A 143,340-nucleotide genomic window follows, 5' to 3' on the forward strand; every position below is an offset into this window, starting at 1 on the left:
CACCTGCAGTGAAATTTGGCAGAGAACAGGTGATTATCTGAGGGTGCCTCAGCAAGGCTGAAATCGGTCAAATTCATCGTTGCAAATGATGTGTCACTGAAGTCACATACAAAGTTATCTTGGGCCAAAACACGATTCCTTCTGTTCTGACAACGCCTCTGAATGCTGAGGACATGTTTGTTTTCTTTTTTTTTCAATTGTTTATTTATTGAATTTTCATTTTTCATACACAAACACAACAACACATATGAAGTATTACAAATATTGGTGCATGCTTAAGTTGGGAAAAACAAAAGTATAAACATAATAAAATAAATAATAATAATAATAATAAACATAAATACAGTAAAATAAAGTCAAGTGTATTATTGTTATAAATGACATAATTTAGAAAAAAGAAAATAGAGACAGGTAAACATAGATGTAGGTCATATAATGGATCAAAATGAGGCATCAGGCGATTATCAAAGGTCCCAGTGTTTGAGCAAAAAGATCCCCTTTACCTTTCAAGTGGTATGTGTGGTGTTCCAGTTGCATTGTATCATTCATTATTGTTCTAAACATATTAATTGTGGGTGCTGTAGCTTGTTTCCAGTTGAGCAGTATGCATTTTTTGGCTACGTATGCGATTATACCAATTCTTTTATTTGAGATGGGGTCTAATGTGTGATCTGGATCTGTACCAAAGAGATACAATAGAGGTGATAGTGTGAATTGGATTTGCAAAAGTTTGCTTGTCAGATTGTGTACTGCATTCCAAAAGTGTTTCAGTTCCTTGCAATTCCAAAATACATGGATAAGAGAACCAGTACATGTCTTACAGCGATGACATTTAGAGGACACATTGGGATACATCTTGCTAAGACGTACTGGTGTCAGGTACATTCTGTGCATAAATTTGTAATTTTGCTCTATGATTTTGTTACAAGATAAAGAAACAAAAACATTATTACACATGTTGTCCCAAAGCTCATCATCAAGGTCTTGTTCTAAGTCTTTCTGCCATACAGTTCTAAGTGAAATCAAGGAGGAGCTATTGTGGTCTAGCAAAGCTCCATATATCACTGAAATCTTCCCTTTCAGCTTTGTGGAGTTTACAATAATTTCCTCAATGGTTGATAAAGTAAAGGACATTTGCCCTGCCTTTTCCAATGTGGTTATATAATGACGAAGCTGTAGATATTTATAGAAGTCTTGGTTTGGGATGTCAAATTCTGATCTGAGGTCTGCAAAAGATTTTAAAGAGCCCTCCTCAAATAAGTTCTGGAACTGAAGTATGCCATATTCTTTCCACTTAGTAAGGGCTTCCCCTATCAGGGGTGGCAGGTCTGGGTTAAATGATAGAGGGGCCAGAGTAGAAATGGTGGTATGTGATCCACAAAATCTCTTTACATCTTGCGAAGCCTGAAGAGAGTTTGCTATAACATATGTTTTAGATATTGACTTTATGGTTTTTGTGTTATTGATGAATGGCAGAGTAGTGATTGAGCTGGGAAAACAGAGTTCAGCTTCAATATCTGTCCAATGAGCAGTTGTTCGGTTCTGTATCCAACTAATGGTGTCCTTAGTCTGTGCTGCCCAGTAGTACAGTTGAAAATCTGGAAGACCCAGACCACCTTTTTCTTTAGATTTTGTTAGGGTTTTCAGTGAGATCCTAGGTGTTGATTTTTTCCATATGAAAGAGTTTATCAATTTGTTAATTGACTGAAAGAATGTTTTGTTAAGATAACATGGTAAGGATTGGAAGAGATAATTAAATCGTGGTAGCACATTCATTTTAATTATGTTTATTCGTCCAATAAAAGAGATAGGAAGCAGAGTCCAAAACTCCAGTTCCTCTTTGATTTTGCTAAGTAGGGGGGTGTAGTTTATTTTAAATAATTCTTTTAGATTAGGAGAGACATTTATTCCCAGGTATTTAAAACCACCTTGTGCCCAAGTAAAGGGAGAAATTCTTTTTAGTTCAGCTGGAATATCTGAGTTAAGTAGACAGGCATTGGATTTTGTCAAGTTAATTTTGTAACCTGATATTCTTCCAAATTTACTAATTAGGTCCAGTACTACTGGAATTGATCTCTCTGGGGTAGACAAGTATAATATAACGTCATCTGCATAAAGAGAAATTCTATTCTCTTTACTACCAATGTCAATGCCATGCATATCTTTACTTGCTCTAATTGCCTCTGCAAGAGGCTCAATGGCCAAATTAAATAAAAGAGGAGACAAAGGGCAGCCTTGACGACAGCCTCTGAATAGGCTAAATCTTTCAGACAAAGACCCATTGACGCACACTTGTGCTTGGGGGTCCCTGTAAAGACTTATAATCCACCCAATAAATGTTTTGTCAAAATTAAATTTCTTCAAGACAGCAAATAAGTAGGACCACTCCACCCTGTCAAACGCCTTTTCAGCGTACAGTGAGATTAGCAGTCCCTGGCGTTCAGACAGGGAAGAGTAGTCAATGACGTCCAATAACCTCCTGATGTTATCTGAGGCATATCGTTCTTTAATGAAACCAGACTGGTCAGGGTTAACTAGCATGGGTAGTAGGTTCTCCAGTCTTCGCGTGATCAGTTTGGATAAGATTTTTAAGTCAACTGTAAGTAGGGAAATTGGACGGTATGAGGAGCATTCAGCACTATCTTTGTCTTTCTTGTGTATCAGTGATATCACAGCTGTTTTCATGGAGTCAGGGAGCAGTCCTTTCTTAAAAAAGTCCTGAACCATGGGCATAAAAAGGGGCTCAATTTCAGGCCAAAATGTTTTGTAAAATTCGGCAGGGTATCCATCTAATCCTGGGGATTTTCCTAGTGGTAATGATTTAATGGTCTCTAGCACCTCCTCTGAAGTAAAAGGGCGACCTAGATGTGCATTATCTTCGTCTGACAGTGTGGGTAGGGATAGTTGCTCTAGAAATGACTGAATGTCTGATTCTAAGGGGTTTTCTGAAGTGTATAATTTTTTGTAAAAGTCAAGGAAAGAGGACTGTATACTTTGCAAATCATACCGCAATTGGCCTGTTGCCTGACGTATGTGTTTTATGGTGCGATCAGTTCGTTCTTTTTTGAGCTGGTAAGCTAAAAGTCTGCTGGGCTTATTTCCATATTCATAATAACGCTGTCTTGTGAAAAATAGAGGTTTTTTTACTTGCTCTGTTTGAATGAGATTGAGATCAGTCTTGACAGCATTAAGTTTCCTCAGGTTGTCCTCTGTAGGCGCTTGTTTGTGGGACTGTTCAAGGGTAGTGAGTTCTTTTTGAAGCTGAGAAGCACGCTCATTGGCAGCCTTTTTCCTAGCACTTGTATATGAGATAAGATGTCCCCTGATTACTGCTTTGGCCGCATCCCACATTACGGCATTTGAAACTGGGGAGTCTGAATTTTCCTGCCTGTATTGACTTATCCATTGCCTAATTTTTAGACAGGCTTCTGTGTTTGAGAGAAGTGATGAATTAAATCTCCAGTATTTGGTTTGTTGTTTCTGATGCCCTATGGCAAGTGTGAGGTACACTGGAGAATGATCAGAAATAAGGATTGATCCGATAGTACAGGAGGTCACAAAGGAAAGTTGGTCTTGAGGTAAAAGAAAGTAATCTAATCTTGAATATGTTTTATGCCTAGTTGAGTAAAATGAGTAATCTTTAATGGTTGGGTTAAATTCTCTCCAGACATCAACCAGACCTGCATCGCTACAGGCCAACTGTAGCGCTTTAGATGCATTTGGATTGGATATTAAATGAGATGACTTATCTAAATTACCATCCCAGTTACAATTAAAGTCGCCGGCCACGACTCCCAGGTCTTTATGATGTTGAGTAAACAGAGTTATCATGTCTGACATGAATTTGGGGCAGTCTTCATTTGGTGCATAAATGTTATGCAAAAGAATTTCTTGACCATATAATAGCCCACAAATCAAGACATACCTGGCTTCCTGATCATAGTGCTCTTCTTTAATGATGAATGGCAAATTTTTATGGATAAGTATTGCTGTCCCCCTTTTATTGCTTGTATAACTTGAAAAATAAACCTGTCCTACCCAGTCTCTCTTCAGTTTTTTATGTTCCTCATTTGAAAGGTGAGTTTCTTGTAGAAACGCAATGTCTACTTTTTTGCTTTTTAAAAATGAAAGGACTCTCTTACGTTTAATTGGATGACCTAGACCTCTGACGTTAAATGTTACCACATTAAGTGAGTTTACCATATGTGAAATGAACACTATTGCACCATATAATACACTTGCAAAAAAAGACACAAAATATACAAAAAGTATAAACAATAAAATAAATGAAACAAGGGCAGACAAGACAAAAATCCCTCTCAACACTGACAAACCTTCCCCCCACCCCCCACCCAGAAGCCTAGTCCCCAATTGACAAGGCAGTCCCATTGCAAAAATAACCCTGATACTGTCTAACAGAATGTACAACAGATGCCCCTGAACAATGCACAGCAAAGAAATAAAAAATGTAAATTCCCCCTATTTTAAAACCAAAAAGGTCTCACGAGCCACATAAAACAAATTTCAGATCAGCTGAAAACTTAGTGTCATAAAAGAGTCATAGGTAGGGCAGAAATAAAAATATTTTGTCAAAAATGTTTTAAAATAATGTTAAGTTTGGTTTCAAATCAATGTCCATATCTGCAAAGTTCCATTAAGGTTTCAGTTCTTGTTTGGCTCAGTGAGATTGTATGTGAAAATAGGTCATAATGCCACTCACCCCTCAGTTGAAGTGGAGTTTTCCCCTACCTGGCAACCACCACCCTGGCAACCCCCACCAGCGATGCTGCGGTAGAAATCTTCAGCGTCTTCTGGTGAGGAAAAGTGGCGAATCTTTTCCTCATGGAGTACTCTGAGCCTGCAAGGATGTAACGGTTGCAAGCACTATTTTACAAGTGTTTTTCATGCAAAGGTTTTAATATGTCTATAATGATTTTTATTTCTTTGTTTGTGTAATACATACCTGTATTTTAAGAGCAAACTTTTATTTTGATAACCTCAATCTGCGTGCGTGTGACGTAAGACCCCTAACGTTGCCAGCTAAACGGCAGAAAAGACATTACCACTTCAAGAAGTAGCCACGAAGATCAGCGCTCTCGTTAAAGTTGTCAATAAGGACGTTTAACTCAACTTCACAACTGTCAAGGACAAGGACCTAAGTCACCAAGGACTTTACTTTCTCTCAGTTTAGGCACGCAGCCAACGAGGTTTGTTTGTTGTCATTTTGTTTATTCATTCTTTACAGTCTGGTTTGCGTAGCGTTTTAGCTGCCGCCATTCTAACACTGTGTATTGTGTATGTTTTTAGTTTTCACGGTTTTGGGAGGCCTTACAAGATTGCCTGCAAGAAATAAAACCCGTTAAAAGAAATCCTGCGTCTCGCCGTGCTTTGAGAGGAGTTACAGTGAAAACTCGGGACTGTTCATCGGCGTCGGAGGTGAAGCTTTCCCAAGACTGGCGCGAAGCAAGACCACGCAGCCTGCTCGTGTCCAGTCACCAGTGTTCATCGCAGCCGTTGTTCTCAAGCTCATCGATCACACGCCCAGCTCGTGGGCATGGAACACTGCAGCGTTCGGGGACACGCAGATAAGTGAAACGCACACACGAACTCTCGAATAGACTGTCGAAAGGAAAGCCACGAACTGAATCAGAGACTGTTTCAAGGCGAAGCCACCAAGAAGAACACTAACAAGAGTGGACTTAAAGGGCACATGCAAGAAACGTCTTTTCAAGGATTCTTTTCAAGGGTTTAAGCTAAGTGATGCTGATTTCATGGTGTGTTGTGTTGCAATGATGCTATTCCTGTCTTGTTTACATTTGAGTCTGCATTTAAGGTTAAGCTTACTGAAGCTCATGATTGAAGTTAAGGGTAAATATGTACATATTTCTGTTTATGCTTTTGTTTTAATTATTGAAGTATTTCATACGGAAGACCTCACCTGCCATTTTAAAGGGTATTTTTGGTAATTAACATTGACGCTTATTTGCCTTCTGATTTTTAATTTAATGCTATATTTGGGTTTATTTATGAATTTTGAGCCATTTTAGTGCATTAGTAGTCAGAAGAAGAGTGCAGAGCATTTTTAATTATTGAAGTATTTCAGCATACATATTTTATTTCAGCTTAACGACGCGCAAGACACATCAGAGTAGGTGTTTACATTTACATACACTTTATTTACATTAACATAGTACAGCATACAGTGCGTATACATTCTTTATTTACACTAAGTATTTAAGTTGACAATTCAGTTTACATTTACTACAGGCTAGCTATGGCAGAGTTTAGTGAGTTAACACTTCAGGTAGGGCAAGCTGGTGATGGAAGTGAAGTCCCTGAACGTCTTCCAGCAGAATCCCAGCCAGCAGAAGAAGAACAGCCGCAGAGACACAGCGAGCGTACCCGTACCCTGACAGAGAAGGGAAAAGCTATGCAAGAGGAGAAAATTAAAACACTCCAACAAAGATTCAATTACACTTACAACAAATGGCGAACAAATGTAAAACTCTCCAAGAAGGCACTATCAGAGACAACAGAAGCGTTTTCAGAGTGTCTACTGCAAGATATCCTTCATGATGTCAAGGGCCTTTCAGGAGATGTTCACCGTGTCTATGAAGACCTGCGCAGAGTCTCAACTCCAGACCAAGACACGCGTCGAAGAGTAGACATCTGCACACAAGTTTCAGATTTCATCGTTGCCAAGGTCACGGCTTACCTAGACGGGAAGCGCCCACATGAAGATGAGCCAGATTGGCCGGAAGCTGGCTCTCTTTGGAACTCCACTCTAAGTGAATTGGACTCTGTCACTTCCTTTCTGAAGGGTCCCTCAGAGCGCTCACATGCATCTTCCTTGAAGCACCAAGAAGCTGTCGCAGAGGCTGCCGCAAGCCAAGCCGTTCTGGAAGTGTTGGAAGAACAACAAAGAGAACAGTTGGAATTGCAGCATCTGGAGGCAGAAGCTAACAGGAAGATAGCAGCTCAAGAGATAGAAGACATGAAGCGACGCCAACAGAAGGAACAGGAAGAAATTCAGTGGAGGATCAAAAGAGAGGAAGAGGCAGCTGAAATCAAAGCCAAGCTGGAAGAAAAGCGACTAAAAATTCTAAATCTAGAAACAGTCAAAGAGTTCAATGCTGCGCGAGCAAAATGTGAAGTGTACAAACAAGGGCTAAATATCCATGAAGAGTCACAAGATGTCCTGGTAGCAGTTCGTCAGCCATCGCTTCCTGTGAGAGGTCCTCAGGCGTCTACACCTCAAGCTTCAGTTCGTCAGCCATCGCTTCCTGTGAGAGGTCCTCAGGCATCTGCACCTCAAGCCTCGCAACCAACAGCGACGTCAGCTAATCCAAGCACACTAGAGCTCATCAAAATGCTGTCTGATGCAATGAGTGCAACTCGTATACCTGTTCCAGAACCAGCAATATTCTCGGGCGATCCGTTAAGGTACAGCGACTGGAAGTTGTCATTTGAAACGTTGATCGACCAGAAAAACATCAGAGAAAGGGAGAAAATATACTACCTCCGCAGGTATGTGAGTGGACAAGCCAGGAATGCACTCGATGGCTACTTCCTTCTTGGAACCGAGTCAGCATATGCTGCTGCATGGGAGCTGTTGGAGGAGAGGTATGGAAGCCCATTCACCATCGCTAAAGCATACCGAGATAAGCTTCACGCATGGCCCAGGATTGGAGACAAAGACAACACTGAGCTCAGAGACTTTGCCGACTTTCTTCGCAGTTGTGAAGCTGCCATGCTACATGTCAAGGCACTAGAGATCCTGAACGACTGCAATGAAAACAGGAAGCTTCTCGCAAAGTTACCTGACTGGCTAACCGCTAGATGGAACCGGAAAGTCATGGACATGGAAGAAGAGAATGGCAACTTCCCAAGCTTCAGTCAGTTCGTCAAGTTCCTCTCAAGAGAAGCAAAGATCGCCTGCAACCCAGTCACATCCCTGCATTCGCTTAAGCAAGATGAAGCTGAAAGGGCAAAGCAACCAGCAAGCAACAAGCAGAAGCAGCTTAACGTTGAAGCAAAGACTCTAACCACAAGTTCCAATGAGCAGGCTGCCAAAACATGTCTGTTCTGCAAGAAAACCGGCCACACCTTACATGTATGCTGGAAGCTCTTGGAGGAAGAAGTCGCAGACAGAGTCAAGTTCATCCAAAGCGAGAAGCTGTGTTTCGGTTGTCTTGAAGTAGGCCATTACTCTAACACTTGCAGCAATAGGAGTGTCTGTAACACTTGCAAGAAGCGTCACCCTACATGCCTGCATGAAGAAAGAGACAGAGGAGAGCGAAAGACACAAGTCCAACAAAGTCAAGACAGTCAAGCTGAACAGGATGAAGAAACCATCACAGCCTCTACTTCACACAGAGTTATCCAACATGAACCTGGTGTGCAAACAGCTGCAATAGTTCCTGTCTGGCTCTCATCTGCGACTCATCCAACAGAAGAGGTGCTCGTTTACGCCCTGCTGGACTCACAGAGTGACACAACATTCGTACACAGTGAAGTTGCAGCTGCTCTAGACACAGAGAAAGACCAAGTCAAGTTAAAGCTCTCAACTCTGACTTCCACCACAGTAATGCAGTCTGAAAGAGTGAAGAACCTGCAGGTCCGAGGCTTTAGGTCGAACAAAAGCATAGCCTTACCGCCATCCTACACACGCAACTTCATTCCCGCCAACAGAGCCCACATCCCCACCAAACAAACTGCTGAGGCTTGGTCCCACCTAGAGCACCTGAGAGAACACATCGTACCTCTGCAGAGCTGTGAAGTCGGCCTTCTCATTGGCTACAACTGCTCACAAGCCTTACTCCCAAGAGAAGTCGTGACTGGTGAAGCCAACCAGCCCTTCGCGCAACGTACTGACCTGGGGTGGAGTATCGTAGGCCATGGCAAGACCTGTGTGCAATTTGAAGACCCCGTCAGCATCAGTCACCGCATAGTCACCATGCGAGTCTCACAAGACACCGATTCTCCTGTCGACCTGAAGGCTGAAGTTCATCACACGAACAGATGCAAGATCAAAGAAATCCCTCCGTCAGACACCATCAAGATCCATCAGTCAAACTTACCAGAAAGAGCCAGAGAAGATGATCCCATTTCTCAAGATGACCTCAAGCGCCTGTCCATGAAAGAAAACGGATCTCAAAGAGTGGCCGAGGACTCTCGAGGGATGACTGCAGAGCAGCTGAAGAGCAGCAAGCAATGCCAGCAAGAACTAGCGCACAGAGAAAGCATGGTGGGAGAAGAGAAAGATGATGATCCTGAACTTCGCAAGGCTAAAGTGTTGAATCCAAGGGCAAAGGAAGACAGGACATCGTTGAACCGCCAAGCAGTCGCCAGACTGAAGAGACCGATCCAAGTACACAAAGGCGTGAAAGAAAGAAAAGAAGCACAACTTACCATTGTCAAACCAGTTCAAGAAGAAGAATTCTCTGTTGAGATGAAGGACCTGAAAGAAAAAGGAAATACAGAAGATAGAAAGAAGAACAAAGAAATTAGTCACTTACCTTCAGATCGAATGGAAACAGCTCCTCCATTCACCTACACCGGCAAGTTTACAACAAAGAGAGAAAAGAAGAAATCTGATGGTGGACGACATCGTGCTCCTACAAGATGATGAAGCCCCCTGAAGTGAGTGGAAGCTAGCCAGAGTCTACGAAGTCTTCCCATCATCAGACGGCAGGGTGAGAAAGATCACTATTAGTTTGCAACACAACACATGACACTAAGGCCCATACACAAGGTAATCACACTACTTGAGGCAGAGTAGAATACGTACATTTTACAGTTCATGGTTCAAGGTTCACTTTTGACTTGCAACAGTTTTGTTGAGAAATTCAGAAATCCCACATTTAAGTATGGTGTGATTTGGTGGGAGTGTAACGGTTGCAAGCACTATTTTATAAGTGTTTTTCATGCAAAGGTTTTAATATGTCTATAATGATTTTTATTTCTTTGTTTGTGTAATACTTACCTGTATTTTAAGAGCAAACTTTTATTTTGATAACCTCAATCTGCGTGCGTGTGACGTAAGACCCCTAACGTTGCCAGCTAAGCGGCAGAAAAGACATTACGACTTCAAGAAGTAGCCACGAAGATCAGCGCTCTCGTTAAAGTTGTCAATAAGGACGTTTAACTCAACTTCACAACTGTCAAGGACAAGGACCTAAGTCACCAAGGACTTTACTTTCTCTCAGTTTAGGCACGCAGCCAACGAGGTTTGTCTTGTTGTCATTTTGTTTATTCATTCTTTACAGTCTGGTTTGCGTAGCGTTTTAGCTGCCGCCATTCTAACACTGTGTATTGTGTATGTTTTTAGTTTTCACGGTTTTGGGAGGCCTTACAAGATTGCCTGCAAGAAATAAAACCCGTTAAAAGAAATCCTGCGTCTCGCCGTGCTTTGAGAGGAGTTACAAAGGATGTGGATGAAAGCCTCGGAAAGTCCCCATGTCCAAGAACAGCTGTTTAACACTGTCGAACTTGCGTCTCCGTCTGATGGTCTCGGCCGACAGGTCCTGTGTGAGGTAGATCTTGCTTTCGTCGTGTGTGATATTGCGATTCTTTGCTAAACGGAGGACGAGCTCTTTCTCTCGGAAGTTAAGGAAGCGGATGAGGACGGCTCTGTGCTGATCTGGCTTTATATCACCCAGCGTGCGATGCACTCTCTCCAGTACAGGGGGTTGGCTAGGGTCCTGTCCAAGCCATACAGGCAACTTTTCACGCACAAAGTCAAAAAGTGAGCGCGAGCCCTCTGCGCCCTCCTTAAGACCAAATAGCCTGATGTTTTTACGCCTTCCACGGTTTTCCAAATCTTCCGTCTTTGATTCGAGTTGCGCAATCCTTTTCATGGCCGCAGCTAAAGATGCCTCCATGTGATGTAGCGTGTCATCTGTATCAGAGATGCGGGTCTCGGCCTCGTCTATGCGTTTTTCGTTGGAGGAGACGTCTCGTCTGATATCTGAAAATTTGTCCTCCAATGCTGAAATGGAGTTGGACATTGCATCCAGACGGCCGTCTATTACATCGAGTTTTGATCCAAATTCTGATCGGAGAGCCTTCAGCTCGCTTAGCACCTCTGCTATCGCCATTTTGTCCCCCTCGCTACCGGTTTCGTTCGACGCTGTCTTCGGGGTTTTCTTACCTCCTTTGTTTGCTTTTTTGAAAATGTCACACTCCTTTACAGGCTTGGGGTTTGGCATAGTCAATCCAAGGCAGGTTGTCGGCAAGTGGCAGGTTTAAAATAGGGTTTGAGGTAATTTTCTATGCAAAGTTCTGAGGAGCTACTCAATATGCTGCCATCCTCTACAGGGTCGAGAGCGCCCCGAGACCGATATGTTTGAGCGATATCTTAATCGCATAGAGCCGCCAGGACATGTTTTTTTAGAGAAGGATAATGCTCCAGCCACTCAGCTTGCCAATCAAGCTGTGGATGGAGGACAACCAGATCAGTACCCTGACGTGGTCAGCCCAAATTCCAGGCCCGAACCCCCTTGAAAACCTCTGGAATGTGATCAAGAGGAAGCTGGATGGTCACAAGCCATCAATCCAAGCTCAGCAACTTGAATTCTTGCACCAGGCCTGGAAAAAAAATCCAAGAACAATGTGAAGGAGTTACGGAACGCATACCAAAACGCATGAGAGCTGTGACTATAAATCTGGCTTATTCCACCAAATATTGATTTCTGAATTCTTCCTAAGTTAATACATTACTACGTATTATGTTGTTTTACCGTTAATAACATCTTGTTCTCTTTGCCTTATTTGGAATATGGAAACATTGCATCTTGTGTTATTTTGACCATATTGAGATTTTCTGCAAGTAAATGAGCTAAATGACAATATTTTCTTTCGAAAATTCGGAGGAAATGTTGTCAGTAGTTTATAGACTGAAATTACAAAGTTTGTTTTACTCAAACCCATACCTATCCATAACAAAATGAAAACAAACAAAAAAACCCGGAACATTTCGAAGTGGTCTCTCAAGTTTTGCCACGGCTACATGTATAGAGTATATTATGAAAGTGAATACACCCCTCACAGTTTTGCAGATTTTTGATTTTTCATAGGAAAGCATTACAGAAATGTAACTTTGACACAATGATTAGTGACCTTTTAACAACATATTTAACCGCTTAAATTTCTTGTTCACTCAGAAAAAAACAAAATACAGCCATTAATGTTTGAACATGTACTCACAAAAGTGAGTACACCCCAGATTAAAATCCGGTAGAGAAGGGGCTAGGTTGGCTCGAATCGTCTCGAAATGAAACGAAATGAAAAGGGATGACAAGGGAGGTCATCAGTGTGCGTTTCAACCTTTCTTTGCATTGAACTTTTACATTTTGAGTCTGCATCTGGCTTAAATAGATTGGTGTGAGATTTGGTTCCAGTGATCCATATCCTTGGTCTGTTCATCTCTCTTGAGACCAAGATAAACAAATTTGCTTTAGATGGTGTCAAGCATGTGTGGTGGTAAACAAGTGAGTTGTACAAAAAAGGTGTATCCTCTCATAAGCCAAGCATGGTAGTGGGACTGACATGGTTTGGGGATGCATGAATGCTGTCAACATTGGCAATCTGAAATACACCTAAAAGAAACATACATGTCAACATGCACTGTGACTACTGAAGCAGATCATGATATTCTCCATAGGATTGCATTCAAATCTCACACCAATCTATTTAAGCCAGATGCAGACTCAAAATGTAAAAGTTCAATGCAAAGAAAGGTTGAAACGCACACTGATGACCTCCCTTGTCATCCCTTTTCATTTCGTTTCATTTCGAGACGATTCGAGCCAACATAGCCCCTTCTCTACCGGATTTTAATCTGGGGTGTACTCACTTTTGTGAGTACATGTTCAAACATTAATGGCTGTATTTTGTTTTTTTTCTGAGTGAACAAGAAATTTAAGCGGTTAAATATGTTGTTAAAAGGTCACTAATCATTGTGTCAAAGTTACATTTCTGTAATGCTTTCCTATGAAAAGATATACTCAAACATCTGCAAAACTGTGAGGGGTGTATTCACTTTCGTGATATACTGTATATAATTTCCAATCCCCCCCACCCCACACACACACACGCACACTCTTTCTGTCTCTCGGCTGTCCAATGTGTCCACTCATACCCCCACCCCCCATATCCCTGGTGTCTAACACACACACACGCAAACACTCTTTCTGTCTCTCGGCTGTCCATTGTGTCCACTCATACCCCCACACCCCTACCCCCACCCCCCTTATCCCTGGTCTCAAACACACACACACACACACAAACACACTTTCTTTCTCTCTGCTGTCCATTGTGTCCACTCATGCCCCCACACCCCCATCCCCCTGGTCTCTGTCACTCACACACACACACACACACACACACACACACACACACACACACACACACACACACACACACACACACACTAGTTCTCTCTCAGCTGTCCAGTGTGTCCACTCATACCCCCCACTCTCCTTATCCCTGGTCACTAACACACACACACACACACACACACACACACACACACACACACACACACACACACATCTGTGTCCCTGATGACCCAGCCCCATGTCCATCACTGCCTCAGGATCCTCCTTGGGGCTACGCTGCCGTTGACGTGGCAGCTCTTTGCGGCCTGGGCGGCCGCTCTTAGGACGGGACTCAGGCTGTAGGGTCTCCTGCTGCCGCTGCCTCTGGGGTTGGCGATGCCATGGGCTCTGCAAGGCTCCTCCGGCCTGTAGGGCTGCTGCTGCTGCTGCTGGCATTGCGGCTGCTGCTGTAGTGGATGCTGCTGCTGCTGCTGCTCCGGCCTGGAGGGCTGCTGCTGCTGCTGGCATTGCGGCTGCTGCTGTAGTGGATGCTGCTGCTGTTGCTGCTGCTGCTGCTGCTCCGGCCTGGAGGGCTGCTGCTGCTGCTGGCATTGCGGCTGCTGCTGCTGTAGTGGCTGCTGTGGCTGCTGCTGCTGCCACTGGTACCACTGGTGCTGCCAATGCTGGTGCCACTGCTGCTGTTGCTGCTGCTGCTGCTGCCACTGTCGCTGCCACTCCTGCAGCCACTGCTGCTGCTGCTGCTGAGGCTGGTGCTGCTGCTGCTGCTGAGGCTGGTGCTGCCTCAGCTGGCGTGGCGGCTGGTTTGACTGCTGTTGCTTTGGCTGCTGCTGTGGCTGCTGCTGCTTCGGCTGCTGCGGTGCCTGCGATGCCTGCTGGCGTAGCGGCTGCTGCTGCTGCTTCGGTGCCTGCGGTGACTGCTGGCGTAGCGGCTGCTGCTGCTTTGGTGGCTGCGGTGCCTGCTGGCGTAGCGGCTGCTGCTGCTTCAGCTGCTGCTGCTTCGGTGCCTGCGGTGACTGCTGGCGTAGAGGCTGCTGGCGTAGCGGCTGCTGCTGCTGCTGCTGCTGCGGTGCCTGCTGGCGTAGAGGCTGCTGGCGTAGCGGCTGCTGCTGCTTCAGCTGCTGCTGCTTTGGTGGCTGCGGTTCCTGCTGGCGTAGCGGCTGCTGCTGCTGCTTCGGCTGCTGTGACTGTTGTGTCTGCTGCTGTTTTGGCTGCCACTGGTACCACTGGCGCTGCCAATGCTGGTGCCACTGCTGCTGCCACTGACGCTGCCACTCCTGCAGCCACTGCTGCTGCTGCTGAGGCTGGTGTAGTGGCTGCTGCTGAGGCTGGCATAGCGGCTGCTGTGGCTGTTCCTGCTTCAGCTGGTTTGGCTGCTGATGCTGCTTTGGCTGCTGTAGTGGCTGCTGCTGCTGCTGCTGCTTTGGCTGCTGCTGCTGCTGCTTCAGCTGGCTTAGCTTGGAGGACTGCTGCTGCCACTGGTACCACTGGTGCTGCCAATGCTGGTGCCACTGCTGCTGTTGCTGCTGCTGCTGCTGCCACTGACTCTGCCACTCCTGCAGCCACTGCTGCTGCTGAGGCTGTGGCTGCTGTGGCTGCTGTGGCTGCTGTGGCTGCTTCTGCTTCGGCTGGTGCTGCCTCAGCTGGCGTAGCGGCTGGTTTGACTGCGGTTGCTTCGGCTGCTGCTGTGGATGCTGCTGCTGCTTCGGCTGCTGCTGCTTTGGTGCCTGCGGTGCCTGCTGGCGTAGCGGCTGCTGCTGCTTCGGTGCCTGCGCTGCCTGCTGCTGCTGCTTCAGCTGCTGCTGCTTCAGCTGCTGCTGTGCCTCCTGGCGTAGCGGCTGCTGGCGTAGTGGCTGCTGCTTCGGTGTCTGCGCTGCCTGCTGCTGCTGCTTCAGCTGCTGCTGCTTCAGCTGCTGCTGCTGCGGTGCCTGCTGGCGTAGAGGCTGCTGGCGTAGCGGCTGCTGCTGCTTCGGCTGCTGCTGCTTCGGTGCCTGCGGTACCTGCTGGAGTAGCGGCTGCTGCTGCTGCTTCAGCTGCTGCTGCTTTGGTGTCTGCGCTGCCTGCTGCTGCTGCTTCAGCTGCTGCGCTGCCTGCTGGCGTAGTGGCTGCTGCTGCTTTGGTATCTGCGGTGCCTCATGGCGTAGCGGCTGCTGCTGCTTCGGTGTCTGCGCTGCCTGCTGCTGTGGCGGCTGCTGCTGCTGTGGCTGCTGCTGCTTCAGCTGCTGCGGTGCTTGCTGGCGTAGCGGCTGCTGGCGTAGAGGCTGCTGCTTTGGTGGCTGCGGTGCCTGCTGCTGCTGCTTCAGCTGCTGCGGTGCCTGCTGGCGTAGAGGCTGCTGGCGTAGAGGCTGCTGGCGTAGTGGCTGCGGCTGCTTCAGCTGCTGCTGCTTTGGTGCCTGCGGTACCTGCTGGCGTAGTGGCTGCTGGCGTAGTGGCTGCTGCTTCGGTGTCTGCGCTGCCTGCTGCTGTGGCGGCTGCTGCTGCTTCAGCTGCTGCTGTGCCTGCTGGCGTAGTGGCTGCTGCTTCGGTGTCTGCGCTGCCTGCTGCTGCTGCTTCAGCTGCTGCTGTGCCTGCTGGCGTAGCGGCTGCTGGCGTAGTGGCTGCGGCTGCTTCAGCTGCTGCTGCTTTGGTGCCTGCGGTGCCTGCTGGTGTAGCGGCTGCTGCTGCTTCGGTGCCTGCTGGCGTAGCGGCTGCTGCTGCTGCTGCGGTGCCTGCTGGCGTAGCGGCTGCTGCTGCTGCTGCTTCGGTGCCTGCGGTGCCTGCTGGTGTAGCGGCTGCTGCTGCTGCTTTGGTTGCTGTGGCTGTGGCTGCTCCCGCTGCTGGTGCTGGTCCTTCAGCTTGTTAGGCTCGTCATCGTCAGCTGTTAGGGAAAAAAAAGATCAAGAGTCAGGCAAAAGGAGGAGGAGGGCAACACATAGTAGTAGAGGTTTGCTGTCAACATGGGCTGCTTAGTTGAGATGAGCGACAAATGGACTGTTAACATGCCATCACAGAACAAAACTTAAAGGTGTACAGCAATATTTTTGGTATTTTATTTACAGAATCCATGCTGCTCATTCACACACGCTACTTTTTTTCCACAAATTTACCACCACCATCAAATTGAAAGTAAGGTCTATTCATAATGACAGGAAATTTGCACTTTTCATATGATAAAGAGGATCTTCTCCATTGCCTCCCATTTTGAATTTCCAGAAATACATTTTTAGCTGCGAAACTTAGCCTACTTTGGACATGCTAGTGAATTATTGGTTTATTACTTACTAAATATTCACGGGGGGGTCCCCAATAGTCTAAGCAGGTCAGGTTCAACATAGTTGCAATTAAGGATGCACCGATCTGATCCCGATACCTAAATCCAATCCATACCTAAATCCAATCCAAACCACATATGCATGCATGTCAACTTGAGGAAGACCCAAGTAGGCTAAATGATCAGAAAAGTAAGTCAGAAGAACAGGAAACCAAGTAAAAAGTTAAAAGTAAGAAGCTAAATTTACTCTGACCACCATTCTGCACAGTGCACCTTTAACCTCTCGGAGCTAGTGACAGTGTGTAATGTCGCCCTTCGTTTCGCTAAAAGCTGATCTGTGAGACAAACTACTAACTTAGTGTTGTTTCGCTGAAAGCCAGTCTGTAAGATTTGCTTTATTCAGGTAGCCGAGGCTACATGGCATTTTTCGTGGTTTATACAGCACATAATGTTATAAATGTGGGAAATACTCGTAATATTATATAATGTGTCTTAGCCTAAAGATTAGATTAACGAGACACTGGCGTGGCCGTATGTCAAAGATGGCCGCGGCCTATTGATCAGACAATAAGTGCGTTTTGTCAGCGTCTTGACAAATAGTGTAACTTACAATTCACAATAAAGATGGAATCAAACAGAGACATAGACTTTCAAGGTCCTTACAGGTAGCGAAACGAAGGACGACAATGCTACACCATGGTTACGTGGCGCTATTCCGACATGTCGCTATTCCGACATTGATGTCTATTGTCGGAATACCGGCGCGAGTTATGCAATTTCTTTGGTTTGTGCTACGTTGCTCAGCTTTTACCAGTTTAGGGAGAGTGCATACAGTTACCCTAACCCTAACACTAACCCTGACCCTAACCCTAACCCTAACCCTAACCCTACGGTATGACGGCTGTCGGAATAGCGGTATGTCGGAATAGCGGTATGTCGGAATAGCGATTGCCCCCCCTACACCATAGCCTGGATCGTGCAGCCTTGCATGGTGCGCATGTGCAGATAGGATAGTGCAGAAAAATAAAGGTGTACTTAGAGCATTGAGAGTAAATAGAATGTTTATCTATTTACTCTCAATGACTTAGAGTCCCCCCCTACCCCCCAATATTTCCGTTTGTATTCATATTTCTATGCTTTACATGTCCTCTTCTTCCCTGTCTCTTTATGCTGTGGAAAGTGGTATTTCGTATGCTTTTGTTCGTATCATTTTCCTAATCTTACATAAATCTTCTTTCTCTTATGTCATCCATCACTTTTATCACTGTAATCCTGAACACTATTCCATGTATTAGCCTACCCCTAATATGCCTGGTTTCATGTATTTTGATTCGTTAGCGCCACCCGGTGTAACATAAGGCGGTGGCATCGTGACCATCCTTTAGCTTAGCGTAGCTACCGCTAGTCGCGATTATGCAGAGGTGGAAAGAGTACAGAAAATGTGTACTCAAGTAAAAGTATCTTTACTTTGCCTAAATTCTACTCAAGTACAAGTAAAAGTACCTATCTAAAAATCCACTCAAGTAAAAGTAAAAAGTACTTCACTTAAAATGTAATTTGAGTAAAAGTACTTAGTTACTTTTAATTAGCTTTCCTCTTGAGAATGTCATGTTTTTTTTTATTGAATATCGTCCTCCATAACCTCTATCTCTTGCTTGGCACCAGCCATCATCCAATACATTGATACAAGATAGTAAAATAATGGAAATGCTGTGTGCCACCCTGCATAATCCTTCATTTACGGCATATTGTTGTATTATTTGGCATTTTGTCTCTCAGTCAATTTTTTTACTCAGTACTCAGGCCAGGTTCCAGTGTAATTGAGTAAAGTTCTTGGGTCAAAATATACTCAAGTACAAGTAAAAGTATTAATTTAAAAAATTACTTAAAAAGTACAAAGTATTCATAAAAGCTACTCAAGTACAATATTGAGTAAAAGTATTTAGTTACTTTTCCACCCCTGCCATTATGTAACACTTCTTATTCTTTTCAGGAGTGGGAAAGCAGCCCCAAGCCCCGTGGTGACAGTCTATGATGTGTTGAAATTACAGGTGTGTGTTAATTGTCGTTATTATATGGTTGTGACGTCATCTGTCGAATGCTCCATTCATTTCAACGGGGCTCCCCAACGTTCGGACGTCTGTTATTTTTCGATAACGGACGGGTTGGTCTATAACAGACCGCTGTCAATGGCAACAAGACTTTTCACTGCTAAAGCGACTTTTCAACAAGACTCTAATCAGCTGCTGTGATAGACAGCACCCGTTGTCCTAGCTACCGCTGTCAATGGCAACAAGACGTTCACTGCTAAAGCCACTGGCTTGTATACAAGTCAGTGGCTAAAGCGAATGTTTCATAGGCCTATCACTCCGCAGGGGGTCCGGTCTTTTGTCACTCTAATCAGCTGCTGTGATAGACAACACCTGTTGTCCTGGCTAGCTAGCTGTTGCCTAGCGGTGTTCCACACGGCACTGTTTTGTTTTGCGCAGCAACAATCTTAACATAGGTCTAAAGAAATGTCCCCGCATGTGTGAATCATTTAAGTATATCCATATAATAAGCGGGTTAACTTTCGGCGAGTCGGTCGCTTTGTGGAATAGCAGCACTTCAGAGAGAACAAGACCCCTCCGCTCCGCGTCGGGGTCTAAAGATTCTCTCTGTCGTGCTGCTATTCCACGGTAGCGACCTTCTCGCCGAACGTTAACCCTTACTTATTTGTGTATATTGTGTTTAAGAATAGAAATGTAACCCTGGCAACTTATATATAGCTAACTCACTCGTTATGCTAGCGAAGTTTTGCTAAGATAAGCTGCCATGTTTAATTATTAATGAGAAGCGCAGGCTATGTTTTTGGAAGCACTTGTCTCTTAATGTAGCGATTTTATTTGTTTCTCTTATGTCTTTTCACCATGTTTACTGTTACTGTTAAATGTGCTAATTGTAAAAAGTATTGACTTGGAATGGCCTGTCTCTGTGTCTTTAAATTACACAGTCAGTCATCATACATCTTTGCATGTATCTTCAATCGTGTCTGGAGTCATCTTTATAGCATCTCAACTACAACACATGAACGCAGAGTTAAAATCCAACCGGTTAGGCTACACTAGTATGGTAGGTAGGCCGACCTTATGGTGGGCTGATTGGGCGCTATCACCACGGCAAGTGAGTTAAGTGGCGATGGTTGACATTCTTGACAATGACTTACTTAGCTTGCTACTGCCTATCCACTCCTCCAGGACCTTCTTCCTCTGTTCCTCCACCTGGTCTCTCTCCCTCTCGCTCCACACAGGCAGCCCGATCCAGACAAGGGTGCAGACACGTACGCCGTCGCGCCGCTCATCCGCCAGCTGATGCTGCAACCTCTTCACGTCCTTCCGGAGTTTCTTGGCGCTTATTGAGGAGACCCGTCCTCGGAAATAGCGTCTGAAAATGTCGCGCAGCCTCATCATGGTTGGTTGCAAATGAAAGTGAGAAGATTTCACGGTGCATTCCAGTTTTAAGCCCAATGAACGTTCTACAGTTTTCGTCACAGTGGTTGTCTTGTGATTTAAATCAAAACTTTTAGAATGCGCACTTCCCGGTTGCAACTTGAACTAGGCCTAGATCTAGCCTAGGCATTGACAGTATTTACTCTCAATGAGCCTAGGCTACTGTTGAGAGAGATGCTCATCATCATCATCATCAACACGTTTATTAGGAGGACCATGAGCAATTAAAATAAACATAAATGTTTTCATTTCATGCATCACAACCAGATTTAGCCTTGGGCTAGTTTTCATCAGTAGGCCTAGTCCTTGAGATTAAAAATTAAATAGTAGGCCTATAGGCCTACAATAGAATAATAAAGTAAAGCAGCAGTCAAAAACAAAATGAAAATACAGATAAAAACAATAGAATAAACAAATCACTCATGTCCCCTGTACCCCCCACCCCCACCCACACAACCACCCGCACCCACCCAAACAAAATATACAATTGTTTTTAAAATAAAAACATCTCCCATTGAGCCATTGCTTTTTCCATCTTAGAAATGTCAACAAAGTGCGCGACTTGGCCCCCTGACAAGACGCTGAGAAACGTATTCATGCCTTTGTCACCAGTAGGCTAGACTACTGTAATGCTCTCTTCTCTGGTCTCCCCAAAAAATTAATTGACAAATTGCAACTCAAGATACAAGATACAAGATATTTTATTTGTCATGTGTATATATATGAAACATATATATACAATGAAAAGCTTCCCTGCTCTGGGAGTCCCAAAAAAAGGTTAAAAAGAATGTTAAAAAGGAAAAAGAGAAAAAAAAAAAGTAGGAAAAAATATTGTTAGCAGGAGCGCTACAATCACCAGGAGAAGTCCAATGTGCAGGTTTCAGAAAGAAGTCGTAGACGAATAACTCACGTCAGCCTCAAGGCATATTTATTTTAATTATGATTCAAACACACTGCTCAGGAGCGGTTGGACCATGACTCAAGAGCACTCAAGAGAATGATCAATCCCAGAACATTCATTTATATAGGGGGTGTGACGTCACCAATCATACACATCTCATAGAGCTCGAAAGTGACGTCACTTCCCCCGATTTCATGGGACCTCAACGGCGTTTTTAGCCGAAAATCGTAGCATGTAATCCAATGGCGGTATTAAAATGGCATTTCGATTCCCTTCGAGTTGTGCCACGAGCTCCATATATGTTGTTTCTGATATTTTTGCTTAATTTTTCGTACGAACCCCCACATTTTTTAGAAAGCTGTGTTTCTTCACATTTTTCATGCCGACGGCCTCGGAACAAAACATTGATACTTCTGCATGAATAATCTTTATCTATCATCTTAAACAGCATATTTGTAGCCCAGCGCATATCATGACCGAGATCAGAAGATATTTACTCTCTACCACGTTGTTAGATGGTCAGCTTAGGTCCCGTGAAACGCGGAACTAAGGGGCGGGACTTTCGAGCTCTATATCAAATCAGTAACACCCCTTGTGGCGTGGAACAAGTACAGTACAGAATACACACAGTCAATCATACACATATGTCAACACTCCCACTTATGAGTGACTCGTATCCTGTACAGCTTTTAACAATCAGAATATACACAGAATTAAATCAAAAACATTTCATATAGTACACACAGTACTTAACATATTTACAACTTGTCAGACACTATTACCAAACATGACTCCTGTAAATTTCTGTAGTTTAACCTTTGAGACAGGCTTGGTCATAGCATCTGCTACCATTTCATCTGTTGGACAGTACACAAGTGTCATCTTCTCATCTCTAATAGTAGACCTTATGAAGTGATACTTGATGTCGATGTGTTTGCACCTCTGTCTGCACACAGGATTCTTCACAAGTGCAATGGTGCCCTGGTTATCCTCATGAACAACAGTTTGAACATATTCATAGGAATCCATACCCTTCAGTAATTGCTCTAGATAAATACACTCCTGTATTGTGAGAGCTAAAGCCATGTACTCGGCTTCACATGTGGATAATGCTACTGTGGGCTGCTTCTTACTCTTCCACGATACCAGTGAGCTGTCTTTACTCATGCTCACACAGTAGCCAGACGTGCTCCGTCTGTCGCTGGTGTCTGCACCCCAGTCTGCATCACTGAATGCCCGAAGGCCTAAACCATCGCTGCTTTTCTTAAAAGTCAGCTTCTTGTCAGTTGTACCTTTAAGATAACGCAGTGCATGTTTAACTGTCACCCAGTTTTCCTCTGTGGGGTTTGCAAAGTGTTGTGAAAGCTTACCAACCACATAACTAAGATCAGGTCTCGTACAAGTAGCTAAGTAGATCAGACTACCTACAGCTTCCCTGTATTTAGTTACATCTGTCATCTTGGGTGCATCGTCAGTGTATTCAACCTTTTGTTCACATGGTGTTTCGCGTGTTCTGCAATCCTGCATATCAAAACGCTTGAGAATCCTCTCAGTATACCTCTGTTGTGACATGGTTACACACTCATCAGTTTGACTGAAATCTATGCCTAGAAAGTGTTTCAACTTGCCTAGGTCCTTCATTTTAAATCTGCTGGAGAGCATTGCTTTAACCTGCTCTAGGCTTCTCGTGTTGCTTGCTGCGATGATAAGATCCACCCAAATGACAATTATGACCTTCCCTGCCTGCTCTGACTCTTTTGTGTATACACAATGGTCTGCTGGATTCTGTGTAAAGTCATCATTAATCAAACATTTGTGCAGCATCTCATTCCAGTTGCGTCCCGACTGTTTTAAACCATAAATTGATTTCTGTAGTTTACACACTAGATTGTTTCCTACTTTTTCATAACCTTCAGGTTGCTCCATGTAAATGTCTCGGTCAATGGGTGCGTGTAAGTATGTTGTCTTTACGTCCATTTGGTGTAGCACCAAGTTTTCCTGGGCTGCCTTTTGCATGAGTACACGCACACTTGTCACGTTTGCAGTGGGGGAGAATGTCTCGCCATAGTCGATCCCCTCTCTCTGGCTATGCCCCTTCGCCACAAATCTGGCCTTGTACTGCTCACGTCCGTTACCACCCTCTTTAATAGAGTACACCCACCTACCTCCCACTGTCTTTCTACCCTCTGGCAATTTGGTCAGGGTAAAGGTCTGGTTCTCCTCTAGTGACTGTATCTCCTTGTCCATTGCCCTCTTCCATTTACCTGCTTGTGGTGATGCCATAGCGCCTGTTTAAAGGTCAGTGTCACACCACACACTGCTCGGTAACTATAGTCGACACTGGTGAGTGTACTATCATCATCACCATCACTGTCTTCCTGAGTAGAGTAAGCACTGAGGTAACTCGGGGGCTTACGCTCTCTAGTGGGTTACCTCCCACTGCTTGGGGCCTGTGGTGTCACCATGTGGTCCTCTCTGATCCTCTGGTGATTGTGGACTGTCAGTCTGGGTGTCTGTGGTATAAATAGGGTAAAATCCTGTGTCTGAGTCTCGCTGTCACATGTGGTCTTTGTGATAAACTTAACCAGTCTGTGCTTCTGCACTTTTCCCTTATTGGGGTAGTAAACTAGATAGGCTGGGCTGCCCTTGTCATGCCCTACAAAGAGCCCCTTCTCACACCTGGGATCTAGTTTACCCTTGTCTTGTTTGTACGTGTAACAGGGCGCACTGTCTGTCCAGTAAGGTGTGTCCCTCAGCAGTTCCCATACCCCAATGACGTCACGGGACTCAGGTAGCCGCTCAGTGGCTAATCCGTAATTGGTGGCTATGCCATTGTTTTTATAAAACCAGATGAATTAGACCGGCTCATTGGAGCCTTCCCGGTGTGCGGGTATTCGCTGATGATGCCCGGTGCCTTTGCTACGGGTGCAGCAAGGTATGTGTGATCACAGTTTTGTCTAGATGACTGCAACCAGCTAGAGCTGTGTATTTAAACATACTGTTCATTCTCAGGAGCCAGAGTTTCCGTGGCGTCTAACCCCAGTGGCTTCCCCTCCCTCTCAGTGTTGTCGAGGTGAGCTTGTAAAGATCCTTTGTCCTATGCATAGCTCATGTTAAACATTTGTCAACTATTTGTATGTAACATGTACTGATCTGTGTGTATGTTCACCTAATTCCAGACACCTCAGAGTACGTCGAGGGTCTGTCTCTGTGGGCAGACTGCTTGCGGCAGCTGCTCACCGCTGTTTTGCCCTTACGAAATTGTTTAGCCTTTCTGTTTTGTTTGTTTCATTTTCTTTTGCCTGTCCGCCGCTTTAGCTTGTCACTTGTCATTGTACGGGGTTTGGCTGTCACAGTTCTAGGCCCATGTACGCTGCTCTAGTCGGGCGGCCATACAGTAGACTAGTAGTTTTGAGTGTGATTATACGGATTTATTCTGTGTGTAGTGGATATCCACACTTATTGTCATTTAATCACTTACATAGCGTAGTGAGCCTATGCGCGTGTGTGTGACTGGCGTTTACCATGGGCCCTTGGTTTTGTGCACGAGTGGTGAACTAATTTATTCTCAACTAGTAAGCCTGCCCGGCTGGCCTAGCTCGGTGAACCCCTTTTATTGAGGCAGTCGGTTCGTATGCAAAATAGGGAGGCGGAGCACTCGGAGGGTCACAGGCAACCTCAAAATGAATGGCAGTGAATGAGAAGACAGCGTACTGAAGGATAAAACTCACTGTTTTGAAGTTGTAATCGTCCGGGGAAACTTCCTTCAAAGTTCACAGCCTGCCTCGTGAATTCAGGGACATGACAAAAAAGTGGGACAAACATACGTACATCCAGATGACCACGAGCACTTGTAGAATCCACAGTCCCCCCCCTATCAGCTCAGTGTGACAGCTGTCAAAACGCTCTGGGATAACCTCCATTACGAGAGGTTCCACTCGCCACTCTTCCGGGTGGTACTGCACTGTAGGGGCACCAACGGAGGACTACAGACTAATGGGCTGCGCGCTCGTCTCGACAGCGCCCCTAACTGCAGGCATGGGTCAAATAGCGAGAAGGCTGTGATGCGCCCATGTCGGTGTGAAGATATTATTTGATTATTGTCAATTTTAAATTACATTGTTGTAATGGCTATAGAATCTTGGCAATAAAGTTCCATAAAATAATGCAATGGTCTATAATAAGTGGTGTCATCATGATCTCAAAATGTTGCAGCCAAGTGAACGAAACACGCACCAATAACAACCTACCCCACACCATGAGCACACACCATGGTAGAATCAGAATGGGTAATTATCACCTCCTCCCCACATATTACGAACAGGTTTGTTCAATCAAGTAGGTCATTTAGTGTTTTGCGTACCCCGTGCAATATCAATCATGGCTTATGTTCACACATTATCGCCTGTTGACAGAGAACGCTATCAGCAGAAATTGTTAGGGATTGGCGCTACCTGTCCATATGAGATCACTCATTGGACCAACAACCCCACCGAGTGGCCTGAAATAACGTTTCCATACATATTCTGCTACTTGGTGGAATCCCCAGGTAAGACTAGAAGACATAACGGTTTGTGATCATTCCAGCCCTTAGAATAACGTCCATCTCTCTCTCTCTCTCTCTCTCTCTCTCTCTCTCTCTCTCTCTCTCTCTCTCTCTCTCTCTCTCTCTCTCTCTAATCTGCATTTGCCTATGTCACCAATTGTCACCAAACATCACTATGAATTATTCATTGATAAAAACAACAATAGCCTAAATAGCTTACTCTTTCTTGTTTTGCACTGATGGGTGTTCATAGGCTATAACCCTCACATCCTTTTTATGCAGGCGTATACACAGCCAGCAACCTTAGGAACTACAGGTCCCTTAAGGCCCATTACTTCCTGAGCAGTGGGTTTGTTGGTGCGGTGCTACCTCACCAACTGCAGTCAGGAGACCTACTATTCAGTGATGTGAGGCCATCCAGGCGCATCAACGACCATAGACTCTGGGTGGATGTGGAAAAACCTGGGAAGGTCATTGCAGCACATAGTGTGTGCATGGCAGGGAATGTAGTACATGATGGACTATGCAATCTGATTTTCCAATCACTCATTGTTTGTTTTTCACACATTACATACAAAATCTGCCTGAGCAGCAACATACATTGGAATATAGAACTTCTTTGCAATGACAATGGGGCCATCTCAATGACAGTACACCAGGAAATGTCTGAAATCAACCCTATCTGTGTATTCCCCTGTATATCACATAGGCCAACCAAAACCACAGACGTATGAAATCCTGCTCATGCTATAATTTCAAACATGTACATTGAAACATCTGTGACATGCTGATTAGAGCAATACTGAACTAATAACATAATGATTCCAAAATGCCCTCCCAATATAAGTGCGGGACACATGCATTGCCCTCTGCTAATGAAGTCAATCAGGAAATAGTGGTGAACACTGAGCACTGCACTACAAATCATCAATGAAACATAAACAGCAACACCAAGCACCAAAACCGAACGCCCATTTGCAAATCGCAAATACATTCCAGAACACATCACCACACATTAATATGCAATAGTCCAATGAGTTATTATGATGGATAATATATATATATATATATATATAATATAATGTTGTGATGTTGCCTACTACAGTGTAATCATTTCAATCCCTTCTGTTTCCAGTCTTGGGGAGTCGTGCTCACATGTCGCCGCCCTTTTGTTTAAGTTGGAGAATGGTGTGTGGATGGGTAAAAACAAGCTGCCCTGCACAAGCAAAGCTTGTGACTGGAACATGGTCAGTGTCAAGAAAGTAGAGCCTGCACTGATTGCCAACACCACCTTCTACTCCACATCCACATCCAGGCCCAGGAAGAGAAGAAGGCCTCCCATCCCAATAGCCTCAGCGAGCCAACAGCATCGGTTCCTCACCAGTTTAGCTGAAAGGTCCCCTGGTGCAGCAGTACTTGACTGCTTCAAAGATTTTGCTGTATCATCCAGAAAGCCATGGTGCTTCACACTGCATGCAGTGACTGAGGCAGAGGTGGTGGAGGTTGAAGAATCTACCGTTGAACAGGCATCATGCACACGCTGGCATGAGGAACGGGTGGGTCGCCTCACTGGATCCATAGCACATCGTGTGCTCAAATCTTCGGCACCAACTGAGGCATTGATAAACAGCATCTGCCAGTTGAGACACAGGCCCATTAAAAAGCCATGGATCCAGTGGGGGAGGCACCACGAGAGGGAGGCCATCGAGACATACAGATTCGGTGTTGGGGCAGGACAGACAAAAGGAAGACTATCAAGTACAATGTTTGTGTCATCAAACATTAGGCAGCCTCACCACAACATATTCATTAAGAGAGCACGCTTCAGGATTTGCCAGGCCATGCCATTCTTGGGTGTATCCTGTGATGGCTATGTGTCCTGTGAGTGTTGTGGAGAAGGGGTGGTGGAGGTGAAATGCCCTTACAACTGGGGGCAACAACCTGAACATAGCCCTCAGGACTGGCTCCAAGACAAACACGGGCATCTTGAAAGCATGATGGCTTTAAAGCATGACCATGCTTATTACACTCAGGCAAGTATTGTTCAAAATAGGTGCACATGTTCTGTATGCTTCATATGACTGTATCTGTATTCCTGTCCTGTGAATAGTGGCAAAATCAACTGATATTTTTGTGTTGTAATTGTGCTGATATCCAAGAACAACACCCTCTGAAATAAGACTTAAACATAGCTACCATCTCAGTCATGTTAATATGCATGTACTAACACTATTCATAACAACTCTATTGTGGTTCACAGGTTCAGATGCAATTGTTTGTGACCCAGCGGGCATATGCTGACTTTGTTACTTGAACTCCTCATACTTCCGTCATTTTTAGGGTAATGAGAGATGAGGACTTCATCAGCAACAGTGTCAATGTCTTGCAAACCTTCTGGACTAACCACATCTTACCCAGGCTTCAAGACAAGAAGGCTGAACTGGTACCAGTGACTAGTTTTATTGATCAACAATGTCTTTCACAAATAAATAACTGTTCATATTTCCTGGTTACTTTCACATTTGAGTGGAGGTAGAATACATACTACATACCATGTAGTAAAACTAAAAGCTTAAAGAGCATAAATTATGAGAACAAACATGGTATTATGACATTATATCATACAGTCTTAGTATGGTTCAGAATTTCAAGAAAGAAAGAACAAAACAACAAATACAATCTAAACATTACTTAAATCATACATGCCCATATTCCCCATGAAGGATGCTGATGACAGGACACATGGACACAGCAGTAGCGCATCAGGAGGCCGCAGCGACGTTGGCCAATCAGGCAGTGCAGGTGGTGGTGCTGTTCATGTTGGAGGTTGCAGTGCTGGATGTGGATGTGATGGTTGTGCCAAGGCTAGAAGTGGAACATCATTCAGTCAAGATGACTCTCTGGGTAGGAAAAGCAGACAGTGGTAGAAATACAACATTGAAATTTCATCCTTAGAGATACGTAATATTTACAACTTACATTTAACAACTTCCCTAGCAGGGACGGCCCTGATGGAGGAGGCAGCAGAAGTCGCAGAGGCAGCAGACATTGGATGGGTCGCAGAGGTCGGAGCGGTCACAGAGGCAGCAGACTTCGGATGGATGGCAGAGGCAGAGGAGGCAGCAGAGGTCGGATGGATGGCAGAGGCAGCAGAGGTCGCAGAGGTCGGAGAGGTCGCAGAGGCAGCAGACTTCGGATGGATGGCAGAGGCAGCAGACTTCGGATGGATGGCAGAGGCAGAAGAGGTCGCAGAGGTCGGATGGATGGCAGAGGCAGCAGAGGTCGGAGCGGTCGTCACAGAGGTCGCAGCATCTGAGGAGGGACATGGGACAGCTGTACCATTATGGAGTCTTGAGAACATAAAGGTAACAAAACCTGACATGTTTTCGTAAGACAGAAAGCATTTCCAATGCAGAAGTGAAATGGTGGTGGTACATGACATGCTTACAGATTTCTGGCATCTTACTCATCGTCCATGTACATAATACTCTGAGACAAGTTGAAAAGTCCAGCACAGACATGGACAAGCCTGTCAACTGCACTCTCCTCACTTCTGTCCTGTTCATCCCTCAGGCCCTTCACCAGCCGGACAGGGAGAGGGAACTTCAGGATGCGGAACCGGGTCTTTAAGGCACCAATCACTCGCTCTACAGGGTGAAGACAGCAGATTTTTGTGTTATACTTGTCTGTATGATTTCCTTTGTTAGGAAAAGGTGAAACGCTCACACCTTGTTTAATTTATTAAATGTTGACTGGGAGTTTTGTGTTGAAAATACTGATGTGCCATGACCTGATTTTTTTTTTTTTAAAGAAATATTTGAACATGTCCGAAAGGGAAAAAAAAGGCAAAATAAAATCCACAATCCATGGTTTGTCTTTGCATTTCTCTTCATTTGGGTCATTTAGGTAAGAAAACAATGTGCCAAGAAAAAAACGATCATCATACAGAAGGACCCCTGTGGTATATGACAAGTTTAGTACCGGTAATTGTGATTGAAATTTTTGATAACACATTTTGAAGCTATTGTCATGGTTTGTATGTGTTACACGTCACATGTTGCAACATGTGAAAAAACATATCACATTCCCAAAATCCGGTATTTGTTGATTTTGATTGTTGAATTTGTTGAAGATTTCGATCTTAATCTCACCCTACAGTCAACATCACTCACCAACTTGGATTCGGAGGTTTGATGCTTCACGGGAATAGCCCACTTCTTCTGCAGATAACTGCTTGCGTCCACGGGTAAAGGATGGTGTAATGAGTTCTACACCAAGCAGCGCAAACTCATCCTTTAGTGTGAATCCTCGATCTGCGTGTATCTGACATTCATGACAAAATATTACCTAACATAATCAAGGATGGGTATTTGAAGACACAACAGCATGGCCACAGTGCCACACTGACAGAGGTCGCTGGGGCAACACAAGAAAGGTTGTGCTCTAGAACAGTGTTTCCCAACCTTTTTTGTCTCACGTACCCCCTAAGCCTTTTCGTTGTGCCATGAGTCCCCAAGAATCATGTTCTATATTGCTTTCTCGATCCTAATGTGACTGTGTTACATTACATTATATTAGGCTATTGCTATGTTCCATGCATTTGTTAAAATTATTTTTTCCAAGTACCCCCTGAAGTGTGCTCGTGTACCCCTAGTGGTACACGTACCCCTGGTTGGGAAACACTGCTCTAGAACAGCTAGCAGGCCCGGTCCTGAGCAATATGAAGAAATAATTCCATGATCGGTATACTAGATGGGCAATGTATTAATGGTAGGCCTACACTAGACACACACACAACTTGACTCTTACTTGATCTCCAGGTCTGTGGTACATTGGAGATATGAAGTCACTTGACCTCACAATGTGCACATCTGAGGCTCTGCCACCCCAGCCTTTGGACAGGTACGTGATGGATGGATGGCACACAATGAAGTATTTTGCTGTTGTCCAGCTTTTATATTTCGAGTAAGTGATGGCTCTGTGGAGGAGAGACAAGTCTTGTTAAAGCTCCTATCTTTAGCTTATTCTGTGGTCCCTATACAGTAGGCTATATTCTGCAAGGAATGTGCACCATGCATCATACAACAGTGTGAAGGTTGCTCACCTGGATTTCAGCTGTTTTGAATGGTCAATCCTGATTTCAAAACAGTCCATGATGCCAGTGACCCGAGGGTACTGAAGCAGCACTTGTGTGCTTCTAATCACTTCTCTATCAGGCCACCGTATGAGAAAGTTAATATTGGCATGGAGTAATCTCAGCCACCTTGAGAAAATGTCCAGGAAAGTGCTGCGTGGTAGGTTGGTGATGGTGCAAAAAAGATCAGTTGAGGGATTCTGGCGCAGTTTCACCAAGCAAAGGAAGAGCTGATCCTCTGTGCACAACCTGAATTTTGGATTAGGTGTTACAAGCTCTGCCAGGAACTCATGTAAGTTTTCAAACACTGTCCAGGACACGCCTGTCATGAGTTTGCATTTCTCATCATTGTTCCTTACAGTGTTGGCAGAGAATGCAACACCGTTCAGGAGTGTAAGGGCTTCATCCCTTTGTTTGGCGACCCTGTCCAGCTGTGCCCTACCTTTCTCCAGCTCAAGGCGGAGCTGCTGTACTTCCCCATCTCCATCTACTGAGTTGCGGTCCTCTGGCATTGCCTCCTCGAAATGAAGTGATGTGTTGCTGTCCTTCGATGTTCCCTCTCCAGAATGATCTGCTGTGTTGCTGTCCTTCGATGTTCCCTCTCCAGAATGATCTGCTGTGTTGCTGTCCTTCGATGTGCCCTCTCCAGAATGATCTGCTGTGTTGCTGTCCTTCGATGTGCCCTCTCCAGAATGATCTGCTGTGCTGCTGTCCTTCGATGTTCCCTCTCCAGAATGATCTGCTGTGTTGCTGTCCTTCGATGTTCCCTCTCCAGAATGATCTGCTGTGTTGCTGTCCTCCATTATTCCCTCTGCAGGTCCAGAAGACATGGCCTGGCTAGCCCGAGCTATGGCCCGCTCAGCTCTGGCCACTCTCTGTTTGGCACTTGACTTTGTAGGCCTATTGGTAAAGATTGAGGGGGCAAAGTCTGGGTGCTCTGGATTGCGAAATTTCGGGCCTAAAGAACAAGAGAAAGATTAGGCTATTATGACAGGACATTTCTTAGGAGCGGTAAGCACCATAGACATTTAGCTTCACTGCCCTTCTCCAGATTGTTTACATTGTCTTTTCATATCTTCCATCAAACATGGTGCAAAGACTTCATTGTGTTATTTGACATACTGGTCATGTGCATTATGAAAAGTGTATGTCCATACATGACACAATTTCCTACAATGGTTGTCCTTTGCCATGTCAGACCAACTGTCACACCAAACTTTGAAGACTGCTGTCATTACGTTCACAGCTGTAATGTGATAGTTAGTTTAGAACATGGCCTTTAGATCAGAGGGTTGCAGGTTCAAATCCCATCCTTCTGCTCCCTACCTCACCTAATGAAGTGCCCTTGAGCAAGGCACCTCAAACCACATTGCACTAGGGACTGTAAACAATAGCCTCTCATGACTGGAAGTGGCTTTCGAAAAACAAAACATAGTGAAATATGAAAAAGGACCAATAATCTATGTGTAGCCTACTCTGCCCTACAAAGCAAAAAGGCAGTACCTGCACTGCTGTTTAAAAAGACTTAAATAAAACAATTGATCTTCCAAACAGGTGGAAATATGAAGTAACAAAAATGTCACATTTCAATAATCTCCCAAAAAACACTTATAATGGATTGCAGTATCATTTTAAAGTGAACTAACTCAGTTTTGAGCTCAGTACAGTTACTGCCTCTTTGCTTTGTAGGGCAGTACTGTGCAGTACATTAACAAGGTTCGGGGTCATTCTTCACAGTGCAGTGTAATGTCATGACACTGTGGACATACCAAGAGGCTTACAGTAGGTGACCGTAGAATGAGTGGATGGGCATAGGCTTCTCCTCCTGACATCCTTTTAGGTGTTATTTTGTATTTGATCAAATTACACTGCACTCACGATTCAAACGTGACAAACAAAATCAAACTAAAAAAAAAAAGAAAAAAAATGTCTGCACACTGTCATCCTTTTAATGGCCAGCAATTCAGTCTGTGACCTCAGCTGAGCCCTGGGGGAGGAACAGACCAAAGGCTTGGCCATTAAAAGGAAAAATGACTTAAGTGTGCAGTGTTTCATACACATAGGCCTACACAATAATGTTTCATGAACATTATTTTGAAAGGAGAACAGTAACCAAAATGAACATACAGGATAGGCTTGACCAGCACCGGGACAGGTGAATGATAGCCAAACATGATTTGAGATAAACATAAACCAGTGTAGCCTACACTGATGTATGAGCGTAGTGAGCTATTTTTTTTTTGCAGAATGTAACCTGTGATGAAATGCAGACTGCACACATAGTGGAAGGGGGATCGGGGATTCCACAGCTGACCACGTTCGTCCCTTCGCCCAATGGCCCGCAACCATTGAAGCCGTTGATCGTTGTTCTTCTGGGGAATGCGGTGGAATTTCAGATCTGGGTTCTTTTTACTGTTTGACGCACAAGACACCACGGCACAGCACTTCGGCATGATGGCTCTCATTCACCGCCATTGCCATGTGCTTACCGGTAAATAGTGTACGCTCCGAATGCTCCGCTCGCTGGATGCGTTCTGACAGCTGTCAAACTGAGCTGATGGGGGGGACTGTGTATTCTACAAGTGCTCCTGGTCATCTGGATGTACGTATGTTTGTCCCACTTTTTTGTCATTTCCCTGAATTCACGAGGCAGGCTGTGAACTTTGAAGGAAGTTTCCCCGGACGATTACAAGTTCAAAACAGCGAGTTTTATCCTTCAACACGCTGGCTTCTCATTCACTGCCATTCATTTTGAGGTTGCCTGTGACCCTCCGAGTGCTCCGCCTCCCTATTTTGCATACGAACCGACTGCCTCAATTCTGTGACAGCCAACCCCGTTCTTGAGCATTACTGTTTTTATCTCAGCGGCGCAGGGTTTTTAACTATTGATTTGAATTGTATTAATAAAGAAAAGATTGTTATTCCTTTAAACAAAGGTACGTCTCTTGTGCATTCTATCCGAACCTGTTGTGCCTTATTGGTTGAAATCAAAATATATTCTGGGGTGGCAGTCCCCCAGTGGCGTAGTCGTGCAATTACAAGTATCAGTCTGATGGTTATTATTTTAGGAAAACTAACATCTAAAGGTCCACCTTACTACATTTGGCCTATAGTCGGCAGAGATAGATGCATCAAAGAGACGTGTCCTTTTTTAGCTTTGAGTTTATTTTGATTTTTTTGAAAGGCTGGTTGTAATTAGGGGCAAAACAGCGGTGGGCACGGTGGGGGGCCCCAATCTCCACGACGACCCACCGTCGTGGGGTGCCTGTGCCTGTGAGTGGTGTCCGTCCCCGCTGAAGATGGAGGAAGACTGGGAGGGACTGTTGGAGCTGAAGGACATGGCAAGGCGGCAGGGGGAACAGATCCGTCTCCTGTCGCAGTGGGTGGAGCTGCTGCAGCGGCCTCAAGCAGGGTCGCCTGGGAGCCCCAAGGTGTGTTGGCGGTGCCGGCAGCCCGGCCACCTGGCCAGGAACTGTGATGGGCAACGAGTCCCTGCTTCGCCGCGGCCCTCGCCGGTAGCCCAATCGGGGCGCAATGGGAGGCCCTCCCCTCGTCGGCCAGCAGGAGATCTGCCGTCCCCTGGACTGAGTAGTGGCCGTGCCAGCGGAGCGCTGCCGAACTCAAGGGACATGTCCATGCCTCTCCAACCTCCAACCTGGGTCCTCTTACAATGTGTGTGTGTATGCTTGTGTGTGTGTATGATGCTGTTCAATTGTCTTGGTGCATTGTAGGGTGTGTGTGCGATGGGGTGACTATGTGCCTGTCTGCCTGTAGGTGCGCGACTACCCGTGCGCACGATTGTGGGGAAGCATGCCTGCCTGCCTGACTGTGAGGGTGCTAGTGTGTGAGTGTGCCTGCTTATTGTAGTATGTGCATGATTGTGTGGTTCAGGTCACAGTAGGCCTATGCCATGCCTGTACAAATGCCTGCTTGCTTGACTGCGTGTGCGTGCCTGATGGTGAGTTTGCCTGCGGGTACACCGGTGCTGGGATCGTGTATCGTCGGGACGACGATTCAAAAAGCCGGGGAAAAATGTAACAGGGCGCACTGTCTGTCCAGTAAGGTGTGTCCCTCAGCAGTTCCCATACCCCAATGACGTCACGGGACTCAGGTAGCCGCTCAGTGGCTAATCCGTAATTGGTGGCTATGCCATTGTTTTTATAAAACCAGATGAATTAGACCGGCTCATTGGAGCCTTCCCGGTGTGCGGGTATTCGCTGATGATGCCCGGTGCCTTTGCTACGGGTGCAGCAAGGTATGTGTGATCACAGTTTTGTCTAGATGACTGCAACCAGCTAGAGCTGTGTATTTAAACATACTGTTCATTCTCAGGAGCCAGAGTTTCCGTGGCGTCTAACCCCAGTGGCTTCCCCTCCCTCTCAGTGTTGTCGAGGTGAGCTTGTAAAGATCCTTTGTCCTATGCATAGCTCATGTTAAACATTTGTCAACTATTTGTATGTAACATGTACTGATCTGTGTGTATGTTCACCTAATTCCAGACACCTCAGAGTACGTCGAGGGTCTGTCTCTGTGGGCAGACTGCTTGCGGCAGCTGCTCACCGCTGTTTTGCCCTTACGAAATTGTTTAGCCTTTCTGTTTTGTTTGTTTCATTTTCTTTTGCCTGTCCGCCGCTTTAGCTTGTCACTTGTCATTGTACGGGGTTTGGCTGTCACAGTTCTAGGCCCATGTACGCTGCTCTAGTCGGGCGGCCATACAGTAGACTAGTAGTTTTGAGTGTGATTATACGGATTTATTCTGTGTGTAGTGGATATCCACACTTATTGTCATTTAATCACTTACATAGCGTAGTGAGCCTATGCGCGTGTGTGTGACTGGCGTTTACCATGGGCCCTTGGTTTTGTGCACGAGTGGTGAACTAATTTATTCTCAACTAGTAAGCCTGCCCGGCTGGCCTAGCTCGGTGAACCCCTTTTATCCTGTGGCAGCCAACCCCGTTCTTGAGCATTACTGTTTTTATCTCAGCGGCGCAGGGTTTTAACTATTGATTTGAATTGTATTAATAAAGAAAAGATTGTTATTCCTTTAAACAAAGGTACGTCTCTTGTGCATTCTATCCGAACCTGTTGTGCCTTATTGGTTGAAATCAAAATATATTCTGGGGTGGCAGTCCCCCAGTGGCGTAGTCGTGCAATTACAAGTATCAGTCTGATGGTTATTATTTTAGGAAAACTAACATCTAAAGGTCCACTTTGCTACATACGCATAACACTCGGACCCGAATTTGTGCATCTGGGCTAGATCACACTTCTTCCCTGTCAGTGCTGTGTACGGTGTTGTGCCAATGTGCTTGTTAAAGCATCTGTTTCTGGTGTATGCTGCTTCCTGAACGGCATAATGCCATAAACTCTTAGGTAAGTTGCTGTCAATCAGTTTACACCATGCCATTTCAAAGAGAGTACGCCCTTCCCTCTCAGCTATGCCGTTCTGGTGTGGGGAATAAGGACAGGACGTCGCGTGTCTGATTTTGTTCTTTCGCAGGAGTGTCTTAAACTCTCTGCTGGTATACTCGGTCCCGTTGTCTGACCGGATGCATTTCACATCGCCATAAGGTGCTACGTCGGCCAGAAACTTTTCAGTAGCCTGTACGGCATCACTTTTTGCTTTCAGAAAGTATGTGAATACTACTCCTGTGCACACATCTGTAAATTAGAGGTGCACCGAAATGAAAATTTGTGGCCGAAACCGAATAATAATTAACTTAATCACTTGGCCGAATACCGAAACCGAATATTACAATTCAGTCAAAAGTGATGAAAAGTTGGGTTTTTCACTATTTTTAAATATTGCTGAAATCTACGGTTTAAAATAAATGTTTTGGCATGTTTTTGAAAGAAAATGAATGTGTATTTGAAGTCTTCAAATGTTAGAGTAGAACTGAAATTAGTTTCATTAAAAACCGAAAGTGTCTTTTTTTGTGTTTTCGGACGAATGTTTTCTGCGGACGAATTTTCGGTGCACCTACTGTAAATGATTGGATGTATTTGTAGAAGGAGGAAACCAACGCACACCAGAGGTTTCGAGGTGCAGGTAGCGGGTGCAAGATCAATTTTGTAGAAGAAGATACCGCACACTCTTGTCCATCGTACTGCAATTTATTAACAAAACAATGTTTCGGCCCGTATGGCCTTTTTCAAGTTTTTACACAAGCAAAGTGAAGACACCCCTTATAAATTGTCCTCTAGTTTGTGATTGGCTAACAGCAGCCGGTTAAGCAGTTCCATGACACCTGCCAGAAAAGGTGGAGTCTCATCACATCTTGATTACATCATGTTTTCATTACAAATTAGCAGTAATGTCAAAAGGACAGGTAACAGACAATTTATAAAAATTAAAAGAAAAACAAAAACACATCAGCCCCTGTGAGTGCAAGAGATCCAAATACCAAGTAAACTATATACATAATCACGTGATGGGAAGGCAAAGTGAGAGCAACATAAAAAGTAGGCGCATACGACTTTGTTGCGAGCGTCGATAAGTACATTCGACATGACATCAACGCAGACATGCGCATGCAGACAGCAATGTATCCTGGATGAAAATGCTGCATGACGGTTAGATTTCCTGTCAAACTTCGAAATTTCGTCAACGTTGCGTTGACGAGGTGACATGTCACATGGTGTAAAACTATCGCGGGATGAATGCGGCTGCAGTCAGATCTTGCAACCTCTGCAGTTGCTTATCCCCTTCAACGCTCGTCGGCGGACTGCCTCCGAGGTCACGCGCCCATGAACTGGTTGGTCAACAACTCACTCACGTGTGTATATGGGTCTTGTCTCACACCTCTACACAAGTTTGCGCAGGTCCCCACTTCAGCTCCTCCTCACTGCCTGTCCCCCCACTCCTCACACGTGGTGTGTTAGTAGAGCAAACCGGTGCGAGCTCATCGTCTCGTTCATATTTGTGGCCGACTGCAAATGCGCTGTATTTAATAACACCCACATCGTGACAACAAGTTCTCGCTCACGTGCTTCCGTCAACGTTGGTCGAAAGCAACAAAGTCGTACGGGGCTGATGTTGCGAAAGGCACGTCAGCGAGAATTTGTTGTCACGATGTGGGTGTTATTAAATACAGGGCATCTAAAGTCGGCCACAAATATGAACGAGACGATGAGCTCGCACCAGTCTAAAACCGGGACACTTCGTGCATGACTGAAGGACAATATTTGGCGGGCGGGTCTGTGGGTCCTCCCCCAGAAAAAATTGTATTTTTTAGATGCAATTTCCTGCATTCTAAGCAATTTTAGAGGTCAGAATGACAAATTGCAACTAACTCCTTCGACTTTCTATACAAGCGCTGGCTGCCATTAATTGTGGCAGGTAAACTTTAGGTAATCAGGTAATCTTTACCCTGATAGACATGGCGTAATTTAGTGGGTGGCCAAAACCGGGACATATTTGTGTCCCGAGAGAGTTTGCTCGGGACATGGGACACACAACTCCAAACCGGGACTGTCCCGGTCAAACCGGGACGTCTGGTCACCCTACGCAATAGATCCGACCTGTGTCTTTTTATGATTTTGTGGTTTGCCAACGACAACTGAGCTAATGTTTTGTGTGACGACACACGCATCATCAACATGGCTCCCATGCATGGAACTAGCATGTAAACAGTATCATAAATGCTAAAATATCATCTTGTAATCACTATCAACATTACTAGTTGATGTCACTCAATTGCAGATGCACATATGTCAGTAATGCTGGTGTCTGATTGTTTAATTTTTGCCTGGCTCTTGCCCGACCTGTAGTTCCGCACAGCTTTGTGAGCTCCACTACTAGGTCTGGGAGCATGTAGCAGGATTCCATTTCTACAGTCAAAAAAATAATCTCAGCATTTATTGCTTCAATATCAACAAATTCTTTCAAAACCATTTTCTGTTGATCTCTAAAGCGTCAATATAGTCTATAATATGACCTGTGACTCCTCAATGTGAGCTGCCAGTGATAAATGCTCGGCATTATTTTTTGAGTCCAGAAATTGAATCCTGCCACATGCTCCCAGACCGATGTGTGTGTTTGGAGTGCCACCAGGGGGCTCCAGAGCGCACACACGGAGGTCTGGTAGGAACCAGGCTAGTTTGATTTATCTTACTTCAGCTAAAATGATGGGTGCATCCCAATATATGACCTTGCCTCCTCCACTTGCTTCCTCCACTTGCTTCTCGTCATGATGACATCACTGACAACAGCATTATATTTCAATATCTTGCAAAAGCTCAATTGTAAAGTCTTTTTCTCATTTGCAATTGGGATGGTGAATGAAAAACAGTCCCTCAAAAGTTGTTGTGGCGAGGCTGACAGCTGGGAAACTTTATCGTTTTCTCCACGGAGGAGGGGCCAGGAGGCGGGACGAGGAGACAAGTACAAGTGGAGGAGGCAAAGACACATATTGGGATGCACCCGATATGTCGTGGATGTGGAGGCTCCAGTGGCAGTGAAAAAAAGGAAAGAGGACCTAAACAAAACAGGCATGATTCCCGATTGTTCCGTGATCAGTGGCGTTCATGCGCCAAACTCCAGAAGTCGGTTGTCACGTGAGCTGTGTCGTCAGCTGTCTCGAGAGGTCCCGAGATCGTGAAGGCAACATACGTTTCGCCTAGTCAAAATACAATTGTAGATATCTATAACTATCATTTTGAATAGTGGAAATGACGTTTCAGATATCTCCAATGGCTATCACGACTAGCCAGAATGACATTGTTGATATCTACAATGACAATATGGATATTCGAGCCTAGCTAATAGATGTTAAAACCGCTTGCCATAGTGCAACAGTCTGTTATTTATCAGTGTAGCAATTTTAAGATGCCCAGTCTAGTGGCGCTTTTGCATGCATATAACCTGAATCACAATATGCAGAAACTCGCCAGAAAACGTTTGTCGAATTGGGAACTTTACAAACTCATTTGACATCATAAGAGATGACGACCCGTGTGTGGTCTATGCTTTGCAATGCATTTCAGCCTCGTCTTTCCTAGCAGACTTTTTGGGCAGACCGATAGACCTATAGACAAAAAAAACCCTGAAATAATAGCCTACAAATTCGGTTTTAGTGATCAACCGCTTATAGTGTTGAAATTGGCTCGGACAAATGTGATCACTATGAGCGGTACAGCAAAGTATAAGGAATAGTCACGTTTCAGACTGCCATAAATTATGAGACCCTGTGGATAGGACTTGCTGCAGATTGTGTAGATATCAAAATTAATTCGACCCTTTCCCCATATCCCGTTGGCAACATAAGACCTATACCCTGGGCCTGCATCCCAGTCAAGCTGTTGAGATTACTCTGCTTGGTGACAATTCTGTGGGGCTGAAGGCAACAAGGCGGCTGTCCGGAAACCAACAAGCCAGTTAACCCCAGCTCTCCCAAAAACCCTGCCTCAACACCACACTTCTCATCAACCACTCTATAGATAAATCAATAATCATAGGTCTAGATGGCACTGGGCTGCTGTCAGGGCATGACTTTAACTGTCTTAAAGGTAGCCTACAGTGTGTAGTTTTGGTTATTTTCAGAATGTAGACAAACACAAATGCCATGTTTTGCACAATTTTTTTTTACTACCACCATCAGGTTCATTGTGGCTTGGAAATTGACACTTCATACAATAAAAGAATAGGTGGATCCTCTCCATGCAAATCCTAAAATTACACACTGGACTAAAACAAACAAAATAATAAAATATATCAACATACTATTTTTGTTCTTCTCTGAGTTGAAGCTGTCATGTATATGTACAAATATTTACAACAGTTACAACTTGTGTTCATCGCTGAACTCTACTCATCCAAAGGAAATAGCGTCTTTTGATGTCCATTTCCTTGGGGTTTTTTCCCTTTGCTCTGTGTGTGTGTGTGTGTGTGTGTGCGTGTGCGTGTGCGTGTTCCATGTGGTGGACTATGCATGTACGGTCATTGCTCGCTGGGCACTCATGGTCACTGCTTGCTGGGCACTCCATCGGTGTAGTCCTCCAACAGTCCTCCAGCCAGATGGTGATTGTGGGTCTTGAACCGTTTGGCTTTCTGGCTGCCTGCCTTTTTCCTCTTCTGTACTGGAGCCTGCAGAAACCGGTGAAAGAGAATTAAATTAAGAACAACCAAATGAGTTGACCACTATATTCTACACCCCAAAATGAATAGTGTGGTGGAAATGGTACAGTTAGGGCCAGAAATATTTGGACAGCAACACAATTCTCATCCTTTTCCACCCTATACCCCACCACAATGAATTTGAAATAAAACAAACAAGATGTGCATTAACTGTAGACTCTTAGCGTTAATGTGAGGGTGTTAAAATCCAAATCGCATTAACAGGAAAGAAATAGCAACGTTTTTTGTGTGTGGTGCCCACTTTTCAAGGGATCAAAAGTAATTGGACAGTAGGCTGCTCAGCTATTCTCCAGTCAGATATGTGTTATTCCCTTATTACACCATCACCAAGATGTCAACAAAAGGTCCTAGAGTTCATTTAAAGTGTTTCATTTGCATTTCCATATATTTTTACGGAATCTCCACCTGTCACTATCAGTGATGCAAGCCATCATAAGGTTGAAAAAAATCAAAAGATACCCATTTGAGAGATGGGGAAACATTGAATGTGATCCATTCAAGAGTTCAGAATATTGAAAAAAAGAAATTTCAGAGCAACACCAAATTACCTCACAGACATGGAAAGCAAATGCTGTGAATGACAGACATTATTCTGTATGTGGTGAACAAAAACCCATCTCCCAGCAGTTGGCCAGATGTAGAACAGTGTCCAAGAGGACGGTGGATACATGTCCAAGGCAACAATCAAGAAAAAGATCAAGAACATTCAGGAACACTTCACCATAGGAAATACAGAGGGTTCACTAAAAGATGTAAATAATTGATTGGATCAGAAATAGCAATACCAGATTCGGCTTTGCCAAACAACGTCTAAAAAAGACTTGATAGGTTTTGAGCTACATCCTTTGGACAGAGGAGACAAAAATAATCATGTACAAGAGTAATGGGAAGAAAAGAGTATAGAGAAGGAAAGGAACTGCTTCCAGGCTATATTATCATGTCATATTAAAAATAATTGTTATGAACTCATTGGACAATGCTTCACAGTGCAGATGGACAATGACCCAAAGCTTCATGGGAAAGCCACTAAGCCATTTCTACCCCAAAAAGTGGAATATTATGCAATGGCCCAGTCAATCACCTCACCTGAGTACCATTGAGCAAGCATTTCACTTGCTGGAGGCAAAACTGAAGGGAAAATACCCTAAGAATAAGCAGGAACTGAAGACTGTTCCAATAGAGAGCTCACCATAGCATCACCAGGGATAAAACCCAGTGTCTATGATGTCTATGGATTGCAAATTACAGGCTGTAACTGACTGGAAAGTATTTGCAACCAAATAATTAAAAATTGAACGTTTGATGTATAAATACTAGACTGTCCAATTACTTTTGGTCCTTTAAAAATTGGGAGGCACTGATAGAAAATGTCATAATTCCCTCACAGTTCACCCGATTTGGACGCAAACACCCTCATATTAAAGCTGAAAGTCTGCTGTTAATGTACATCTCATTTGTTTCATCTCAAATCCATTGAGATGGTGTACAGCGCCAAAAAGATGAAAATTGTGCAGATGTCCAAATATTTATGGCCCTAACTGTATGTGTTTAATGTGGGGCTGGGGGGCTATTGTGTTTGTGAACCTACCATTTTCTTTGGTCCAGTCTCCTGCATAGATGTGATACCCTGTTTCTTCAGGTAGTCCTCAATTTTTTCTTCATCCATGGAATCCACTGGAATACTTCTCCATAACTTCTGGAACTCTGTGGAAGCAGGCAGACAAACAGCCGTGTCACTTTTCATAAATAATTCTAGGAATTAACGAGCCAATATTTCATAGTCTGGGTTAGCATCACAAGTAATTACTTGGCTTCAGTGCCCATTGTATCAGCATGTCAGCTGTACACACACGCACGCACACAGCAACACATCCGTGTGCTTGTACAGCAGCAGCTTGAGAAGACTCATACACACACATCACACACATCACACACGTTACACACACACACACACACACACACAACCCACCTTCATCTATGGTGAACTGGCAGTGCTTGTCATTGAAGAATAGAATTTTCTTCTTGTCTGGTCTTGTAACAAATATGATCTGATCTCCCAAAGCCTTCAGACAGAACAAATGAGCTTTCTTAATTAAGCATTGTTTGAAATGTACCCCTATACAGTTCAACTATAATGCCATTGCTAATTGTAGTTCATATACAGGAAATTATATTAGGCATTTGATGAAGGTTAAATTGCAATTTAAGAACCTTATAGGGCAGGGCGGTTCTGGAAAAAATGTGTATCACGGTTTTCATGAAGAAAATTAATATCACGGTTCTCGGCACGATGTTTTCTCATAAACAGCGATTTCCCGCACATCTCAATATTTGTGAGGAAAAGGCTGAAATTACATTTAAAAATGAGATAAAATCCAGAATTTTAATTAAAGGCCAACTTCCGATAAAACAGTTTTACTCACTCCTTTTGAAAATCGGACGGTCACCCCAAGTTAAACTCACATGCAAGGCTCTTATAGCGTTGCGTCACCTTGCCTGGCTGTATTTCCCGGTGTTTCCCAATTAACATAATCAATGCAGAGAAACGAGCGAATCACGAAAGCCTTTCTGTGTTGCGTCACATCGAAAGAAGGCGTTGCCCACAAAGGTTTATGTCGACCCATTTTTCTAAAAACATGTCGAGTAATTTTTTTGTGCTTGTTTTCAAAACCAGCAATGCCTGGTGGCCCGCAACCTGGCTTAGCTTAGCTATCAGCTGGTTGCTACTCTCAGATACACACAGAGCACAAAGCCTCATACATACAGCCGTCTCACTCTGCTCGGTCCATGCCTGCAGTTCGCCTAGGGGTCGCTGTCGAAAGAGCACAGCCCTGAATGGAGCCTGCACGCCTCCGTTGGCTCCTAATAGTGCAGTACCACCCGGGGAAGTGGCAACTCTAACTTTAGATGATCTCTCTGCAGAGCAGGAGGGAGGGAACCAATCAGAGACAGAAATACACGAGAAACCAGGAAGACCCTCTCTTTCTCCACAAGCCACCTTGCTAGCTTGCAAAAACGGCTTGAAACAAAGCAACCAGAACACATTAACATTAACAACACATTAACACATTCAATAACAATGGAGAACACAGCAATATTAATGAAATGACGTTGAGAGGACATCTTTAATCTTCATTTCTATTTTAATCACTTTTTGGATTAAAAACTTTTTTTTAAAAAAACTTCTCTCATCAAAAAGTGAACCTTGTGTAGGTGAAAACCGTTATCATGTTTTTTTTAGCGGCATACCGCCCAGCCCTAGAACCTTACTAAAAATAAACGCTTAGTATGGTGTTATACTAAAATGCATAACTTAAAAATGTATTCATGCTGTACAGAGTGTGAGTGAATAGGCGTATGTACTTTGAGGGCCTTGGCAGAGTTGGGCAGCCCCTCCTCTACGTCGTCTAGCATGATGCCGCCCAGGCCCAGCTGGTCATGCTTGTCCAGCAGCCGCAGCAGAGCCTTCTTATCCTTCAGATTGAACTTGGGCTTGAAGCCATACTTCCCATCAACCACATCTATCTTTGGGTTATTGACAAGAGCCTAGATTGACAGACAAGGAGAGAGTGAGGAGACAAGGAGTATGAGAGAGACAGTGGGTGATTACATTATAATGTACTATTCAAGTCATTTTTGTTACTGATGCACTGTCAGTGCACATTAAAATGGTGGAAAACAACCCCACAGATGGAACAATTTGAAAAGACCAGGTCCTAAGCATTCATTTGAGAACGGATTTGATCTGGCACTCAAGAATGACGAGAGCAGCATACTGGAAAGCAAAGGAAAATGAGAAAAACGGGATCTGCCACCCACTGCTGGTAAATCACCAGTCCTACACAGATGGTGTGAAAACCAAAAGAGAAACTATGACTGGCTGCAGGCTTGCAGCCGGGTCAGTGGTGACGCCACCACTGAACTGCTCCGGGTCCGGGACAGTGTCGACGTCACACGCGATGAAGTGGACGATGTGGCAGGTTCGCGTCCCCGAGGGGGAGTTGTGTTACTTTGGCAACTGAGATAGCAAGCTTGCACTGCACACAATGTGTTTTTATTATTATTATTATTATTATTATTATTATTATTATTATTATTATTCTTTCTTATGTAGGCCTATGCCTACATCGTCTTTCAGAAAAAGAAAAAAAAGGCCTCGGCTATCTTTGACAGACGGCCACGCCATGTGTCGTTAATCTTTAACTTTAATTAACCCAAGGAAATGGCTCTGGTCAAGATATTTTCCATACACCACCGGCAACATTATAATGTTAGGAATGTGGCAGAAGTATGATAACACAACTCGTCCCCCTCGGGTACGCGAACCTGCGACTATCGTCCACTTCATCGCTATCCCAAAGAAAAACAAGATGCGGGGTTAACTTGCTGAGCCACCATGCCACCTGCTGAATTTTGCCTTCCAAATTTCAAATTTCAACCACCAGCAAAGAGGTGTTGGCCTGTTTTAATGTTCCACGTGATACTCTGTTAGTTGGCCTTTCGTTTCTTTCCCGGCACACACTACAGTTATAACATTACGTGGTGTATCAATAAACCACGAAAAATGCCATATAACCTCGGCTACTCGAACACAAAAGAAATGTTACAGAGTACAGACAGCCTTTCAGCGAAACAAGCCTTTAGCAAACTGAAGGGCGACTACTCCACGAATCGTGTTGCACATGCGCAGAGCGTGGACACAGACCACAAAACATAACATTCGACATTAAGCAGCATTATAGGCCTACGTGTTGAAAACATGTCTTCTCAATTTAAAGTCTGAATTTCAAACGACGAGACCGAGGATCGGATTGTTTACATTTTAGCTTGATGTCGCGGTCTTGTAGGTTTTATAGTTCTATGTTGTAGGCCCACAGACTGTCGTGTGGCTCACGTGTGACGTCGACTCTGTCCCGCAGTTCAGTGGTGACGTCACCACTGACCCGGCTGCAAGCCTGCAGCCAGACCCCTCTCAAGAGAAAAGATACCAGAACGACAGACAGGGGGCGAGAAAGAGCAAGAGCAGAGAGAAACGGCAGGGTAGAGACAGCGAAAAAGAGAAAAAAAAAAACCTTCAAATTATTTTCAGACAGCTCCATAGCGCCCACTAGTGTCTCACTGTGAGAATGTCTTGCCAACCAGGGGGGCAGTAACAGTAGGGATCTGACAGCTGAAGGAAGCATACTGTGCACACCTCACTCATCAGCCACTGTTTTTGCTTCATGCCGATGTCAAGCAGTTTGGTCTCGTCCAGAATCTCATCCAGAGTCAGCAAGTGTGTGTCACCTCTCTGATGCCTGGTCTGTTTGAAGTTGGGAAGTACATACAGAAACAAACAAAGAATTACAAAATAAATTGATAGCCATGGTCTTACAGATGCCCTACCACTCTAATCTTTTCTTACAGTGCCCCTATAAAAAACAATTAAGATCATTTAAACATACTGTATTTTACATTTACATACTGTATTTTACATTTACATACTGTATTTTACATTTACATACTGTATTTTACATTTAAACATACTGTATTTTACATTTACATACTGTATTTTACATTTACATTTTTTACATTTAGCTGACACTTTTTTTTTAATCCAAAGCAATTTACAGTTATTCATTTTCAGGGTAATGGTTACAGTCCCTGGAGCAATGCTTGGGGTTAGGTGCCTTGCTCAAGTGGCTCATGGCTCACTTCAGCCATGGATGAAGGTGTAGGGAGAGGTTAGGATGTGATTCGAACCTACAACCCACAGATTGAAAGACCAACTCCCTAACCACTAGGCCACTGCAAGACTGTATTATTACATTACATTACATTACATTACATTGCATTTGGCAGACGCTTTATAACCAAAGCGACTTTCAAAAGAGGACATAATCAAGCCAAAATCACAAGCAAATACAAAGTGCACAGGAGATATACAGAACAAGTGCAGTTGCAAAGAGGGGTTAGTTTTTATTTTATTTTTTTATTTTTTTATAGAGAGTAAATAACGAGTACACACACACACACAAACACACACACACAAACTAAACTAAACTAAACATCATGTCAGGAGTCTGCCCTGGGGCAAGGCCAGCTCAAGCATTAGTCTAGTAGATACTCTTGAAAGAGGAAGGTCTTTAGTTGTTTCTTGAAGGCTGCAAGAGATGTGCTTAGTCTTGCTGCCTCTGGGAGACCGTTCCACCACTTGGGTACCGGGTTGGGGAAGTTACTTTTTAAATGTAATCCGGTAAAGTTACAAATTACTCTTTCAAAAATGTATTCAGTAATGTAATCCCATTACTTCAATATTTAAGTAATGTAACGGATTACTTTTGGATTACTTTTCCCCCAAAATACTTATAATGACTTAAGTGAATCATGCTTTTTCCCCCCAAACACTTACAATGACTTAAAATAAATTGAGGAAAGCTTACTTAGGCTTAGTTTGTCAATTAAAGTACACACAGCAAGTCCTGACCACACGCTGACAAGATATTGACTTTGGGTTGGCATAACCGGCACTGGACATCGATATTGGCGCCCTTGTCTTCCTTGAAAATGAAATGTTTATTGTATTTCCACCGGGTAAATGCATTTTTCTCCATTGCTCACGACTGCTCTGTACTTCTTTGACTGAGTGATTGATGCAACGACAACGAACTATTGAACACTCCCACCAGCAGGGAAGGGAAGCAAGGCTGAGAGAACGTAGGTCGGTCAGGAATGCTACTCAGAAATATGCTACTGTCACTGTCGTCATTACGTAACAGGTGATGATTCCGGCGAAAAACCAAAAATCACAACATACAAGCCGCGGCATAACAATAAATGAATAAATAAATCAGTTAATATAATAATTAAATAAATAAAAGGGACCAAAGACGCAATTTCGCAAGAATTGTAATCCTGTTAAGTAATCCCCATTCCCACTGAATGTAACTGTAATCTGAATACATATTTTTTTGCTTGTAATGTAACGGATTACAATTACATTGATTTTGTATTCTTTTACCGTAACGCCGTTACATGTAATCCGTTACTCCCCAACCCACAACGGAGAACAATCCTGACTGGGATTACCTAGAGTGACTGGATGGCAGAGCCAGACGGCTTGTGAGGGATGAGCGCAGTTCTCTTCCAGTAACATAAGGCGTTAGTAGGTCCTTCAGATAAGCTGGGGCCGTTCCTGTGATGGTTTTGTAGGCAAGGGTCAATGCCTTGTGCTTGATCTGTATTGATCTGTGATGTATTCTGAGAAGTAAATAGGCAACTTATTGAGTAGGCATCTGTATCATTTTAAACCATTAAGCAGTGGTCAGAGGACCACAAACTGCTGATTGTGTATCCACGCCTGGTCTTCCCCTAACAACTTAAGTCCTAGCACCAGCCCCTTCCTCTGAACACAGCCTCTCCCTTCAGCCTGAAACCTACAGCAACAGCAGACAGGGCTCCGTCCATGCATTACTGAGTCCCACTCTACTGCATGACCAAGCGCCTGCTTTTCTTGTGGCTTTCAGTAGTGGTGTGCATTGGCACTGCCCTTGTGATTCGATTGCGATTACGATTCGGCAGGTAATGATTCGATTCGATTTTTCATTAGTCATGACGCAATACAAGCAGTCAGATACTGAACAACATTTTAATGACTGTTGAGTGCATCAGTCCTGCAGTTGTCAATGCTTTGAACATGCTTTCATTGAATTTAAAGTTCATTTGTTCCGGAAATGCCCACAGACATAAATGACACTTGAAAAAATATGCTGCATCAATTGTGGCATTTGCCAAATCGATTCTTGAATTGTCCTGCCGTGCATTGCAATGCATTGCTGAATTGATTATAGTTGACACCACTTGCTTTCAGACGCGTGCTCCACTGCCACTCAGGAGACAGCAGCTGATACCAGTGCGTGTTGATGAAAGCCCAGAGACATGGAGGACATCATGCATATATAGATGAGTCACATGTATGGTGTGACACACTCACTCACAGCTAAGGCCAAGTTGGCACTGCCTGGTGAACAAGATGTTTACTTCAGAAAGACAAGCCACTAAAACCAAAACACAGAGACATGCTGTACCCTTACTGAGAATTATTAATGCATTTAAATGTATAACCCATGCATACAGTTGAGCACTAGTTTAATGGGATGGCGTGTGGATGGCTAGGATGGTGAGCTATAAAATGGTTACAAATCAGGCAAGCAAGCACACAACTGTTCATTTGTAATAATGAGATGAGAGAGACTTTATTAATCCCCACAGGTGAAATTGAATGTCACCTGGCCATCCACACAGCACATTCCAGACAAATAGACAAACATATAATAGATAGCTAACAATAAATAATCATTAAGAAACAATACACAATAGACAGTCCAACATAAAAACACACAAAGAGTCACCACAGCATATAAAAACACATAGGAGTAAAACCAATAAAACCAATAATACCTTGGATAATACCATGTACATTTTCCTGAATAGCAATGTCTAATCTGAAAGCATGTTGGACACAACACAGAAGTTGTTCACACTGGGGTGATGTTGATACCTTCATGTAGTTGACTATTTTGGCGAGACAACCAAACTTGTATCCCGAGCTGCCAGAGAGTGCCTTCAAGTTAATGGAATCTGTACCAAAGACATGGAAGACAGTGATTAACACAGTTATCTCTATTCTATCTTCATTTTACATTCTAACATTTTGATTCTTTGTATGATTATGTTAATGAATATTTGTTCAGCCACATATTTTGGGCACAATACTTTTTTTTAAAGCACTGAGGTTATGTATGATGAAATTGTCATGTCTTCCATCCGGTAAGTTAAACAAATCCTAAATTTCGGGTTTGTATTGGATGGGACTATTCCGACTCTCCATCTTGTCCCTACCTAACAGCCTATCGAATCATATGCTCTTGGCAACTACAGCTTTCACTTTGCACCCCTGTGGCTTGGGATGAGGTTGAAGGGGACACTGGAATGCAGCCAATCAGAAGACACCATTAGCTCTGACTAATGAATGATTCATGGCGTGGGCGGGACCTGCTGCCTAGCGCTACAGCATCTGAGGGAGGGGCTCTGGTCTTTGTGTTGCAAGCAACGCGAGCCAGTCCCAATGTAGTGCTGTCTCAAAACAGCTCCGAGCTGTGCTTGAATCGCATCAGGGAGAGGAGGGAGCAGTAGAGAGAGAGAGAGAGAGAGAGGAAAGACAGCATCTCTGACCTGTATCACTCCACTCCAAGCACACAGGTAAGGTATGCATGCTTTAGTCATTTGAATGCTTTTGCAATGCCAACAGCCTGAATAGCATCACAGACACCTGACACTGAGCTCAGCGGGAGCGGCAAGGCTGTGGAGAAGCATTAAGAAATGGTACCCTGAATCTCACATTTGCCAGTTCGTGTTTTTATCCTCCACTGTGCTCCTCTCTATAGATCAACTGAGACTGCATAATAGTGTGTCCAGACGGCGCCACTGTTAAGGGCTACTTGGCCAATGCTGACTTGGCATAGTGAGCAATGGCAGTGAGAGCACTGTGCACTGACGGAAGGATCGGCGGCAGCTTAGAGGAAATAAGGGCCGGGCAGACAGTGACAGTACACATTAATAAATACATGAGTGGGTTTCCTATGAAACATCCTATGTTGTCTGACACTCATCAGTCTAGATGGATAGACTGCAGGTATACAGAAGAGGTAGAGGAGGCAGTCAGAGCCTAGCCAGGCCCAGATGGGTCCATTTCTTGGGGGATGAGACCAGTCCAGAGAGGCCTCATGATGGAGCACTACAGTGTGAGCCGGGCAATGTGGGTGTCAATTACAAGGAGGGAAATCCACCTGCTCCTCCATTATAGAATTACTCAGTGAGTTAAACTAATGTTAATGTGCAGTGCCTGCACACGAGTGTGTATGTTGTGGCTTACGTTTTAAGAGAGCACTCAGAGCCGCCCAGAGTAGACACAAACTCATATACACAGAGGAATACACGCATCAGTGAACCAGGTTATGTTTTGAGTGCCCAGTTCACATATAGCCTGACCAAGAAGCGAAAAACATGCTTAGTGTCCATTCATGTCTCTTCCTTTGCAAGCACTAAACCTGATGGAAATAAGCTTTAACACTACAAAACACAACAATGTTAATATATATGTTGTCCTAGGGAATGGGTAAAATTGAATTGGTAGATGTTTGTTTATTATTCTTGTGCAGCACAGGGTGATTCAGGGTTACTGAGTCAGCAGAGAGAATCAGCCTAATATCCTAACACAATAATATTGTTCAACAAATGGGTAATTCCACGTGCTTCTGTTTTATTATCTGGTGCATTGACAGGAGAGATCATGCACAACATGATCACATCATGTTGTGCACTTGAATAAAGAAGAAAAAGAATATTCCGGTGTTGTCTCTCCAGTGACAATAGTGAAAATTGTTCTTAAATCATTGATTTTTACAGCCTAGGTTTTTAAGAGTCAGCAACCAAAATGTATATCGTTATAACAGATTATAATGGTTGTAGTACATGTGGAAAACATTCACTATAAATAGGCTATGTGATCAAGAGATGCTTCACAAGACTTTCAGCCAACACCTGTATAACAGTTAGGCCTAAGTGATTACATTTTAACCACTGCATCATACTGTATCTTCAGAATTGGTCATGTAAATAGCCGGCTATTTAGTGAGACTATGTGGTAGTCTGCCTAGTAATGAAGATCATGTTACACAGCTGACCTGGTTAAAGCCTGGTGTATCTTACTAGTAACCAGGACTCTAAATTAACACTAGCCAACCAGCCAAATTCTGGTAAAAATACAGTTTAGCTGGTAGAAAAGAAACTAGCCACTTGGACTGATAATAAATATATGTTTGGCTAGGACAATAACAAACCAAATTTACAAGTACAATCTCCTAACCAAATTTGGCTGGCGCTGAAAAAAGTTAATTTATAGTCCTGCTAATAACACAACACAACCTGTCCACTCTTCTATCACTATTGGGTTCCCAATCTGTGTAACCTGACTGCTGCTTGTGCTGTTTACACCCATGAGCTCATGGGAAAGGCAGGGAGTGATAGGTAGAGGGGTTTTCAGTTCAGTGTTGATGAGCTGACCAGTTAACTGTTCCTTCTATGGTGGCTGAATCAAGCCCCCTTCTCTTTCTTTGTCCGTGTAAAATGTCAAAGTGGGGGAAAATGCTATGCCATTGAAAACCCTTTGGCAAACCTGTGGATTTCACGGAATCAAAAATGATCTTGTTGTGTTTCGCAGATAACCATGTCCATGAACATCTCAGAGGGAGAGTTGCCATGGCGACCAGAGATGCCGCTGAAGAACGTGCAGTTACAGGTTCAGGAGTTATACCCATTCCACGATGGCTGGAACGTGGCCTGCTTCGTCATCCTGATGGTCTTCATCCTCACCGTCCTCTCCCTCGCTGCACTAGCATTCATGTATGAGCTGCTGGACTGCGGATGCTTTGCCAAGGGCAAGACAGTGCGGGAACTGCGCGAAGAGAGAGGCGCTCTTTGCAGGGACACCAGCCACACAGAGGTGGTGTAGTACAAGACAGTCCTTAATTAAGTGGCTCAACAAACAAAGTGTACTTTGCTGACCGCACACAGCTCAGCATCTCCACAATGGCACATAGGCATATATCTTTTGGTTGTCCCGCATCACAGACAACGGACAGACAACAGGCTGTAAAACCGCCTCAGATGTCAATTCACCAATTGAAGATTCTGTACCAAGTAGACATCCTTCCCTTGAAAACATGTGTCAGAATATTCAAATGTCTTTAGTCTGATGTTCCTCTGGCATATTGGGCCAACTAAACAGAGTGTGTTTAACGTTACACTGTTTACAGGGAATACACACTGCTCAGTTATCACAGCTGGATTACCAGTAGAAAGGATCTTTGAATGAGACAGGGAAATTGCACTGAAAATCATTAATTATGCAGGTGACATGCTATGTAACCTTGCCACTAGAATTGTACATATTTATGTCTTCAACCTGCTTTTCCGTATGGGAACGGGGAGGGCTTCATCACGATTGCTTAATATTGTAAATGCACTGTGTTATTAAGAATCTATGGAAACAGTGAAATGCACTTGAAGAGAAATGTACATTACCGAATGTGTTTGTATTTTGAAAAATGTGCCAATTCATTGTTATGCACAGTATATCAAAAAGTATGTGTGGCTTGTTATATGTAAAATCTCAACTCATGTACATGTTTCATATAAAATAAAATTCACACATGGCAACTTTTGTTATGCACTGCTGAACCAGAAAAAGAGAAGCCATCCATAAGGGTTATGTTGAATCTAGTAAAACAACACCCTGAGTTTGAGTGAATTATAAGATGCTCAGGTGAACTGTGCTGTTTTGTCCTCCTCATATCCTCACTGAGGCAATCCTTATCCAACTGTAGAATGAAAACAGCACCACCTGCCAACACCACTGCCGGGCAAATATTGGATCATGTAATAATCCGGGCTCAAATACAAATACCACATCATACTAACGACGGATGAAAATAAACTTTTATCCTCTTCTCCAAAAACACTGGATACATTTAGATATCTGTATCAGGAAATCAACCTGAACCCAGCACAGCTCTCTTCTGGCTCGACAAACAAACGTGTCATCAACACAAACAGCATGCTATCAGAGTATGAAAAGCTCTATCTTGGTTCTATCTCTAGCTCTATGCTTGGTTCTTGAGTCATTTCAGAGATAATGTGACTTAAGGGATGAAAGTAGTAATAGCGAAGTGTCAAAGGAGATTACCCCACCTGTCCTGTGTTATCCCACCTGACACTCTGCCCAAATTAGCATAAACATTAGCATTTTGGGTGGAGTGTCAGGTGGGGTACTTTTCCCTAAAACCTATACTCTATTGCTACTTTATTACAACTCATTTCTACTTTTAAGTCACATTATCTCTGAAATGACTCAAGAACCAAACACCATCATTTCAGGTGTTATTCGTGACATTGCAGGCTGGGTTTGGATATGCTATTGGCCATTTTAAAATATATATTTTTGATATGGAACTTTTAATATTTTAAAATGTCATAATTCAAACTCGGATAATGTGTGTTCCATATTGCTTGTGCAATTTGTAGAGCCAGAAAAGAGTTTTCAAACAACATCAAAATAATCTTCTTTTGACTTAAACTGACTGACATAATCAAGGATGAATAGTGTCATACTCTTTCAATCAAAACTTTCATTGTTCCTCCCTTAATATTTGTGCTAATTCATGCAAATGTCGTTCTAGGGTTCTTAATTGCACACTAAATTGTATTTAACTCCAGATCGGTCGGGCCATAAAGTGTCGCGTGAAATGACCCAAATGAAGTTCTTGGGGTTCTACCAGTAAAAGCAGCCTATAATCAATGGGTTCTACTTTTCCACTAAAAAGGCACACTACGTTTTCAATTAAATTCTATGTGTGTCTGATTTCTTGTGAAGTTACCCTAATTCCCTCTATTGTATCCCAAGACCTGGAGCCTTCGTCGCTTTGGAGAAGTTTCTAAGTATGTGAAATATAGTAATGATAATATATTGCTTGTGTGCTTGTGTTAATATATTGCTTGTGTGCCTTTCTCATGAATTTCTGACAGCGCTAGGCCTATTCAATAAGAACAAACACGTCTTCTTCACAATCACCTGGTACAGCATGGGTGGGGAACCTATGTCTCGAGGGCCATTTATCTCATCTGGCCCCCGATATAATTCTAATGTTCTGCAGTTTCACATGAAATATGACGTGTTTTGTAAAGCAATCTTAGTAATCATTACATATCCAATACAATATATTTTCAGGGGACCTAATGAAGGTGGGGTTCGTTGTGGGTTGGCTGCCTCCTTGTACATATTCACACTTACAGCTCTTGAAGGACTTTTGAAGTGGCCCCTTCATGAAAAAGGTCCCCCCCCCCACCGTGGTAGACCCACGGGTAGACCCGATCAACTCAAAGCAATCTCTGGTCCTTGCTGGCTCACATTGTGCTACAGCCTGCATCATCTCACCTGCGTTGTTTTTGGATCCTGATGATGCTTCCTTTTCTAGCTTGGCCTTCTTCTTTTTAGAAGAACTGGATTCGGAGTGGGCTGACCTCTTCTCAACGGCAGGAGTGCTAAGGGCCCTCTTCTTGAACAGTTCCCTCTCCCGAAGTAAGGCTGGATCCATCTTGTAGCACCCCTTTAGTTATGAAAACACATGGGAATAGCGTACAATAACCAGTGGTGGGCAAGTTACAGGGGTTGGACAAAATAACTGAGACAACTCTCATTTTAGTGTGGGAAGCTTCATGGCTCAAGTGGACCAGCCTGTTGGCCAATCTTCATTAATTGCATATTGGACCAGTAAAGTGAAGTGTGAAGGTCCAATTAGCAGGGTAAGAGCACAGTTTTGTTCAAAATTTTGCAATGCGCACAACATTATGGGTGACATATCAGAGTTCAAAAAGGGGAAATTCTCGGTGTGCGTAACTGTTGCCTCTTTGACCGAGACAGCAAGTCTTTGTGATGTATCAAGAGCCACTGTATCCAAGGTAATGTCTGCAAGAAGGATGAACCACATCCAACAGGATTAACTGTCGATGCAAGAGGAAACTTCCAATACTAAAATGGGTTGCAACCAACCTGTAAAATGGCAGGTCTCTCAAATTGTCCAACCCTTTTTACTGTCTTTTGAAAATAATAATTCTAAATATACACTCAATATAGCTAAATTTAAAATGTAAGGCATTTCACTTTTGCATTACTTTGGTTATACGTTTGCCAACTGTGGGCCTAAATTATGGATCTGGCTGCTATTTACAGTGTAAATCAAGCTCACGAGTCATGACTTTTTCACCTCCAGTCCAGGAGGTGTTTTTGCAGCATGCAGACTAAAAGCCTACCAGGTTCAGGAATAGCTTTTCCCTTACCCACCACAGTGCACACCATTAAAATGCAAGTCATGGCACGATGCTTTGTAACTTAAGTTAGTTAGTATTGTAACTAATATTACAGATTTTGTCGTGTAATGCCATACATTAGGCTTATTGCGTTACTGCAAAAAGTAATGCATTATTAGGCCTACAGTAATTATTTACTTTTTGTTATGCGTTACTCCCAACACTGACAATGTATCTCCGAAACACTACATAGGCTACTTTGTAACATTTCTGGAACTATGTCCTGCAACAAAACTAACTGCAAGACAGTGGCGACAAAGCCAACAACAAACAACTTGGAACTTTCGGAAACAAGCTTGGCCTATTTATATCGTAGCCTATCGAGCACAGGTATGGTGCAGTTGTTTCGTAATGTTTGATAAATATTCATTGTTAAACAAATTAATTTGCTACTATGAAACTCATGAAAGGGCTCACTGACAACAGGCGTACGACCTGAGAAGATTAAGCTATTTTAGGCCTACGTGAACCGAAAACCAACCTCCTAGCCGTTGCAATTCTCTCTTTGAAGTTATGTTTCCAATGTCAACCTCCCGTACATCGGGTATCTGAAACACTTCTGCATACAGCTTTCAGTGCACTGTTTGTCTGGTTATAGCATAGGCCTACTGAGGCTAGAACCACTTGTTGTGGTGCGTAACTCTGCATGCGTCTATCGACTATAGGCTCGTTCGTGACGACGCAATAAGATTTTTGCTAGGCAGTGGGCATGCGCACTTAGCCAGTTTGATGCATTGTGGTTGGAAAATTCTAACCAGAATCAGAGAATCTCTAAGCTAGGAGAAAGGTATCTACCATTGACTCCCACAGTGACTACCATTGACTCCCACAGTTCCCCGTTGGCGAACGCAGGCAAGTGAAAGATGAATGGGAGTCTATTGGGCTAAATGGCTCAGCAGGGATTTGTGACGGTTCCGTTCTCTGGTTTGTAAAGATGTGTGCACATTCTGTACCTTATCATGGAAGTTGTATTAGAAGTGAAGTTAAAGGTTCATGACATGACTTCGTTCTCCCAAAGACTTGTTAGTTTTGTCCTGCAACACGCTAGCATTCGGCTAATACATGCTGGCTGAGGAATCTCTGCGACTATTCACGACCAGAGCTGACAAGAGACGTACTCTGACTGATTCTCGCAGACATCTACGGTCACACACCTAACCCCCCCCCCACCGTCCAACATGTTAATTGAAGGTGCCCAAATGAGCGCTGTCATTTCCTTTACCCCATTAACACTTACCGCTTTTCCACCACCTTAAATGCAATAAATAGCAGATGTCCGCAACAATCATAACATAACTTTAAACACATCGACATCTGAAGTCAGACTTAAAGCTACAAAACAAATGGTGAAGTGCCGTAAAGTCGATTGTCACGTGTTATGTCATTGCTATAGTTTAAATAAGGGTTATTTTCATGAATCTAACACTTGACAAGATGCAAACGTGTCGGCAAATGCTTTCACTTACTCTTATCTATCGAAAGCGACTTCATTATTTCCAGGGAAAAAATTACATGGGCAGATACAATTATAAGAAGCATACAGCCCCATTGGGACCCATTCATTATTTACTTGGCTGCGAGAACATAGCTGCAGTGCCACTCCTGGCCACCAGCTAGTGACCGTTCTCGTACAATATTCAATTTTCTCTGCCAGAATGCATCAAACTGGCAAAGTGCGCATGCCCACTGCCTAGCAAAAATCTTACTGCGTCGTCACGACCGAGCCTAATGATGCTAAGTCACAATCCAAAATAATAATAATAATTCAAAATAAGAGCATTTGTAAGGGTACAACACCTCCAAATATGACGGCTACCAATGGAGGATATTGAGCAATATTTGGCTATTTGCTGTAGGCCTACTTTCGTGAAGCCACTGTGACCCCCACTGACCAGTCTGTGTACATGTCACAGGCTTCCAAAGAGAAGTGCCTGTTGGATATCCTATTGGCATTTATAGCCAAGGCCAGTTATTTTGTGTAGAGGGCGATAGGCCTATTTTACGAGTTTCGTAAACTAGACATGAGTCAAAACAGCATCCAACTTCCAGGATATAAACTCGACACACACACACACATACACACGCGCGCACTGCCCAAAATGATCAAACAAATAGATTTGCTGTAGAGCGAACCACATGGCTTTGTAGGGCTGGCTACACACCTATTTATTCATAGGCCTACGACTCCTGGACACTAGGCCTGTCTTTATTTTGTCATTCTTTGTTCTCTCAAACGTAACAAGTGAGTAGGTCTAGGCCTAACCTACTGTATGAAAGAAACAAATAATGTAGGTTCTAATTGGTGAGAAATGAAGGCTAGTATAGGCTGCAATTAGGCTAGTATGCTGCTGCTGCTCTAGACCTACATTTGTATTTTTTTACCACTAGGCCTAATGTCTATTACCTGATTCTTACCACCTGATATGCTTTATAATGTCTATAGTGGCGTATGATTATTTAGTGTTGCTGTGCGAAACATCCGTTGTGGCTGAGCTTTTACAGCGTCACTTGCTTACAATCAGAAACCATAACTGGATCTTAAATTTTGCACTTCATGTATCAGTGCGTATAGCGTATTAGGCCTAATTACGCACTGAAACATAGTGCTCGAAGTGTACAAGTGCACTATCTGAGACAGACCATAGCCTATCCACCGATGAGGCACCCGATTTGGTTTCCCGTGATTCCTTTCATAGTTCATAGCTTTGCAGTGAGAGAACCGACGTGCTGTCCGTCCTGTAGGGGGAGCCACTTCACATTGTTTTCATATGGAGGGAGTCAAGGGACACAGGGGAAACCAAATCGATTGACTCACCGGTGCCTATTGACATTTAGCCTATTTAGAGTCACTAGCCTATCCATATTCATATAGCCTAGAACTTCGTATGGCAAAAGTGGCAATACTGTCCAACGTTAGCATCATGCACAAAGGTGCGATGTTTTGTCTATCTGTGGAAAATGTAGTTGCATTTGGGCATCAAAATCTCTGGTTTTACGCGTCCTGAAACGCAAACTCATACGAATAATTAAAGCTGGGCGACAGGGCATATCCATTCTTTTCTCTAGCCTATTGCGTGTAATTATTACATTGTAGGTCTATCCTTTAACCCGCCAGGGATTTGTCATTTCCACAAGTGTTGGTTTGTTGGTTGTTTGGCTCAACACCAAAAGACACAGCGCACCACACATATCATGCTGTAGGCCTACAAATGCCCATGTGCTGTTGCAAAGTGCAATAATAAAAGTAGCTTAATGGGATAATAATAAAATCACGTGACTTGTGCGCCCTTGTACAAATTTATCAAAGCGTTTGCGAATAGCTTATGAAATCGTGTAGTTCGGGAATGCATCCGTCCTTTAATTGCTGTAGGAGTTCTCTTAAGCTAGATTTATGCTTCGCTCGCATAGAATCTGCGTCCGTCCGTTTTCTGTCTATGCGAGTCCACGCCCCCCTCTCAGAGGCTCTGCGCCCGTTGTCTAGCGCCTCGAAAAAATTCTAACTATCCGTCGGACGGACGCGGAGTACGCAGACAAAAAGGCACTATGATTGGTCGTCTCGCTACTTCCTTGTTCTGTTCTTGTGGCAGCGCAATGCCAGTAGTTTGCGAGAGCAGAGCTGTATTCTGTTAAAAACTTTATTAATGCCTTGTGTGTAAATGTGTGTAATACACGAAGCTAGCTAAGTAACAAACAATGCATCAGTTGAACACTCGTGGCACAATGCCTGCGGTTTTACTACCGTTCCTCCACCGAATGTAAACACACATCGGCAGAATCAACTGTCTTTACATGCTTGCATTTTCTGCTCGTGAAACAGACTGGGTATGTCAAATAATGATACCACTGCATTGCCTTTGCAATTTGTGTGAAAATACCTCGCTAACCGGGATAGAAAGCAACATTGCTTAATAATGACCGCAGTGCTTACAATGTAGTGAAAGTAGCCTAATCGCGCAATTTCAAATGTGGCTGGCAACGAGACCTCGGACCTCGCAGAGCTCGCAGATGCATGAATACAAAATTGGTTCGTGGCCACTCCCACGCGACTTTTCACGCTCGCAGTTGCTGAAGTCTAATCTGACCTTTAGACGGTAACCAAAAACTGTCAAAACATCCTTACCAATTTTGTTATTTAAAGCCTCAGATGGTGCCTACCAGGATTATGTAATAATTGACCATGTGACTCGACTGCAGTTACATGGCGTATTATTTATGGTTAGCTGAACAACCACGTTGAATTGTGTTACTGCCTGTACGCAACCGAGAGCGTAATTTCTTTTTGACACAGGGAAATCAGAGTGTATCCAGCGTAGCGTCTGTTCTGCGCCCATACTCTCTCTCTGCGCCCTCGGTCTTCAGTTGGAATGAGTTGACATGGGTGGAGCTAAACTGCTTCCAAACTCACCTTACCGTGGAACAACGCTCAGGTTAGACAACTGATAGTCTACCCAAGGTGGAGAAGACGGCTGCAGTCGGCATGTAATAGGTCTAATATTACGAATGTGGCGTCTCTGATAAGCCGACGAAAGTCCACTTGAGGAAAATGAGTGCGGGATCCGTTCATTACGTGAATGGTTTGGGAGTTTGAAGGTGGTCTACTGAAAATATAGCCAACACTGCACGGCTATTTAAATTTCAACTCGTCAGCAACGATCAGGTGGCCTATAGCCTACTACTGGAATAGAGTTGCGACGGGCAGTACGACGGTAAGTTTAACTAGGCTACTTCAAAATACTGTTCGCATAGCCAATAGGCTATTTCCATTACCAATCCATGCTTAGATCCCAGACGGGCACTGTTTCCTCAGCGCAAAGTTGAACTTTCATTTCATTGATGGGGCATATAAATTGTAGCCTACCTTATATGTTGTTCTCCAATTGGTTTTGGTTTACACAGAAAGCTTAGACCGTCTCCACCCATTTGTTAAATAGCAATTTTTCTGATGTGACATGGATGAACGCCTGAGATTGAAGACAGTGGCATCTGTAGGCTATAACAGTAACTCCAAATGTATTCCTTCAGGGTTACTTAAGTAAATTCAACTAAATTTAGTTGGTGTTCTGCTAAGTTTGAAAACGTGTGAACGTATTAGACCTACGTTTTGATCATCTATAGTTGATTCCCTATGTTGGCCTGACTTGTTTTGAGTTTCACCATAGTGACAGAGTGACAACTACCAACTACATACAACTACAACTACCTGTCTGTGTGTGTGTGTGTGTGTGTGTGTGTGTGTGTGTGTGTGTGTGTGTGTGTGTGTGTGTGTGTGTGTGTGTGTGTGTTTTAACTGAAAACTCAACTTTTTTTAGTAGTTTTTGTAGCTACAGGTGCACTCAATACTGGATGAGTGTCATACTTCATGCTGGCTTTGAAATAAGACATAATCTGCGCCTGGCATGGCACCTTGGGTTACATCGGATATATGGCACATTATGTTACTTATCGATGTGTTCATTTAATGGTGCTGACCTGGTCCTCTTCAGAAAAAGAAAATTGTGCTTGAGGACATAAATAGCCTATAGGCTATTTTATAAGCAAGAAGCCATACATGAGGATGATGTTGTTGTTGTTTGTGAAGTAGGCTACCTGTGTCAGATGACGGGTGATTTTCAGTGTTGTACTGAGTCGTAGCTAATAACAGTGGCATGTGAATCTCTATAGTGGCTCATGAGTCATGGTGCACTTACTGTGGTGATTGTTACATGGGTGGGAGACGTGACGCCTTGTTTTTTCGTAACATTGGTTAAAAACCTACAAAACTGTTATTTTCCTTTAAAAAACAAATGTCAATGAAAGAAGATGTGGTACATTATGTTTCATATTAGTCTTAGATGAGAAGAAACATTTTTGTTAAGATTTATGTAAAGGTTTATATGTCAAATTTCCTGCGGTGTGACTGTAACATTAATGAAACAATATATAATAATATATATATAAATTAACCAACAACATTTTGAATAATGTATGAAGCATTTGGCATGATTGCATAAATCTTGACTTTAGATTAAGATATGCGAATGTGGAAAAAACTCAAGACAGTAATATTAACTACAAGTTCAATTTCTTAACACTAATTGCATCCTGTGGGGTGACATGTATGTCAATGTTTGTGAATGGGCAGCTGCAAGGCCAACTACAAGGGTCTGAAAGACTGGCTCCTAACTAGAGGTGCTTAACTCGAATCTTTGAGGCGTCCGGATTGATTGGATCATTCCAAGGAGAGTATCCGGATTACACGGATCACTCGGATCACACGGATCACTTTATTTAAAATAGGCCTAAATAAAAATAAATAATAATAATGTATTTTTTAAAACGTTTCTGCCGTTAAATAGCTATGCCTTTGTTGTTCCATTTATCAATTCATGTTGATAAATCAAAGAGTAAACTCATGCTGCGATCCGACCCACCTCTCCTCACTAAACATGCAACCACAACTCGAACAGCCTTTGGCAGCAGTGAAACGGCATGTTCCTGATTTTGCAATAAATAATGTGTGTTGTTTGTATTTAAGAAGACTAAAAGTCAAATATTTGGGAGCAGAAGTCTAGTTGAGCAGGGATAGTCAGGAGGCGAGCAGCAGATGACCACTCGCTTCCGCTGCCGAGTTGCCTTGCGACTCGCACACTCGTGGCAAAAACGAAACTTAAGCGTTGATCCGAGGGGATTCGCTGCTACCAACAACTCAGTCAGGATTCGTCTCACCGAGTCGCAGAGGGCGCCGCTGCTGAGTGACTCGGACGAGGGGAGTGACAGCAGTGGCTTTAAAGACTGTAGCCTACGCTGTAACGCAGTGAGTGATAGAGTCACGTCTGTAGACTATAATTTCCCTAAGAGTAGCCTACAGAGTGAGATGTTAAAGCGTTGGCAGAGCACTGTTAACATTTAGAAATGTAGAGCTCAACAGAGTCAGAAGCACAAACATAGGGAGCGGGGATCCGCGACTCAATTGGCCACAACAGGCTGGACGGATCAAACAGGCTCGATGAATGACGAGGCGGGAGTTGGTTCAGTTTTACTCAGTGAATGTTCGTGACTGAACAGCATACTAGGGAGATTAGAGAATGGCTGTTGTAGTCAACTAAAGAGGATATATTCCGGTTTCACAATTTCTCGCGCTGTAACTGCCATTTTGTTGACATATTAATGAAATGCCGTCTGACCCGCCTTTGGCGGATCAATGCACGACAGCCATCCGGTCTGTTCGGATGAGGTCTTTACCCGGCTCTCCAACCGGATCCTCCCGGTTTTTTATCATCTCTACTCCTAACCAGTCAGTACCTCAGTTATTGGAGAGTGCTGTGGAAGTTTAAGGTGACTCTTAACCTCTTAATATGTCTTCATATTGCAATCTTTCTGTCACGCAATGCTTGGGTTCATTTTATGGTGTCCTGTGGTGTGACTGCTCTTATAGGAGGAAAAAAAAGTTTTTTTATTAATGAAAACACATATGAAGATTAAACACAATATCATTATCAAGTTAGCATGAGCTCAGATGTCAGTCATGTATACAAAAGGATTAAAATGGCCATAATGCAGTGAATTCCCTGTGGTGTGACTCCATTTTCCTGCGGTGTGACATGCCTATGCTATGTGTTGATGCAGGACACATTTTCCCAAAAATGGCAAAAATAAGGTGAAATTCCACAGACCACTAAGTGCTTTATTTTTTTCTATTTTTTTCCAATTTTTATCCATCATTTTTTTCAGGAATTTGAAAAACTTTTTTTTTTTTTTGCGTTACGCCCTTAAACGTCAACCACCCACATACACTCACCGGCCACTTCAATAGGAACACCTCTATAATGCTGAGTTTTTGCCTTCAGAGCTGCCTGAACTGCCAGCAACAATACTCGATTAGGCTGTGGCGTTGATGTAAGGCAGGGTTGACCCATGTTTTCATGCTGTTGACGCCAAATTCTGACCATTCCACCTGAGTGTTGCAGTAGATATGAAGACTCATCAGACCAGGCAACATTTTTCCAATCTTCTAGTCTCGTTTATGGTGAGCCTGTCCAAATTGTTGCCTCATTTCCCTGTTCTTAGCTGACAGGAGTGGCACCAAATGTGGTTTTCTGCTGCTATAGCCTATTTGCCTCAAGATTTGATGTGCTGTGTAATCAGGGATTCTCTTATGCATACCTCGGTTGTAATGGGTGGTCATTTTACTTAAATGTTGCCTTTGTATCAGCTCAAACCAGTCTGGCCATTTTCCTCTGACCCCTGCCATCAGCAAGGCATTTTTGCCCACAGAATCGCTTTTTACTGCATTTTTTTTTTCTCGTACCATTCTTCGTAAACCCGAGAGATGGTTGTGTGTGAAAATCCCAGTAGATCAGTATTTTCTGAAATACTCAAATCAAGCCCTTTCGGCTTGACAGTCATGCCATGTTCAAAGTCATTTAAATAACCTTTCTTCCCCATTATGATGCTCGGTTTGAACTGCATCAGATCATCTCGACCATGTCTACATGCACAAATGCATTGAGTTGCCACCATGTGATTGCCTGATCAGAAATTTGCCTCAATGTGCAGTTGTAATAGGTGTTCTTAATGTAGTGGCCGGTGAGTGCACATTCCTGCACATTTCTGTGGACCCACCAAAGTAATGACTATAATGTCAAGTAAGTTAACTTTGACCTTGCACACAAGAGTTGGCTGAATGGGCCGAGCACATGCAATTTTGTGAATGGAATTAGTTCAGAACAAATTCAAAGAATCTTTCTGCTACAACAATCCAGACTTAATTGTGGATGACACTGGTAGCATACAGTACAGTTGTTGATGTTTTTGTTGTTTTCACCATCCTCTAATACTGTGTTCAGACAAGATGCACCATATTAGTTACAGCTGTCGTAACACTTTATATTTTACTTTCCTCTTCCATACCCATAATACTTTTTACATGTAAAAAGACAGTTTGTGAGTTTTGGGAGGCAGGACATGTAGGATCTACATATATGTAGGCCTTCTTATTAATAGGAGACTATAGAGAGATACACCAGACCTTGCGGTTTTCTTCAGCATGTATAGCAACTAGGGCTGGGCAATATGACAAAAATGTGATATCACGATTTTTTTTAACATAAAATTTCGATTTCTATTTTTATTTTATCACGACCTTCCATCAGAAAAATAATAACAACAAAAAACAACTTTCATATGCAATGTGAAATTTGTATTTAATAAAATAACACACTGATGACACTCATAAAGTACACAATTGGAATACAATAATGTAAAGAATAAAAGTGAAGACAACAACACAAGTAAGTAAACATTACTCTGATACTGAATAAACATCCTCACTGCAAGACGATCTACACGATTTCTCCACTTTTGCAGATTCGTACTCTATATCATGATTCACGATTTAATATCATCATATAGCCCACTGTTAATACTCATATACTGTCTTATTTTGTATTGTTTAAACTTTAAGTGGAAATCTGAAGAAGCACATTCCAGAAATGTGGTCAACTTCAGCTTTAGTGACATTTCCGGTTTATCCTCTTCTGCCACACCTGCTACACCCTTTGCAATGGCAAGTGTATGCGGTAACCACTACCTTATGTTTGGTTTTGTCAAGAGAAATAGAAACCAGACGCAGAAAAGAGTTTCTACCCTGGTGATTGGAGTTCAGAGTGCCACATTTCTGCCTCTTAGTGTCAAGATAGAACACATGCAATTGAGTCATCATGCTCTGAAGAGTTTTATGAAACTCCTGGTGTCATAGGGATGACACTGCATAGTACTGTTATTTTTTTTGGACATTATGTGGCAATGTTGTGTGATTTATACAATACTTTGGTTCCCATAGTTTTTGGCACACCATGTAGCCTGATCACCTCAGCTCTGTCCCGTGTTTGGGATTAAATCTACCTTCAATGACTTCTAAGCATTCTTCATGGCAGCCGCAGTGAGCCCCCAGAGCCTGGGTGTATTATTGCCCCTTATAATATAATCCTAAAATGGTTATGAAGTCTAGCCGTGTAATAAAATTCGAACTCAAGAATGTCCCTCTACATATTTGTGTGTTGATGTTCATGCATGATTTAAAAATGTCTTTATCAAAGTACAAAGCAGCTTTTGATTCCACATGCCCAGATTACTATAAACTGATTGTAATTGTACTCAAAACCAAATGGAAACACACACCCTTCTCCAAGTGTCATTGTAGCATGCATCTTTTCTTCTTGCATGGCTACACACCACCTTTACCTCTCATCTTTGAGGTTCACAATAGTTTTTTTTTTCACTGCTCATGCATAGGTGATCAGTCTTTTTCATCTGTTTTTGTTGTGTTGAGGCGGCGTAACAGAGGAAGCAGTGATTACTCTCTCAGATCACTCCCACACAGACCCTCATGCCAGGGGACTCTATTGTGTGAGAGCCCTCTGCTCACTGCCGTCTCTGTGCGGAATCAAAAAAGAAGCTGCAAGCAATCTTTTTCATGTTTTGCACACCTGACCAAGTGACATCATCCTGTGAGGAATTGCTACGATGTAGATGGTGTAGATAAGAGGAAAGAAGGACAAATAACGTGGATCATATTTGCTGTGCTTCTGTGCTCTCATCTGTTGGGTGTTCTCCCATGTGGGGTCTGTGTGTCATCTCCATCTCATCTCCGCATTCCTGCCAACGTGAGGTATGGTGATAAGCCATAATGCCTCCTGCAGTGTGTAGGCTGCAAGCCAAGCGTTACAGTCCACATAGTCTGAAATCATGGCAGCCAAAAATAGTGGCGCTGGTTTATACCCATGCTTACCCGTCTGTTATGCCTTACTAGCAGCACTGCATTGCTCATAACAATAGTAGGAGGAAAGGTATTGCCCATGACCTAAATGTTATCGGTTTGTTTGATTGCACTGTGTTTCTTTCTGTGACTGAAAGAGTACCTCATTAAGAACCCTTATCAGCAAGGCTGTAAGGCAGGAGTATAAAACGGCATAGGCTAAACATTTTTTCTGCTCTCAAGAATTACAGAGATCCAGAGACCTTCACAGCCTCATCGCTAGCAACAGCCGTGCTTATCAGAGACTGGCAGGATGCCGTCATTGTTGTTGTTGCCATTGTTGAACAACCATAAAAGGGTGGTTGACGTTTAAGGGCGTAACGCAAAAAAAAAAAAAAGTTTTTCAAATTCCTTAAAAAAATGATGGATAAAAATTGGAAAAAAAATAGAAAAAAATAAAGCACTTAGTGGTCTGTGGAATTTCACCTTATTTTTGCCATTTTTGGGAAAATGTGTCCTGCATCAACACATAGCATAGGCATGTCACACCGCAGGAAAATGTAGTCACACCACAGGGAATTCACTGCATTATGGCCATTTAATCCTTTTGTATACATGACTGACATCTGAGCTCATGCTAACTTGATAATGATATTGTGTTTAATCTTAATATGCGTTTTCATTAATAAAAAACATTTTTTCCTCCTATAAGAGCAGTCACACCACAGGACACCATAAAATGAACCTAAGCATTGCGTGACAGAAAGATTGCAATATGAACACATATTAAGAGGTTAAGAGTCACCTTAAACTTCCACAGCACTCTCCAATAACTGAGGTACTGACTGGTTAGGAGCCAGTCTTTAAGACCCTTATAGTTGGCCTTGCAGCTGCCCATTCACAAACATTGACATACATGTCACCCCACAGGACGCAATTTGTGTTACGAAATTTAACTTGTAGTTAATATTACTGTCTTGAGTTTTTTCCACATTCACATATCTTAATCTAAAGTTAAGATTTATGCAATCATGCCAAATGATTCATACATTATTCAAAATATTGTTGGTTAATTTATATATATATTATATATAAAGGTTTCATTAATGTTACAGTCACACCGCAGGATATTTGACATATAAACCTTTACATAAATCTTAACAAAAATGTTTCTTCTCATCTAAGACTAATATGAAACATCTTCTTTCATTGACATTTGTTTTTTAAAGGAAAATAACAGTTTTGTAGGTTTTTAACCAATGTTACGAAAAAACAAGGCGTCACGTCTCCCACCCAAAACACAATCTTTGAACTGAGATCAGCACGAGCACAGGCCCCAATTCTGATGTACTGTGTCTGATGGCAGAGAATGCTATCTGTTTCTGTAGACTACATGGTTCACCTCAAACCAGTTGTCATATATTTCATCTTGCATGGTACTGTAATTATTATGATTTCCACCAAGGAGGTTACACTTTTGGTCCCGTTGGTTTGTTTCTTTGTCTGTCAGCAGCATAACTCAAGAAGTTACGAATGGATTTTGATGACATTTTGTGGCGTTGTTGGAAATGACAAAAGGAACAAGTGATTTAAATGTCATTGGTGATCCGGATCACAATCCGGATCCAGGATTTTTTAAAAAAGATTCTTCACGATGGCGGGATAGGCGAATTTTGACATTGCAGCTTCTAACTCCACAAAAAAAGGCAGAAAGACTTGAAAAACTTAGGGTGTAACAGTCAAAAGTTTGTAAGTGATATTATAGTATAGGCATAGGATTCCACAGCGTATAGATTATGAGTTATGGCGTCAGTGTGCCTGGCCTTGCCATGGCCTTGACGAAGGTTTGCCCTCTACGAGTGCTTCTAGTTATATTCTTGCCTGTCTGTGCGCTGGTACTTAGTGTTCTGGTGTAAAGTTTGGGAAGGATGTGATGTTGGCTTGTGTTTCCATGGTCTTCTGGGTGTTAGGTCTGCATGGTCTTAGCTGTTTACACTTCCTTGGTTACAAAATAACAGTCACCCCTCCCCATGGGCTCAGCACTGGTAGGCTACTTTAATCAGGCTTCTTGCCTCAGTACTCTGTTTGAACATGTAAATTAACCTTCGGCAGGGTGCACGCCTGCTGAATGCTGCACATGGCTCAGGGGAGAGTCACATGTTCAGCTCAGCCTTCACAAACAGGTGCTGGGCCCAGCAGTGTGTCAGCATGTCAACCAGACAAGTTTAATCTTGCTCTATTATACCAATTTCTGATAGCTGATAAGGTCAACAGAAACAACCTCTCTGTAGGGATGCAAATTATCGATTAATTCATTAATCATTAGTTGATAGCCTTATGGATCGACTTACGATTAATTGATAAGCGACGTTTTTCCATCGAAATCTTAAAAAAAACCTACTAAATCTAAAAATTTTAATTAAAAATTGAGATAAAATGCCACATTTAAATTAATTCTATTTCAATTCTTTAATCCAAAGGTGATTTAAATATTCCCACTATTCCCACCCCTCTTCACACACACTCTTCACATGCCCATTTCACCTGGGTCTCTTGTCAGTTGAATTGTCGATTAATTGTGATTAATGTTTTTTAATCGATTAATGCATTGATCGATTAAAGTCGATTAATTGATTAATCGTTTGCATCCCTACCTCTCAGTGATACCAGGCTGTTCGACATTTAAGTTAGAAGCATTTTCAGTAATGTATGAATTCACAGGAGTCCAGGTGTTGTTGAAGGTATACACGGTACATGATTTCTCCTTTGTAAACAATCCTTGGCTGCGTGAGCCTTGCTCTTCGGCTCTGGCTGCGCACTGTTCAGCCTTTGATTGTTGGTAACTGCTGTCACTCAAAAAATGCGCTTACATGATTGGCGGCTCAGCATCTTGCCCCTCCTCACATTGTGAATGTTTGTAAAGGGTCATTCCATGTCAATTCACACGCCTTCCCCACATGACCCTCTCCGATTTACCCGATATCTCACATACAGGTACCTTTTGATGTCAATTGAAAGAATACCAAGTATTAGCACCCTACGTCCAACAGTTGCGGAGATGAAGCCCTCCAAAGTTGGGGTGCCATGCCCACTTTTCAAGCCTGTGAATTGCATACAAAATTTACAAGCAGATTTTGACACCTCTGGTTTTAGTTTGAAGGAAGATACAGGCCTAAAAATCACCATGGCCCCTCAATATGACCCTGTCTACCAGATGAAGTACTTACAAATAGCATGCCTTGGTTATTTTTGGCTATATTAAGCCTTAAAAACTGAATTTGTGAAAAGCGTGATGAAGAGTCTTGCCATTTTGGGGTTCCAGATCTTGGAAACTATGTATGCTTTGGGAGTTATAATTGATTTTCCATCATATTTGGGAACTGTACAGTGTATTCCAAAAAAAGAAGAGCACTCCGACTTTTAATGATGGAATGGGAGGGACTCAAAAACAGCTTTTGGACAAAATGACCTTACGGTACCCTCTACTTCAGGCCTTAAATTAACCATGTGGGCACTTGATGACTGGAACGCCCTTTTAACCCCATGTACAGTAGCACTGTATCAAACATTCAAGCTTGGAAAAACTTTGTTTTTCAAAGTTCTTCATATTAATCTTGGCCTTGAAATTATATGTATTTGTCTATGTCTCATCACAGTGTCTGTTTTCTCTGCCGCCATCTGCTGGTCAAAAAACGCAACAACAGTGTAATGTAAGAAAACAAAAGGGGCTGGAAAATCTTGCCCATAAGTTACCAATAAAGTAGCCTAGAAGCCTAGACGCCCCGAGGGGTTAAGCTCGCTAGGCTACCAATAAATATGATTTTTAACGAGCAATAAATTCTCAATCATGATTACATTTCTACCAGGACACCCCCACCCCCATGTGTGGTAGAAATGTAGTGCAGGGTGAGGCCATCTTGGCACTGGCATCATGATTGAGCATTAAGCAGTCACACTTAAGAAGTTATTTAAACTATATTCATCATGCTTGTTAAAATCATAATTAGTATATAGCAATATACGGTATAATAATTACAGCGCTTTATTGCTAAATTATGGGCAAGATTTTCCAGCCCTTGTTGTTTTCTTACATTACGCTGTTGTTACTTTTTTAGACCAGCAGATGGCAGCAGACAAAATAGACACTGTGATGAGATATAGAGAAAAACATATACTTTGAAGGCCAAGATTAATATGAAGAACTTTGAAAAACAACGTTTTTCCAAGCTTGAATGTTTGATACAGTGCTACTGTACATGGGGTTAAAAGGGCGTTCCAGTTATCAAGTGCCCACATGGTTAATTTGAGGCCTGAAGTAGAGGGTACCGTAAGGTCATTTTGTCCCAAAGCTGTTTTCGAGTCCCTCCTATTTTATCTTTTAAAGTCTGAGCGCCCTACATTTTTTGGAATACACTGTACAGTTCCCAAAATATGGTGGAAAAATCAATTATAACTCCCAAAGCATACATAGTTTCCAAGATCTGGAACCCCAAAATGGCAAGAATCTTCATCACGCTTTTCACAAATTCAGTTTTTAAGGCTTAATATAGCCAAAAATAATAAAGGCATGCTATTTTTAAGTACATCATCTGGTAGACAGGGTCATATTGAGGGGCCATGGTGATTTTTAGGCCTGTATCTTCCTTCAAACTAAAACCAGAGGTGTCAAAATCTGCTTGTAAATTTTGTATGCAATTCACAGGCTTAAAAAGTGGGCATGGCACCCCAACTTTGGAGGGCTTCATCTCCGCAACCGTTGGACGTAGGGTGCTAATACTTGGTATTCTTTCAATTGACATCAAAAGGTACCTGTATGAGAGATATCGGGTAAATCGGAGAGAGTCACCTGGGGAGATTCTAGGGAATCATGTGAATTGACATGGAATGACCCTAAAGGGAAAACCCATCTATACATAAAACATCCCATTTTTAACAACCATACGCATGAACGGTCATCCAGTTACTTTGCTCGTGAATGTGCGTTAGGCCTACACCCCTTTTTGGGGGAAAACAAACCGAACGTCTCATTAACTTACATGCTACATCGGCTAGCCTAAATGAACACAGTCCATGCTCCAGCCACGGCTGTTTGGCTATATTATTTGAACAGCCGGCAACACAACACGTTTTCGGGATTTTGAACGTGAGCAATGCTAGTGTAGCCTACAGGTCCGTCTATTTTTTCCCAACCAATTAAGTTGCATTGGCTTTCCCCCAAATGTTCCCCCCCCCCAAAAAAAAGATGTAACACACATGGCACACATCATGCCGTTCATGCGTATACACCTGTAGCAGTGGTAGTGGTGGGATTGCATCCACAGGTGTCAGCTGTGGAGGAGTGGGTGGCTGTGACTGTGAGTCCTGCTGTCTGTGTCTTTGGTAAGGGCTCTGCGCTCCCCGAGGCTATAAATAGTGAGTGGTAATCTGGTCCTCTAGACTGACTCCCACCTGTAAATATTTCAGTAGTGGCTGACATGACAGTCATCCGCTTTCTTTTGATTCCAGGACTCTCAATCTTCCCACGCATTGCCATTATATCATTGTGTGCGTGCGTGCGTGCGTGTGTGTGTTTGTGTGTGTGTGTGTGTGTGTGTGTGTGTGTGTGTGTGTGTGTGTGTGTGTGTGTGTGTGTGTGTGTGTGTGCATAGCTGTCTACATGGAAGTAAAACAAACAAACAGAAACGAGTAACTGAGCTTTTTCTTGAACTTAAAGGGGTATGCCACTATTTTGGGGCTTAATACAGTTAAAATCGTTAGCCAGGGTTTATAAAGGTGGTAAAGTGTCTTATTTTTCATGTAAGCCGTTGTCTTGCTTTAAGACAAGTTAAAAGAGGGAGCATGTCGCTACGCTAGTGAAAGTCAATGGATCCGTGTCGCATGCTACAATACTACACGGATTAATTGACTTTCACTAGCTTAGCGACATATTCCCTCTTTTAACTTGTCTTAAAGCAAGACAACGCTTGCTTTAAGACAACATGAAAAATAAGACACTTTACCACCTTTATAAACCCCAGCCAACGATTTTAACTGTATCAAGCCCCAAAATAGTGGCATACCCCTTTAAATACAAATTATTGATACACAAGGGGCAAAGTGCAGAATATACACTATTCTGATATGTCATACCATAGAATAAGCTACTTGCCAAATTGGCTAGTGACACTGAAATTGTTACCAGCCACAGCCAAGTTTTACCAGCATTTGGCTGGTTGGCAGGTGCCAGTGTCAAGCCCTGGTGTGTGTGTGTGTGTGTGTGTGTGTGTGTGTGTGTGTGTGTGTGTGTGTGTGTGTGTGTGTGTGTGTGTGTGTGTGTGTGTGTGTGTGTGTGTGTGTTCACGCGCGTGCGTGCATGCTCTTTGCCAAATTTTCAGAATGTATTGCAATGTAATTGATTGAAACAAAGCAAACCATAAACCATTAGTGAAAGGAAGAATGTGTACCTGTTTCTTGCTGTGTAAAAATGTAAAGACCTGTGGCAAATGAACATGCCTTAGCTCTAAGGGAGTTGTAAGCGCAGAGTTTAAATACAAAATCATTGTGAATACTGATATCATTAGCAAGCACTTTCACTGGCAGCAGTTTGGGGAACAATGTGTTCAGGGCTTGTCTGGTTTTACCCAATACAAAATCATTCCTAACAATAACCTAAGAATGTGCTCCCAGGGAGAGACTAACTGTAGGTAAAAACCAATGGTCTGCTGAGTAGGCACAGTACAGACGCTGGGTATGTGGTTGTGTTTTCAGCTGGTGTAAAGCAAGCAGCACAAGTTTCAGCAGTCCTCCCAGGCAGGTGTGGTAGCCGTGTCAGCCAGGCCTCGCCCTGCCGTTTTAAATCTCCTGGGAGACGACAGCAGTCACCAGCACTAGGTGTGGAGCAGAAAATGGGTGTGGAATATCTCTCTCTCTCTCTCTCTCTCACTCACTCACTCACTCACGCTCTCACTCACTCACTCTCTCACTCACTCTTTCTCTCTCTCACTCACTCACTCACTCACTCACTCACGCTCTCTCTCTCTCTCTCTCTCTCTGTCTGTCTCTCTCTCTCTCTCTCTCTCTCATTTTCTCTCTCTCCTCTTGCTCTCTCTCTCTCTCTCTCTCTCTCTCTCTCTTTCTTGAACACACACACACATACACGCACGCACGCATGCACACGCACACACACACATGTATGCAGACACACATACATTCTGCCTTAATCTATAAGCTCTATGACAGTGGTACTCAAACTTTTTGTTTGAAGTACCACCTGGGAAAATATTGAGCTCTCCGAGTACCACCTTGACTATCAACATTAGAATATCGCGGGAAAGTCCTTCCATATTCACTTTTGCTAGTCAATACAGGAGAGGTTCATAATGGCTCATAACAGCTCCTGTCACATTCAGTGCGAGTTCGTTTTTAAATGTCTGGCTTGCCTAGTATTATTTCTGCATTATGTTTTCAGATTCTTACAATTCAACCAAAGACACATTTTCAACTGCAACAACTTGATCAGCTTTCAAATCAATGCACAAAAATAATTCTTCCAAGTACCACTAGAGATTTCTCAAGTACCACCAGTGGTATGCGTACCACAGTTTGAGCACCACTGCTCTATGACATTATGCTGGTTCCAAACCCCCTCTCAGCTATTGTTGCGGTTGCCCCTTTTGAAGTTGACTGTGAGCTTGTCTTTAGTGTGGGTCTTTTCTAGAGTATGTCACATGAGCTCCCTGCTGTAGGCTATGGGATTTGAACAGGTGCCTTTTTGAAGTGGGGAAGGTCCACAATGTTCTCTGGTGTGCCCTTAATATCAGGGCTCTTTTTTAAATAGCCAGGCCTGTGGCTGTTCTGTCATAAGCCAGGACCTAAATTACATGCAGAATTGAATTTCAGTGATATTGGATCGGATATTCATTGCCGGTGTGTTAGATGCCAGCAAAAGAATATCCATAGCTTTTATGAAAGCCACCCGGAGGAAAGAATCACTTGTGTTTTGTCCTGTTTGATAGAAAGTTGTCTCTTACATTGTTGTGTCTAATGATTTGACGCATGTAGTTTAATTCTACAATTATGCTTACTTGCCCTGAAGATCGGCATAAACAAACAGTGTGCCAATTTTAGTGTGGAAACACAATTTTAGAAATTGTACAATGCTTGAATATGTATTATGATGAGCCACTTCCTCACAAAGCAGGTGATCAAAGCAATAACAGAAAGGTGTATCGGAGGCCATTTTTCTGTGACAGATTTTCACTCACTGCTCTGGGTTTGTGTGCTTTTCATGTCTTGCCTGCTTTTACTGTTACCATAACGTATTTCACAGTAACTCTGTAGCAAAGACAGAAGCTGTTGTAAAATATTTAAGGGAACAGCACTACTAACATTATGCCTGCCTTAGGTTCAGCCTTCACTTAACATTTTATGTTCCTGTGAAATGATTTTTTTTCCAGCAGTCAGCTCTCTTGTTCTCTCTCTCTCTCTCTCTCTCTCTCTCTCTCTCTCTCTCTCTCTCTCTCTCTCTCTCTCTCTCTCTCTCTCTCTCTCTCTCTCAGCACGCTCTCATGCCATGTAGAGCACTCCACAGTACACTGCCACATGCCTGAATGAAATGAGTTTGTCCATTCAGTGAGGAATGTGCAACCCCCTCTGACCACCCCATCACAGTCACGTGTGCACACACACACACGCGCGTTCCACGTGAATCCACTGCACTATACACAGAATTTTGTAAGAGTCTTCCCTCTCAAACTGCTGCCGTGCTAGCGCATGGATGTGAATGTGTGTGTGTGGGTTGGTGCACCCACGCTGCTGCTACTGTGCAGGCACGTGTGTGTGCGTGTGCGTGTGCATGGGTGGGAGTGGGTGTGCATGCGTGTGCGTGTGTGTGTACGTGTGCATGTTTGTGTGTGCGTGTGCGTGCGCGTGTGCGTGCACGTGCACGTGCATGCGTGTCAGAGGAAGACACAGGAAGTTCTAATTAAGAGGCTGGCTCTGGGTGTTGCTGATGAGGTGCTTGTAGATGAGGCCGATATCTCCACGGGGGGTTCTTTTCACTCTCTGTTGGAACATGCGAAAGATTGATCTTTCCTTTTAGAAGGGCGAGCTGGCTCTTGATCAGTGGGGCCCTCAAAGCATTTCATCTCTCTCATGTTCCTGTTTACATCTCAACTCTCTATGCTGTACAGCAATCCAGTGCACTGCATTTGCATCTGCAGGTGGCTTTGAGTTCACTCACACCAGGGATCTCTTTCCCGTATTTTGTTTATGCAATGCTTGTTTGGCTTTCCCCCCCTCATCTCCATGTTTATCTGTTACTAGATCTTCAGTGCACTCTGCACATTATCATAATTAACATAATCACTTAATTTGATAATTACAGGTAAGTGGCATACAGGCTACTTGGGAGCCAAGTGTCTGATAAGGAGGCCCCTGCTGTGTTTCCTGGAAACATTCACACACAGAGAAGAACACACACACACACACACAGTCTGCACTGGCCGACTCGGAGATCCTGTGGAATCTAGTGGGCTTCGTCTTCATAGGCGGTCTGTGCTGAGTCGCTGTCCTAGTTCAGCTGTGTGACACACGCGGCCCTCGCTGGTTTATTTCGGGGATGTAGAGCATCATCTTCATGCTGCCTCTACTCCCCGCCCTCTCTCCCTGTGTGTGTGTGTGTGTGTGTGTGCGCGCGTGTGTGTGGGTGTGTCTGCGTGTGTGTGCGCGTGCGTGCGTGTGTGCGTGTGTGCGTGCGTGTGTGCGTGCGCGTGCATGTGTGTGTGCGTGTGTGTGTGTGTGTGTGTATGTCCTGAGGGGATCGAGCATGGCCTCCAATAACTGCTGCAGAATGAGCGGAGTGCACCTCTCATTTGGGTCAGCTTTCTCCAATACAGTGCAGCCAACCGAATCCATGCACCGTGGCTTTAACCCACACAGCGTGATACAGTGCAGTACTGTAGTAGTGCATTGGTGAAGAACTGAGGGTCTTTTACAGTCCTGGGGTGAATTTCTCAAAGCCAAAGTTGCTTACTATATTAGCTACTTTGTTGTTTTCAATGCATTTTCCCATTGGCAACTACCCAAGTTGTTAACAGGCTAACAGCTTCTCTTTTGAGAAACTCGCCCCTGGTATGTCACCTGTCATTATAGTTAGCCCTCGTTTATTATCAATGATTCTTTGTGGTAAAGAAAATGCATGTTGTGAAACTCACCCCCTCCCTCGTAGGAATGCATTGTTATTGCAGTGGAGTGTTTGATTCCAGGGGAGGAGGTGCAGTTCGATTTTATAACCTCCTGCTTTCAGGCGAGGCATACCACACAGGCAGAACTCTCTAATTGAGCTGAGCAGAAGATCCTATCCTGAGCCCGGCTGCATTTTACTAAAGCACAGATGGACACCCATCCGTTGTTGGTGTATTGTAGACGGGCTTGAGTTAATCAGAGCTGAAGAGTGGGTGTAATCCCCAGGCCCTTTGTGCGAGTGACCCCATAACCAACACACTCGGTGTGCTTTGGAAATCTCTCTGACTGCCCTTGAAAAGCCAGATTAGCCCCGAATTAAGAGTTTTTTTAGGGATCTGACAATCAAACTAAGACCATTTATACACAGATCTGGGTCATCTTAATGTACCTGTATGTAAAATGTTTGAAACGGTCGGCATTTCAGGGCAAGTATTACCGATGTGTTAATAATACAGCTGTAATGGTGCATTACAATATCTCTTTCATGAGGAACACACTATTATAGTGTATCGCAAAAAAAAACTGTGTGTTCGTGCGCGTTCCTGTGCGCGTTCCTGTGCGCGTGCGTGTGTGTGATGACTAAAGAGCCCATCATGATCATGAATGCTGTCGAAATCTCAGTCACAGGCCTCCTGTTTCCCCCAGTGCCTCTTCTGAGTGGCGTTAATGCAGCTGGACCCCCTGTGTGGGGGCAGATCTGGGGTGAGCGACGGCTGTTTTAGCCCCCGGGTGTGAGGGTGAGGGGCAGAGGGGTGTGTTTGTCCAACAGTTGCCCAGACGAGGCACTGCTGCTGCTGCTGCTGTTGACTGTGTTTCCTTAAGCCCATGTTTCATGGGGCGGTGTGGGCTGGGAGGAACAGATGACACAGTGGGAGATGATGGGATGGGTTGTGTCATGAATGAATGAAACTGTTGGTCTGGTTCATAATGGCTGTTTGTCCCACAGCATGGGGGCCCTGGCTTGCCACTTCTGTTCAGGGTCATTGTCTCATGCTGACTGGGATTGGCTGGCTGGCGTCTGCTGCTAGCTACTAGTAGGAAGAGATTTACTCTCCTATAATTCCACGAGCCACTCGATTACTTTTCCCTGTGTCATGCTTTCCCTTTTCCATCTGTGTCCTCCATGTCCTGCGCTCCACTTCTTCCTCTCCTCTATGTCTACATTCTTAAATGCTGGCTCACATTTACTGTCACTTCCTCTCGCCTTCGTCTTTCTTACACACACACACACACGCACGCGCACACACACACACACACACACACACACACACACACACACACACACACACACACACACACACACACACACACACACACACACACACGCACACACGCACATTCCTCCCCTCCCTCCTCCTCTTCCTCCCCCTCCACACTCTAACATCAACCACATCATGGTTAGAGCAGCTCAGCGCTACAGTGCTGTAGCTTACCGCAGCAGTCTTGGAGCCTTTCTGTTTTGCTGCTGCCATGTATAATTTCTGTCTGAACATTCAGAACTTGCTGCTCTTGCACTAGAAACTACTATATCACAAACAAGAGGCCACAATGGTCTGAGTGAGGTAGGTGGAATTCTGATTCTGTTTCTTGCGTGTGTGGAGCAGTGGCTCTACATTCTCAGTCCTCCTTCAGCTCTGGCATTCTGGGGTCTAAGTAGAAGCAGATGGGATTTACTCTGATATTCCAAGTATTTCTCTCGTGCCTTGTCAATGTCATGAGTGTTGTGGGGTAGGTGGCTAACTATAAACGGCGCTATCAAAGTGAGCTTTTCTTTTTTAAATATGTCACAGCTCTGATGCTCATTAGAGGCATCCAACTGGTCATTTGGAGTTGTCTGGACCTGAATAATTGTCAGTCGCCCGCTCTCTCGCACGGGTGACACAGAGGTCAAATATTTAAAGGCAAACACACACAGAAAGTAATAACTGAACTGTAAGTATACAACTACAACAGGTATTTTCCCTGGATATTTCAGTAAACAGAGAGCTGTTTAAATGCTGGTTTAGACTTTGTAAACAGTTCAGATGGTTGCCATGAGCCTGGGTTGCTAGTGGTGAGTTGTGTCTTCATGTGAGGGCTGCTGTAGAGCAAGGCGTTATTCTAGGAGCAACAGGACGCCACGGGGTGGGTGCCCTCAGAGGAAAGGCTGTCTGCCAGGGCTGACTATCTGCACTTCCCCAGTTATTTACACTCGGGCAGATATGAATTGAATCCGGCAGGATCATGGCTGCTCCCTCTCCGGTGTTTGTTTACTGTATACACTGTCTGTTGCTGACATACTGAACTGTCCAACAAGTCCCCCACCTCCAATTCTTGTTCTGTAACATTGTTTTTAAGGGTAGCCACATGTTTACATCATGTATATCTTGTGCTGACATGATACATGATTACTGACTCTCACTGGTCACTGAATGAAAGGCTAGTAAACATATAGTAAAAGGCTAGTAAACAACAGTAGCGCATCTGTGTAACTGGTCATGTTTACTTGCACCAAAGCATTGATTTACCGTCAAGCTCCCACTTTTAATCGCCAGCTGGCTTTGCATCAGGCCAAGACCTTTCTCTGTGTGCTCTGGAAGGTTCTGTGCTAGAGCTGGAGTGGCTGCAGCCTTGCTCAGGCATTCCTGCACCCAGTGAACTGGAACACTCCGTGCGCTGTCTTTGGCCAGAACTGCCACCGCCGGGGCTCACACAGCATTGTGGTCTTGCGGAGGACTAGCCCTTTCCTCTCTGGGGAGCGGGGCTGTCCACTCTGGCTCTGCTGTGCTGGCTCATTAGTTTAACGGCCAACATGTGAGGCCGTGAAGAGAGCCGAGTGCTTGGGCAGTTCGTCGGTGGGAGTCGGGTGTCAGAGGCTTGACACTCTTTGGGACTCTCGTGTTTGTGGTTGTGGTTCAGAAAGGCTTGCCTCTGAGATGTCAGAGAACCTGAGATTGTTTGGCTGAACATGGCTGCTATGGTACTGTCTGCTGGAAAAGGCATAGCAGGGCGAGACTAGGGGTCGACCGATACAGGTTTTTTTAATGGCCAATGCGATACCGATTTTTGTTCATCACCCTTGGCCGATACCCGATTTCCGATACCCGATATTTGGGGCCGAAATTACAACTATTCCAGGTCTCAAATTAAAAATAAACATTCCTTTAACATTATCAAATTGAGGTAGAACTTGTAACATTTAAACACCCACTCTAACAATCAAGTAATGTCTAACAATCAAGTAATTAAAAAATAAAGTGTCTTTTAAAAAAACCCGAATGACATAAAATATTGCGTATCGGCCAAAACCTCACGTGTTACCAATACATTTTAAAAATGCAAATATCGGACCGATACCGATTTATATATCGGTCTATCCTTAGGCGAGACCATCCTTAACTTCTAGTTTTTTCTGTGAGAGGTGCAAATTTATTTGAGGAGGTTGGTGAAAAAGCAATATTCTAATTCAAAACTGCGAAATATTTATGCTGGATGTATGTTGTAATATGTGCACATAACGCTGTAGCTTAGTGTTTATTTGTATTCGCCATCTGCAGAGTTGAACTGTGTCCATGATTCATCGTACAATGATGGTGTGTGTGTGTGCATCATTGCCTGGCGTTCCACAGGCCAAACAGTGCATCCATAGGAGATGTGAGTGTGTGGGTGTTTGGGTGTTATGTATGGCTTACTCTCTCTGTCATGCTCTTCCACAGGCCCTCGGGGCTCCACAGCTTCCGTGTGGTTGCCATGGCGTCCACTGCTCACTGAGGCCCTCCTACACTACACTATGGTCTAACTCCACACGGCACGAGCACCAGCGTCATGATGGCCTCCGTGGTCGCCAGGGGGAACCAAGCCAGCCAATCAACAGTCCTTCAGGGGGTGGACCCTGAGACATGCATGATTGTGTTCAAGAACCACTGGGCACAGGTGAGCGCATTATGAATGGCCTATACATGGATTCTAAATTTTGTTTATAACCTGACTGCGCGAAACTAGCTGCGCACAACTCAACCTCTGATTGTTGGAAACCGCTGTCGGTCAAAAAATTAGCTCACGTGGTTGACTGCCAGTGTCTTGCCCCTCCTCATAACATTGTGTTGATAAACACTCAGAACCCATGTATTCTGACTGCACCCAGCACACTGAGGGAGAGATACAATTTCACTCTAGTAAAAGTGTTGGGCAAATAATTGATTGGCAATTGATTATAACCACAACTTGAAACTGAAAATCACAAAGATCCGGTTATGACATGGCATATCCCAGAAAGCAATACCACTCTTTACCAAAAAGATTGAATGTGGTCAGTTCTGTGACCATTGTTAAGTTGTGGCCATGTGACATGTGTATGCAAGGACCTACTACTCTCAGGTTAATGTACATGCTCCTCAATTATCAGTATAAAAATGTGGTCCTGGTGAAATCTGAAATGCAGTGCCCATCCTCCTAGTCCTGCATGGATAGGTTAGCTTTAGTATGTGAATTAATCACTGAACTGCTGATTAATTCAAATGGGTTGTGTGTTGTGTGCAAGGCCAGAACAGGCTGTACTGATGAGGATCTTCGGCATTCTGCAGTGATGCCATAACATTCTGTGCTATCTGACAGTCATAGCATCGGCCTCAGTCCCAACTGTTGATAAACTAATGATCCCATTTGTCAGCTGAAGTAGATGTGTGTGTGTGTGTGTGTGGGTGGGGGTTGGGACGATGAACTGTAGCCCTCCCTGAATTTGTGCCACACATGCCCCACTCACTCCCCCTGTGGGTGTTGGCAGGGAGATCTGTCCCTCCACAGCAGCTGCCCTGAACGTCACTGGTCGGCCAGTGCCCTCGAACACAACAGGCTTTGTTGGTGAACAGGAGCGCGCCGGCCACCAAGCCTGAAATTAGACTCCTGGCTGACTGATGGAGGGCAGTGAACTGTATACATGGGTTCTAAATTTTTGTTTTCCACTGACTGCGTGAAACTAGCTACGCACAACTCAACCTCTGATTGTTGGAAACCGCTGTCGGTCAAAAAATTACCTCACGTGGTTGGCTGCCAGTGTCTTGCCCCTCCTCATAACATTGGCTTTACAAACACTGCAAACCCATGTATAGCGAATTGAAAACAAATAGTTTGTCAGAAGAAATATGTCTGACGCATGAAATATTTGGTTTAGTATGTGAAGAAATGTTTCATTTATTTAAAACGCAAGATATAGTATAAAGATACATTTAAATTTGGACTCCCTGCTACAGACAAATTCAGGGGAGATGCTTTGAGAGTTTAAGTGACCACGTGAGTGACATGTCATGTGAAACCATTATGTAACTCCTTCACTCAATCAGGTTGGGTCACATGGGTCTTCAGTACGGGGCCTCAAAACTCCCACCTATGAAGCCATACGATCACATAGAGTTGTGGAACAACACCACCACACTTTATTCAGATTGTACTTATTATGTCCGCCAAGGAGGTTATGTGTTGCGTTTTTCTGTCTGTTTGTCTGCTTGTCTGTCAGCAGGATGACTCAAAAAGTTATGAACGGATTTGGATGAAACTTTGTGAAGTTGTGGAAATGACAAAAGGAACAAGTGATTCCATTTTGATGGTGGTCTGCATTGTGTGCTGTGGTGCAGAGGAAGTAAACTTCAGCTCTGTGTTATCAGAGTGATGAAGCATCAGGCGTTATCAGCCCTGCCTCTCTGTCTCTTCCTGGTCTTAGTGTCCACTGCCTTACAGACGTCCTCTAATCTGTCACCTGAATGACTGTTGCGTAGACAACCATTACCATGGTAGCAGACTGCGAGACACTGGTCTTATTGTTTTTGGTTCCATGCTTCCATAGTGGCTTTATTGGTAGATCCAGGATCCTCTCTCATTTCAGTATGAAAGGTTGAAACGGTGTTAGAAGTGGGGAAATGACTTTGTACATATAATTTCCTTAAAGCCTGTTAATGAACAGAATTTTAAACAGACAGGTCAAGACCATCTTTGATGGTTTTCCCAGAACATTTGCATTTAAAACAAAACTGCGTGCGTGTGTGCGTGTGTGCGTGTGTGTGTGTGTGTGTGTGTGTGCGTGTGTGCGTGTGCGTGTGCGTGTGCGTGTGTGCGTGTGCGTGCGTGTGCGTGCGTGTGCGTGCGTGTGCAGCTGCTAGTGTGCCATGCATGCTTGCTTGCTTGAGTGTGTGTGTGCACACTTATCAATGATTTGTCCTCTGCACCTGGCTGTTTTGCATCACCTACCCTTCTCTGTGTGAATGGTGCAATGAATGTGTCCATGTATTTTCCTACTGGACAGATTCCTTCCTGTTAAAGCCGTTTTCCGACCAGTCCAGTGTCTGACAAAGATGTACTGAGAGCGGAAGCGCGGAAGCGCTTGGTCGTAAATGGCACCATGTCTATAGAAGAATGTCAGCATATGATGACTTATCATGAGAGACTGCCACCAAAAACATTAGGTCTAACAATTTAGGTCTAGGGGTGTGATGCTCAGGAGTCCTAGGTAAAGTTGCAAGAAGGGAAAAGAGCAATTGAGAACAGAAACTGATATTGTTTTTACCACATAGTATGTCACAGGCATAGTCTCTTGATGAACATCTGTAGGCTTTGAGTTGCAGCCTGAAAATGAAAGATCCATGCAAATACACCTTGGATTGATGATAACCTTTGCGATTGTGATTATTATCATGATATGAATACAATATACTGAGCCTACCAGACCCTCTGTACAAAATGAAATTAAGTATACACCACTGTTTTTTTGGGATAGATGAATGCCTGTTCACAGCTAGCTTCACCAGTAGGCCCTTCTCTTTGCTGTCTTTTTGTTTCCCTTTCCCATAATTCAGATTGAGAAGGATGAAACCTGACAGCCCCTCAGGATGTTGTGTTATTAGCATACGTTAATAGTAGCCATTCTGTCTTCCTTTTCCTGGTCAGGTGGTGAAGATCCTGGAGAAGCATGACCCCCTGCGCAGTGGTGGCAGTGGAGCTTCAGGCCTGGGGGGGCTTGGTGTTGGCAGTGGCGGCCTGGGGGGCCTGCGCTTTGGACCCATTCCAGGCGATGAGGCCAGCGCCGTGCAGAACTACGTGGAGCACATGCTCTTCCTGCTGATGGAGGAGGAGTGCGGGCAGGAGGGCGCCATGGGCCCCATCCTGGAGTTTGTGGTCATGGAGAACGTGATGGAGCGCCTGTTCCTGTGGAGCCTGCGGCGGGAGTTCACGGACGACATGAAGCTGGAGCAGCTGAAGATGTACGAGATGCTGGTGGGCCAGGCGCGGCAGCCACTGCTGCACCACAAGCCCGTGCTGCGGCCGCTCATGATGCTGCTGTCCGCTTGCTCCTCAGACCGTGCCACGTCCTCTTCCACGCCCACCGTGGAGGCGGAGCTGGTGCTGCTGCTGCATCAGCTGTGCTGCGTCTTGGCCAAGGATCCATCGGTGCTGGAGCTCTTCTTCCATACCAGCGAGGACCAGGGTGCTGCCAACTTCCTCATCTTCTCGCTCCTGATTCCCTTCATCCACCGGGAGGGGGCGGTGGGCCAGCAGGCCCGGGACGCCCTGCTGCTCATCATGGCCCTGTCGGCTGAGAACCACGTGGTGGCCAAGCACATAGCGGAGAACACCTACTTCTGCCCGGTAACATACAGCACATTACATTACATTACCAAGCACATAGCGGAGAACACCTACTTCTGCCCGGTAACATACAGCACTGAATAGATGCACCACTCACACAGTTCAGACAACTCGACTCAGAAAGTCGAGTAAATCTTTTTCCCTCTTCCAGCCCTCATCCCTCTGCATCTCACCATTGGATACAATTACTTAGTCTTTAATTTTTAACCGATGGAAGAACCCATAGAAAAGGAATGTCTACTCATGTGCAAGATTACTTATTCTGATTACAGTTTATTTTGTGTTTGTGTTATTCAGTAGTCAATTTTAATTGTACGCTATTAGGGCTGTAACGATACATTCGACTCACGATTCGGTTCATATCAGTATTTTTGACCTACGGTTCAATACACCTCACGATTTCTGAAATGCACTTTATTTTAGGGATACATGTATTAGCACTAATACATACAGTGTTAATGATAAGTAACTTGTAAGGCAGGTACTAAGCAAACGCTAAGGCCTACTAGGCTAAGGCCTACGCTAAGGCCTACTTACTAAGGTTAAATTGGTAATAAATCCCTTATTGTGCATTAACAAAACATTTGCGAATACATGCTTTACAAATGTTTGATTTTGCTTTGTACATGCCTTACAAGTTACTTATACAGGGACACTGTATGTATTAGTGCTAATAGATGTATCCCTAAAATAAAGTGTTACCATGTATCTTATTTTACGCTTGGAAGCACTATTACAATGTATCATATGGTTGTTTTCTGGCCTGAAAGATAACAAAACTCTGAAAGGGCGTATCACGATACTGCCTCCTTACATCACGATACAGTATCGTGACTGAGTATCACGATTACTTGCTTCGATCCCTATCGTTACAGCCCTATATGCCATGGTTCCATATAGTCTCTGCCATGACTTTGTTTTGAACCGAACAATGTGAGGCAATGTGGAGGTGCTGAAGTTATAGTTTGCAGGTGAACAGTGGGTTCTGATGTGGAATGTAATTCCATCCGGCAGAGCAGTGCTGCATGCTAGTCTTCACTGATGACCTCACCGGCATAACCTGAGCTGAGTCAAGTGCCTGTGGCTCTATTTAGGACATCCCTCACTCTCCAGATGATTAGGCCTTACATAAGACCCCAATGTCACATCAGCAGGCCATTCAGCTGATCCATATTAAGTGATTACTCACATAGTAGAAAGCTCATGACAGTTTGAGATGGAGCTGATGACGGGGCAGTGTTTATGTTTTCCCCGCTGCTCTATACCTTCATTTGCTTTGTTGCACAACATCACCTGAGTACTAGAGGTGATCAAGATATCATGTCACTCTGAGCACAGGCACTGTAAAATATGTAATGGATATTACTCCACCATAACAGCACGTCAGATGCAAGCACGCCTCTCAAATAAACTATTATTACAAGTGACTATCATCCTTCCTAACAGACTTGTGTTCTATTCTTATTCAACCAATACGTCGTCTCCTGACTCACCTCTTGTCTCTTCTCTGTGTGTTTTTCCAGGTCCTGGCTACAGGTCTTAGTGGCTTGTACTCGTCGCTACCCACCAAGCTGGAGGTCCGCAGTGATGAGTGGCACTGCCTCCACAGGGAGGACTGGCAACAGATGCCCACACTTGTACAGTTCCTCAATTCACTTGAATTCTGCAATGCTGTCATCCAGGTGACATTGTGTTATTATTAAACATAATATTTAAATTGTTTTTCTCCGTTCCACATTCTCGTACACTGCGGTGCAATAATTTGTCCTCATTTTTAGGAGAAATGCTGCACTCTCAGGTGTAAGTCTTTTATTCTTGTGGATTAGCATGACAGACAGACGTTTCGGCCTTAGCCTTCTTCAGCGTCTTACCCCAGAGTGCGGCTTTTCTACTAAATATAAACTTTGCAGTTCGCTCACACCCGAAGACCTTGCTAAAAAACAGTTGGGAGTTGAGCGCACTTTCTGAAAAAAGACATTAATTTGTCCTCCTCATACTGTACATTACGTTGCAGGTGGCACATCTTTCCATAAGAGATCAGCTGTTGGGGTACATCTACAATGGCTTTCTGGTACCTGTCATGGCCCCAGCCCTGCACAAGGTCAGCATTATAAATTACAAAATGTGTCTTCTCCTGACAGTAGACCATCTGTTTATGTTTCAGCGACTTGTTTCAAACTGTGCGTGTGCGTGTGCGTGTGCGTGTGCGTGTGTAGTTGACCCTTGAGGAAGTGATGACCACCACCGCCTACCTAGACCTGTTCCTGAGGAGCGTGTCTGAACCAGCCCTCCTGCAGACCTTCCTCAGCTTCATCTTGCTCCATCGCCATGACAACGTACACATCCTGGATACTCTAGTCAGCCGCATCAATGTGCCTTTTCACGTAAGCCCAAACCATTGGCCTCCCATTTTCACCTCTGAATGTCTCCGTTTCAGTGACTTATAATCATATAACATCTAACAACCCCTATTGTATTCCATAACCTAAAACATTAAAACTTAAATTCATTCAATTCTCCATCACGTCACCCCTGAGTGAATTATTGCAATTAATTGTAAAATCTAGGAAAGAGAGCAAGGCCTTGTCCCTCCTCTTTTGCAATGTTGCTCATTGTTGCACTCCCATTTTTGTAGTTGGGGACAGTTTCCTTGGCCCTCTTCCGCACTCTGATTGGCTTGTATTGTGAAGATGTCATGCTACAGCTCATACTACGGTGAGTACTTTACTTGACATCTATATTATCTTATTGATGAAAAGGATGACACTCACACTTTTGACCTAATGGCCATTGGCAACTAAGGAGCTGTCGATTGAGAATGAAAGACACCTTTGGATAAGGAGGATTTGGTACCTACTACTAAGAGGACACCCGTCTTACCACAAGTAAAAATCCTGTCACGGATTTCTTCTAAATCGTGACTGAAATTAGTAAATGGTCTACCTCTCTCGGCTACTCATTGTGACCAGCTGATTCACAACTGTGTGGATCAAATTTGTGGTTTTTACTTTCTGAACCTGGAATTGACAGCTCTGCACTTCCTTGACCAAACTGAACAGATTTCAAAATGTTCTTCGCAGAGTCTGTTCACATCTGAACCCTAACGCTATGTTTACATTTATCTGTTTCTATATCGTTTCTATCGCGGACATACAGTATACATTAAAATACTGGAAAACGACTTCATAGGTGGAAGGATTGGAAGTGTGGTTCTCAGTTTGTCCTGGTCGGGCCCAGAATGGTCTTTTAATGCGATTGGTTCTGTTCGACGTGCAGGTACCTAATCCCGTGCAATCACATGATGCTGAGCCAGCGGGCAGTCCTGCGGGAGAGGGACTGCTACTCTGTCTCAGCTGCTAAGTTCCTGTCTCTCACACCCTCCTGCTGCTCCCCAGACCTCAGCCCTCCTCCTCTTCGGCAGCTGGATGAAGTCGTGTGGTCCAAAGCTGCAGATGAGGATGATGAGGATGACTACAAAGCTATGGGTGAGACGGGAGAAGGATGTGGGGCAAAAAAAGCTTACTGTTCATTACAAGGATTACAGTTTTAGTAAATAGACTTCACTGTGACCAACATTGGATTTGAATGTTTTTGGCCTTGAAAATGAATTCTGCGTTGGCTTAAAGAGGTAGATATGTCATGACCTTGTTAACAGTCCATAATAGCGCATTTGGATTTTTTGTGTCAAATCCTCTGGAAGGTATTATTGTCAGGTAAACAAAACAATATTTGAGCCAAGCAACAAATCTGTCTATAACAATAACAGTGCGCGTGTATCCCATGTTAATCACTGGCTTTTCCAAGACAGCCTCAGAATTTCTAGGGAATATTTGCAGATGCAATCAGAAAATGATGCTTTAATGCTGATCATGCTCTCAGTTGATTTGAGTTGCATTGTCTCCTTTGTCTCTGTTACATTTTACTTGTAAGTTCACTTCTAATTGTGTCAAGGATGTTAAGTGGCACTGATTAATGAGCTGACGACATTGCATTTCCTCCTTCCCAGACACAGAAAAGGACTGCCCTCAGGTAGACAGCTCAGGTCCCTCCTGCGTCATTGGCTCGGAGATTTACATGGACGTGAGCTACTTGCATTACTTGTATGATGCCCGCAGTGGCATCAGCAGATGCATCCGTGCCTGTCAGGTGTGGTCAGCACCTTACGATGGTGAAACGCCCCCACCTGACGAGTACCAGCCGAGTACACTTGAGGAAGTGGGCAAGCCACGTGCGTCCTCTCTTTCACGAAAGCCTCCTCCACAACCCCGTCAGCCTCAGAAACCCCGTCCAGACCCCCAGAGGGACTCCCCTGCTGCCCCAAACCTGCAAGAGCTGGAGTGGGACGACAGCTACGACGCAGGCCCTGCTCAGCCCCTGCCAGAGCCAGAGGTCACGCAACCAATGCCAGTTGAACCTCCGAAACACATCCAGGAGCTTAGGAAAAATGCCATCATGCTCATTAAGGGGGCCTACATTGAAGAGTCAGATTTTCAAAATGATGTGATGGTGTACAATCTTGTGGCACAAAAGGATGCAAGTGACCCTGTAGAACGTCCTACAAATTTGAAAGCATCTCTTGCGGACAAGCAAACAAATTCAGCTGGGCAAGAATGTCTTGACAGTGATGGGCCTGTCAGCAATGGCCTCACCTCCCCTTCACATAGTGTTGAGGAGGATGAGGGCAAAAGCAGTTTACAGACCGCTTCCAACCTGGAGGGTGAGGAACTGATGGCCCAGTACGAGGAACTGATCCGCACTCTGGGGGTGGAGGCCGGGAGCCCTGCAAAGGCCGAAAAGGAGATCCAGCGTCCCGTTTCCCCCATGGAGGAGGAGGAAGAGGAGGAGGTGGACTTCAACTCGTTTTGTCCCGAAACTCCAGAGGCTGAAAAGATCCCCACCCCATTTCCCACAAAGCCTCGCAGTGGGAGCAGGATCCATGGAATGCCTTTCACTGGTAAGCAACTAAATGTTAAATTGCATTAGAGTTTTCCCTCATAGTAGTAGTAGTAGTAGTAGTACCCCTTATAGCACTAGTAGGTGCAGTTCGTCTGTACAGCGAAAGCCACCACAACTTTTTTTTTTTAAATTAGGACTATTATTACTGTGTGCGTGTGCGTGTGCGTGTGTGTGTGTGTGTGCGTGCAAGGATGTGTGTCCACGCACACCTGAGTCCTTTCTCACGTGAACCTGGACAATTGCCTCCTTCTTGGCAGCCTGCAGAACTGCTGTGTGAATGTGAACGCATATGTTTGTACAGTATGTGTATTTGAAAGCACTTTGACTCAAACTGTTTAGATGTCATATTGCCATATAAATTCCTATATAAATACATTTTGATTGATTTGATTCCTTATATTTATACATTTTAAACTGAAGAGGTAAAAAAGTAGACAGCCATATCTTTGGGACGCGAAGCACCCTTTTCATTAGAACGGGTTTATTTGTATTTGTATTTGTATTTGTATTTGATTTGATTTGATGTTGAGGGATATGCCATAAAAAATCCTATCAACTTTGTTGACATGGCAAATAAACTCGTGAACTTGAACTTATGTCCACCTCAGGTCCCTTTGTGAGTGTTCTGCTGTCACGGCTGGAGAACATGCTGGACAACTCTCTGCACGTGAACCTGCTGCTGACGGGCATCCTGGCCCAGCTGGCCACCTACCCCCAGCCCATCCTGCGCTCCTTCCTCCTCAACACCACCACCGTGCTGCAGCCCAGCGTCCGCTCCCTCTACCAGGTCAGTCTCAAACCAGTCTGGGATCTGTGTGAGAATACACCACTACCATCGCAGGATTGTGTTTGATGGTGCATCAGAGGTGTCAAAAGTAAAAGTAAAAGTACATTCATGTGGTATTACATACCTGTTACACCATTTACTCCATTGTACCTAAAGATGTAGAGGGACTGTGTTGTTACTGAATAACATAATAAAAATCCAACAAGGACCAACCACAAACCAGTGCAGAGTCCGCTGAAGACAAGTACACGGGTCTACTGGTTCCTCCATAAGTTACCCGTCTTGTGTTTTTTTTTACATTTACTTATACTTTTGACCATAGGCGTGCACAAATAGGGATGAGGTGGTGCTAAAGCACCTGCCCCTTTGCCCTACCGGACAAAAATGCCATTTTTGAAAACTCTTTTTGGGATTTTTTTAGTCATAGTGTATTGTAGTTCAAGTTGACATGATTATCTACAAGTTCTTGACCATCAAAAGCATGTGACAACAATTTCCCGACACAATACGTAGACTGTATAGCCTTGTAAGGCAGCCTGAAGTTCCACATGCCCCCCAAAATGTCTGTGCACGCCTCAGCTTTTCACACATCTGTGGTGCACAATCCAACAAAATGTCAGTTTGAGTGTGTTATCACAGCTGAATCTCTCCTGTTTAGAAAGTCTTTAAACCTTTTGCTGCATCTTCATTGCTCCTCTGTTGTGACTGTTGACCTGTGTGCTCCTTGGTGTCTCTGGGGGTTTCCGTCTGTGCTCGGGATCCATTATGCGGTCTGTACTGGCACAATGTGTACTGCCTGTCCCCTTGAGAATAGCTGCTGCTGTGCCCAGTCAACAGCTATTTGTCAACGTTAGAGGTGAAAAGACAATGAGGGAAAACTGTCTGCTTGGTTTTACTCTCGGCTCCCCTTAACGCCTCTGAGACTCCTGAAACAAGCCACTCAGTGAACCTAGTGAATCTCGGGTCTTTGGTCAAATGCTCGCCATCTCAAAAATCTTTGCAAGTGAGACTATTATGCTAATGTAGCCCTTTACCACAGAAACATTGTCAAGAGAGACCATCTAAAGAAGCTCTTGAGTGTTCCATGCATAATTGAAAACAACCTGTAAGCAATTTAATCTAATACAGGGGTTCCCAAACTTTACCATGACAAGGCCCCCCATATACCAGTAGATTCCAGCCAAGCCCCCCCCCCCCCCCCCCTAACATAGGCCGTGCCACACTATTTTTGCTGTGCACTCAGTTTCACAACTCGATGAAGTTAGTGCATTTATAAACTCATTCAAGTACTACAGAAAGCATAATACATCAAAATATATTAACATTGTAAAGTAGAAAATGACTCCACTGGGATTGTTTAGTTTATTTTTGTTTATTATTTTGCCTTACTTAAGTTAGTCAATTTATTAAATTATTCAGTTTATTCTGCTACACTTTTCCTTCCAACCTGCCAATCCCCTCTGAGCCCCCTAGGGGTCCCCGACCCCCACTTTGAAAACCCCTGACCTAATATAATGCTGGTGACTGATATGAAGCCCAAGCTTAAATGGAAATGACAACAGTGAAAGATGGGTTGAAGATCCTTATATATCCTGTACATATCGGCCATCTCGTCAGTAGTTGGGAAATGTGATGAAAGCTCACACTCTGCAGGTCTTCAAGCGTCTGGCTTTGGTATGTGTCCACCAGGCAACTGATTTAAAGAGCTTGGGTATTTATTTTGCCTGTGACTAACTTTTTTAATCAATGCCTCTGATTGCAGGTGCTGGCTTCTGTGAAGAATCAGATTGAGCAACTTGCAGTGACCCGGAAGGACTTTACTGGCCTGCTGACAACTGCTCAGCACTCCCTACTGGCCAGAGAGAGTTCTCTCTGGAGTCAAGGCAAGTTCATCACTAGTCAGCTTGGGTTGTCTACTTGACCATTGGCTATCAAAGCAGTTAATAGTCTTTATTAATACTACTAAAAACGTAAAAGTGTAGCTTTTAGTGTTATATTCATCATCACCCTCACATATCTTTTTTTAAAAGTTTTTTTTTTAAGTTAAAAAGAATTGTTTTTTTTCCCCTCAGAAAATGAACTGTAATGTCACTGTGGATTGGTGCCAGTTGAACATACAGTGCTACAAATTTTATGTAAAATAATTCAGAAAACTTCAGAAATATGAATACGGAATGTTTAAATGTATTCAGTTTGTATATTTGAAGGAGAAGTGCTGTTCCTATTGCAACTTTTGCTGCATCATTTTCCCCTGGCTCCCCTGGCATTCATTATACATTTTATGGCCTCGCTTGGGTCAATGGTCTTGGAAAATCTGACTTGTATCCTCATGTTTCCCCCGTTCATCTGAAAATATTCTTCCCATTAGTCACAGCTGTCTTCTCAGCATTTAATATTAATGACGATTGTCGATGAACATACGCACATTAGGATGAGAACATGTCAAATGTATTCTGTATCATTTCCAGTGCACACTGCTCTCGAGTTGAAAAGGGCATGCTTTCTGACATAAAATCATTGTGCATGTACTATGCCTATTTACAATACTATGGATCCAGTTTCTAATCCATACATGTCATGTGTCTTTTGTGTGATCAGATTCTCACAGTCAGGAGAGTCTGGACAAGGGCAGGACAAAGCAACCGGTGGTCCAGCCCAAGACGATCCTGCCAGCCAACCGCACTGAGGTCTATGGTACAGTCCTGTTCACAGAGTTCCTGAAGGAGCTGGCTGCTATTGCTCAGGAGCACACTATCCTCTCACACCTCCCCATGGAGGAGTAGCCGTGGCCTGCCTGCCTGCCTGACACATCTCCAATGTCTTAAGAACCTTTCGATAATGAACTTCGTATCTTTCCCTGCACTAATAGATTTCAAGATACCTCTCGTTTGGATGGATAATGAACTTTTAAATCTGTGTTTTGTTTTTACAAAAAGGTCACATTATTTAAAGTTTAAAGATTTTCATATGAACCAAAAAAAAACATTCCCTTTTTCTCTGGAAACATCACAAACCCCGACCCTTAGTGGCTTAACAGTTTGTGGGCAATCCTATGCAAAGTGTCTTATGTGAAAGACAGCCACAGAAGATGTTGTAAACAGAAGATGACCTACATTGACGGCCAGCTCCACCCCATCAGGGAAACTGAACACCAGTAAACAGCACTGAAACAGGAGCTGTGTAGAAGACCCAGCACAGGGGAGGGCAGTGCAGGAACCGGAGATGACCCTGTCTGCTAGCACACCTTCTCAAAGCACCGTTGTTTTCCTATGCCTTCACATTGGGTGACTTGGATCGTCGTATGTTCTTTGCTGTGGCCTTACAGTATAATAAGGCTGTCTGGGCCTCGTTGGCTCAGATGAGCTTGTGGACAACACTGCTGCCTATATGTGATGCAATGGTTTTTAAATACAATGGTTCTTCCCGAGTTTCAAACTTCACTTGGTTGTTTTTGGAGACTTACTGGCCAAGGTTAATGGCAGAGGATGCTAATTTTTGGAGTCCAAAGTCTTTGCACGTAGTCTTACACTGAAATGTGATTAGTTATTTTGCTGACAAGTTAATTAATGGTCCCAATTTCTCCATTCAGTTTGCGTGTATATATCTGTCTATCTGTGAGTAGGTCACCTAGCTGACAATCAGATTTGAGGATCTCGTGGGTTTGGTTAGCAAAAGCACAATTTATTTTTGGTTAAACATTATGATGGTACACAAGTGTTATAGAAGGCAATAGTTTATCTCTACATCAAAGGTAGAGTTCAGAGTTCAAGTCAGTAGCTGTTATGCATGTAGTGAAAATCTGAATCAAATCTTATCTTCCAAAACATGGCGGATCAGCCAAAATCACAACGGCTCCCATTTATCGACACAACACACCTCCTTGGATTTGAATAATTTAGCAGATTGATATTTTCTCCTCATTTCCACTTTGTTAGTTCATGTTCACGTTACTCTACTACGTCACAAAAACAGTCACGACACTTCCAACACTTTCATAGTGTGTACAGTCCATTAGCACATTTATATAGGCCAATAGTTTAGTTATAGTAGTGTATTAGTAATCTTTATTGTACTCTATGCAGTATAAAGACAGCGACTTGTTACCTTCCTACCTAATTACTCTGACACATTACCCTCTTGCAACTACAAAATAAACTCCTGCTTACAGGTGTAGGCCATGATACATCCACAATAAAAAGAAAATACAACAGAATCAATGATCAGTATGAAACTTTTCCGTTAGCAATCAAAGTGACTATGTAATTGCAGGTAGGACCATAGAATGATTCATGGGCTGTCCGAGGCCTGTGATATTTCCTGGCTTCACTTAAACAGTGGATATTGGGAGTTCACAATAATGTTTAGTTTTAAAGGTGTGAGCACTATCTTCATCTCAGTTGCACCTTGCCTCACTCTTGCCACTGTCTCAAAACACATTTGATACCGATTGTTGAAAGCAAACTTTTAACCATAGTGCATTATTAATGATGGACTCAGAAGTGGTAATATTCGACTGCAGTTGTCAGCGTAATGCAAATAGACAATACCTCAGTGAACTGTCTTCATTTCAGTCCCCAGTAACGAACATATCATATGGCACTCTCTACACGTGTCATACCCAATATCTAAGCCTTACTCCCTTGTAGAGCTAATCACTCATTAAGGACACTATTGTGGAAGTTTTAATGTAAACATGTTAGACATGTTTAAATTTATATATTTGAGAGGTTAATAACCATGTTCTGTACTATACTGTTTATTTTTCTGATGGGGATGGGTATTTAAACTATTTTGTAGAAAGAAAATATTCTATTGCCATATTTTTTCACAGAATCTGTGTATGTTCTGCATTTTTTCTGCTTGTCAGTTCTATGGGAGTTGACATCTATGTGTGTATAAATACATGTATGTGTAAGTTTGCATGCCTTTGGGGCTGGGGACAGGTTTCCTTCCACCACATAAGCACAATTGGTGTTATCTGTATTTCCATGAATAATGTTATGAGCCTGCATGGACTATGTTTTAGATTACCTTTTACTATGTTTCTCTCTGGCTCAAAACATTTGCCTTGAATTTGGAGGATTTTTGTAATATTTCTTCATTTCGCAAAACAGGTGTGCACATTGTACCATATAAGATGTTTTTAACAGAGTTATGCATTGGATGCACAGATTAGAACATGAACCCAAAGATATTTATGAACATGTGTAAGGTCAAGCAACTGTTAATGTGGAGTGCTTAATACAATGTCATATGCATTCCTCATGACAGTGCAGGTCTCTCAAAAGGCATTACTCCTGAACAACTGGAAATGTCATACTTTCCCCCCCGTTAGCATATTATGTTTTTGGCTACAGATGTGTCTCTATAAACACCTGTATCTGGACACTTCCACATTTACCTCCCTTCTGATTAAAACATTTATCTTCATTTCCTTTTACTCGTTTCAATTCTGTCATGCACAAATCTTTGATGATCCTCATTAAAGAAGTTAAATTGACCACGGTGTAGTGCTCTTTTCTGATATTCAAGAATTATTGTGAAGGCGAATGGTAAATAATGGCAAATCTACAGAGCTGATGTATTCAGTCTTAGTGTGTGTGCTTTTAAAGTTACATTTTTAAATTTCAAAATGTAAGTATGTGATGTGCTGACATTTATCAGAAGCAAGTGGCTTAGTAAGATGACAAAATACAAGGGCTGGAGAGCTGTCCTTATAAGGCTTTGTCCTTCTTGTGCAGTTATCTTCCATTCAAATGGAGGCTTTTGTTGAAAACTGGGTCCCCACGCAGTCATCCAAACCTTTTCTGCCTTCTGGTCAGATAAGCCATTATGTGTTTTTACACTGACCTTGTAGGGAAGGACATCAGAGGAAAATAGCCTAGGTTGACACAAAGACTAATGTAGTCCCTCAATGGTGTTTTGGTTTTAAAAATAAAAAGCAGCACCTTTAAGTGAAGGGATTGAACCTCAAGGAGGTTTTAGACAGGTCAGCCATGGTTTTATTTTGTTACCAGCAGGGCATCCTTTGCTGTTAGTTGCACAAGATCAAACTTGAAGATCGAGGCAGTCATGTACAGGCTACTTACTGTAACTCCAAGTGAAATACTCAAACTCAAAGTAGCATTTATACATGTCTCCAAAAATAAGATACATTTTTTGTGACATGACATGTTCATTGGTGTCAAGCTACTAAATCGACGTCCCATCACTACCAACTTAACCACATGAAAATACTGATTAAATTCCAGAAATATATAATCACATATTATTGAAACATATAATTACATATAAATACAAACAAAAGTCATAAGGAGGAGCCTATGAGAGTTATGATTAATGGTCATTTACCTTAGGCCTACTTCATCTTAATACGCCGTCTGTTCATGTGTCAACATAGCACTGTATTCTACTACGCAAGGAAGACTTGTCCATTTCTGTCCATACACTTGCTTCTTGGATGTATTATTCTCTAACATCTGCAAACTTCCCCAAATGAATGTAATCCAGTCTAGCTAGTGACTACTGTCATTCACCATTACCACCCACACAGCAGCCGCATGACTGACCAAGTAGTCAATTCCCCTCTTATAACACGAAAATGCAAAATGAAGATAAGATACTCTTCCTGAAAATGAATTCTATTCACACAATGTAACTATTACATATTGCTGTTGTGAACCATGTAAGTATTGCATTTATACAGTAATGATTCTGAATATATGGGGACCAGGCAAAATCTTAAGATAATAATACCACAAGAGGGCAGTCACCACCCATCTGTTTCAGAGCTGTACACAGAGATCATTATTTGGCTCTGACCAGTATGTCTGTCAGTTCACTTCACTGCTTGAGAGACACAGACTAGCATCTGCTACCAGTAAGGCCAATGGTCATGTCTGTTGACATGCAAAGAATAAGTATCAACTGCTAAGTTAACTGATGTGACTATAACCCTGAAAATGGGATAGGCCTATTAGTTTCTCATCACCCTTCAGCTTGTTGTGGGTTGCAGAGAAATATAACATATGAAGGAAATGTATTGTTCCGATACTATAAACCATGTACACAGTATATTAGCATATTGTGGTGGTTAGGTGATTATCTTTTACATAAGGAGTGATGTCATGAGAATCTTGGAACAGCTGATTTAGTAGACAATGAGCTGCGGAGGTGTTTCAGTGCTATGTAGGCCCAACCTAATTAGTATTCACAGTTCCTGCAGTACCACATAAGGGTGCATGAAAATGACAATGTGTGCAGGAGGAGTATGAAAGCTTTTAAAACACTCATTTTCCTTTCAGTTGCTAATGGTGCTCTACAATTTGATAACTGTTCCTACTTCAACACAGTACCAATTAAACTCTGGGTAGAATTGGATTATTGCAGAGGAACAAGATGCTGCACATTTCATTTTGGTACCGTCATCATCTTGGAGGAGAGGCCTTCCTTTACAATCCATAGCCACGAAAGGAGACAACTCATAAATTACAAAAATAAATAGAATTTATTTACATGACTGCTGATGCATACAGATGCAGACTACTAGCACTACTGTTTTAGCATTATCATAAAGCAGGGCCATGAGGCCTGTGAGCTCCCATCTCAGATGTTTTCCCCACAGAGGCATTCCAACGAAGCGCCCACTGGGCCCGTCCCTCAGACTGAAACCATCTCCTGGAGAATGGCACGCAGCTGTACTGGGTTGGCTCGGCCTTTGGTCTCCTTCTGCACCTCACCCATGAGTTTGTTCAGGACCTTCTGGTTTCCTTGCTTAATAGCTCGGACCTGTATTAAAGATTGGTGGTGAGCCACAATTTACCGTAAAGTGAAATGTAACGCGTCAATTAACATACAGTAGGTTGTTATCTTTTCGAACCTAAATAATAATACATTGTGTTTGTATGTATTTTAGTTTCATCTGCAAATCAACATGTCATCATACAAGTAAGTAAGATAACGCGCCGATTTGAACCATCTATCACGTTTGTACACTAAGCCTTTGCATGTTGACTTGTGCTCCACAACGACCTTTGTCAGGTTAGGTTTAGGGATGGCGTTGGTCTCAGCACAATTTCGCCATTTCCCTTGCTTGTTTCGCTGTTCTTGGCAAAAGTAAAGCAGCAGAAACATTGCTTTACTTACAGGTTAGGGTTAAGCATGGTTTTGGTCAGGGCAGAGCAGAGCATTTTGGTGTTTAATGTTTAGCGAGCCAGATAATAGCCTCAGATGATGGCCTCAGCAACAGAAATTCGCCGACAGTGGGAAAACTGTGTGAACCGTGTCACATCACAAAAGTGCTTTCCCCCAGCGCTAAGAACCACGACTCTACTTGCAAAGGCATCGCACCTCAACGCTGAATGCACTGGCGTGATATAAACCTTCAAATGATGACAGTCTGTGCCGAAATCAATGGTGTCCCTGCTGTATCTGTGAGAGGCACTCTGGCCCAGACAGCTGTCACCTGTTCTGGGTGCGTGTCCACCACCCTCTGACAGACCGAGCGGAGCTGGACAGGGTCAGACAGCAGGCCCAGGTCTTGCTCCTGTACGATCTGCTCTGCACTCTTTCCTGGGCTTTTCCACAGCTCTGTGAAGACCTGAAACCAAGACCAAAAGCAGTCGCATTTATCTCATCCCATCAGCTCACACGAGACCAAACCTCTTCTGCACTTACACATGCTGTTGAGTCTGGCGCTCCCTCTGACAAAAACTGATGTCTGTTATGAGTAGTGATCTGGGCCACACTCCCCAATCGAGAGGCAGTGTCACTTACGTGCTTGGCAGCTGAAGAAGAGATGTGTCCTGCCTCCAACAGGTCCAGCAGCTCAGCCAGGGCGTGAGGGGACACTGGGCTGAAAGCAGAACACAACAAGACTAGCCTGGGCCTTGGAACTTGTGAAAACCAGGCAACAACAAGACAGCATTCATATGTTATCATCATTAGCACCTAAGGAGAATCCAGGCAGCGATGATGCATCTCTGACCACTGAACCAAAGCAATCATATAGTCATGTGCACACATACTTGTTATCATACACACAACCTTGTAAACTCACTCAGCTCACATTGATTCATAGTCATGAGAGGAAAACACAATTACATTTATATAGGTTGGACCACATACAAAAAGCTGTAAAACCATTGATAAAGAATACATCTCTTAAAACTCTACACAGTAAAGCTCTCCTATGCACCCCTCAATATAAGAATCTTATTTGAGTGCGGAGAAAAGGTTCTGCGGACGCCACTGGGAGTCTCTTACCTCTGGCTGATCTCCAGATTCTGCTGGTTCAGGGATCCCACCAGCTCCTTCATCACCCAACCAATCACCTTTGAAGGGGCAGCTTTGGTCGACTTCATCACACTCTCAAAATAGTCCAGCAGTTCGTCATCATTCTGTGGTAAAATAAAAAGAAATTAGCCTCAATTAGTCAACCAGCACCTTTGTCCTGCAGCTATTGTTGCAGTAAAACCAAAGGTTAGGCATAGTCCCCTACGCTTACACATTGCCACTGTCAGAGAAACTCAAATAACCTTTACTGCCCCCTGCTGGTACTACTATGCTTGTGCCATACTGCTGCTGTGATGTCTTGTAACGCTAATTTAGCATTCTAGAATAGCTCTAAAATAGATTATATACAGAGTGTTAAAAAACATAGACACTTAAAATCTACAGTATGTTAGGTGGGTATTTATTAAAACTTATTCTCATGATGACTAAAGCCTATGCTATGAAACCCAAAACTGTCACTGAAAGTGATTGCATCGTCAGCAATCCAGAATGGGCGTCATTTGGAGAGCAGGTGGTGGCAAAATAATGAAATGATGTCTGTAAGTTCTATTACACAAAGACTTTTTAATGCATTTTAAAAACCACTTGCTCTACAATGATCTAGAACAGGGGTATTCAATTAAAAGTCACTGAGGGCCAATTTTTCACATTCCTTCCAGTAGAGGGGCCGAACATAGAATCTGCAAAACTGCGAGCAGCACAGTGTTCGAGGTTACGGTGCGAAACAAGTGGATAGCTTTCCAGACAGAACAGATATTTGCGTCTCTATTTCCTAGTAGCCTTAGTATGGTCTATGAGACTGTTTTAGATAGAATTTCACTCTCATGTGAATGCATAGGAGATATATCCCCAACCTGCAGTGTTAATGATCAGAAATTATGCACGGCCACAGATAGCACATATTTGTTTTCATGTTGTTCTGACCTTCTGGGGGGGCAGGACCTTGCCATCCAAGGGCCGTATTTGGCCCCAGGGCCGCCATTTGAATAGCCCTGATCTAGAGTGTAACTTTTTGGAATGCCCCGTATACATAAAGTGGTCACTTAACTGAGAACATCTTACTAGTGAAAGCGTTTAAACCTGTTATTGCATATTGCCTTCAGGACTTCTTTATAGTGTGATATACGTATTATGCATTCAGAGATACTATACAACGTTCATAGTCATTTAAATCCACCATCATCCGAACTCTGATCCCCTTTCTGAACTTCAAAAGGCAGTCTTGACCACCTACATGCCTCAATGGTTGGCAGTTAAGTGCTGGGCTGATTATCTGTTGGGTGTGTGAAATTAAGTGACAGCTGAGTAATATTTCAAAGCATAGTATTCATGATTATGAGGATTCAGATGTTGTGCTACAGGCCCCCCACATTATTCTTCATGCACTCCGTCTGCCGTATCCTTACCACCAGTGTGAAGCTGTGCTCTGGCAGGATGCTGTAGGTCCGCACCAGCCTCTCCCTGCGCACGCTGGGCAGCTCAGGCAGGCCGGCCTGCAGCTGGTCCACCAGCACCAGCTGGGATGAGTCCAGCCCTGCCGGCACGCTAGCACTGTCATACACCCGCAGAGGGGGCAGGTTGGGCTCGGGCATAAACCTGCACACAAAAACACATGACACTAATAAAAACCAAGACTAAGGTACTTTATGAACACACCATCATTTTTTGCTTCATGTGTAGCCATTGCATTATAGCAGTGTTTCCCAACCTTTTTTGTGTCATGTACCCCCTAAGCCTTTTCGTTGTGCCATGAGTACCCCCAAACTCATGTTTTACAGCACCTTCTTTAATGCAGTGTGACTATGCACCATGCATTAGTTAAAATTACATTGTTCCAAGTACCCCCTGTTGTGTGCTCCCGTACCCCTAGTGGTACACGTACCCCTGGTTGGGAAACACTGCATTATAGCACCACCACATTGTCTCTCTGGTTGTAAGGATGATGACTCACCTATAGTCCTGGAAGTCCTCCTTGTCTCTCATTGGAACGGTTGTGCTGCAAACCAAAGCATACATCTTAATGAGACGGTACACATCAATTTATAACCCAATGTTGACATGTTGCTCTCAAAGTGATGAGAAATGTGCAGGCTGAATTTCTTCAGGAACAGCAAGCAATACCCTGAACCTAAAAAAAACTCTTTGTGTAAAAGCATCTTTAGTGTAATAGTGTAATGTAATGTATGGAAACCTGACTGTTGTTGAAGTTATATTCTTCCCATGTCTATCACGTGTAAGCCAAAAAGGCCAAGCTTGAAATGTGTATGTAAAACAGAGAACAGAGAGAGAGAGAGAGAGAGAGAGAGAGAGAGAGAGAGAGAGAGAGAGAGAGAGAGAGAGAGAGAGAGAGAGATTTGTTTACTTTTTCAAAGTGTGTGTGTGTGTGTGTGTGTGTGTGTGTGTGTGTGTGTGTGTGTGTGTGTGTGTGTGTGTGTGTGTGTGTGTGTGTGTGTGTGTGTGTGTGTGTGGACCCATCTGGGGGAGATGCAGCTCATTTCATGGCTCTAATGGTGTCATTCCTCCAGGTTTGTGTGTATGTCTGCTTGTGAATGGGCTGTGCAACTGTGCAATGGGTGTGTGCACATTTCTTATGAGCCAAGAAGCCAGTTGCAGAACAATCGACCCAGTCCAAATGGCCCAATTTATCATTTTATACAGAATTCCCAGCAAAGCAGAAAAAAAGCCATTACTCCTGCTTATCAACTCTCTGCTGCAACAGGCTACACATCTTAGCCAAAGGTACACAGTTACAGCAAATCATCAAACAAAACCGTGCCGTACGTATTTAATATTTTCATGACCCAACACCTTTAGTCCATAGAAAATGGAACACATGTGGCATCTACATCTCTGTACAAAAGAGACAATAAATGATGGCATGCTATAATAAAAATGTGTGCCACATGGGGTGTATAATAATCTGTGAACGTGCCACATAGATCCTCTTACCTGGTTTTCTGGTCAAAGGCCCGGGTCTCATTCTGCACAGTTCCACCTTGCTCTAGCAGGTCTGTTTGCCTTTGTATCTCATAATCTAATAATGGACACACACACACACACACACACACAAGCACACACAAACACACACACACACACACACACACACACACACACACACACACACACAAGCACACACAAACACACACTTCAGGATAAACTGAAAATGCAAATGAAAGTGAAAATAACTTTATGAGGACTATGTTCAAAGCAGACCACAAAAGTGGCTTCCCAAGTTACCCGGATTATTCTGGCTGGCAGTCATTGCTCATATTTTAGACTGTCAAATGCATTGAACCAGCACGTCCCAAAACAACAAGGCCGACAGGCGGACAACAGATGCGTCCCTCTATGCCAGTTCCAACCTTTTTCCCCCCCAAAACGCCCCGCTGGCCTCCTCCTAACCTGTCAACGCCCACCCCCCTCTGAGGATGTGCTTTTTGTTTATTGGTCATAGCCTATTGCCCATGGAAACTCCAAATAATGTGGCAGGCAGTGAAATGACGAGACAAAGCTTTGTATTTTGCAGTTTAGACTAGGCTATAATAAGGTCATCATGCTTGGATTTGGAAAAGAAGCATCTAATTTCAAATTTCACATAGATCAAGTGGCTACATTACAAATTACCAGATATTATTAGTACTAGGTTATTTTTCAACCTTTAGTAGGCTATCACGCCATTTCAGCGTCATGTGCATGTGGGAAAGAAACTAAACATCGCCAAATAGCCTAATAAATAAATAAAACCGTTTGGGTGAATCATGCGCTATGGGTTCACACTTTGGATGCATTGTGCGCTTAATTTTTTTCAATGCCAGCTTTTTACCGTCAAGGCACAAAGCAGTGAGCTTCAGTGGCAGAGTTTACCAAATGCATACGACTGCAAACGAAGCAAAAGACGCGTTCTGTCCCGTGCTCTCTCTGAGCGCAAGGGAAAGCACCTGTGGGGTCCACGCGCCGCCAGCAGAAAACGACTCTCCCTTGCAATATGCCCGAGAACATCAGTAACACAGCGTATGTGAAATACAAATGGCCCATCTGTGTACTAGTTCGAGAACACAGACTACTCACTGAAACGTAGTGGCAGAATGTTTGCAAACTCACGTTTAGAGGAAGAGCTGTAGCGCTGCTGGTCGCCTGTGAACTTATTACGGCTCCATGTCGTGGAGCGTTCTCCCTTGCAATATGCCCGAGAACATCAGTAACACAGCGTATGTGAAATGCAAATGGCCCATCTGTCTACTAGTTCGAGAACACTGACTACTCACTGAAACGTAGTGGCAGAATGTTTGCAAACTCGCGTTTAGAGGAAGTGCTGTAGCGCTGCTGGTCGCCTGTCAACTTATTACGGCTCCATGTCGTGGAGCGTTATGCAATGCTAACGCCCCTCTATCCGAGCACAAACATCTGTGTGAAATACTGCCTGCCGACTTGTAAATCGTTAATTTCCATTCTGATGAACCAAAATAGCTGCGCAACGCGACACTATCAGCCGAATCGTTAATTTCCATTCTGATGAACCAAAATAGCTGCGCAACGCGACACTATCAGCCGAAGTGTAGGCCTATCACAAGACCGTGAACATTAAGTGACACTCACAGTGGTGTTGGTGTGCTGTGGAGAAGGAACGAAGTTGCCTACCACTGTCCAAACGCAAAACAATGCCGAAAATTGAATGCACCCCTCAGTTGTCTCACAATGCAATCAGCTTAGCCTTGCCGGTTTGGTAACATATCGTATTAGTCTAGGCAGGATTTCTGAAAAGATGCTTATTTAAGGGGCTGAAGGCAAATCTTGTTAATTTTTGGCATACAACTGTTTTAGGGGTATTCAAGGGTGCTGAATCCAAATCTGCCGTATGCCGGACGCAAAAATGTACAGAAATGCCTCAAAACGGGCAAAATCCAATATGGCCGCCGCCACCAGGTAAAAATCTCACAATCGCTTTTCTTTTGGAGCAAACAAGGTATAAATTTTAAAAAGGCATGCATTTTGATGTTTTTATACATGGGGAACCCCATGGTGTCTTCAGATTTAAGATCAGATTTGAAGAAAATGCTTAACTCATTGCCTGGCAGCCATTTTCTAATCGGGGAGCCTTGTATTATCAATGTTTCGTAACATTTTGACTGACCTTTCAAGAGCCACAGAAAATATTTTACAATGCCTATGCCTAAAGCAATACTACTAAAAACATCACTGGACTGTCTTCTTTCAGTTGGAAAAAGAAGTATGTGTTTAACATTTTCTGTTCTTTAGTAATTGGCAGTAGAACATAGGGTGGCGTCACCATAAAGACATGGCTTTTTTAACCCCAGAAAGAGGCCTCTTGAGGAAAACTAGACCTGCTTTTTGCTTTGATGTCAAAGGTCCTATGATAGTGTTAATCTTTGGCATACAGCATTTTTAGGGGTATTGAAGGGTACTGAAATAAAATCTGCTGTATACCAAGGTCAAAAATTCCCATAATGTCTCAAAATGAAGGTTCAAACATGGCCGCCATCACCAGAGACTAATGCACATTTCATTGCATATCTCTTTGATTAAACAATGTAACCCCCTCAATATATTATGCATTAATAGGTTCTCCTATTAGGAGAAGATATTGTTGTGCTATTATTTGAGATTAGAAGCAAAAACATATGTTTATGTCTTAGCCTACATAGGCAATACAGGCAAATAAATAAACAAATAATCACCATCATTTTGGTTAAGGCTAGGTGTAGTACATACAGTGTAAGATATATGTAATTAAATGTTGACACAAGCCATTTAATTTATTGAATCAATCTTTTGCTTGTACTATGGGTGAGCAGCCTATATGGTAGCACCAATGTTAGCTAGCAAACTGGAGCAACTGGTGGCTTTACTGATTGTATAACGACTACTGTTCCATAATGGAAAAATATCACATCAGGATTTATCATTAGTATTACGCCAAAGTAGCTGACATAATCATTATGATCTTTGTACTTTTACATCAGAAACCATGAAATAGCTGAGGTAGCTGAAGAAGTTTCTCCATTATTTTGCTGTATTTGCTCTGGATATGGCATTGACATGTTGTAGTTACTAGTGCTAGTAGCTACTAATGACTCTAGCTTGAAGATATGAACATTCCAATTGTTTTTTGTTGAACCGTGCCATAAGGTTATTATCATGTTAGCTGACTTTTAACCACTGAACTTCACTATGGTTCAGTATTATAAACAAAAAAAAAAAGCTGAAAGCTGGCATTGGCTCTTGGGAAAGTCGCCGGAGATCGCCAAATGACATCATGACATCATGACATTGCGTATGACGTCAAGCATAACATGCTGATGTCCGGAAAATATATCCAAATGGCTAATTTCACAATGGAAAAGGGCTAGCAACTTTTTAGAAATCATTAATCTGATTTAATGATTATTAAATATCAATGCTTGTGAATGATTCCAAAAATACTTGGTGGCCTTTATACGTAACATCCCAAAGGACAAAATCGCCTATTAGGAATTTTCCACTTTGTTGGCATGTCACCGTGACACTATGACCTCTGAGATAGATGGATAATCACACACTATTCAAACACTCATTGCCCTACAACTCTTTCTAAACATTTGCCAGAATGTACAAAGGATCATGCCCTCCCTTCAACAGCTATTGCAATATGCTTTGACACAAAGGATATGCAAGTAACCAGTTCTTATAAAACCTGACTGTTACATGCAACATATTCAATTCATTCACATATTCAGCTCACAGTTCTGTCACTGCGCTCCTCGCTGATGCAAGTTGCCTCTAATTAATTGCGACAGTTTTCTTTTAGAATGTTCACTGAGCTATATGCCTGTATCTGCCTTTAGATAGTTTTCTGGTTCAGTTGGTCTCTGCCTTCAGTAATGATTCTTGAAAGCCTTGCCTGGTCAAAACTATATAAGATCTGGTGAATGTATTTTCTTGCTTCTCATTTACTGCTGGGTCTGCCATCGAATCCATCTGTAATTTCTGTGCTGTAACTCTACTCTTTGACAGCCTGATTGTGCACAAACGTATAGTCCCGTCAGGTGAATTCATTCCATAAGCGTTATAGGTTTAAAAAAAAAAAAAAAAACACACACAAGTACTTAAAATAAAGCGCCTTTGGGCGCGAAACAAAGCTTATTGGATAGAGCTAATCATGGCTGCTGAAAGACATGCACAGAAAAGAACAGTGCCACACGAGTCACAGCTTTGCATCATATGCCAAAAAGACACTACTGAGAGGCTCACTGTCACCAAGGAAAGCCTTCAGTCAGTTGATCGTGTGAGGCAACTCAGGTCAAAATTACAGAATGACAATTTCCGAGAGGCAACAGACCGTTTGAATGCATTATTTTTGAACAATCTTACGAAATTCTCATGGCACAAAAACTGTCGCTCTCTTTATATGAGTAAAGAGAAATTGGAAAGGCTACAGAAATCTGGATTGAAAGAGAACAAAAGTGCAAGCCTGCCTGCATCAAGTACCTACTGTCAAAATGTTAAACTACGAAGCAAAACACCTACAACAGATTGGGCACAATGCATCTTTTGCCAAGACGAAAAGAAAGAAACACTTCATCTTATTCAAGAAATGAAAGTCAGTAGCAGAATACTCGAGGCAGCGAAGTATGACCAATTGTTAAGAGTTCGTTTGGCATGTGTAAATGACCTAACAGCTGCAGATGGAAGATACCATCGGAGTTGTATGGTTAAGTTTACTCGGCGGACCAAACAGTTGGAGGCACACCAGAGCTCAGAGATGGCATTTGTGTGGCTTTGCCAAGAACTCCAACAATTGGCAAATAATGCAGATGTTCTAGATCTTGTTGATGTTTGGAATAGGTACTGTGCAATAGTGTCTGATGCTGAACTTGACATACCACCTTCATTTCTGAGTCGCAGAAGCACTTTCAAGGACAAATTGGCAAGCCATCTTGATGGCATATATGATTTTGTTGTGCTGCATGATCAACCTCGAAATGAACCTCACACTGTGTTGGTACCATTCAAATTTCGCCATATCCCAGTTTCTGCAATGATGTCAGACAAAGCCTTAAATGATGAAAGACTCATCCCATCATTTCAATACCACAATGAAGATATGTTTCTCAGCATGGTTCATGTGGCATTGACAATCCGAGGTGACATGATGTCACATCCCAGGCCAAATGGATTAGACATAAGTGAAGAGCGGGTTATTGACAGCATACCCAACAGCTTGTACATGTTCCTTAGTTTGCTAGTAGGTGGTCAATGTCAGCTTGAGGATGATGAGCCAAATGACGAAAAGAGTGCAGCTAAACAACATCTTAGAATCACCAGCATTGCACAAGATCTCATGTACACTGTCAGTGGAGACAAATTCCTTACTCCTAAGCACATTGGCATGGCTAGTGCCCTACACCAAGCCACAAGATCAAAGAGGTTGGTGAACATGTTTCATCAGGCAGGCCATGTGATGAGTTACAGGGAAGTTCTCCAACTTGACACAGCTCTAGCTAAAATGACACTGCAAACCATGGGGAATGATGGATCTGTTGTGCCTCAAAATCTAGTAAAAGGTCGATTTGTTCATTTCTCCACTGACAATGTTGACATCAACGAGTGTACGTTGGATGGAAAGGGCACATTCCATGCCACTCAAGTTGCTGCCTGGCAGCGTGGTCCAGCAGAAGAAGATCTGCTTAAAACAATTACATTTTCATGCAAAGTAGGCCCCTTAGTCATCCCCAGGGCAATGAATGACATCTTACCTGCATCAAAGAGAGGAATCACAGAGCGGCCATACAGTGGAGTGTTGTCGAACAGCTGTTTTAGTCTGTCATCTGACTATGTTTGCTCTGCCGCACAAAAAGCACATGCTACAGACATGGCATTCATGTTGTCAAGAATGTCACACGATCCAATGCCATCCTGGACATTTTACAATGAAGAGGGCAGCACAGTAAATCCACCCAAAACAACAGTGGGCTACTTACCTATCATACAGGCACCTGCATCAGACCTGGACACACTTAACACAGTTGTTAAAAGAGTCCTCCACGTATCCAAATCCATGGGACAGCACCATGCTGTTTTGACAGTTGATGAGGCACTGTTTCCGAAATTGCTTGAGCTCAAGTGGTCAGTAGAGGAATACAAAGATGTCCTCATACCATGCCTTGGAGGTCTTCACATTGCCATGAACTTTTTAAGTGTAATTGGTCGACACATGGCAGATTCTGGCCTGAGTGAGCTATGGGTGGGATGTGGCTTTCTGGGGGTCAATGCAGCCCAACAAGTCATGACAGGTAAAGGATATGCGCGTGCCATGAGGGTACACAAGATCACACTCCAAGCTCTCTGGCAGCTGTTAATTCCACATCTTTATGTGTACCTTGATGGTGTTGACGGCACACTTACATCTGAGCTTTCAGAGGCCTGTAAATCAATAGATGCATTACACATAGCACAGATGGTTGAAAAACTCAGTAATGACAGATTTCAACAGCCTCTGAAAGACTTCAGAGCATCTCTGGTTGAAGACCCAAATGCTGCGTTCTGGTGGGGGTACATGACGATGGTGAGCATCTTACTTTGCTTCACAAGAGCACAGCGTGATGGGCTGTGGGATCTCCATCTTTACGCCTTCAAACGCATGCTGCCCTTCTTCTTCAGATATGATCATACCAACTATGCTAGATGGGGAACAGTATACCTGGCTGAGATGTCAGCTCTCCCACCAGAAGTCCTCCTTGAGTTCCAGCAAGGAAACTTTGTTGTTAAAGCAACTGAAAGGCGCTTCAACCAAGTATCAGCAGACCAAAGCACTGAGTGGTTGAATGCCACAGGAAAAAAGAGTGGAGGCCTTGTTGGCATCACCAGGAGGGCAACTGCACTAAGTAGATGGACTCTGTCCTACAATTTAAGAACAATCATTGCATCAAAGACAACAGCACTTTTGGGAATGTGTCTGGAGAATGAAGATGATGAGTATACACACAATGAGTGTTCTAAAAGCAGAATGGAAAGAGATGACACAGATGAGAACAGAATAGTTGCATCATTGAATGAGCAAGGTGCTTTTCAGCATGGTGATGATATGTTGAAGAACATAATGAACAAAGACGTTGTTACAAGAGAAATTCAGGAATCTCTGCTCAATGCAGAACAACTTGGAAAAGAACAACTACAGGAATTTGTAGAGAAACGCCTGTGTGAGCCACCAGGTAGTAAATCACACATTGATCTGAGGACACCCATCAGGAGGAATAAAGCACAGACATTTTCTTCACTCTACGAGGTTGTGCATATTTCCAAGGGCAGGCAAAACACAATCAAGACAGATAGGAGCATTTTGCAAAGGCTCATAACAGCTTACAGAGCAGGACGCAAAATCAACCTTGACAACATCCTCCAGCATGAACTCATGTCTATTCCTCTATCTCTAGCATCAACCAATGGTAGCCTCCATTCAACTAACAAATCAGTGATGCTCAACATTCTAACAGATGAAGTACAAACTCTGTCTGAGATCACCCTTTCTAACCCTAGTTCTTTGCTAATTGATGGCCAAGCACTTGTTATGGCACTTGGCAAGCCATCTGACATAACAACCTTTGGTGAATATGCTGGCATGTTTTCTAACACTGTGTGCAAGATGGGTGTTTCCTACCAGAGGGTGGATGTTGTTTTTGATCGGTACCAGAAACAATCCATTAAGGCAGGTACAAGGAAGAAGAGGACACAACGCCACCAGCCAATTCGACGCAAAATTGAAAGTGAATCAGTGTCTTTACCAACAGACTGGTCCAACTTTATGGCACTTGATGATAACAAAGCAGACCTTGCACATTTCCTCTCAAATCATCTCATCAAACACAGCCCAAAGGGAGAGCAGACAATTGTAGTGTCTGGGGGGTTTGCGGACACAACCACTGCCATGGCGTCAGATCCAAGTCTTGACATCTCCTCTTTACAAGCTGATCACGAGGAAGCTGATACAAGACTAATTTTGCATTGCATACATACAAAACTGGACACACTAGTTGTGTCAGCACGAGATACAGATGTGCTTCTTCTACTTCTAGCACACTTTAACAAAATGGCTTGTACTTATCTTTACATGAAGGCTGGTACATCAAAAGTTCCAAAATATTTTCCAGTGCATGAAATTCACAAGGTGCTCACAGTTGATCAATTAAATGCATTACTTGCTTTCCATGCCATCACTGGGTGTGATAGTGTATCTCAGTTTAGTGGGCACAGCAAGAAAACAGCCTGGAAGGTGTTTCTTGATCACCACAAGGATCTTGTTGACCTTGGAACAGGACCTCTAACAGAGAATGCAATCAAAATGGCTGAGAGATTCATCTGTACAATGTATCGTGTTCCAGAGATTCATACCTGTGACAAAGCAAGAGTGAAGTTGTTTTGCAGCGGCCGTACCCAGGAGTCTTTGCCACCGACTTCAGATGCCGCACGATTCCATATTATGCGCGCACATTATCAAGCCACTGTTTGGAATCAGGCCCACATACCTCATCCTGTTCTCCCACCAGTCACTGAGATGGGATGGGTGGAATTGGATGGGACTTTAGTCCCACTTCTTCTGTCTCTACCACCAATTCCCAAAGCATGCCAAGAAGTTACAACTTGTGCTTGTCTCAAGGGGTGCCTCAGCCAACGCTGCAGCTGCAGGAAAAGTGGCATGCATTGCATGGAGTCATGCAGTTGCCACAAACTCACTAACTGCTGCCAAAACACTGGACAGGTGGAGGATGATGATTCGGAGTAAGATAAAATAGTTCTTCTACAAGTAAATTCTTCTCAATATTAAGTTAATTCTTTACAATGACATGAACATGTCTCTTCATCCTCGTAGATTAAGTCTCAATATCTCAATACAATAGGCATGTGGTAAAAATTCTAATAATCAGAAACCTAAATATAGGCCACATATAGATTCAGCAAGATTCTGAAGAGTCTTTCAATAGGGAAAAGGGGAAGGACTTTATTTTAGGGGAAACATGGATTCATATTAAAATGGGCATTGCATTAAAATCGAAAGAAAATTGCTATTTGTAAATATGTATATAGAATAATCTGTAAATAGTTTTATAAATATAAAATACCTAAAAAAAATATAAAAAACATAAAAATACAAAAATATATAGGAGTCTAACTTGTTTAATCAAGGAGATATGCAATGCAATGGCCATTAGTCTGATGATGGCGGCCATATTTGATCTTTCATTTTGAGGCCTTATGGGATTTTTTTAACTTATTATACAGCAGATTTTATTTCAGCACCCTTCAATACCCCTAAAAATGCTGTATGCCAAAGATTAACACTATCATAGGACCTTTGACATCAAAGCAAAAAGCAGGTCTAGTTTTCCTCAAGAGGCCTCTTTCTGGGGTTAAAAAAGCCATGTCTTTATGGTGACGCCACCCTATGTTCTACTGCCAATTACTAAAGAACAGAAAATAGTAAACACATACTTCTTTTTCCAACTGAAAGAAGACAGTCCAGTGATGTTTTTAGTAGTGTTGCTTTAGGCATAGGCATTGTAAAATATTTTCTGTGGCTCTTGAAAGGTCAGTCAAAATGTTACGAAACATTGATAATACAAGGCTCCCCGATTAGAAAATTGCTGCCAGGCAATGAGTTAAGCATTTTCTTCAAATCTGATCTTAAATCTGAAGACACCATGGGGTTCCCCATGTATAAAAACATCAAAATGCATACCTTTTTAAAATTTATACCTTCTTTAGTCCAAAAGAAAAGTGATTGTGAGCTATTTATTTGGTGGCGGCGGCCATATTGGATTTTGCCCGTTTTGAGGCATTTCTGTACATTTTTGCGTCCGGCATACGGCAGATTTGGATTCAGCACCCTTGAATACCCCTAAAACAGTTGTATGCCGAAAATTAACACGATTTGCCTTCAGGGTTCATCTTTTTGGAAAAATGACCCTGACTATATACGTTTGACACACATTCGCTCCAGGCCAAAATGCCTCTCTGCCTCCGCCTTGTGGACACAGGAAGGAACGCGTTTCAGACAGCGTTTCAGACAAGACAGCGTTTCAGACAAGGAATGCGTTTCAGACGGACGGACGGACGGACAGCGGACGGACAGACCCTCTTATATAGATGCTGGGACGCATCTAAAAATCCACACACTTGCTATCTCAACCAAGCGAACTGCTCTGCCAAATGTGTGCCCCCAAATGGTTCAGCACTCATCAAAAGTAGAGTAGAGTAGAGTAGAGTATCGTTTATTGATCCCAGGGGGAAATTAAGGTGTCAAGTAGCATACACACATAAATAAAGACATAAAGACATTGTCCACAAGACATAACACACATATTTACACATAAAATAAAATAATCATATATAGGTCGCTGTTGCATACTTATTGCCAAGGCATCTCTCTCTCTCTATCTCACACACACACACACACACACACACACACACACACACACACACACACACACACACACACACACACACACACACAAACACACACACACACACACACACATACACACACACACACGCACAAATATAAAGTGTAAAGTGTCCACAGTGTTCACATGTGCCTTAGCTAAGTGGCACATAGTAGCCAAGACAAGGTGGCCATAAAGTGTCCAGGAGTGTCCATAGTCTCTTTCCTAGAACAATGTCCATTGTATTCCTTAGAAAAAGAGATGGGGGGTTAAACACACGTCACCCCCTGTGTCACTCCACACACACACACCCACACACACACACACACACACACACACACCAAAAATAAAGTGTACATAGTCCAGGAGTATCAGTAGTCAGGGGGGTTACACACATCGCAAACTGAGTATCTACCCACACACACACACACACACACACACACACACACACACACACACACACACACACACACACACACACACACACACACACACACACACACACACACACACACACACACACACACACACACACTCAGCTGTGCATTCCACTGACAAGGAGTCGAAGGGTAGAGAGTCCACTGGTGTAGAATGCGTCCCTACTGCTAAGACGTAAGACTGTGTGTCTTCCTGTCTGATCACAGCAAGAGTCCCGTCTCTCCCACCCCCCTCTTTACAGAGCGACAGAGGCCATGGCAATCTATCCTCTTTGAGCTCAACATCAGACGAAGAAAAGTCAAGTCAACCTTAAGGGATTAGGACCTTTGTGCGTGCACGTGTGCCGTGCGTGTGTGCGTGCAGTGATGGAGGGGTATAATCACTGGATTCAGATGACAGTGTAGGAGTTTGTATGTGTGGGCTTTTGGAGACCTCCGCAGGCTTCTCCTATCTCTAGTGTGTGGCCGTGGAAGAGCATCAGCAGGCGCAGCAACAGACAGGGGAGGGTTATAGGCTCATTGTGTGCAGTCTTATCTGTGTCTCCCAGTGTGACTGAAAGCATGTGCATAATAATTACAACAGTGAGCTGCCCTTAGCTGCCTGCACCCACTCAGAGCGATGGGGCACCGCAGTCTAATCAGAACACACACAAGAGAGCACACTACAGACTACCCCTTTATCCTGTGTGTGTGTACAGTGTGTACAGTGTGTGTACAGTGTGTGTGTGTGTGTCTTTCATTTTCCTAGTCTTCCATTTCAATATGCAGATGTTTAAACAGCAATAGCAGGTAAATGTAGAGTAAAAGCAAAATTCAATTCCTGAACTCATGAAAACCATTTCCTGGGGTTGCTGCCTGAGTTCAGCCGGGGACATATCTCAATCCTACCCCATCTCTCTCTCCCACTCACTCACTTCCTGTCTCATTCTTCACTGTCTTTGCCATATTAAAGTCAAAAGCCAAAAACATACATTTTAAAAAGTCTGACTCACACCTCATTACAGGCACATTGTTAAAAAATGATGTGAACTACTACTATGTGATTGTATGCAGGAAATAAGGGAAATGGAGTGTTTAAGCTTTGACAACCTCAGGTCTTCTTTCCAGTGTGTGCCCTCACCTATGGCCCTAGCCAGGAATCGGGCACTGTTGATGTTCTTCACTTCAGTCCTGATGCCAAGCGGCTCCCCAGGCATGTGCACTGATACGTTGGCATCCACCCTCAGCTGGCCCTCTGTGGAAGGGGAAAGGGAAATTGTTACCGCCAATCGGCCTACCCCTATATTTCTACATAACTGTAGATGATTGTTAATGACACCAAAGGGCATTTTATTTAGACCAGAACTTGGTATTTCTGCCATCTGATGAGTTTATTTAACAGCATGTGGAGTAAATTGTGCTTGTTCAGTTCATCCTCCCCATTTAACAGGCATACGACTGCAAGTGACACAGCCTCCTCTGTAATAATTTCTATTTTTTCCCGCTAAGTGAATGCTACGTTTTAGTTCAGTCTGACAGCAAAAAAAAAGAACATAATAAAATGTTAAACTTTCATAGATTATAGATTCATGGCACACAAAGTATTCCACTGATTAATTTGTTTATTCTTACATGTCTTGGGCTTCCAGCCCAAATAAACCATGAATTGTGGATTTCAAAAAAATAGAAAACTGTGATGAAATCACCCTTTTCTTCAGGAAAAAAATAAATATTTGGATCACATCAAATCAGTTGAAATATAGTACTTTCTAAATGACATTCCAATCTTCAATATTTGGTTAGGAATCTCTTTGCCTTAATCACTGCCATGATGTGCATTTTTTTCTTTAGCATTGAAGTCAATGGTAGTGGCATTGCATGGGAGTTGTGGAAGCCCAGATATGCCTGATGCTTTGTTGTCAGTTGTTTTTACCTCCACCAAGGAGGCTATGTTTTCCGTCGTGTGCGTCTGTCTGTCTGTTTGTCTGTCTGTCTGTCTGTCTGTCTGTCTGTCTGTCTGTCTGTCTGTCTGTCTGTCTGTCTGTCTGTCTGTCTGTCTGTCTGTCAGTCACCAGGATAACTCAAATACGCATGAACGGATTTGGATGAAACTCTGTGGAGTTGTTGGTCATGACCCAAGGAACAAGTGATTAAAGTGTTGGTGGTGATCCGGACCACGAACCGGAACCAGGATTTTAAAAAAAGATTCTTCACCATTGCTAGTCTAGAAATCTGGACGCCCCTAGTGACCGCAAATTGACAGGGCGAATTATGGCATTGCAGTTTCTAACTCCACAAAAAGAAGGCAGGAAGACTTAAAATAAAAATAGGGTGTAAAATAGTCAAATGAATACTCAAACAGCTTCCTTGGCGGAGGTCTGCACTTTCTGAGTTAATTTCTAGGGTTTTTTTAACTGCTGACCCACACTTCCCTCTTGATCATACCCCATAAATTACCACAACACGTTTTGGTGCTTTGGTGGTATGGGCATTCTCTCAACTCACCAGAAATAAAACCCTCTTGAAAATCAATGGCATGTTATGTCTGGGGAGTTATAATGCCCATACCACCAAAGCACCAAAACATGGTATGGTAATCTATAGGGTATAATTACATTACATTGCATTTGGCAGACGCTTTATAACCAAAGCGTCTTTCAAAAGAGGACATAATCAAGCCAACATCACAAGCAAATACAAAGTGCACAGGAGATATACAGAACAACAAGTGCAGTTGCAAAGAGGGGTTAGTTTTTTTTTTTTTTTTTTAAATAGAGTATAATCAAGAGAGAAGTGTATCTATCTGATCCTATCATCGGACAAGCATCATGATCTTCTGTCTTATCATCACATTATTCCACTGATCAGAAGTAGCAGTCAATGTTTCCTTTCATCTTATTTCATACATTAGCCAGGAGCACCTAATGATGAAGGATTGACTTACACCCCACGATGAATGTAAGGTTCTAGTTTAATACTTAATTGAGGGTTTGTTTTACTACATAACTTGAAAAATAAATCAGTGGTTTGATAGAAAAGAAGCAAGAGTAGAGAGGGGAGAAATATGGGAAAAGGGAAAAGAACTCTTGCCTGACATGTTTCCCCGGCATGTCCCCAGTGTCTGCAGAATGAGCTGCAGTTCCCGGACAGCTGCCGCTGCCTCCTCTCCACAGCTCATCTCAGGCTCCATCACGATCTCCATCAGGCCAACCCCTATAGGCGCACACACACACAAACAGGGACGGTAACACACACAATCAATTACATGCTAAATTAAAAACATGTTTGAGGACCGGCACACAAACACACAGACAATCCATGCTGCATCACCTGCCCTGTTGAGATCAATGAGGGTCTGGTTGTGTGGCTCATCGTGGAGGCTCTTGCCACTGTCCTGCTCCAGCTGGATCTGTTTGATGTTTACGTTCTTGGTCAACATCTGATTCCTCTTGGGACCTCCCAAGTAGCTGTAGGTCAGCTTGCCATCCACTGCAATAGGCAGCCTCTGCTGGGTGATCTGGTAACCTGCCTGGGGAATTATGACATAACAGTAAAAAATCGTAAGTGGAAATCTGTGCATGGTTTCAAGACATGATATTAACATGCAACAGTGAATAAGGTAATTTCAATGGTTGAAAGGGTTATTTCAATGGTTGTGTACAGAGGCAGGCATGGGTGCTTGTGTTTGGAAAAGTCTTCAATGATTTTGCTGCACTGGGGGAACAGACTGTGTACTCTTGGCATGAGCCTAATACTAAGTTTGTCCCCCATCCACACAGACAAACCTAATGAGGAAGAGGCGTGCGAGCATGTGGCCATGGTCTTTCTGAGTCCATTAGCAGCTTGTTGTTACTGTGAGACATAAACCACAGAATGTCTTTCAGACATATCTCTTCCTTCGAAAATCTGTTATATAGCCATCAAACAAAACCATCTGTGAGCTGATGTAAATAATAAATCCATCACTGGCACAAGGGGTTCATCTGTTGTCATGGTAACTGTGACAGCACTAGTGTTAACAGTTACTTTTTGTAACTGAATAATGTCCACATGTAACCATCATTCCCATAATACTCTATACATTATAGAGTGCATACAACATTTATTATTTATTTACTCATTTTATTTATCCTAGACTTTGCTTTTTGACAACTGACTGAAATAATGGATGTATCTTGTTAGTGACAGCACTGATGGGCTTTGTGTTAAACATACTCAATGATTTCATTCTATGTGTAAGTCCAATTGTTGTATCAATTTGTCACTAGCTGTTGGTTGATGAGTCACACTAACGTTTACAGCCATCAGTATTTAGCTTATAGCCTGATGATCTTATCTTCACAGGTTAAGAAATCCTGCTGACTGACTCATCTATATGATGAGTTCTAATCTTAATATCTTAAGATATACTGTTCGTTTCTAAACCAAGCAAGTGATTCTAAACCAGAGTGCCTCTCTGTCAGGAACGATGGATTTTACGGACTCAGAGATGGATTCTTGTGAAAACCGAGCAGCGAGAAAAATAGATTACCATCTAGTATTCTGTGTGTCTGCTTGAAGTTGTTGTAGTACATTTTTGCAATAGATTGCATCACCTTTTCTTATTTGGAGCTGAATTTGGGAAAGAGGAGGCAAGCTCTGCTCTGAATGTAAGCTCTGTTCAACAGAGGATCCTATTGAGCTGCTGGTATCACACATGCATACCTCTTTAGCAAGGAGATATGATATGTGTGTTTATTGTTGCTGGATTGACAGAATTGCTGATTTTACATTTGTAAATGTTTGCTTCAGTAATATAATCCAACAGCCTAGATTTAACTTTGCTAAACAAACTTGATGAACTTAATTGTTTATGTGGTTGGGATTTTACTGGGATTTTAAGTTAATGTTAAATTGCTTTACGTCACCCTTTCGGCACCCTGTTAGATCATGCCCTTCAACAACTATAACAAGACATGTGAGCCTTGTAATGAGGCATTTGGCTAGGGAAATATTCTTTGGGATATTAAAATAGTCTGGCAGTGTTAATGTCGAGATTTGAAACATATGTTGATATCGTTGGCACAGGTTTTAACAAGGTTTGACAGAGTTTTCTAATCATACGAAATATGAGAGAACTGCAAAACAGATTTCGTATAAGTTTTGCATCAGTAAGTTAGTAGCCTAAGGGAAATAAAAACAAGGAAGGTTTTAAATCATTCAGGGGACACTAGATCTGTTTCCTTCCTTGGTTATCTTTCCACCCTAATCACACAAATAAAGCTCTTATGCCAATGAGGTTTGAAAGTGTCTGATTTCATATGAAATGACATCATTCAAAGTAATGATTACGGCACTTCTTTATAAGGATGTCACTCAGCACTCAAACTACACAATAGTTAGTTCTGCCTCAGTGTCAGAGAAAGCTGAGGAACACCTCCATCTGATTGAGTTTTTCAGTATGCATGTCAGCGTACATTATATTTGTGTGTAGTCTACTAAGTTATTCAGGATTCTCGTCATTGCAGGGAGGATGGGGGAATTCATATTCATCCTAATGCCATGGAGCTGATTCCTGTCAACATCTTTTTCTTCCACAGACATATTAATTAGTTCTGAGAATGGAAAGACAACAGGTGGACTCACGGGCATATCTGCGTAAAAGTAGTGTTTCCTGTCAAACAGGGATTTTCTGTTTATGGAGCAGTTGAGAGCCAGCGCTGTCATCACTGCAGCCTCCACACATCTCTTATTCAGAACCTGAGGAACAGAACGGAAGCGATTGAAGGTTTTTTTTCATCACAAAACTGTAGATTGTCAAAATACAAATCAGTCCACAAATAATCTAAATCAACTTGCCCTGCATACTTACTGGCAGTGTGCCTGGAAGAGATGCATCGAAGAACGATACGAGTGAATTCGGAGGTGCCAAGAACCTCACTTCTGAAGCAGAGAAAAGTTTTGACAAGGAGTTGATCTGAGCATGGATCTCCAGGCCAACCACCCCCACCATCCTTTGAGGAACACTGACACTGTAAAATAAAAATTAAAAAATGTGATAGCTGTCAAAGCCTGTACGCTCTGCAGCCTGCAACGTCGGAAGGTTAGCCTGAGTTGAAAAGCAATGACATTGAAACTTGCCTCTTCTTTTTGGTTTTGAGCTGACTTTGATAGAGACGTATGCATGTGCTGATTCTTCTTCTCCTTATGCCATTAGACATCATACTTGAAGAAAAACAAGAAATGTGTTTTACTTTGTTGACGTTTTGTATCATGCTTCCCAAGCCTGCTGAGGTAGCCGCCATGATTGTTGAGTCCTGGGGTTATATGGGAAGTGAAGTTTCTGTACGCGTTAATGTCGCCAAGCCAGATATGGCCGGGATCTTGAAAAAATACGAGCCCCACAATGCATTACAAAGACACGCCCCAGTTTCACATATATATTTCCGGTGCTGTGACGTCACGGCGGAAGAAACTCCTGTTTAGGAAATTGTTGGGACTAGTGGCGGGAGTTCTACGCGTGTTCGACTACACTTCGGATTTACTAATTTCCCCGTAATATTCCATTTTCATTTCTCGACTATGGGCGATCATTTGCAAGAGAAGTCTCAGCTGAAAAGTGGCGCACCGGTTTCTCTGAATGGCGACAGCAAACTCGTTGAAAAGCACGGCAGCGAGGAAAATGGACACGACCATGCCGCATCAGGTGTAAACGGTGGGCAAGAATACAAAAGGTATACATTTAGCCCCCAACCTACGCTCGAGGACATACGCCGAATGCAGGCAGAATTCACAGACGAGCGGGACTGGAACCAGTTTCACCAACCTCGAAACCTCCTGCTGGCAATGGTCGGTGAAGTTGGAGAAGTGTCCGAGCTCTTCCAGTGGCGTGGAGAAGTTCCCGAGGGCCTACCGAACTGGTCTGATTCCGAGAGAGAACACCTCGCACAAGAATTGAGTGATGTCTTGATCTATTTGGTGGAGCTGGCAGAGAAATGCCACGTCGATTTGCCTCAAGCTGTCCTTCGTAAAATGGCACTGAACCGCTTGAAATACCCAGCCAGTAAAGTTCATGGATCAGCCAAAAAGTACACTGAATATCAGGAATAGACCCACAGCAACCTGGACAGGGTTCCTCTGAACAATCAAGTGCAGTGAAGTCCTACACAAGTTGCTCATATTTTATTTTCACTGGCTTAACGCACTTTACTTGGTAATTGTTTTATTCAAGATTTTACTTCAGCCTGAGCGAGCTACTGCCGAAGTTGTTATCTATGAGGCGCCGCCTAGCCAATATGTCAGGAATTGCATACACATCACCGCTAAAAGCTTGCACGTACCTTACTTTTCCTCGCACATCACCGCTAAAAGCTTGCACGTACCTTACTTTTCCTCGCACATCACCGCTAAAAGCTTGCACGTACCTTACTTTTCCTCGCACATGCACCCGAAAGGTTTGCACGTACACTGTTATTTGCTTGCACTCGAACAGGAAAACGTTGTGCATACGCCACATTTTCATGCACGCAGTAACAAAAATCTCACACACAAACTACTTTGACCTCGCACACACACCACTTTTGCCTCTCACACATACACACATTACACTCATACACACAATACTTTTATTTGCACATGCACGCCAAACGCTCACACATAATTAGACTTTACTTCGCACATATCCCACTCTTCTATGCACATACACCCTTAAAGCTCGCACACATACCAGTGTTACTACGCACATGCTTGACTTTTCCCTCACGCACATACCACTTTTTTCTTACACATCACTACCATTCAAAATCGAGATTTCAGATGGTGTTTATGACAGGGAAATGGTATGTGCGCGACGACGTTAGTGTTGTGTGTCTCTGAGAAAGTGGTGTGTGTGTGTGTATGTAAGTTGTAGTGTGTCACACAAAAAGTGTTGTGTGTGCGAGCTAACATGTAAATTAAGGGCCGAGCTCCGCCCAGGTGCCAGCTCATTATGCAAATGCAGACCGAGTAAAGAAAACATTGAATATTCTGACCATTCTGAACGTTACCCTTCTATTATGTAAAAAAAATATATATATATAAATAATAAAATGAATGGTGATACAGTTTCAGAAATAAAAATATTAGCGTCCACTCAAGACAGGAAGTGAAAAAACAACAACCGGAAAACCAGCCCAACCCACTTTCTTTGCCTGAACGTGGGTTGCTCGCACATTTAACGGACTGACGAACGGACTTCGAAATGGCTGCGCATACCAGGGACAGGGACGCCATGTTAAATCAGGCTATAGGGCTTTTAAACACAATTATAGATTCTCCTGGAAATTCAGGCGTTAACATCCAGGCAGGTGTTAACAATTTAGCTCGTTCTAATAATTCGACACCAACACCATCAGCAGACTCAGAGGTGGTGGCCCCAGTGGATCTTCTGAAGAGTGCATTGACCTCATCTTGGACCGAGTCTGCTGATGGTGTTGGTGTCGAATTATTAGAACGAGCTAAATTGTTAACACCTGCCTGGATGTTAACGCCTGAATTTCCAGGAGAATCTATAATTGTGTTTAAAAGCCCTATAGCCTGATTTAACATGGCGTCCCTGTCCCTGGTATGCGCAGCCATTTCGAAGTCCGTTCGTCAGTCCGTTAAATGTGCGAGCAACCCACGTTCAGGTAAAGAAAGTGGGTTGGGCTGGTTTTCCGGTTGTTGTTTTTTCACTTCCTGTCTTGAGTGGACGCTAATATTTTTATTTCTGAAACTGTATCACCATTCATTTTATTATTTATATATATATATATTTTTTACATAATAGAAGGGTAACGTTCAGAATGGTCAGAATATTCAATGTTTTCTTTACTCGGTCTGCATTTGCATAATGAGCTGGCACCTGGGCGGAGCTCGGCCCTTAATTTACATGTTAGCTCGCACACACAACACTTTTTGTGTGACACACTACAACTTACATACACACACACACACCACTTTCTCAGAGACACACAACACTAACGTCGTCGCACACATACCATTTCCCTGTCATAAACACCATCTGAAATCTCGATTTTGAATGGTAGTGATGTGTAAGAAAAAAGTGGTATGTGCGTGAGGGAAAAGTCAAGCATGTGCGTAGTAACACTGGTATGTGTGCGAGCTTTAAGGGTGTATGTGCATAGAAAAGTGGGATATGTGCGAAGTAAAGTCTAATTATGTGTGAGCGTTTGGCGTGCATGTGCAAATAAAAGTATTGTGCGTATGAGTGTAATGTGTGTATGTGTGAGAGGCAAAAGTGGTGTGTGTGCGAGGTCAAAGTAGTTTGTGTGTGAGATTTTTGTTACTGCGTGCATGAAAATGTGGCGTATGCACAACGTTTTCCTGTTCGAGTGCAAGCAAATAACAGTGTACGTGCAAACCTTTCGGGTGCATGTGCGAGGAAAAGTAATGTACGTGCAAGCTTTTAGCGGTGATGTGCGAGGAAAAGTAAGGTACGTGCAAGCTTTTAGCGGTGATGTGCGAGGAAAAGTAAGGTACGTGCAAGCTTTTAGCGGTGATGTGTATGCAATTCCTGACATATTGGCTAGGCGGCGCCTCATAGTTATCGTTTGGGTTCTCTCGCTAGTATTTTTAATGACTGCATTGCAGATGGTATGTTGCTGTAGTTGGTGGGAACATTCGGAGTGCATGGCTCAGTCAGACTTTCTTTTGGAACGACATAACAAAGCATCGCAACGTTGTTTCTTTTGTTTTAAGGATGTCTTTGTAAAGTCAAAAGTTCAAATTGTTGCCTATGTAGGCCTACAGTACACATTACCCTGTATCCATGTCACGGTGAATATACAATTATGTTTTGAGAGAATGTGTCCTGTCTTTTATTAGACTACTCTAATTTTGTGTTTTCCCAGGGCTATTCCTTGGTTCTTATATGGTGAACTGTGTTTAAAAAACTGAGGTGGACAGGGGTCACATCTGCAGTATTCTGCTTTTTATTATTATTTAATTTTTTTGGTGATGCGCCAAGTCTCTTAAGCACATGTGGTGTCATGTAACGTTACAGAAAAGCAAAGCACAGCTCAATCTGAAGAGAGGGTAAAATGGGTGTAAAGATACTAGCATGACTGATGAAGCAAGCCACACCTACATGCATACTAAGAGGGTATACCTTTTTTTCTTAAAGGGACAGTTTGGTCAATTTCAACATGCAGTTGTATTGCTCACGCTACCCTTGACTTGTCAGTACTTGGTGATGCCACATTTTTCGGCTCAGCCCTTTCCGAGATATGAGCAATTCTAATGGGGGCAGCGTTTGTTTACATTTTTAAAAAATGAAACATAGGCCAACTCCAAATATTTTCCCAAAAGGTACTGCTGTTTGCTAGTTGTCTGCTGATGTTTTATAACCTTTTGGATGTTTTTGGGAATAAATACAAATGTTTTTTTGAAATGTAAACAAAGAGCTGCCCCCATTACAATGACCAGGATCTCGGAAACGGCTGAAGAAGAAGAAAAAAAAAATCTCAGGCACTGACAAGTCCAGGGTAGTGTGAGCATTACAACTGCATGTTGAAATTGACCAAACTGTCCCTTTAAAGCCCTTACCTGTTACCTCCTGTGCCCAAGACGAGCCGTGCTCAAGAACCACTGTCAGAGAATGCATGCATGCGGCCAGTAACCTCCATACTAGCTACTGCGCCATGGGGGGAAATGAGAGCACCTCGAAATTACCTGTTTTTCTGGTCTTAATTGACATATGTGTGTTAGCAAAATGAACATTGTTTCATTCTATCAACTACAGACAATATTTCCGAATATCAAATGAAATTTGATGAAAAATGATTGTCATTTAGAACATTTATTTGCAGAAAGTTACGGTCAAAATAACACAAAAGATGCAATGTTTTCATACCTCAAAAGATCCAAAGAAAACATGATATTCACTTCAAAACAACATGATAGTAATGTGTTAACTCAGGAAGAGTTAAGAAATCAATATTTGGTAGAATAAGATTTTAATCACAGCTGTCGTGCATCTTGGAATGCTCTCCACCAGTCTTTCACATTGTTCTTGAATGATTTAATTCCACCCCATGTGCAAAGATTCAAGATGCTGAGCTTTGTTTGATGGCTTGTGACCACCTCTCTTCCTTTTGATCACATTTCATGGGGTTTCCCTCGTCAGGCCTGGAGATTGGGCTGACCATGACAGGGTCTTGACCTGCTCCTCCATCCACACCTTGATTGACCCAGCTGTGTTGCTTGAAGCATTGCGGTGGCAGATGGACACTCCCAACTGAGATCACTCCCGGACGTGTAGCCCCAGGTGGTTTTATCACTCCCAGACGTTCGATCCCACCCGATTATATTTCACGTATTATCATACACTGCCACATACAAGCAATTTAGGGTTAGGTTTAGAGTTAGGGTTAGGGTTAGAAACAAAAAACTAACATCAAAAAGATAACTAGCTCCGTTATATGGCGGTGGGCTCGATAGTCTGGCTAGTGGGAGCGTGCCGACCGGGGAGTGATTGGGGTTGGGAGCGACAATCTGGGAATCAAGCATTGTACTGCTGATAAAAACAGTCTTCTGAGTTCAGGGTCATTGTCAGAACAGAAGGAGACAAGTTTTGGTCCAAGATGACTGTGCATGTGGCTTCAGTAGCGCACCCTTCGCAAAGATGATTTGCAAACTAATTCTAGTCTTGCTAAAGCTCTCTCTGAAAATCTCCTATCCTTGGCCAAATGTAACATCCAATCTAACATCTGGTCAACTAATTGTTATACCTGGAGAGGTCTACAGACCACAATGTCTTGCTCCTGCTTTGAAATTTAGCAGAGAACAGGTGATTATCTGAGAATGCTTCAGCAAGGCTGGAATTGGTCAAATTTAATCTCTGCAAGGGGCGCGCTACTGAAGCCACAAACAAAGTGATCTTGGAAGAAAACTTGCTACCCTCTACTCTGGCAACGTCCCCCAACTCTTAGGATTGTCTTTTTTTAGCAGAACAATGCTCCACGCCATGCAACTTGGTCAATTAGTGTCTGGATGGAGGACCACCAGATCAAGACCCTGGCTGGATCTCAAATGGTGCACTTGTGCACTTCGGGCACTATGTTTCAGTGCGTAACTAATACGGCATGCGCACTGAAACATGAACACTAAAGTGCACAAGTGCACCATTTGAGATTCAGCCCCTGTCATGGCCTTGGTCCCATGGAAAACCCCAGAAATGTGATCAAAAGGAAGAGAGGTGATCACAAGCCATCAAGCAAGCTCAGCTAATCAAATCTTTGCACTGGGGGTGGAATTAAATCATTCAAGAACGATCGGAAAGAATGGTGGAGAGCATGTCAAGATGCACAACAGCTCTGGTTTCCAACACATGTTATGTTGTTAAAGTGAATATCATCATGTTTTCTTTGGATTTCTTTTAGATATGAAAACATTGCATCTTTTGTATTATTTTCACCATTTGTAGCTTTCTGCAAATAAATGCTCTAAATTATGATATTTTCATTTGAGATTCGGAGGAAATGTTGTCAGCAGTTGAAACAATGTTTATTTTACTGACACACCTGCCAATAAGTAGTAAGACCAGAAAAAAACGTGTAATGGCAAGGTGGTCTCAATGTTTGCCAGAGTTGTAGATGCTGTTATGGAGGCCCAGCCAAGTGTAGAACTAACATATTTATACATTATAAGACTAACATTTTTGTTAAAAATAGCATTTGTTATTGATCCTCTAACATTTACATTTTCTGAGCCAATGTGATCGTCTGGAGTGAGCCATCACCAAGCCCACAGGCATGCACAGATAGGCATGAGGTGGTGCTATAACACCTGCTCCTTTGCCCTACTGGACAAAAAGTACCCTATTTTGAAGTTTATTTGTTAATTTTGAAACATTTCACTGCAATGTAATGTGGTCCATGTTGTCATGATTATCAACAAATATTAGATCAGGGGTTGGCCATTTACGACCCTTGAGGCCGGCATCTTATCGGGCCCTCGATATAATTTAAATATTATGCAGTTTCACTTGAATGTGACATATTTTTTAAAGACATCTTATAAATTACATGTGCAATACAAATAAGTTATATTTTCAGGGGACCTAGTGAAGGTGGGGTCTGTTGTAAAGGTGGCCATATTCAATATATAGGCCTAAAGTACAGGGGGAAATCCTGGTTTGTGTTCATATATTTGAAGTGGCCCACAAATAAAAATGGTTCCCCACCCTTGCATCAAAAACACAGTATCCAAACTTATCCCAAAAACACTATCCACACTAAATGATAAAAAGCATGTGACTATGCAATATACCGTAGGCTAGGGTGACCAGATGTCCCGGTTTAGGACAGGTTTGAAGTTGTGTGACCCAGGTCCCGAGCAAACTCTGTCGGGACACAAATATGTCCCGGTTTTGGCCACCCACTACATTGCGCTATGTCTATCAGGGTAAATATATGGAAAAGATTACATGTTTACCTGCCACAATTAATGGTAGCCAGCGCTTGAATAGAAAGTCTGACAGAGTCACTTGGATTTGTCATTCCGCCCTCTAAAATTGATTAGAATGCAGGAAATTGCATCTAAAAAATACAAATTTTCCTGGGGGAGGACCCCTAGACCCGCCTGCCAAATATTGTCCTTCAGTCACGCACGAAGTGTCCCGGTTTCAGACTACAAAAATCTGGTCACCGTGGGCCTATATCCTCTATAGCCTAAGGTATAGAGGTAAGTTCCACGTGCCCCTCAAGCTCCTGTCCCCAAAATGCACACCACTGACCAAGCCTGTAAAGAAATGAGAACATTTTACTCAACGTTTCTCAAACAAACAACAAAATATAACTTTCTAATTATATAACTAGAAATCATATGAGATTTTCTGTACACTCGTGGGTTAAAACAGGTATAAATAAGATAATCAAATGAGTTTGGGTAGCATATGTGGGAGCAGGTGAATAGTCTTCCCCATTTATCTAGTCTGAATCCTCAACTTTCTCTTCATCTGCTCTGTCTCGGTTTTCCTCAAATTCAATTTTGTAATGATTCACACAGAAGCTCATGTCACATGTAGTTCATTTAAATTTCATTGATGTCTGTTTCGTAATTACTAACAGTTAGGCCTATATAAAGATTCTAGGTGAAGGCTTATAGTTGAGTGAAAATGTTTGGCCCAATCTTGTTCCTCCTATACAGTAGAGCATATAGTGACATTACTGTCTCTGTGGGAGCAGTGTGCCGACTAGAGGCAGATGTCAGTACCCACTGCAGCCTGTTTCCTGACAGTGATGTCCAGATGGAGACGCGGCCCTCTCTGATGTGTTTGATGCTCATGGTCATGAGACAGGCTGACAGGCCCACTGCAGCTCCCACTGCAGCTTTGATTTCTGCAGGGAGATGTCAAAATCAGACAAGCGCATGTCACATAGTAAATTGCTGGTTGATGAGTACCTCTATAGCTTGCATACAGCTCTGGAAAAAATTGAGAGACCACCTCGAAATTACCGTTTTTTGTGGTCTTACTACTTATTGGCATGTGTCAGTCAAATGCACTACATACAACATTTCTTCCGAATTTATAGAATGAAATAACAATGTTAATTTTACTGACACACATGGCAATAAGTAGTAAGACCAGAAAAATTGGTAATTTCGAGGTGGAGTTTTTGCCAGAGCTGTATGTGTTGGGTAGTTTTTGTTGTGGAAATGGGTAAATGCCCCCCTGTGCCTATTTGATGCAACAGGGAGGATGAGGTTTGATGCAACAGGGAGGATGAGGCAATGTACCATCAAACTCAGTGCTCCCCAATACGTAACAGTGAGAGTGTCTATTTCAGAAATCAGGTTATGACATGTTATGACATGACACTGAGAGAAGAGGTGAAGCTAGCAAACAGACAGGACAGGATGAAGTGAGGAATGCTGCAGCTAACCGGGAGAAGTCCAGTGCAAGGCGTTATGGGCCACATGGCACAAAGTGGATAGGTATGACATGTGGCATGGAATATGCAATGAAATCATTCATGTATTATTTCAAGAAATGTGAAATGGGCTAATTAATTGTCCCAACAAGCTTGGCCAAGACACACGTTTGAGGAGCAGATAACCTACCACCAAATAACTAAACTCCATGTGCTTATGTGTTCACATGTTCTGAAGGTGCATTTGTCTTAGACAAAGCTGAATCAGCATGTTGCACCATTCAGATGTTGATTCGGGGCACTTTCAGATGCAATAACAATTATGCAGAACATGAATGCCCTGTTGGAAAGTGATTTAACAAATTTAGTATTGATACCAGGGCCACTGACAGCTTTGGTCGGGCCCAGGACGAAGACATCTGACAGAGCCCCAAACCCAATTCATACTGTGTAATGATCATCCAAATCTGGGCCCCTTCTCTCCCTGGGCCCGCTACAAGTGACCCCAAACCCCCCTTCCATATGCTGTCATTTTTCAAACATCTATATTAATTCAATTTCACGTTAGCAAAAGAATGATGCAGTCGCCTGGTCTTACCCCCGTATAGACAACTGAGTTGAAGTTGCATATGGCAAGGTCAGGCCAATGCAGAAGCGGAAGTTGTTTATCAGCAAATAAGTTGTAGGCTATATTCCTATATCATTGTAGTGTTTTAAGGCCTTCTGTAGGCCTATAATAATAATCCACAAACATCGGATAAATGGCAGCATAATAGGATCTGTACAGACACCTGATGAAGCTACTCTGCTTTGATGTTATGCAGTGAGAGAACAACCAGAGGGAACATGACCAAAGCACATTAAGATTCACTGTGATTATCTGTTTGTTGCAGCCTGCACACTGTTTGATTTGTGATCGTGTTTCTCTTGATGAAGTGTGTGTATGTGTGTGTGGGTGGGTGGGGGAGGGGGGAAGCATGCCAGCAGCCATTTCTGAAATTGTTTTGGATCTGGGGAATTGTTTAATTTTTTGTATTCCATTTTATTTATCTATATATCTTATCTTGCACGCCTTATCTGCTCTGGTTTTATTGCAATGTGTCTTTTTATCTTGCCTGTGTTTCTTTTATTACCGCCACAATGTGTGAATTACAAATAGTGCACTTGGAGAAACACACATTGATCAGCACAACTGGACAGAGCAGCATACTCCGAGGCCTTCCCCGGAAATGTTACATTAAGGGCTTGCTGTTATTTCCAGAAATAGCCATGCCTTAAGCGCAGAGGGAGTGGTTGCATTCATACAGACTAAATCAAATCAAGCTGACAGGCTGATCAAAGGCCCTTATTGTATGGATGAAATTGGACCTTCACAGCTGATGGTTGTGCCTTGGCCATTCCCCCAGGCTTACCCTAGCTGGGATATTTTTCATCTTGAGCAAAGGGAGATTGTGCCACACTGCCAGCTGGACTGTTGACTGGCACATCAATAAGATGAGAGTTGAGGGGCACTGTCTCACAAACAGCAGAAGAGAGTCTGTGAAAATAGCATGCCTGGACAATATTTATTCCCTATCTCACCACATTCCTTATTGCTTATTCTCTGGGGATATTTCATAGTGTCTTTTTCTTCAAACAAAACCACCCAGTCTCAGGATATCTGAGTGAAAACATTTCAATTTGTTCAGTTCCTAAGTAACACCAAATTCTTGCTCTGGTTGTGCTTCTTGGGCAGGAGACCATGACATGTATGTAGCCTAGTGCTGACTGTGAGGACTGCCGTTTGTGTAGGAATTCCCATAGAGTGCTAAACCACATCTGTGATCACAGCCTGTGTAGTTGTCGTACCAGTGACATCCACTGGGAGGAGCCATGGTTCTCTCTGCCCACTCTGACAAAAAAATGAACAGCTCTGGTGAGCAAGATTGTGCAATGCGAACCCACTCTTTGTAGATGTGAAGCTATCCCTGTCACTTGTGTGATCACAGTGTTGAAATGTATAGAAGCCTGTCATAGTAGCATAAGACAGTGATGGTGTTCAAATTCCTTGAAAGACATCTACAGACACATGAGACAAGGCCATTAAAATACATTACACCTCAAAAGGATTGATTTTGAATATGTTTATTCAAGTACAACATTAATAAAACTGAAAACCACTACTGTTAGTGGCAAACAAAGTCATTACGGCCTCCTGGTTGAAGCCACAGCCCCCCACAATAACTCAATGGAGGGACAGAGTTCAAGAACTGTACCATATGGAACATGTTACTGCACTTTTACAACACAAACTAGAATTATTTATCAATAATTGGACACGTACTGCATTGCATCTTCACTTAACTATCCCTTTCACTCTATTCTCTCCTTTCTTTCTCCTTTTCTCTCTCTACACATATCTTTCTTTCTTTGTTGTGGATGTGTTTGTATCCCTGGTTGAAATATGTAAGAATGGAGATGTAGTGATGCACTGTATGACTATGGAAATCAAAATAAAAAGAAGTTCAAAAAAAAAACTGAAAACATCACTCAAAACTCATGTAAATCATCTGATGCTGGCTGTTATACGTAAAGTCCAGTCCACTCACAAGCCCTTATGTGTTGGAAGCAATTTCCGACACCTTATCACCTAATCAAGGCAATAATTAATTGGGTATTGGAGTGGTCTTGGACAAACGTTTCAGACAAAAGCCGGGCTAGCAACTAGGGATTTGAGTTAAGGTTATTCCACAGCTTCAATCAGCAGCTTAAAGAGAATTAGTCACAAAGTTTTGTCTCTCTTCAATTGGGAAAGTGAAAGCCCATGTATTATGTATTCTGTACTTTCCAATTTCACACCATCTACATGTTCACAATTACAAATACTCTTCACCAAAATGTAGGGTCTACTTTATAGGGGGTAAAGTCATTACTCGGTCTGAATTACTACAAAAGAATTTTGGGTTTCTGTGACATAATTACAAGGCCTTTTTTTAACAAGTATTCTAGAGGTCGAAAATCATCATTTTTTACAGCATATGTTTTGTCATTTTTTGTCAATCTAACATTAGACTATTGTCTGTATTGTTTTGGCTAATATTCTTGAACACATTTCTGTACCCACTCGTGTACAATGTATTAAATGGAAGCCTTACTTGAATAACTTAATTTGGAATTTTAATAATTACACGGCATGACATAATTTGACCATTCTATTTTCACTGCCCTGTAATCTTTAATTTATACTCACATTGCTCACAGCACGTTGCAGCAAAAACAATACTTTTCTCAAGGTCTGCAGTAGAATTTTACAGCCTAGTCTTTTGATTCCTTATTGCATCCGTTTTGTTTTTTAACATTTAGAAACTACACATTTGTCATCAGAGCAATTACGTTATTTCCTACCATAATGCAGGCACGGCTGTGAAAGTCTGTCAAGAAAGATGTTTATCCGACCTGCAGTTGCCTATGAAAAGTTCAGCTTCAGGAGCAATACAGACCGGAGGAACAAGTTTGAGAAATGTAAGTAGGCCTAACAGCAAACAAAATCCTTTTATACAGTAATGTAGTTAGTTAGCCCACACTTTTTAGAGAAGTATGGCCACCTCCATCCTCTTGTGGGTTTCTTCTCTGTCCTGTCCTCTGTGATGGCAGGCTGCATCCCTGTCCCATTATCCCTCTGTGCTTTATATCCACCTCTTCCTGCACCACTGGCCAGCTGCTCCCCCTCATCTCATTTGACAGATGTTTGCTCATCCTACTTTTAGGCCGAAATCCTTCCGTATCTTCTCCACTAGACACTAATAGTGCCTCTCTGGATCTCTCCGACAGCTGAGGGGATGGTGTGGCCATCTATTTCTGTCCTCCTGTGTTTGTGTGGATATCATCATGTCTAACTTGAAGCTGTCAGTCAGGATAAGGTCAGTGACCTCCCATAGCAAACAGTAGTTACAGCCTGGCATGGTGGTGCTTTGGAGTAGCCCTCCCAAAGATCAGATCATACCTCATTAATGTGAACCTGTACATAATGTATACTATATAGGCATGGCCGCACAGGACTGGCCACATACAAGCATGCACATTTTACATCCCACAGATGGACACAGCAAGTGCAGTCATTAATATCACCAGCTGCTGTGGTGTGAATCTACGTGTAGTTCAGAGGTGAGTGAGTGAGTGAGTGAGTGAGTGAGTGTGTGAGTGAGTGAGTGAGTGAGTGAGTGAGTGAGTGAGTGAGTGAGTGAGTGAGTGAGTGAGTGAGTGAGTGAGTGAGTGAGTGAGTGAGTGAGTGAACGAATGACCGAATGAATGAATGAATGAATGAATGAATGAATGAATGAATGAATGAATGAATGAATGAATGAATGAATGAATTAAAAAGTCAGTGAGTGAGTGAGATGGAAATAGACAGAAAGACAGACACAAAAACAGAGGGAGATACTATTGGTCCATATATCAAATGCTGAGTCAGCCAATGGTAACCCCATTAACACGTTTTCCTGCCGGAAAATCAAAAGAAATCCTACAATCTGCTTTTAAACCTCACAAAGTTCTCCCACTTTAGTGGGTCTTCACCATTAATCTTAATAGACTTGACATTTCTCCTCACAGAGAGGGTTGATAAATGGCGAATCACTCTTTGAGAAAACATTTCAAATCTCCTCTCTCTACATTTCTCCCATTTTGCATGCATTTTGACGCTGCGTGCTCCCCTTATTTGATGCCTGCTCTGCATGGCTGTCTCTGTAAAGAGCTGAAGCAGGCCTCCGTCCGCCTCATTAGTCATTTCATCTGTGAAACATGAGTCTGTGATGAATGTTTTTCATTTTGCTCACAGGAAGCCAGGGAAGAGATGCTTCCCTCTCAAGTGCTGGACCTCATTTTACTATTTAGGGAGGATTGATATTACTCAACACAAGGTGACTGGAAATCCATCTGCTTTTTAAGATGGAAGTCTTTCGGATACTTTTACAGCTATTCGCCCTATTATCAAATACAGTAGCTGTTGGTAGCTCATCTCTGAAATGCAATATAATGAAGAGTCCTGTGCATCAAACAACCCATATGTAGTAGGCAGCAGTACTTTCCAAGAGTTGATGATTCATTCTCTCAACTATCAAGTATGAGGTCGCAATCCCAAACAAACGTAGCCCTGGCCTTAACCGAGCGGAGCAAAACAACGCTCATTGTGCCAAGATGAATTGTATGGGCTCAGGGTTTGGCAACACAGGACGGAGGGTGTTCTGCTGTAGGGGGCTGGAGGGCTGCTGCAGATGGTCCGGAGCGCAGATAAATCCTGCTATTAGGACTCCATTCAGGCCAGATAATGCACTTGGCATGGCCCTCCCCACAATCTCAATTGGAGACCAGGAGCTCCTGAGGAGACAGGGGTGGGGGCCAGGGGGGAGGCGGAGGTGCAGCACAGCGGACCTGAAGCCTGCACACGGAGATGGGGGAGAGCCGGCTACATGGATGGGCCTGCCAGGTAAAGAGATAACTAATTACTGCAGGGGCCTCTGTGGTTGTGTGCTCTTGTTCGGCGCCTCCTCTCTCTCCTATTAGCGAGCCATGGAGAATGGCCAGAGCCTGTTCTTTGGCAGCCCTTGTCACGAAAGGGGCATGAGAGGACGGAGGCCCCCTATTCACACCAATGCGTTCCCACAGCTCTCATTCAGGGGCGTCCATCTTCAATGAGAAGGGTGGGGGCGGCTGTGTGTTTCAAGAGGACTCCCACCAATCATTGTTTTCAAACTACTCTGTCACACGGGCACGTTCAATTTCACACATGCACACACACACGCGCGCACACATATACACACAATGCAATGCAATAGTCTCTGGTACCTGTGCCATGGATAAAGTCAGTCAAAAGACTCCTGAACAATAAGACAATGTCTCTCAAATGGCAAATGCATTGTAGTTGTGAGTTATATTTTTTTACTCTGGGTATGCATCGGGGTAAATCAATTAGCATCACAGAACACTGAAGACATGGAACACTAACTCAAGAGTAGAATGACAAAAAAATATTCTAGCCGAGGTCTGTTGGTTACCTGCATTTATCTGAGTCCATAGAATTGTACTTAGAAAAGCTATGCTGTATTTTATACGTAGTTAATTCATCATCTTTAAAAGTTTCTAGATCTTTAAGATTGTTATTATGTGAATGAGCAATGTGTTCACACTGTCAGTGGAAAAAATGACATATCTGGTAGGTTATATCACAAATCCCCTCAAATGACTAAGTTATGAACATCACAAGAGGATTGTGATGAATTCTATGTCTTTAAAGCATGCAGTGTTCCTAGTATCTATAGAAGTGCTGTTTACTGTAATATGAATAGACCTCTGACCTTGGACCTCGTAGGCCATTAATGCACGCCATACCTCCAGCGGCACACTGTAATAGTCATTGAAAACTTAACCTTTAGTAATGCACTGACTTGGTCATTGCCATTCCGGTAACAGCAAACACTGTGTCTTAACAGGTTAATATAAATAGGCCTCTGCATACATGTCAGGAAGATAGTTGACCATGCTGTGTCAAGTTATGATGAGCGCACCACCATGCTTAAAGAGAGAGCTGAATTGTGCTATGAGCAAGCAACAATAAAATCATTGTGGCTTTCTTTGTGACGACTATAATATAAGGAAAACTGGTCCAACCACACAGTGACCGCTGTAAGACTGCTTCAGAAAAACATTGTCATTCGATCAATTCCACCTCCACCTCCACTTCCTAATGGTATACAGGGGAAAGGAAATGGAAGTCAGGGCGAGTAAGGGTCAATATTGATTGCCATTGAGGAAACTGCTGCACTGTATTTTGCTGGATTTCCATCATCAACCTGTGGAGTCTTTGCCCATGGGTTCTGAACTGTTTGTTGATAAGAAGTGTGTGCAGGTGTGAGGGATGCTATAGGCTAGCCTATTGGTCTGTGGAGAACCTATTTGTTTTGTTGATGTGTGTATGTGTCCTCAGTGCTGCATCTGATTACCATGAGTGTTGGCCCCAGGGGTCAGAGCACGAACACGGTCTGGAGCTCCAACACATCTTGATATCCACAATTCAGCAGCAGCCGCAGCAATAGCCTTCCTCCAGTGCCTCTGCCCTTCCTCTACGGGTCGCTGGTCCCAGGGACGTAGCAGCAAATCGTGGGCCCTATGCAATCAGATCAAATGCACCTCCAGTATATGTAACAGACACTGTGTGGGCCCCCTACATACATGGGGCCCTGGTAACTCAGTCACACTTTACGCCCCTGTACGACACCCCTGGTCCTGCAGGGAGGATGCCCACTCATGCTCAGCTCCCCTTGGCTTTCACCCCATGCACTTTCAATGACTCCCTTCCATTACTCATGTAAAATACTGACACACAGGGCTCAGAGGCCAGCAAGAATTGCTCCCTTGCACACTTCATCTCATTGGTTACCTGTTTTGCTCTATTTTTCATTACTCTGTTGCCTCCATGTTCAGTCTTCCTTGCTCTGTCTTTCATATTCTTCCCCAAGCTCTCTCATCACAATTTCAAATTTTATTTTATGTGAGGAGAACAGTTGAATGCAGCAGCAGCAGTTCAAATGAATAAATGAACAAATGATGGGGTGAATGGATATCGCTGCAAATTTATTAACTTTTTAGGAAACCTCTTCTCATCTTTCATTTCAAGTAGGATATAAAATCTGATTATTTCTTTTCAGTACTTTTTAGCTCAGACATATGTTGATACTTTCCTGTGCTCCACAGTGTTGTGAATATGTTCCTTTTGAGGTATCATATAATTTTCAGCACATTGGAATATGGCAATATAAAGCCCGTATACGTAAGGTAGGCTTCAGTTGACTATTTAGCCTCCAGTACCAGAGTCTCTGAAGAAATCTATGTTTCTGTCTTAGGGTTGATATTTATTTTGCTTTTTGTAATTTGTCTGTAAGACTTTCATCACACACTTCATCGATTTCCTCTTCTATCTGAAACTCAAGACCGCTAGGCTACTTCTTCAAAAAACATTATACACGAAGGCTTTAATTAGTTGAACCATCATGTTGTTTATGAAACAATTTGTCTTTTTTTGACATTTGCTCTTTTGATTAAAAATAACCCTTAAATCTTTACAACCTCTACAGTGATGAAGAAGAGAAGAGAAGAGAAGAGAAGAGAAGAGAAGAGAAGAGAAGAGAAGAGAAGAAGAGAAGAGAAGAGAAGAGAAGAGAAGAGAAGAGAAGAGAAGAGAAGAGAAGAGAAGAGAAGAGAAGAGAAGAGAAGAGAAGAGAAGAGAAGAGAAGAGAAGAGAAGAGAAGCTGAGCCTGTCTCCCAGGGAGCTATATCTCTTCTTGAGACATTGCAACATATAGCAGATCTGTCATAATGACCAGCGGGTATTACAGTTTACAAATTAATTTCAGTGCTTTGGTTGATGGGATGATTTCAGCTTTACATTTTCAGTGCTATTGAAAGCCCCACATATATATATTTCCACTTTGGGGATGCAGACAATGACAGACAATGCAACAATTGCATCTTCGTCCGCAACAATAGTGTTAGTTCTATGGAGTTTTGTTTCATTCTGCTTTCATTATCCCCTGGCATAAAAAGCTTCTCCTTCTTGGCAGAATCCTCTCTGACACAGAGCTCTTTGTCTCTCCTCAAAGCTCACTCTCTCTCTTCCAATTCATTCTCTCTCCTCTGTTCCTTTCAGAGCATTCAGAATAGCAATTAGTGTCCAGTGCTTTCCTGGCACAACGGTGCGTGCGTGCGTGCGTGCGTGCGTGCGTGCGTGCGTGCGTGCGTGCGTGCGTGCGTGCGTGCGTGCGTGCATGGATGTGCGCGCACGTGTGTGTGCATGTATACGTGTATGCGTGCCTGCATGTGTGCTTGTGTGCTATGGTCAATGATGGAAAGACAGATGGGGTACAGGCCAATGTACGAATATGCGTTGTCATGGGGCACAGTAACATAATGGCTAAAGGGTGGCTTATATTGTCGGCCACAAGTGTGAACAGTATTATATTTGAACTTGTGCTTCCTGCTTTTCTTCTTTAAAAATACAAACTGTTTGCCCTGATAAAGCTCAATACCAATATTTTGTGATCCAATCCCATACGCTATCAGAATCACAATGGTTGGGTAATCACTGTCTGCTTGGCAAGTAAGTGCTTGGGGACAGCTAGAATACTCACACAGCTTAGCTCCTCAATCACAAAAGCACAAATACGGACTTGTGCACATTCAGGCTCAGAGCGCCTCACCCAGGAAGAGGCCTGCTGCTCTGTCTGACTCTGAATGTGGGTTAGCTAGGCGGGGAGCCCTGGCACTCTGCAGCTCACCAGGCCAACAAACCCACTTTAGGATTCAAGCTCAACAGCACTTTGCATTCCTGCCAAAGCATCCTGGACTATATCAGGCGGTCTCCATTCAAAGCCACTACTAGTACAACTGCTGCAGAAGAATCTTAATGAGTCTCATTCAAAACAACAACAACAACAACAACAACAACAACAACAACAACAACAACAACAACAACAACAACAACAACAACAACAACAACGACTACTATGGCTACAATACAGATGTTGTTGCACCTGCTGGTGGCTATTTACAAAGAACCCCAAGATGAGTAGGGAGATTTTCTTAACCCCTTAGCGCAGAGCCTATATGTTATCACCTTACTGTCACCAAAATTGTAATGGCTATGTCTTAATCTGTTACTTAAGGCTCTCGGTACTGTCATGGCAATGTTGTTATGATGTAGTTGAATATTTTCAGCAAATAGTGAATAGGCCCGCCGGCGACCCCATCTGCAGTAAGAGGCTACATGTCAGTAAAAGCCAATGCTACCTCCACCATCAAATTCTAAGTATTCATTATGACTGTGAAAATGGGCTTTTTGTGCATGAAAAGGGGATCTCCGTCATTTTGAATTTCAAGATTTTTTGAGCTGCAAAACCTACTGTACTTTGGTCATAGTTTATTACTTTGTAAATATTCATGAAAAGATCACATTTGGCAATAGGCAGCACAGTTTGAATAAGCGGCATAGTTGCAATATACTCTGGCCTTCAACTCACATATTGCCAACGTAGTGAAATTCACCAAGTTGGCATAATATACTTCACCAGTTCTCATAGCAGCATTCTCAATATATTTGTATATGTGTATATTCCATGACCTCAGCTTGGGGCCTGATTGGATGGCCCACCCCTCCAGGTGCTGTTAAACTCAGGGTTTCCTTTACAGCATTACATTACATGTAAGATTGTGTTATCTTGGTACTATTCATAAACTTAATTGATGTAATAAATAAGTAATTAATTCCTCTACATTTTTATTCAGACTGTGTGAGGATCTTTTATTCCTGGTCATATATTTTGCTTTTAAATATTACTCCTTGTGATGTGTTTAAAAACATAATTTTCAACTTGTTTCAACTTGTTAGAACCAAGCCAGTTTGAACCTGTTTGAACCCAACCAATTTGAACCAGAGTGAATCACATCGAACCAGGCTTGAACCAATAGCCTACAATGTGGATGACAAACTTCACTGTACTCCATGAACCATGATCAAATTTAAAAGAGCACTTGACCACTAACCATCAATATGGATTGGTCATAAATAACCTCAAAGTAGGCTACTTATTGAAAAATAGTTCGTATTTTACAGAATTGCTTTGTCACATGATGTAACCACATCATCCATGCTGTTAAACGTACCTGCAACAGACTCTAAATGGTATTGTATGGTGCATGATGGCCCAATTCCACAAGAGGAATAACAATGAATCATGCAATTTGACCAGGTGTCAGTTCCTGACAGAGCACATGGAGCAGGGGGACACAGGCACCTACCTGCCTTGTTCATCATTTAAAACACAGAGTTTAAAGCTTGCACTTGGCAGATGCAGTATGTCTTTAGCCGAGTAGGTGTATCTTCTCATTGTTCACCACCAGACAGATTTTCTTTTCAAATATTTGTAGAGGCTTTAAGAAGCCTTTATTAGATAGGACAGTATGAGATGGCGACAGGGAGTGAGTGGGAGAGAGAGATGGGGGAGGATCGGGAAATTATCTCGGGCCGAAATAAAACCCGGGGCCCCGGCATAACAATGCAGTGCCCTACCATTTGAGCCACGGCAGGGCCCAGACAAGATTTTTTTTAAAGGAATTTTAATTCAGTGTGTGTGTGTGTGTGTGTGTGTGTGTGTGTGTGTGTGTGTGTGTGTGTGTGTGTGTGTGTGTGTGTGTGTGTGTGTGTGTGTGTGTGTGTGTGTGTGTGTGTGTACAAACTTTGTGATGCCTCCAATTATATTTAAGTACCTCTCTAACAGCATCACGTCCCCAATCGCCAGTCAAATATTCACAAGGGCCTCACGTTTTCATATTGTTTTTTCTTAAAATTCCCCTTTATAATCTTGTGATCAGTGTGTGCTTGTAGTACCCCAACACCTTCCTGAAGATACAGCAGAGCTCCTTGGCTCACCAGACTGCTTATGAATGGGACTTGATTGAAATGCATGTTGATGCTGATGGATGTGCTGCTGTAATTATGCATCTGTGAACTGGGAAGTCTAAAGAGCCTCATCAAGGACAAGGATCACTCAAACAGCAACACTGCATGCCTAATCAAAAGACTTTGTGTGTGTGTGTGTGTGTGTGTGTGTGTGTGTGTGTGTGTGTGTGTGTGTGTGTGTGTGTGTGTGTGTGTGTGCGCGCGCGCGCATGTGTCTTTGTCTGTGTCTGTGTATGTATGTCTGTCTGTCTGTCTGTCTGTCTGTCTGTCTGTCTCTCTCTCTCTCTCTCTCTCTCTCTCTCTCTCTCTCTCTCTCTCTCTCTCTCTCTCTCTCTCTCTCTCTCTCTCTCCCCCCCCCCTCTCTCTCTGTCTGTATGTGCAATTGTATGGCCTCTATTGTAGGCATATATGTAGTGTATGATTGTGGCCTTATGCAGCCGAGACAAAGAAGTATGTTATCATTGTATTCCTAGTAGTCAACATTTGCAGTCACATCATTACCATAGCTGCAAAATGGTGTCTTTCTAAACTGTACTGGGACTCGTTTTTTTATTTTGTAACAAAGTGGGTAAATTTACCCAGTAATAAAGAACAGGGACCCAAATAAATTGGAGACAAGATGCGGTTTCAAAAAGAGGCCTAAATAGTTTTTGTTTGTCTGTTTTTATTTCTCTTTTATTCCCCTGTACACTCAAAGACAACAAAGAAAGAAACAAGAAACTAAAAAAATAATGGGGTAGAGAAAGCTGTGCCTACGCTTACAGCTCAGTGGTTAAACCCACACCAGCCAAGAGGGTTGGCTACCTGGAGGGGCTATAGGGAGAGGAGGTCCCAGGTTAGGCAGAGGAGGGAAAAATAAATAAACTAGAATGGGCACTCGGTAGAGCGCAAACCTTCGCCTACGCCACTTATTTTTTTTCTGACCATCTTCAGAGTGTGGGGCATAACATTCTCCAAATGTTGGTGTTAGTTTCATTTAAATCGGACCGGAATATCGTAATATTACATTTTTGGACCAGTCTTGACCTGTTATTCAATTCAGCATGCACACGTTGTTCTGGCATATAGTGCTTGGCAAAGAAAAACGTTTTTGACCTTTTCGTGACCTTGACCTTGAGCTTTGACCCAATCACTCCCAAAAAGTAATCGATTGTTCAATCATCCCACTAAATGTCATAAAAATCGGCTGAATTTACGTTTTTGACCTTTTCGTGACCTTGACCTTTGACCCAATCACTCCCAAAAAGTAATCGATTGTTCCTTGGGTCATGACCAATCATCCCAGTAAATTTCATAAAAATCGGCTCAATTTACGTTTTTGACCTTTTCGTGACCTTGACCTTTGACCTTTGACCCAATCACTCCCAAAAAGTAATCGATTGTTCCTTGGGTCATGACCAATCATCCCACTAAATTTCATAAACATCGGCTCAATTTACGTTTTTCACCTCTTCGTGACCTTGACCTTGACCTTTGACCTTTGACCCAATCACTCCCAAAAAGTAATCGATTTTTCCTTGGGTCATGACCAATCATCTCACTAAATTTCATAAAAATCGGTTCAGTTCTGTCTGAGTTATACGAAGTACAAACAAACATTTTGACCTTGACCTTTGACCTTTGACCCAATCACTTCCAAAAACTAATCGATTGTTCCTTGGGTCATGACCAATCATCCCACTAAATTTCATAAAAATCGGCTAATTTCTGACTGAGTTATACGAAGTACAAACAAACAAACAAACAGACATATTCACAAATAAATAAATAAATACACGGCGGGCAACTTCTGGCGAAGGTAATAAAGACAATGAAAGGGATCAATGTCAAAAACAAAACTACGTTTCCAACAAACATGTGGACAGTCCTGGCGGTAACAGAAAGCCACCGGCCAAACAGACCAGCATCGACAGGGAAGAGTAAAAGGAAGGTCCCACAACTAAAGTGGCATCAGGGAAAAAGGAGAGATAAACGGGGAGGTAGAGTCGACCACTTATGGAATGGGTTCTACTCAGCGGCCGTGACCTGCCACAAATAAACAAGCTTGAAGAAACACCCCAGTTTTTTGTTTGTTTGTTTTTTCGCACAGTTGGATGCCCTGCTCCAGGACTGAGTGAGGAGCATAACACCCCTGCAAAAGCGTTGCTTGAGGTTGAGTACAGAGCCACATCAGCAGAGCATGGAGCAATATATTGCCACCACTTTCCCCCCTACCAGGAGACTTGATAAGTACACATACTCTGAGTCCCTCCCACCTTGTCACAGAAGATGTAAGTGGTGTGTTGTTATGCATATTAAAACAGAGGAAGAAACAGATAAATCCTTGGTCAAGGAAGTATGGAAGCACATACAACACAAAAGCATACACACACCTGCACACACATACTGTATGTGTGCACATGCTCTTCACCCCCCACATTTCGTGCAATACCCGTGGCTCCACCCATATAATTGCTGAAGAGCAATCATCAGTTTTTAATAACACACATTTAAAAAAGGAAATTGTTATGTGAAAGAGCTGCTGCCTTTTATACTTTATAGGCTACATTTTTTAGCTATTGCATGGTTTGTTATAATCATGGATATTAGAGGAAAGACCTCTGTGGTATTATATTTTTAATTAGTCTTGATTAGAATGTCTTGGTTGTACCCTTTTCAATTCCACACCATGTCACAGAACATTATATACAGTACATCATACACGATAGACCTAATAAAAAATGAATGTTGTTTTACTTCTGAGAAATATGACTGTGTGTGCTCAGTTTTTGTTTTGTGCACTCTTCAACTGTACCTACTATTTCCTTTTATTCAGAGTGTGTGTGTGCATGTACTTGTGCGTGCGTGCGTGCGTGCGTGTGTGTGTGCATGCGTGTGTGCGTGCGTGCATGTGTGTGTGCATGTGCTTGTGCGTGTGTGCGTGTGTGCGTGCGTGCGTGTGTGCATGCATAGACCTTTATGTGTTCAGAGGGCAAACTCTCCCATAATTCCTGTGTGATTTAGAAGGGTGGTGGTGTGCTGGAGGGATAATCAGCACAGTAATCTGCAGTAAGGTGTGACCAGTCCGGATCACCAGTACCTCAGTAATTGCGGTGTGCCACTCAGAGCTCTGCCTCATCTTCCCTGTATTCATCTGTATTCATCCAGCCCAGACTGCAGCCTGCTCACCTAGTGCACTCTCATCTTCTTTCTCTCTGCCTTTTCTTCTTTTCTCTTCACAACCATCATATGAAATTGGTACCTTGTGTAATAATAATAATAACCATGACGTGATATTCTCTTCTTATTCTGAGGATAATTGATACTATTTTGCTCATTTTCTAATTTGTATGGTTTATTTGAAAAATACTACAATGTGGTGTTGTTTTCATCCAAACCATTTTTGTTTTTGCCTCCCTCCATGTCTGCGATACATGTGTCATCATCCCCAACTGCTTCACACATCTCAGTTTCAATTGGCCACCCTTTCACCATTGAGCAGCAGTGGCAACTGCCCCCCACACCCCACCTCTCGCCCCCCACACCCCACCTCTCGCCCCCCACACCCCACCTCTACATCACCCCCCCACACCCCACCTCTACAACTGTCCCCCACACCCCAACTCTTAGCCCCCACACCCCACCTCTCGCCCCCCACACCCCACCTCTACATCACCCCCCCACACCTCACCTCTACAACTGCCCCCCACACCCCAACTCTCGCCCCCACACCCCACCTCTACATCACCCCCCCACACCCCACCTCTA

The 143,340-nt window shown here is 43.2% G+C and overlaps 5 protein-coding genes across 8 annotated transcripts; 3 read left to right on the forward strand and 2 right to left on the reverse strand.

The window, feature by feature from the left end:
- Positions 1-39,741: 39,741 nt before the first annotated feature.
- On the reverse strand, positions 39,742-60,261 carry LOC134465010 (general transcription factor IIE subunit 2-like). Of its 3 annotated transcripts, none has more exons than XM_063218394.1 (8): positions 60,166-60,261; positions 54,824-54,995; positions 49,331-49,410; positions 45,986-46,093; positions 44,155-44,337; positions 42,761-42,854; positions 42,380-42,495; positions 39,742-40,740 (listed from the first exon to the last, which is right to left on the reverse strand). In XM_063218394.1, the coding sequence occupies exons 2-8, from the start codon at positions 54,981-54,983 to the stop codon at positions 40,618-40,620; spliced, it is 864 nt and encodes a 287-aa protein (XP_063074464.1). In that variant the 5' UTR covers positions 54,984-54,995; positions 60,166-60,261; the 3' UTR covers positions 39,742-40,617. The 3 variants fall into 3 exon arrangements, with proteins under 3 accessions (XP_063074464.1, XP_063074463.1, XP_063074465.1); XM_063218393.1 differs by having other exon boundaries at positions 60,161-60,247; XM_063218395.1 differs by lacking the exon at positions 60,166-60,261 and adding an exon at positions 56,237-56,325.
- On the forward strand, positions 49,970-53,043 carry smim18 (small integral membrane protein 18). The gene is made up of 2 exons (XM_063218403.1): positions 49,970-50,031; positions 52,052-53,043. The coding sequence occupies exon 2, from the start codon at positions 52,058-52,060 to the stop codon at positions 52,340-52,342; it is 285 nt and encodes a 94-aa protein (XP_063074473.1). The 5' UTR covers positions 49,970-50,031; positions 52,052-52,057; the 3' UTR covers positions 52,343-53,043.
- A 115-nt stretch (positions 60,262-60,376) lies between the features above and the next one.
- fhip1aa (FHF complex subunit HOOK interacting protein 1Aa) lies at positions 60,377-94,274 on the forward strand. Of its 2 annotated transcripts, none has more exons than XM_063218376.1 (12): positions 60,377-60,461; positions 80,410-80,626; positions 83,630-84,328; positions 85,852-86,010; positions 86,343-86,429; positions 86,545-86,712; positions 86,964-87,043; positions 87,605-87,813; positions 88,335-89,282; positions 89,893-90,071; positions 91,834-91,954; positions 92,670-94,274. In XM_063218376.1, the coding sequence occupies exons 2-12, from the start codon at positions 80,519-80,521 to the stop codon at positions 92,852-92,854; spliced, it is 2,943 nt and encodes a 980-aa protein (XP_063074446.1). In that variant the 5' UTR covers positions 60,377-60,461; positions 80,410-80,518; the 3' UTR covers positions 92,855-94,274. The 2 variants fall into 2 exon arrangements, with proteins under 2 accessions (XP_063074446.1, XP_063074447.1); XM_063218377.1 differs by lacking the exon at positions 60,377-60,461 and adding an exon at positions 78,114-78,276.
- Positions 94,275-97,594: 3,320 nt separating this feature from the next.
- On the reverse strand, positions 97,595-119,503 carry gatb (glutamyl-tRNA(Gln) amidotransferase, subunit B). The gene is made up of 13 exons (XM_063218387.1): positions 119,335-119,503; positions 119,066-119,225; positions 118,840-118,953; positions 116,545-116,743; positions 116,305-116,427; positions 114,356-114,469; positions 102,315-102,399; positions 101,317-101,361; positions 100,772-100,961; positions 99,336-99,469; positions 98,847-98,925; positions 98,536-98,670; positions 97,595-97,859 (listed from the first exon to the last, which is right to left on the reverse strand). The coding sequence occupies exons 1-13, from the start codon at positions 119,496-119,498 to the stop codon at positions 97,731-97,733; spliced, it is 1,671 nt and encodes a 556-aa protein (XP_063074457.1). The 5' UTR covers positions 119,499-119,503; the 3' UTR covers positions 97,595-97,730.
- Positions 119,504-119,657: 154 nt separating this feature from the next.
- dctpp1 (dCTP pyrophosphatase 1) lies at positions 119,658-120,451 on the forward strand. The gene has a single exon (XM_063218401.1). It carries the CDS (start codon positions 119,776-119,778, stop codon positions 120,301-120,303), a length of 528 nt encoding a protein of 175 aa, XP_063074471.1. The 5' UTR covers positions 119,658-119,775; the 3' UTR covers positions 120,304-120,451.
- The last annotated feature ends 22,889 nt before the right edge of the window (positions 120,452-143,340 follow it).

This window comes from Engraulis encrasicolus, chromosome 16 (genome assembly GCF_034702125.1).
Source record: "Engraulis encrasicolus isolate BLACKSEA-1 chromosome 16, IST_EnEncr_1.0, whole genome shotgun sequence".
NCBI classification, from domain to species: Eukaryota; Metazoa; Chordata; class Actinopteri; order Clupeiformes; family Engraulidae; genus Engraulis; species Engraulis encrasicolus.

Coding starts and splice junctions, on each gene's coding strand:
- gatb (XM_063218387.1), bottom strand. CDS start 119,498: ATGGCGGCTACCTCAGCAGGCTTGGGAAGCATGATACAAAACGTCAAC. Junction 116,428..116,544: donor CATTGATCTCAACAGGGCAG/GTGATGCAGCAT, acceptor GTGCGCCTATAG/GGGTTGGCCTGATGGAGATC. Junction 98,926..99,335: donor AATCTGGAGATCAGCCAGAG/GTAAGAGACTCC, acceptor TTCTGCTTTCAG/CCCAGTGTCCCCTCACGCCC.
- dctpp1 (XM_063218401.1), top strand. CDS start 119,776: ATGGGCGATCATTTGCAAGAGAAGTCTCAGCTGAAAAGTGGCGCACCG.
- LOC134465010 (XM_063218394.1), bottom strand. CDS start 54,983: ATGGATCCAGCCTTACTTCGGGAGAGGGAACTGTTCAAGAAGAGGGCC. Junction 49,411..54,823: donor AGGATCCAAAAACAACGCAG/GTGAGATGATGC, acceptor TCTTTGGTACAG/ATTCCATTAACTTGAAGGCA. Junction 46,094..49,330: donor AAATAGTCAACTACATGAAG/GTATCAACATCA, acceptor AACTTCAAACAG/ACCAGGCATCAGAGAGGTGA.
- fhip1aa (XM_063218376.1), top strand. CDS start 80,519: ATGATGGCCTCCGTGGTCGCCAGGGGGAACCAAGCCAGCCAATCAACA. Junction 90,072..91,833: donor GCGTCCGCTCCCTCTACCAG/GTCAGTCTCAAA, acceptor CTCTGATTGCAG/GTGCTGGCTTCTGTGAAGAA. Junction 91,955..92,669: donor GAGTTCTCTCTGGAGTCAAG/GCAAGTTCATCA, acceptor TTGTGTGATCAG/ATTCTCACAGTCAGGAGAGT.
- smim18 (XM_063218403.1), top strand. CDS start 52,058: ATGTCCATGAACATCTCAGAGGGAGAGTTGCCATGGCGACCAGAGATG.